This window comes from Sinohyriopsis cumingii, unplaced genomic scaffold, assembly GCF_028554795.1.
Source record: "Sinohyriopsis cumingii isolate HCF-2022 unplaced genomic scaffold, ASM2855479v2 utg002187l, whole genome shotgun sequence".
Classification (NCBI taxonomy): Eukaryota; Metazoa; Mollusca; class Bivalvia; order Unionida; family Unionidae; genus Sinohyriopsis; species Sinohyriopsis cumingii.
The window spans coordinates 56447-200625 of record NW_028316149.1 but is presented as its reverse complement, the minus strand read 5'-3'; the positions used below and the strand labels follow the sequence as shown (position 1 = coordinate 200625).

Here is a 144179-nt window from a genome sequence, read left to right as displayed (position 1 = left end):
GAAAGGGTCTTTCAGGCATGTTCACGACAGTCCTGTCCTGAGTGACGGGTTCTTCTGGCACTGTCACTAACACAGGTTGAAACGTGACGTTTTTCCTTGAACAACTCTCGTGCATACTGGGCCACTTCTTGGGTCCAAGCCTCAAAATCCCATTCTTTCCAGGCACGGACATCTGTCCAATGGGGGTGTAAGTCACAAGCTACACACACATCGTCATACACGTCTTGGGTAGCTAAAAGTTTTTTTCCCGTAGAGGTCGAGAAGTATCCAGATGAAAACGCAAGGTTTGAGCAAAAGGAGTCTTTCGTGACCATTTAAGGCCATTGGGGTGGTAAGTACTGATCGTACAGAGTCCACAAGGAATCGGCTGGTAAACAAAATCCCAGAAAACAAGTCACTAAGACACACACCACTTGTCGACCCAAATTGAATGGATACAGTTCTTGTAATAATTGATGGTAATGATCCACAGTTTGAATATGGTCATTGAGTTCCTTCCACGGAATCTGTTCAATCACATGTGATAAAAGTCGTCTCATGGCATCCTATTTTTACACTCTCTTTGTTCCGGAAACAATACACGTACTTTCTACCCAGAGATCTTCGTTCTTCAGTGGGGAATCTAAATATTGCATACTGTAACCTAAACGTCAGAGTTCGTTTAGAACTTTCCTCTTCCGCTAAGTAGATTCCACGTAAAATATGTTGGTAATCCTTTAACTCGTCTTCCTCAATGTGTTGCACTAGGTGAATCTCGAAGTAACCAAAATTATAAACACGTGGATCATCGATGCGCTGGAAGTATTGAACAAGGTCTGACCATTGAAACAATTTCTGACGAATCAGTTCTTTTATACCAGTCAGGTACCAGTGGTTAAACATCTGGTGACGTAACGGATGCAACTGTTCTTTGCGTTTGACTTGTATTTTGATCAGCTCTCGGTAAATGGATTCTCTCAACTCCACAGGCAAAGCACGAATGTTCTCTTGTAAAGTATCCATGAATAGGTCATACTAAATCCTCTTTTGTCTGACACAGGAAATGTACCGTTTGCACAGACATGGTTTTACTTCAGTGTCAAGTTTAAATTGTTTAGTCACTAATTTACACATTACAATTCGTTCAGAAGTTTCCTCTTTCGCTAAGTTGACATTGTGTAAAAGATGTTGGTAATTCGTTAACTCTTCCTCTGAAATTCGATGCAGTAAGCTTACAATGTAGTAGATAGAATCGTCAATAGCAAACCAATCCTTTTTAAAACCAGGGGGTTGTTGATCAATATCTGTCCAATGGAACACTTTCAACTGAATCAGTCCTTTTATAGCATTCCGGTACCAGTGATTTAAAAATTGGTGACGTAACGGATGCAATTGTTCATTACGTTTGATTTGTATTTTGACCAGCTCTCGGTAAATCCTTTCTCTCAACTCCACAGGCAAAGAACGAATGTTCTCTTGTAAAGTATCCATAAACAGGTTATGGTAAGTTGCTTTAATGTCTCGGTCCTACTAAGGGTAATTAATGACAATTCGGTGACCATCGAGCATGTTCCAGGTAGGCCGAATCTTGTGGTTCCCACTGGTGAAGTGACACATCGCAACTGAAGCACTTGACTTTATCTCCTTCGCCCAAGTAGAAAAATCCGGCTCTGTCTAATTCTTCGGGGGTTTGGCCTCCCAGATACTTAGGCCATTTTCCTTTGAACGATTGAAGACGATTTTCAACGTCGCAGTATTCCGACAAACGCACAGGGAACGAATATTCGTCTTTCGCATGTTCGTTTCGATGAGGGTTGGGTGACATGGACAGGAGTTTGCTCAGGGCTGGATGACATCCGTAGGAGGTGGACGTGAAGGTGAACATCCACCTTTAAAACGAAACCCAGTAAAGTGTCCAAGAGGAGTGTCATGGCAGACCAGCGTATATAAAGGGTATGTGTCTTGTCCTTTCACAATTCATTTCACTCTCAAACCGAGTAGAAAGATGGAAGAGACTACCCAGATCGAACGTTTCATCAGAGCTTTGCGAGGGGTCATTAGAAAATTTTCTTCAGATCAGCCGTCGGACTACTCTCCTTCCTTTCGAGATAAAAGTCAAGATACTTGCTATATCTGTCAGAAGAAAGGGCATTGGTCTTGAGAGTGTCCAGACCGTCAAAAAAGCAAAACAGGGGTAAAAAGAGACAAAAGTCAAGATACCTGTTATCATTGTCAAGAAAAAGGACATTGGTCTCCAGATTGCCCTAAGAAACAAGAGGAGCCAGAAGAAGAAGAAAGGGATTATGGAGAGGAAGAAGAAGAAGAAGAGAAAGAAAGTAGATAGGTGAAGAAAAAGAAACAGGAGAAGAAAAAAAGAAGGGAAGAAAGTGAGGAGGAAGAAGAGGAAAAGACTGTGACTGTGAAGAAATTTAAAAAACAGAGAGAGTAAATAATGAGACAGAAGAAGTCTATGAACTTTTTTAAAGTGATCTGTTGTGAATTGTGAATTGAATTGTAAATATTGATTAAAGAATAAATTAATTCTAAAAGGTAAGTGTCTTTGGGGTTCTGATTTTAAAATAAGAACCTATACTCACGCACTCATACACAAACAGGTACTATAGATGTAAAATGGCTTTTTTGAGTTATTGGCAATTGAAAGTCAATCTCTTTTCGAGAGATAGGGGTGGCGCTGAAAAGGGCCTTTTTTGGTGTAGGGGTGAGTTTAAGCAATCAACTTTAACTGTCTTAAGCCTTTGCAACGGCCGAGGCCTACTTCTGATAATGATTTGGTCGAAATCACTAAGGGTGGTACGGTAGGCTTAGTCACAGGGCTGGAATGTTTAGCTCGGGAGGGTCGTATTCTCTTCGGTCGTGATAAAGAAGTCTGATACATTTGTTTCAGACTTCTTAACTCCGCTAAAATTTCCAACAGTACCGTGACGGTGTGACTTTCACCCTCTTGTTTCTTTGCTGCTTCTTCTTCTTTTTTTTCTACCTCTTCTTCTTGCTGCTGTTGCTGTAGAAGAAAAGCTTGTTCTGCTTCCTTTTGCTGCTGTATACATTTCTCCAATTCTTCTTTCAGTCTCTGTCTAAAATTCTCCACGTGTGGTAATGAAGGAGAAGGTGACGAAGGTTCTGGAACAAATTCTTGCGAGGTAAAAAAATCCACATAATCCCAATTCACCTCTTCTGAAAGTAAGTCCGGGTTCCCTTGTGTAGTCTCAACGGCTGGTACACCCCAATTGATCGTTTTCTGAGTTTCCGTCATATTGAAAAACTGTCGCATGGATTGACTGCACACAGGCGCTAGCGAATCTATATAGACTACGTGACGTCACAGACTGCTCTCTTCGGATTGGATGTGGGCTGACTGAATTTTGTAACGCGTGTTTGGATTGGTCAACGAACACAATCCGTATCAATCCTTTCTCTCCCTATAAATAAGTGCAGTTCACTGCATTCCTTCACCTGTTACTCGGCGCCTCAAGATGTGGACCGATGTGCAATCTTCTACGCTTGTGTCAACGATGATGTTCAGGACGGACATACCGATGTATGTCCGATCCGAGTGGACAGTTGTCCATAGGACCGCCACAAGTCTATGGATACGTAGGATTGACGTGGAGAGGCAAGGATGCCTCAAAAGAGTGTTAGTCTATGGACCTACCATTAGACGAAGCCTAAGACAAAGAAGATGTTGCAGATGCCCTTTATGTTAAAGGCATGTTAACATAAACCCAAAGGCCCTTTTCAGGGCCACTCCAGTCTCTCGAAAAGAGATAGACTTTCAATTGCCTACCCCATTTTTTATTTTATTTGTGTGTGTGTGTGTGTGTGTGTGTGTTATATCTCTCTCTCCTATTCCCTTTCCATTTTTATTTTATGTGTGTGTGTGTGTGTGTGTTATATCCCTCTCCCCTGTTCCCTTTCCATAGACCCATAAGGTTGGGACCGTATTAAAATAGGGTCCCGACCCTGTTCCATTTTCCCTTGAGGCTCAACAGGCCCAACATTTTTTTTTTGTGCCTATGTTAAATTCCCTTGAGGCTCAACTTGCCCATGATTTTTTCCCATGTTAAATTCCCTTGAGGCTATATTACCCCAGGGTGTTTTTTTAATGCTAATTCCCACTGAGCCTATACCGCACCACTTCACTACTGTTATTTATTTTGGTTTATACTTTTACAATGTGTGTACTATAAACTTATTACCCGGTAAATAGGCACTTAATTTTACATTAAAGTCTAATGTACTTAATTTGACATTTATGTTTAATGTACTTAATTTTAAACTGATATATAATATACTTAATTTAACACTTGAGTCTAATGTACATAACTCTACATTTAAGTCAAAAGTACTTAATTTCACATTAAAGTCTAATTTACTTAATCTTACATTTAAGTCTAATGTACTTAATTTTACACTGAAGTCTAATGTACCTAATTTTACATTGAAGTCTGATGGAATTAATTTTACATTGAAGTCTAACGTACAGAATTTTGCATTGAAGTCCAATTTACTTAATTTCGCATTGAAGTCCAATGTATTTAATTTTACATCGAAAGTACTTAATTTTACATTGAAGTCTAATGGAATTAATTTTACATTGAAGTCTAATTGAATTAATTTTACATTGAAGTCTAATGGAATTAATTTTACATTGATGTCTAATGTACACTTGGATTTGGTCAGACCGAGTAAGAAATTTTTATATTTTTGAATCTACAAAATGAACGAGAGAAAGATCACAGCTAATGGATATTGAAGTAAGCTCGTGCTTGCGTTTGCGCGCTCTGGTGCGCGCTTGTGTGTGGGTGGTGGGTGGGGCTGATTGAACATTACATTGCCTATTTGAAGGAACGACCAAAACCAAATCTGTGGAATCTGTGCTACTAACTGATTCAACATCAAAGCCCGGCCTGAAAATTAGGCGATGGTGTGTTAAAGGTTTCATATTATTGTGCTAGCCAATATATAAAATCAATAATTCGGCTGTTTTAAAGCAATTTTACATACAATTAAACTTGCAAATCTGATCTTCGGTCGTCGCTTTTGCGTATTTAGCAAAAACATAACGCAAAATGTTAATTAATTAATCATTGTTTTAATTTGAATGACCATGAATATTTTTAATCGGACAACCAGGCGCATATATTGGTCAACCAGTTTTTTTTTTTCTTCTTGAAATCACTCAGGTTCTTTTACAGTCTGGTTTTCAAGCGATGAAATATGATCTCTGACAAATGTTCTAATACTACTACTATGTATGCTTGTGTGTGCGTGAGTGCGTGCGTATGTATGTATGTATGTGTGTATGTATGTATGTATGTATGTATGTACGTATGTATGTGCATTAATCTGTTGAGCTATCCGTCTTCCTTTCTTTTTTATTATACTTTCTTATTTTCTTTAAATGAATTTCAAGTCAGGTAAGCCGTCATAGCATTATGCATTGAGGGGATTTTTCTTAATTTAAAGGTCTACAATTTAACTGCAACTCAAGATGCCCCTTATACCGGATTAGCTGATTGGGGATATGGGTATTTATACTGGATTGGCTGATTGGGGATATGAATACTTATACAGGACTTGCTAATTTGGGATATGAATACTTATACTGGACTGGCTGATTGGGGATATATATACTTATATTGGATTGGCTGATGGAGATATGGATGCTTATACTGGATTGGCTGATTGGGGATAAGGATACTTATACTGTACTGGCTGATTAGTGATATGGATATTTATACTGGACTGGTTGACTGGGGATATGGGTATTTATACTGGACTGGCTGATTGGGGATATGGATACTTATACTGTACTGGCTGATTAGTGATATGGATTCTTATACTGGACTGGCTGATTGGGGATATGGATGCTTATACTGGATTGGCTGATTGGGGATATTGATACCTATACTGGACTGGCTGATTGGGAAAATGGATACTTATCTGGATAGGTTGGATGGGGATATGGATACTTATACTGGATTGGCTGATTGGGGATATAGATAATTATGCTGGATAGGTTGGATGGGGATATAAATAATTATACTGGATACTTATACTAGATCGGCTGATTGGGAATATGGATAATTATACTGGATTGGATGATTGGGGATATGTATACTTATACTGGATTGGCCGGTTTGGGATATGGATACTTATACTGGATTGGCTGATTGGGGATATGGATGCTTATACTGGATTGGATGGTCGGGGATATGAATAATTATACTGGACTGGCTGATTGGGTATATGGACACTTATACTGGATAGACTGCTTGGGGATATGGATACTTATACTGGATAGGCTGACTGGGGTATGGATACTTATACTGGATAGAATGATTGGGGACATATCTACTTATACTGGCTTGACTGATGTGGATAATTATACTGGATTGGCTGATTGGGGATATGTATATTTATACTGGATAGGTTCGATGAGGATATGGATACTTACATTGGTTAGGTTTATTGGGGATTTGGTTTTCTTGTCGCCGTTAGGTGATGTCACCAGCAGCATGCCAGCCCGATTTGTTGTACAGGGCCACAGAGTTTTCGCCTTAAAAAGGGCCTTCTTGAGTAAGAACGACATCTGTATTTGACAATTGTGTTGTGCTTTCTATATTTTTCTGAGGTTTTATTTGGAGGGGGAGGTGAAGTGCTATGTTTTGCATGTGTTTGCTATGCTCTGTGTGTGTGTATGTGTGTGTGTGTGTGTGCTATAGATGTGCATGTCCTTTTCTGGGTCTTATGTGTGGTACGCGACTTATAATGTACGTGTGTGTGCTATTGACGTGATGTCCTTTTTCTGTGTTTTATAATATGTGTGTTATACTGTGTGTTCTTTACATGTGCATGTCTTTTGTTTGTTTTATGCTATGTGTGCTATGCTGTGCGTGTGTGTGTGTTATTGATGTGCATGTCATGTCCTTTTTATGGGTCTTATACCATTTGTGCTATACTGTGTGTGTGCTTTAGATGTGTATCCTATTTCTGGGTCATATGCTACGTGTGGTATATTATATGTGTGTGCTATAGATGTGCATGTCCTTAGTGTGGATCTTTTACTATGAATAGATGTGCATGCTGTTTTTCCGGGTCTTCTACTGTCAGTGCTATACTATGTGTGCTATAGATGTAATGTCCTTTTTCTGGTTTTTATGCTATGTATGCTATACGGACGTGTGCTATATATGTCAATGTCCTTTTTTCGGGCATTCTACTATGAGTGTTATACTATGTGCTATAGATGTACATATGCTTTGTGCCGGATATTATGCTATTTATGCTATATTGTGTGTGCTATAGATGTGCAAGCCCTTTTTCGGGCTCTCTACTATGAGTGTCATACTGTGTGTGCTATAGCTGTACATATCCTTTTTCGGGCATTCTACTATGAGTGCTATGCTGTGTGTGCTATAGATGTACATTTCCTTTGTGCTGGATACGATGCTATTTATGCTATACTGTGTGTGCTACAGATGTACGTTTCCTTTTAACGGGCCTTCTGCTACGAGTGCCAAAAAGTGTGTGCTATAGCTGTGTATGTACTTTTTTCGGGCCTTTTACTACGAGTGCCATAAAGTGTGTGCTATAGCTGTGTATGTTCTTTTTTCGGGCCTTTTTCTATGAGCGCTAGAATGTGTGTTGTATATGTGTATGTCCTTTTTCTGGGTTATATGCTAGGACTTCTATAATGTATCTGCTACAGATTGTATCTTACGTTCCAATGTGTGTGGGGGGAGGGGTGTATTTTCCTTGTCTTGTGGTTTGGACATTGATTTTATTTTATTTTTTTCTTTCTGTTGTAGTCAGCAGGTGGAATATTGGGCCCTTCTATGACGTCGTCTTTCCAGATGAATTCGTATTCTTTAATTGTTGTCTTCTTCCTTCTTCTTTCATGTTGGTTTCTTTTTTCTCCTTCATTTCTAGCGTCTTCCTTATTCTCTGTCCTTGTGGTTTCTTGTCTTTTCCTTCTTATTTCCTGATCTTCTTTATTTTTTGTCTTTGTCTACGTGTGTGTCGCTTTTTCCTGCATTGTTGTTGCCCATGTTGTACATTATTCCTAAATGTTCAGACAATAGTCCATTAGAAGAATATTTTTTTACATTATTCCTCATTGTTCGGACAAGAGTCAATTACAATCTAAAACCAATTTACATTATTCCTAATTGTTTAGACAAGAGTCCATGCTGACATACTTATTAAAAACTCGTCTTGCTGCGCCTTGATGTAATTAATTCGTCATTCATGCCATTTATGAATTAAAATTCTCTCTGGCTAGTCTGACGAGGAGTCGAAATCTAAAGGTGTTGCTCTACCTGCATACTCCTAGCAAACTACATGGCTGTATTTGCACTTCAGTATGAGAGGTCTAGTAATTTTAACGAGTCTCTAAATATAGAAAAGCAGCCCTCGTCTCGTGATTTGTTATTTTTATTTTTAACATTATGGTTTCGCATATTTCAAACAAAAACAAAACTATTGGACTATTGTTAGCACACATAGAATATTAGCGATAGATGTTTTTGCTGGGTGGGTTTTGACTATACATTAAAACTGTTAGATGCCACATAAATGGGAGCCGGGTTCCCTTCACAAGAAAATGTATCCCACCCGGCCTATCCGAATGAATGCTATATCTATAGATAACGCCATAAACATTGTAATGATATAACGCTGTTAGCTTTTAGGACATATAGTGGATACTTCTGATTTTCAACTGGACCTGCATGCCTTCTAAATTGAATTGCTTGTGTTATTTTATCCTTTCGTGTGTACCACAACAACAACAACAACAATAATAATAATAATAATAATAATAATAAAATATTCACGTATGTAGGTAGGTATATAGGTAGATTTGTCAACTTACAAACACACGGGTGAGTGTGCGAATAATATAGCAGTGGTAAGGGCATTTCATCATGAACAAAATGATAGTAAGAGTAGCAGCATCAGTAGTTGTTGTAGTAGTAGTGGTATTAACAGCAGTGGTAGTATTATAGAAAGCAGTGGCAGTATTAACAGCAGTGGTAGTAGTATCAACAGCAGTGGTAGTAGTATTAACAGCATTAGTAGTAGTATTTACCGCAGTGGTAGTAGTATAAATAGCAGTGGTATTAGTAGTATCAGTAGTAGTAGTATTAACAGCAGTAGTAGTATTATTAACAGTACTAGTAGTAGTATTAACAGCAGTGGTTGTAGTATTAACAGCAGTGGTAGTAGTAGCAGTAGTAGTAGTATTAAAAGTAGTGGTAGTAGTATTAACAGCAGTGGTAGTAGTATTAACAGCATTAGCAGTAGTATTTACCGCAGTGGTAGTAGTATTAATAGCAGTGGTATTAGTAGTATCAGTAGTAGTAGTAGTAACAGCAGTGCCAATAGTAATAGTATTAACAGCAGTGGCAGTAGTATTAAATGCATTTGTAGTAGTATTAACAACAGTGGTACTAGTAGCAGTAGTAGTAGTATAAGATGTTGTTGCTGTAGTAGTAGCAATGGTAGTAGTATTAATTGCAGTATTAGTAGCAGCAGCAGTAATAACAATAAAAACAACAAACAATAATGAACTTGTGACCAAACTTTTCCCTTCATAAGGACAGAAAGAAAGAGAACTAACAGAAGACTTACCCCACCCAAGTCACATAAAAATAAGCAAGAATACCATGAACTACACTCTATATGTCTGTTCTATGTATAATTGACCTCAGCATGGAAACTGATAGGGCATGGCTAACTTGGGAGATTACTATGTCTGTCCCACGTATAACTGCTCTCAGTGTGGAAACTGATAGGGCACGACTAACTTGGGAGATTACTATGTTTGTCCCATGTATAATTGACCTCCGCGTGGAAACTGATAGGGCATGGCTAACCCGGGAGATTACTATGCCTGTCCCATGTGCAATTGACCTCAGTGTGGAAAATGATAGGGCATGGCTAACTTGGGAGATTATTATGTCTGTCCCATGTTTACCGTTTATACTACCATATAAGCCCGTTCGCGTAAAAGCCGACCACGAAACTGAACAGGTATAGACACTAAAAAGTGCATGACCCGCGTATACGCCGACCTACAACTCCAAGCACCTCAAAATGCACGAGGTATGTTCTAAATGCATTTATTTTGGTACAGTCATATTTTAAAAAAAATACATGTATACTTATTTCGAGGTTGGCGTGAATGATTATTATAAAGAAATGGTATAAACTTGTTTGAAAGTAATTTATTTAATTTTCTGATTATTGTTTCTTTTATGCATTATTGCTTTGGACATTTTAAATCAGTGCACGGGTATTTACGTTTTTACTTTGCATTGCAATTGTAAATACCGAACTCATTAAATTGTAATCCCAGTATGATAACACAACGAACAAAAACAATACGGTTCGATGCTAATACCGTTAAAGCCGAGTTGTAGTTTGCTTTGATGTAAGCGACCTTACACCATACCTGTCAACTTTCACGCCGGGAGGAAAACAAAAACTCCCGATGTTTTGGGGGTCGCTCCACGAGCAGCAGAAGGGGCGAACAGCCCGACCTTTAGAAGCGTCCAAATACCGAAATAAGCCTTCCTAAAAAAAGATTAACATAACCTTAAAAAAAATCAAAATTGAGGGGCTTCTCTTGTTAGTTCATTTTATTTCTCCGACTGAAAACTCATCAAGCGCGTGAATATATTACGAAAAACGAGGTCGCGCCCCTTCTGCTGCTATTAAGTAATCCAAAAATTTTATCAAGACCCACACGATATCTTGTTCTGGGATCATGTAGATTTATTGTTATAAATCCGTGTGGAGTAGCTTGCGATCGTGAAAAGAAATTTCTAAACTTATTTATATCCATATCACCGCCACACCAAGTTTGATGAATATTTCGCAACGTATGTGTATCTACTCCATTAAACACAACTAAAATATTACAGTTATCTCTGATCACTTTTGGTATTTGTGTGTATCGCTGAGTAACATAAATCATATCCGTGTTTTTGTGTCTTCCTCGAGAAAAAATCTACAACTAAATTATTAATAAATCCATCTAAACCATCAACGGACGGCGCTTTATCAATATATGTTATAAATTCAATGACGTTATCATCGCGTTCATCCAATAATCTTGGTTTTCATTAAAATCTTTAAGCACATCATAACATCTCTGATCATCAGCTGATGGTGTTACCAAATACAATTGATCCCATTTTAACCATCTCATTATCAGATTGAGTAGCAATTGCGTCTTACCCGATCCAGGTGGACCTATTATTATCATTCTGATAGAATTTGGTAGCGCAGCATGGTGCTTGACTGGTACTCGTTTCCTTGTCGCTTAGAAGTCAATTATATCCAAGTTATGGAAATATAAAAAAAATAATATGGATCTATATTGTGTGAAATGCAGGACGCGTACCCCAAAAGGTGATCTAACAACTATTACTACAAAAAATAACAGATCAGCGGTTACGGGTATGTGCACGTGGTGTGGTACAAAGAAATTTAAATTTATTCCCTTACTGTCAAAGCCAAATAATATTAAAAAAAGACGAGGAGGTGATATTACAGCAAAATTAACAAAGTTACCCGGGACTCCGTGGGCTAAATATCCAGGAGAAAAAAAAACATCTCCCAGCATATAACTACTGTGGTCCTGGTACTCAACTTGATATCAGACTTGATAATCAGGATCAACCAAGACCCGGTGAGTATCAGATAAATGAAATTGATCGAGATTGTCACGTTCATGATGTGGCGTACAAGAGTAAAGAGCTACAAGACAGACATATCGCAGATGTAAAATTCCATCACTGATAAATCTTTCAAGGAATCATTAGCTAACTGGTTATTAAGATCCGCGATGAAAGGCAAATTAGCGCTAGGAGATGGTAATTAATTATAAATGGAATCAATTTATTACCGTCCAAGGGGATACTGGAGAGGTAAAGCAGCAATTAATAAACTCGCTGATGCAGCAATAGTTAAGAGTTCTACTGCTGAAGCATGGTTATCCATATAGGCAATATGGCCAATTTACTACCAGCACCGAAACGAATTCAATACGCGTATTTCGATGTCAGTGTTCCTAATGAAGTTCATCAAGCAGATAACTTATATTTACCACACGAACTATACGTCGTAAAACATACAAATACGCGCTAAATGTCCTTGATGTTGCAAGTAGATACAAGGAAGCTGAACCGCTATCAACGAAAACATCATCTGAAGTTGCTTCTGCGTTTCAACGAATTTATCAACGAGGGGGTCTAGGATGGCCACAACTATTACATGTTGATCCTGGCAAAGGATTTCTTGGTCCAGTATGATCGTTGATAAAGCGACATAAGTCACCATCAGACGAGGACATACTGCAATTCATCGTGATCAGGCAATTGTTGGACTATGGATCATGTGCCTTGTATCCAATGCCTGACTAATTCCTAACTGCAGTACAATAATCATCCAGTCCTATACCTAACCAATTACTAAAATCAGCAAAATATTTATACCGTCCTTTTCCTAACTAATTTCATATTGACCCATATCTAAGTAATTTTGAACATCAGCAAAATAATTATACAGTCCTATGTCTAATTCCTAACATTAGCAAAATAATCATACTGTCCTATGACTAAGTACTTTCTAACATCAGCAAAATAATTATACAGTCCTAGGCCTAAATAATTCCTAACATCAACAAAATAATTATACAGCCTATGCCTAACTCCTAACATCAGCAAAATAATTATACTTTAACTTGTTTATGATTTTAATTGATATATTAAGATTCTTACTTTCAGATACCGAGGTTAAAGTCTAATTTTTTTAGACATCAAGTATGTTCTAGAAGCAAGTTATTTATGAATCTGAGGAAAAACTGGCCATCATATTGGCTCTGTTAATGTGTCTTAGCTTTTTTTAAAAGTTGTTTACTTCAAAAGTATTCATTCGTTATCTTAATATCAGTATTACTGTAATCAAACTGTGTGCAGTTGAGAGGATTTAATTTATCTATTTAAATTATTAATTATAATTACAAAATGATCTCTGACATTAGGACTAAATTACATTCTTGGAATTTATGTCAATTCAGACCATGGACATTTTAGATTTTATCACTGTGATACATCAAGACTCTTAGCAAATCAACACTATTCCAGGCTAATGGCACATAACACATACAAGACTAAAATTCATTTGGAACACCGATGAAATTCATTCTGCATAATCTATACTTTTGGACTTGTGATAGAACATTTTAGGACTACTTGAGATTTAATTCACAATAATGTTAGCTGCTTTCTAAATTTTCACTTTGTATTATATGGAAATAAATCATTTGTTGAATTTTACAAAACATATGGCTTTTATCTTTTTCTGTTACTTACTTAAAGACCATAGACTTAGAACAGGAGATAGCGCCATCACTGACATTTACCACATACTAACCTCTTTGCAGTTTGTTGAATTGGAAACGTGACAATATAATTGTGTGATTTGATAATAATTCTTCTCTTTCAGAATTAATTACCTTCAGCAACAACCTGTGCTGTACTTATATAATGATGTACTTTTTAACTTGTATTTACCTTTTAAAATAAATAGATTTTTACAAGTCATTATTTTTGTACGCAACTATTAGGTGCAAATCATGAGACAGAAATAGTTTACATTAATTTCCTTTTACTGCTATATTATGATAAGAAAATATTACACACTGCTATATTATGATAAGAAAATATTACATACTGTTCAGTAAAAGATATAAATAAAAAATTAAAGGGAGATGCTTCTTCTTAATTGGAGTTAAGGATTTGCGAGGACAATGCATTAAAAAATGGGAGTAATGAAACATGCAATTTTTCTAGTCTTTACGGTAATTGCACCCTGCCCAATCAGGACCAAGTCTCTTCGACAATCACTACAATCAACGACTAACAAGATTACCACACATTACTACGTACAAGAGTTTTGGAAATATCGTGAATCCGTCGCCAACCCCGTATAATGCGATCAGCAAAATCCGAGTCAACTGATACAGTAATCATGACTTAATTTGATTTACAATGATTACGTTATTGATGTTGATTACGGAATGAAATGAATCTGATTTCACTGCCGCGTCAGTGGGGATGGCCTAACATATTTTTAAACAATAAACAATTTTCTGATGGGAAGGAAAGAGTTTAAATTACCCTAATAAAGGTTGCCGGAAGTAAAGATCAGCTGATTATAGATAGTATACATGTACAGGAAACCTCCTGATGATTTCGAAAGACACAAAAGTCTGACATCATAAGGAGACATATTCTCGATGGGAACCGATTGCGGAGACAATAGGTGATCACTAGAGATGATATATAATAGATGCCACAGCTTCTTATACAACATACTGGGTTTCATCTGATCGATCACTGCATCTAGCCTTCCTATGTCGCTTCCATCGCTGTTTATAGCTCATTGGGCATGCGCAGGACAGGTCAAGCCTACTACGCCCGTACGGAAGGCGATACGTGTTACGAGAGTCCGGTTAAGCATTATGGATAAATTGTGAATAAAGTATTTTTCCTTGGTATTAGTTTCACCAAATATATCCCTTTTGTTGAAAATAATTTTCCTGTTTACATACGTTTATTGTCTTATGATGATTTAGTGTTGGCCTTTTTTTAATATATACCAAACTGTCCAATATTCTACACTTATTCCAAAACTCTTCAAAATTCCAAAGCTTAGCTAAATTCTGAGTATAAAATATTTAAGGCTGGGAATTTTCTATTGTGAATCGAACAAGCCGAATGAATGCTTTAAATAAAGATAACCTAGCTAACCGTCGATTACATGTCGTCATGATTCCCTACCATTTCTCTTTATTAGTATTTAAATAGAATAAGTACAGAACTAGTGTGCATGTACCAATTGGTAATTTCTATATGTAACCAACAGTGGTAACAGCTGCAACAGTATCACATTATCAATAAATTAATAGTATTAGTTGTAGTAGTAGTAACAGTTCAGACGCAGGATTAGCAGCACGGTAGTAGTAGTAGCAGCAGTAAGATAGTAGCAGTAGTAAGAGGTTTAACGCCATTTTTCAGCACAAGATAGGCTATACATGGCGGCCAGTATAACTGGAGGAGGAAGAACCCTGGAAAACCCAGGAAAAAACCACCGACCCACGAGAAGCTACTGGATGGCTTTCCCACGTACCCACGCTAGCCGGGCCTTGGACTAGAACCCACGCAGACAGAGGTGAGATGGCTGTGATCCGGAACAGTTAGCGCTTTAGACCACTCGGCTACTCGGGGCCCCGCTAGTAGTAGTACTAATAGTAGCAATAGTTCTTACTTAGGGGCAGCAGTACGGTAGAAGTAGTAATAACAGCAGCAGTAACTTAGTAGTTGTAGTAGTAGTAAGAGTATATAAGTATTACAAGCAGTTCGGTACAAATAGTAGTAGTTGTTGTTGTAGTAGTAGGGTTTAACGCCATTTTTCAGCAAAAGATAGGCTATACATGGCGGCCAGTATAATTGGTGGAGGAAGAACCCGGGAAAACCCCGGGAAGAACCACCGACCCACGATAATCTACTGGCAGGCTTTCTCACGTACCAACGTTAGCCGAGGCTGAGACTCGAACTCACTCAGACAGAGGTGAGATGGCAATGATCCGTAACGGTGATCGCTTTAGACCACTCAGCCACTCGGGGCCCCCAGCAGTAATATTAGTAAGAATATATAAGTATTATATTCGGTACTAGTAGTAGTAGTAGTAAGAGTATATAAGTACGAATACAGTACGGTAGTAGTATTAGTAGTGGTGGTGGTAGTAGTAGTAGTAGTAAACATAATGATTGTGAGCTAGCTAGACGGCTCCAGTGGCTAGATGCCAGTGGTCGCGGGTTCGAACCCTGGCAAAATCAAACCATAGGTTTATAAAAGAAAGGTACTTAGCAGGTGCCTCTCACTAGCAGCTGCTACATATTAGATATCACTTCAAACTACCACACGGCATGATGCCCTAGTGCTAGACATCATTATAAACTGCATACTGCAGACATCGTAGCGATACGACTAAAATCGTTAAAGCTACGTTTAAATTCCACACCCCAAAACACACTTCGCTGAGTTACCTATCCAGGTAACCAACTTGACAGATACATAGACCAATGGACTTAGGTAACTACTATTACACATGGATACTTGCATGCCAGTACTACACATTTCCGTTATTATTTGAATTTATTTTTCCGATTTATTCTCTCTATCAGCCATATCGTTTGCTCATGTAAACATGAAGAACAATATATTCATGTCGTGACTAAAACCATTTGAATATGCATTGTAGTATTTGTCTGTACACGCCAATAGCTTGCTAGGTAAGGTCAACACTTAATAACATAGCTTGTAGTCATGCAATGATTGGTTGGTTTTGTGTATGATAACAAGGCTTTGCTTGGAGACAAGTACAGTCATTACAGAGAATACAGTCTGGTTAGGAAAGTTGTATTTTAATGGATATATAGATATGCTGTAAGTATCAGTCTATCATTTACTTTTAAGAAACATGAATTCCTATTGAGTCAATGCCTGAAAATAGAATGACGTTGTACTGAATGTGCAGAGTCCTACATTTACTCAAATCTAGGTCACAAAACGCTTTCTGAGAGTTGTACAGTTGACATCGGTAATTAAATTCACAGAGTTTTTTAATATTCAAAGATACGTTATTGATGATGCAGAGAGTTGTACAGTCTCATAGAGTCAGATGTTCACATATTAAATCAGTTAACTCACACCTTGGTCATTTAATGCACAGAAAGTTGTTTATTTTTAGCGAGTGGGATTATAAGGTAAAACTATCATGTACACGTCATTTCCTGTGACCGTGAGGTCAATAAGAGTAGACGAAGACTATTTAGCAGGAATAATTATTTTTATTTACACGGATTTCTAACCTCCACTATCATTATACTTACCAATAACACCCCATCTACATTATTTACACACTCCATTTACAATATTTACACCCACCACTAACTCCCCATTCCAAAGTATTTACACCCACCATTAACTCCATATTTATTGTACTTACACATTCCACTAACTCCTCGTCTACATTAGTTACACCTGCCACTAAATAACTCATATAATTTAGTATTTACCCTTTAAACTGCTCTCCCCATCCACACCATTTACACCCACTAACTCCAAATCTATAGTTTTTTCCACCTCTAACTCTCCATCTACAGTATTTGTACCCACCACTAACTCTACACCTACATTATTAACACTAACCAATAACTCCCCAAACACAAAAGCACAATGCTTCGTCCAATCATTGTAATCATCAGCAGCTCTGATATACACAACATCACTAAGATCACAAAACACCCCTAAGATCACACAAAACCACTAAGATCACACAACACCTCTAAGATCACACAAAACCACTCAGACCACACAACACCTCTAAGACCGGATACCGCCTCTAAGACCACATAAAACTACTAAGATCACACAAAACCACTAAGTTCACACAACACTTATACGATGACACAATACCTCTAAGATCACACGAAACTAACAAGATCACACAAAATAACTAAGATTATACAACACCTCTAAGATGCACAGGATCATTAAGATCACACATCACCCTTAAGATCACACTACACCTCCAAGATCACACAAAACCACTAAGGTAACACTATACCTCCAAGATCACACAACCCCTCTAAGATCACATAGCACCTCTAAGATCAAACAAAACCACTAAGATCACACAGCACCTCTAAGATCACACAAAACCACTAAGATCACACAACACCTCTAAGATCACACAAAACTACTAAGATCACACTACACCTCTAAGATGTCACAAAACCACTAAAGTAACACTACACTTCTAAGATCACACAACACCTCAAAGATTACACAACACCTCTAAGATCACACAAAACCACTAAGATTATACAATACCTCTAAGATGGCACAATATCACTAATATCACGCAACTCTAAGATGACTAGGGAATTTGAACATGATTACAGTTTGCGTGTAAAAAAGTGTACGGAACTGCAGCTTTGATAAACTCTTTACACATTAACATGTTTATGCCATTTCATTGGTATATATATTTCATTTTACAAGGAAGAAGATATCTGTACAATAATTCATAAACTAAATATTAGTTTTGTATATTACATCGATACGGCTAGAATATTCCTGTTTATATTTTGCAGCCCAGTCCTCGTGTTAGCATTGTGTTAGGTTGAAAACTCATTTCACTTGGAGTCATACCCTCAAGCACAATCATATAAAAAGATAAAATGGCCACAGGAGGAGAGAAAAAAGTTGGGTACAGTCTTGCCTATGTTGGGACTCTGACACTAGAAAAAACCAGTAAGTGATCCATAAGTTACATAAAAAAAATCATGTGGAGTTTGTCAGTGAATAGTTTCATACTTTGCATGCCGATACTTGTACTGTATTCATTACATGGAGGAAAATGTCAGTGTCTATTATATACTCATTGTGTCCTAAGGTATGAGATACCTAATGGAATGTGACAGTTAATAATTTCATATTTTCATAGTCTTTCTTAAATAAGTCTGTCATATTTATTCGAATATTTCAGTGAACACTTTGAATTTCGATCTTAGTTTCATACTCTTTTGTTACCTAACGTCGGCCATACTTAATGGAATCTGTCAATAAATATGTTCATACCCTGCATACATACGCTTTAAATACATAGAAAGGAAAGACAGGAATGACCGTGTGTAATAGTAATACAACAGCAAGTGGGAAACGCATCAGAGATGGCTAAGCATAAATATGGAATTACTAAGTTACCTAAAAACTATCATGTAAAACCATAAGCTCAGGTTTTAGTAATTTGATATTCCAACTGGCTGCAATGCAAGTCTTCATTGGTTATGCGTGTAAGCTTCCACCATGACACCTATTGTACTGGCTTTCTGTAAGATGGCATTAGTCTAATGGTTATACACAGAACCTGCATTTAGAATTAACATTTTTATTTCGCTTTAAGTCCTGTAGTGTCTCAAACATACATGCAAATATAGTATATACAAAGAACCCAAAGACAGAGTCCGCGTCATAACAAATGCATGTATTCTTTTTCTCTCTTATAAAAGAGATTAATAACTAACCCCACCCTTTGTTCAGTGTAGTGTGTGGCTACATAAAGTGTATTCATTATGCAATATGAACCGACCGATAGCGAGTGCGACTGCGTGGTGACAGGTATGAACATGCTCCTGTCACTGTTGGCAGGTAACCTTTCCACCGCAAAGCTAGGTTTTGTTTTTACCGAGCTCAAAGAATTATTTACCTTGATGTATAGCGCCAAAATGTCTGCCCTGTGGAGAGGTATTAGATTTTTGTAAGAAAAGGGTCAAATATCTATGGATTCTTTTTCTCGCACGGACGATGATCAGACTGCCTTTCTTGGGATGATCTCGATCTAAAAGCTATTCTTACGGAGTATAGAGATTATGAACACAAAGAAGACTGGTAATGATGACGACGATTTTGTTGATGATGGAGCATCCTCAGCCAGATGTGTTGTTTGTCTCTGGCACAAAGTAAATTCACGAAAACATTGTTTCTTTAATACAGATTGTATGCATGCGTGTTCTTAAAAGATTGGAAATTAGACGTCACAAGAATAAAAATTTGTATTTGCATGTTTTCAACTAACGAACATCTAAACCGAAACGTCTCATTTTGTTCGTATTTGAGTAGAATTACGTTGAGGACTAATGTTGCCTTCTAGTTAAAGTCTCCAAGAACATGTTTTGCAAGACCGTGTGTAAAAGAAATCCTGTCACCCAAGTCCCGTATAACTCAGTCTATAGTCAACTTCGTTGGCATAAATCTCAAACTTGTATTGTTATTAATATTGTTATTTGTCATAAGCATGTGTCCACAAGAGGGCAACACAAGACTGCATTGATCGTGTAATGATATGAGGTGCCGTTTTATTATTGTATGCTGTATAATACATTCGGTGTATGATATGCATAGTCTAGTGTTTGATAGCATAACTTCAAATTCATTATATTATTATTTCTTTCAATTTATTGTTTTATAAATTAAATGCATGATATCTTAAATTTGTCTAACGAATGATTTACATTCCGTCGGAACTGAGTGAAATGTGTTGGATATAGACGATATTTCCCAATATTAAAAAGAGAATTCAAGTGTGAAGAAAACACTCGTGACTAAACTTAAATTTGGGAATTTTCTTTACACTAATTAATTAAGATTTTATATTCGCCAAATATTAACTACAAATTCAGTTAATTGATATAAAAAAATAAAATGATATCACAAGATAAATATAATATCATAAAATAATGAAAAAAATGTAAAATGGCGCGTCATATTGCCAGGTCTAATAAGGTTCGATAGCCAAAACATTTAGATTTATATATGGATAATATAATCACGCTATTATTTTGGCATGCGTTGAAACTAAAGGTTCAATAATCACCCTACCCACCCCACCGTCAACCAGGGTAATTATCCAGTACAAGAATATGCTATTATTTTGACGTGTGTAGTGCTAAAGGTTGAATAATCACCCACCAACCAAACCGTCCACCATGGGTTGTATCCATCATAGTCGTCACAACCACGCTGCTGTATTATAAATAATGCTGATCAACTACGGTATTATATATAACACTGCAGAAGGTGTGCATTAAAATTGAATGACTCACGAGCCCCCAGTCAGCAGTTCCGACTCTCTAAATGCATATAACAACTCAAGGTTGAATCAATAATCATTTTATCAAATATACGAATGCAAGAATTTCATGGACATAAATCTTCAGCTCAGTTTATCATAATGCAATAATGGGCGGGTTGACCAAATGCCCTTTACTCTTTACTTCGTCATATAGAAATTACTGTCCTATTGTGAGAGAGTCTCTGTTCTGTGAGTTTTCCAAAGTACTCATCTAATTTCTCTTGTTTCCTCCTTCCTTCCTCGTTCTCCTTCTATACTCTGCCTCTTGTGTACACACTGGAAGTCTCCACGGCTTCCTTCTTATTCTCTCGGTGTCGTCACTTCTTACACCCTGGAATATCTCAGCACCGACTCTCTCGGCACCCTGTGAGCTTCCTGAAGAAATATAAGGGACGTACACCTTTGTCTCCGAGGTTCATAAACGCATTTAACAGCTTGACCTCTAGACAGTTAGATGTCGGTTGGACCACAGGAGTCTGACGTTTTATCATCAGGACGTCAGACTTCTGTGGTTGGACCATATAACACACACACACACGCACGCGCGTTTATTTATGTTGTGTGTGTGTGTGTTATTGGTTTATTAAACTGTGATCCGCCCATGGCATTTATAAACATTGTTTCGACTCTATGTCATTATTTCTATAGGTCAGTCGTGAATGTCCATTGATTAATCACTAGCTACGTAAGAAAATAACGATACAAATATTAAGAATTCCGCTCGACCCCCCCCCCCCATTCATAAAGGAGAGAGTACGCGGAAATCTGGAGTGAGAGAGAAAACTTATTTGTGCTTGATGAAACCCTTGAAACTGAAACTTACACCAAGTAGCCTACTATAACCTGGATCGTTATAACGGCATGTGTACACTTTCCATGGGATTTATCTAGTTTTCATAATATCAGTGATACAAATTCGCAATAATCTGTCGAAATTATAAGGTAATTTTCTTGTTTATGAGGCACACACACTGTAATCTATTTAATGCTTGTCTTTGTTGCTGTTTTTTTTTCTTTCTTAAACCTATAATTAGGTTGTAAAACAATATTAATTTTTAAATATCAAAATATCCGAAAGATGCCCCTCCCTACTATCTCTGTGTTGGTTGGTCAGGCAGCAGACAAATCCACCTACAGAGTTACATATGGATTACCAAGAACAGAAATGCCCATTGGTAATTATCCCTTAACACCCCCCCCCCCGGCTCTCTCTCTCCCTCTCTCTTTCTCTCTCTGGGTCACCTAACACACTATTTTTAGACTGAGTCATGGGACCATGTCTCGTCCTGTGAATGACGGTAAAAGTTCAATGAAACTGACCAAAAGAAACGGTAAAAAGAGCTATTGATGTAGGATAAGCCTCGTTTCCCTATAGGACACACGATACTAATGGTATGGAAAAGTGGGAACCAGTCTGGAAATGGGTGAAAATAGTGTATATTGGGTTTGGCTGACCAGAATTGGCTAATAATGCAAGTTATGTTTGAGGGAAAAGAATCTTTTGAGAGATTATCCTAGTTGTAAGTGAGAAAATTTAGAGACATTGTTTTATTGATGGAATTTCAGTCGTTTAACTGTCTTGATTTTGGAACACTCATTATTAAAATTAGCACCTGACTCTTTGGTGCGGAATTGAAAGCACGTGTTTCAAACACATGCAGGTCCAAAAAATGCCGCGGCTCATATCCGTTCCTTAATACAGAAGCTGACATCCAGGTTTCATCTATACTGATAAATATAGGTTTGATCATGAGCACTCAAAATCCTTTAGTTATTGAATTTTTAATATCATGGTGTTTGCATAGGTTTACTGTGGGAACTGAATTAGTACCGTGAGTCCTTTAAAGGAAAATTTATACATCTCGTGGTATATCAATAATAAGGCATACACACACAATCCATCTCTGTCTCGGTATGTCTGTCTGTTTGTCTATGTATGTATGGATGGATGGATGGATGGTTGGATGGAGGGATGGATGCTGTTATCTTTGATGTACAAAGCGGTGTATACATTGATCAATGAATGGAAACGAGGCTTGCTTTACTTACTATTGCTAATCACATTCAGACTGCTTTTATCCTCCTTACACCTCTCTCTCTCTCTCTCTCTCTCTCTCTCTCTCTCTCTTTGCTGGTCTGTTTGTTGGTCAGTTTCATCATCAAAGGTCCACATACATCGTAGCATGCCACGGGCAAAAATCTGCTACGTTCCTTTTATGGATTTTTGTTTCTGTGTTTTGCAACTGTTCTCGAGCGATCGATCGGTCGATCTAGAGAACTACTGAATGTAAACGAATGTGCGTGTAGACAAACCAAGGATGGTGGGGTGGTTGGGAACTGACTGTAAGATTGGTTCGTTGTCCATCTCGGTATCTGTATTGGTGGAATATTTATTTTTACCACCAGAGAGAGAGAGAGAGAGAGAGAGAGAGAGAGAGAGAGCAGAGAACAGTAGTATGTGTGTCACAGAGCGATAGACTGATTTAAGAGATTGTGTTTGCCTGAAATGAGTGAATACAGGATATATTTCGTCGAGTGGAAGAAAAACTCTAGATTTTCACCCAGAAGATAAAATATATCCTTTGCTCACTCGCTTCAACAAATTTCCGTCTTGTGTATGCTAAAATGTATTAGTTAAAAATATGTATCACAGACTGACAGCACATATCAGTAGTTAAGTGGGCCACCATAGGGACAATGGGACTTAGCATTAAAAACACCCCTGGGCAACTCTAGGGACAATGGAAATTTAACATGGAGAAAAACGCTGGGCCACTTTAGGGACAATGGGAATTTAACATAGAGTTTGGGTCTGTCTAGGGACAAGGGAAATTAACATGGGAATAGAGTTTGGGTTTGTCTAGGGACAAGGGGAATTGAATATGGGATTTTTTTTTTTTAAAAAGTTTTTTTAAATTTAAATTTAAATTTAAATTTAGAAAAGGGGTAGGCAATGGAAAGGCTATCTCTTTTCGAGAAATATGGCTGGCCCTGAAAAGGGCCTTTGGGTTTATGTTAATATTAATATTAACATAGATGGCATCTGTCACATCTTCTTCTTCTTCTTCTTAAACTCCTTCTAACTACCGGTCCATACACAAGTACCCTCTTGAGACATCCTTGTCTTTCTATGTAAACTCTCCTCATCCATTGACTAGTATCTGTCCTATCAACAACAGTCCACTTGGACCTGACATACATGAGCATGTCCGTCCTAAACATCATGGAAGACACAAGGGTGGATGACTCAATGAGCGGGTACAAACACAAACACACAAACACGAACACACAAACGCAAATACACAAACACATACGCTAAGAAACAATAAACAAATCCATAATCTACTATCCATACAATCGTACGTGAGCGGGTACAAACACAAACACACAAACACAAACACACAAACACAAACACACAAACATAAATACACAAACACATACGCTAAGAAACAATAAACAAATCCATAATCTACTATCCACACAATCGTACGTGAGCGGGTACAAACACAAACACACAAACACAAACACACAAACACAAATACACAAACACATACACTAAGAAACAATAAACAAATCCATAATCTACTATCCACACAATCGTACGTGAGCGGGTACAAACACAAACACACAAACACAAACACACAAACACATACGCTAAGAAACAATAAACAAATCCATAATCTACTATCCACACAATCGTACGTGAGCGGGTACAAACACAAACACACAAACACAAACACACAAACACAAATACACAAACACATACACTAAGAAACAATAAACAAATCCATAATCTACTATCCACACAATCGTACGTGAGCGGGTACAAACACAAACACACAAACACAAACACACAAACACATACGCTAAGAAACAATAAACAAATCCATAATCTACTATCCACACAATTGTACGTGAGCGGGTACAAACACATACAAACACAAACACAAATACACAAACACATACGCTAAGAAACAATAAACAAATCCATAATCTACTATCCACACAATCTTACGTGAGCGGGTACAAACACAAACACACAAACACATACGCTAAGAAACGATAAACAAATCCATAATCTACTATCCACACAATCGTACGTGAGCGGGTACAAACACAAACACACAAACACAAACACACAAACACAAATACACAAACACATACGCTAAGAAACAATAAACAAATCCATAATCTACTATCCACACAATCGTACGTGAGCGGGTACAAACACAAACACACAAACACAAACACACAAACACATACGCTAAGAAACAATAAACAAATCCATAATCTACTATCCACACAATTGTACGTGAGCGGGTACAAACACAAACACACAAACACAAACACAAATACACAAACACATACGCTAAGAAACAATAAACAAATCCATAATCTACTATCCACACAATCTTACGTGAGCGGGTACAAACACAAACACACAAACACATACGCTAAGAAACGATAAACAAATCCATAATCTACTATCCACACAATCGTACGTGAGCGGGTACAAACACAAACACACAAACACAAACACACAAACACATACCCTCACACTATCTTAAAAAAGAGTTAGTGTTTATATTCACACTACTCTACCTACACATTGGCAAATTGATGGTTATTTCTTTTCTAGAGTACTGGGTAGCCCTGAAAAGGGCTGTTTTTTTTTTAACTTCATGGACACCTGGTTAATGGTGGCACCTTCCAGGCCTGGCGCCACATACACATCTTATCCCCCAGTTACTTTTTACTTTTTTGGGGGAGAGAGCAGAGGCAGGATATGTCGCTTGAGAATCCCAATTTTCGCTCTCTGGGATTCTGAAATTTATTCTTCTTCTCTTCTTTTCTTTCTCCTCCTCCTCTTCTTTGTTTCTTCTCTCCTCCTCTTTGTATCTTCTTTCCTCTTCTTCTTCTTCTTTATATCTTTTTTTTCTTTCCTCCTCCTCTCTTATCCTTCCCTCCTCCACAATGGCTTCCGCGGCCAGTTCATTCAACAGGCGCCTGGCATATTCCAGATGCACATGAAGTTCCAACAGTTTAGACAGTCTCGTGTTCATTTTTGGTGTTGATCAATCAACAAGGGTAGCTAGACTGCCCAGCGAGTTTCAATTTATAGTGAAAGCGCGGACGTGAAGGAAAACATCCCCCTAAAAAAACATAAAATTGATGTTACCTACATCATGATCAAAAACAACAACGCGCGGACCTAAAAGAAACACTCACTCACTTTTTTATGCTACCCATCACTATTTTAAAATTTTTTATAAATCACTTCAATAGACTATCCACATACGCAAAGCAATCCAATCTAACTCCAAATATACACCTCAAACACCAAAAAAACATGATTTTAATCTACTATTCATACCAACTTACTTAAGCACTTACTAACACACAAACACATACCCTCACATTTTTTAAAAAAGAGTTAGTGTTTATTTTCACACTACTCTACCTACACACATTGGCAAATCGATCGTTATTTCTTTTCTAGAGTATTGGGGTAGCCCTGAAAAGGGCTGTTTTTTTTGTTTGCTATGGCATTCTTTTTTTAGTTTCTAAGAATGCGATGTCCTCTGAGGATAGACTTTCTGGCGATAGGTCTGCTTCTTCGGAAAGAAAAGAAGAACTCTTTGGTGTCGATACGGCAATCGACAAAGCCTCTGTCAGGTTCAGATTGCTGCTGCTACTGCTGTTGTTGCTGCTGTTGCTGCTGTCTCTGAAGTCTGTACTTCTCTGTCCATTCTTCTTTCTCCCTGTTCATTTCTTCTCTGAAGAGCTCTTCTATCAGGTCTTCAGTGATTTTTAACTTTCTCACATTCTCTATTTCTTCTGGCTTCGGTATCAGACTGTGTCTGACCCTATGCAAATTCACGTAGGCTTCGTTGAGTTTAGCTAGTTTGGAGCACATCTTCTTAGGAGGATGAGTCGACAATGGATGGTTAGACTGGAAACAACCCGGTTCTTAAAGTCAAAGCGCGGACGTGAAGGAAAACATCCCCCACACGGTTTTCGAGTCGCAACGTTTAGTGAGTGTCATGAGAGGGATAGTAAGAAATGAAAGAGCATCAATCCAACATTCTTATAGCTAAACAAAAGACAAAGGCATTTTTTTCAAAACACAAGATTTTTTATTCAAAAATCACTTAACACTAAAGAACAACTCTAACATTTTTAACAATAATCCAACATCATAACATCAAACAATTTTTTTCAAAACACAACATTTTTTTCCACAGTCTCATCACATTCCATCTTTAAAGTTTCTCCACTAGGTAAAGAGGGATAACAGTCTTCCATGGTTTCTAGTAATCTAGGATGACTTCTCTCAAACTGTTGATTTCTATGGTATTATCGAATTCTGCATACAGGATGACGTTCACCGTTTCATCAGGGTCTCGGTCTTTAAACTGAATTTCCACACGAATCTGGCCGGATTTTATAGGGTGGAAATGTCCCTCGTCGCTGCCTTGGTCTGGAGTGAAATCGAAAGCCCACAAAGCGTAGCCTCCTGCATAATCCTCGTACGTAATGCCGTGACTGGTATTGGTTCCTAACTGTCCGGTGGCTTCGTACAGGGACAAGTACGATCTCAAATAATTCTTCTTGGTAAAGTCAGGTTCGAAAGGTCGGGTACACAAGGTCTTGCCATCGCGACTGACTTCGATTTTGGACACGCCAAAGTGTTGAAAGTAGAAAGGATTTTTTTCGGCAGCTCCGTTGAAGGCTGTATTCTCGACGATACCAACGATCAAACGTTTGGGTAACTGTCCTTGGAACAGATGATCTTCGATCATGGATCGCTGTCCCTTGGGAATGGTGAAGATTTTCACTTCCACGCGTCGTATGGGATACTTGGCGGTCGTTCTGCTCAACGTCTGACTGATGTCGTTTCCCACTTTAGGTAACACTTCCACACGGCGTACGTAGAGTCTGGCTTCTAGGATTTTGGTTTTGTAACCGTCACTATCAGCCATCAAATGGAAAGCGGCACTGCTACGATTCAGTCTCAGGCGGACATCCACCCCGTTCAACAAATACTTTTCTTGCAACCACATGTCCAAATGCAAACGATCCATCAGTTCTAAACTTGTGTCGGCTCCCGTGATTCTCTTTCTTCGTTCTACAAATCCATCATTGTTGTCTTTCTTTTCATCAGTTTCCAATATTTCAAACTTGGTAGGTTCGTCAGCTTCCCATACCACACAGGCATTGAGATGAGTGTTCTTGGCATCTATTCCGTACGTCAAGAGATTTTCCAGGTAGGCACGATAAGGGTAAGTATCCATGCTGCTACTGACCAGTTTGTTATTCAAGTACAAGTCCACTCCACTGAACAAGGAATGCATGAAATTGTTGACGGGAGCTACTGCTTCATCGTCTATAGCACCTCCAGTCTTATCTAGAATTTTGACTTTCAGGTACAAGTAACTGCTATTCAGATCGATGTAATCTTCGGGCTGTCCTTTGATTTCAAACTCGATGGGAGCGGAATCGGTCAGTGAGGAGACGGGGTGAAATTCCACCCACTGGGATTCTTGCATGGTCATCATGGTAGGGGGCATGGCAAACAGATCCAGTTCCGTCTTCGAACAAGCGCAAGATTCTCGGTGCATCATTTTTTTGTCTCTTTTCTCAATAATCGAAAACGTCTAAGTCTCGAACGGTTCTTCTTTTCTTGGCCTTTCTCGCTTGAAGTCTGGTGAAAGGGTGTTTTCTTCGTCGTCTCTTTCTGCCTTGTCCTTGCTGAATGCCTGACTCGGTAGCGTGCAGGGCATTTATAGGTGTTTCTCGTTGGCCTAAAATGTCTTTGCCCGTTTGCAGCAAGACATTTTTGGCTGCCCTCATGAAGGCTTCTTTAGGGTTTTGTTTGTCGATGATGACATTTTGGAGAAATTCTTTGCCTTGCGTCAGTGCCGCATCTTTCAAGGCGTGCAATCCGCGTGTCACCATCGGTTTCAACACCGGGGCCAACGAACGAAAGGCCGATTTTAACATGTCTCCTAAGCCGTGTCCTCGCTGTCGAGCAACCCCTCGGTACACTGGATACATGACTTAAGAGTCGTGAGAGAACCGTTTTCGAAAATGGAGTTTCACCGTGACTTTTCCTTTGGTGAATGAAATATTTTGTCCCAAATCTCCTTTTATAGCAATGTTGACCGTGTCCAAATACGACTTGCTGACCGGCAAATAGTGAGGATGGACAAATTCGCGGTGGACGTGATAAGTGTTTCCACCTTCCTCGTCAGTGTTCGTGGCAGAATCCACTTTGAAAGGAATGACACGCAGTAACGGTGCGGAGGTGTGTCCCACCACGTTGTACTCCACCACATCGGAATACACGAACATCAAATTCAGTCCTTGGTTCAGTTCTACCGGGGCACGAAATAACTTGCTAAAAGACTCGTTGTCGTAAACGATGGGTAATTCGTTTTTCTTGAGCATGGTCTTTCTCATGTCCATGTCTCCGCCCAACATGTCAAACAATTCAGGACAAAATAAAATGGAGAGGATTTTACTCCGTTCAAATTTCATCAAGAAGCGACGAGCTGCTTTGTGGTACTCCATGGTGACACTTTTGTTGACATGCTACAAAGTTTTCAGAAACACGACATTAAACCTGGAGGCTATGGTGCTGACCAAATGTTGACCACTAAAATAATAGCCTGGGGGAATGAACAAGTGATAGGTGGTGTACTTTTGTGTACGGGTTTTCTTGTCATATTTGACATTGCTATCCATCCACTGTTGCATTTGCTCATCATGAACTTCCACATCAAAAAAATTTTGATTGGGAAGGACATTGAGGACTTGGGTCGGGTGAATCATTTCTACTAAAGCCACTTCCCAATGGGCTTCGTGATCTAACTGGATGGCTTGAGGTAATTTGGCCGTGTAACAGCACAACGTGTTCTTGGGAAACACCTCCATGGAACTGTCACTGGGTAAAGTTAAGTAAAATTGGTTTTGGTGACTCATAATTCCAGAGTTCTGTGGCTGTCCGAGGGGTTACTGGACGTCAGAGGCGTGTCTCCGTCTAAAATGGGGTTCTGGTTGTGATTGAAGTGGTGACTGGCACTGGCACTGGACACAAGGTTCCCGGGGTTCCCGTTCGAGGTGAATTTCAGGGAGGGATTAGGAAGCAGGTAACCGATGCAACTGCTCAATAAAATGGTCCACAATTGTTTGTCTCCTTGTTGCAAACTCAAATTGGCGATGGCTGCCCCGATGACACAATACACCACGAAGATTTGGCAGAAAAAGACGATTTGCGTTTTAGGCACACGCTCTCCACACCACACCCACAAGGATTGTTTTTGTAAATCTTGCACAGAAGAACTAGGTGAAGGAGGAGTGGTCGACGTAGCTGCGTCTGCTGTGTGAAAGGGCATGATGGTCACTTCTTTTTATAGTCGATGACTTGAGAAGCGTCGATCCAAGAATCGAAACTGGGTGGATATCCTTTCCAACGTACTTTGACTTCTTTGACACGTCGTTTGCCCACTTTACGGGTTCTGCGTTCGAGAATGCTTTCGATGTCGTACACGTCGTCTTCTTTTTTGGTGACACGTTGTAACTCGGGCAAATAAAACGTTCCTTTAAGCACTTCTCCTTTCATGTCTTCCAATTTATAGACGGTAGGATGACGGCCATGCACTCGTCCAGTGACGCGAAACAATTCGGTCGTCCAGTTAGGCAAGTAACCTTTGTCGAAAGTGCGTTTGGTTTTGCCAATGCGCACCCAATCTCCTACGACCAACATTCCACTTTTCTCGGGGACAGCCCTCGTCGGGGACGTACCAAACAGACTCTCAAACACCAACACTTCGTTGTCGGGAGTCACGTCTTGCGGGGCACGTCCGATGCTTCGATGGTAAGATTGGTTGTACGCTTGCACCAGGTGCGGTAAGATGTCGATGTACTTCAGAGTGTGGTGATGCGTAAAATATTTCCACATGCGTTCTTTCAAAGTGCGTTGAAAACGTTCCACGATGCTGGCTTTGGTTTCGGGATTCTCGGTGGTAAAAAAATGAATGTCACGTTTCTTTAATTCTTTTTGGAAAGCTTGGTTCAGAAATTCGGTGCCTTTGTCCGTTTGCCATCGAAGAGGGTGACGACCGCTTTGTTTCAACACCCGTTGCAGGGCTCGCACTAACTCGCTGCTCGATTTGGAAGTCAAGGGCACGACCCAGGCAAATTTGGAAAAGACGTCGATGACACAAAACAAATATTTGTAGCCACGATTGTAGCTGGCCAAATGAGAGTCATCGGCTAAATCGGCTTGCCATTGATGATCGATGCCTTCCACTCGGGTGCGACTTCTGGCAAACTTGTGTCGAATGGGTTTGTGTAGAGTGTAGGTAGCTTGTTCTTGTAACCATCGTTGCACTTGAGGTAAACGGAGACTTTTCAGTCGCGTTTTGGCAGCACGATACAATTTTTGAACTCCTGCGTAACCTGCAGGATGGGAGGGATCGTAGTAAATGCTGGCTAAGACTTTTTCCATTTTTTGTGTTGGTTGGTGTGTTAATAAGACACCCACTCTTGGAGGATGCTACTCTTTTTCTCTTGGGGTATTTTCTTGGATTGCAATGCTTTGCGTGTGCGGCCAGCAATAGGTGTCGAAGAGGAGAAGGATGTCTGAGCGGGGGATATCGGTTCTTGTTTCACTTCTGTCTTCACTTCTGTCTTCACTTTCTTTTTCTCTTGTGATGAAGAAGGGGTGGCTATCATCTTTTTAATCCATCCAATTCTGGAGGTAGGTGGTGTTGTTAACTTGCGTACTTTTTCTGGTGGAGTTTGAAACCCTTCCTCTTCTTCTCCTTTTTCTGTCTTGGTCACGGGTACTGGTGGTACTGGTACTGGTACTGGTACTGGTGATGGTGCTGGACTTTTCATCAAGGTCTTAAAATCTTTCAGAGTGGGTAGAGCTGTTTCGTCTAAAGCTTTCTGGTGAAAGAGTTGCAGTCGTTGCAAGAGTTGACCGTACTTTTGCGATTTTTCTGTTTCGGACAAATCTTGGCGATCCATCAAGGACTGCAATTCGTGTTGTAACTGGGACATCTCGCTCAAATGGGGATTGGGAGGTAAATGCGGGGTGTGTTGTTCTTGCCACCGATGGTATTCCATCCATCGTTTGTAAGGCACTAAAGCTAGTTTTCGTCCATCCATGGGGTTGTCAGGGGTCGATTCTGAGATCTTGGGACTTCCGAAGGCCTTTTTATCTTGCTCCCACCAGTCCTCCCAACATGGTTCCCAAGACTCCTTTCAGTATGGGGCCTAACAAGAGAGGTAAAATACCTCCACGTTGCACTAACATCTTCTTTTTCTGACGAATGGGAATTTTCTTTCGAACCATTTGGCGAAGAACGTGACGATGTTTGCTTAAGCATTGTTTCTGGTGTTTGGACAAAGGGATCGTGCCTTTCAAAACGTTCAAACAACATTCGCACACGGTATCGATGACCTCTTTGGAGGCTGTTTGAATGAGTTTTTTTCGTAGGGGTGGAGAAGCTTTGGACAGGACAGATAACATGTCCCCATGTTTGGCTAAACGTGGTGGCAGTCCTTTCCTTTTCTTTCCTTGGGGTTTTCTGGAGGGTGACATCTTTGAGTCTTCAGGAGCACCAAAAAAACACTGATACCCGACTTGGTCACAGGTCTTTTTTATACTGGAACGCGTCGCCACTGATTGTCTTGACGTCGTATCAGTTTGAGGACAGGCATGACACGTCGTGCAGGGGTACATAACGGACTAAATCGAACCAGTTCTTGCTTGGACAAATCCAGTAAACTTTGTAACATGCCCGATCTTTCTTGAACTTTGATTTTGGGAGAAGGTACTTTGTGAGCAGCAGCCACTGCCACTAAATTGGAAGGTCCTGCCACTGGGGAAGTTCTTTTGGGGGTCATCAACGGAGAAGTTCTTGGTGTGATCAATGTCTCCAAGTACTCTTCAGTTCTGGGTGTCATTAACGGAGAAGTGGACAAACGTGAAGCTGCCGGAGACGCAGTCACCGCCGTGGCAGGTCGTGGTTTGCGAGTGTAAGGTTGCGTCCTGGCCGAAGTGCCTCTCTTGCGACTAGTTTTCTGTGGACTTTTCTTTTTCTGGGGGCTTCTTTTCTTTTTCCGGGGTGGTGGTGGTGTCTGGTCAGAGGAGGGTCCTGCCACTGGAGAAGTTCTCCTTGGGGACCTGGTCTTTTTCTTCTTGGGGCTTCGTTGGACTTTTGTCTTGGGGATAACTTTGGGGGTATTAGGATCCCATCTTAAGAGTGAGCGAATGATGACCCCTCCTAGAGTACCGCTCCCTCCAGGTTTCAAAATGATTTGTTTTTTGGTTTGAGTGTCGATGCGGGGATCGGCCAGTTGGACCAAAGCGACTTTGTTTCGATCGAAAAAGCGTTTGGTTTGATGAGGAATCTGAATGATTCCTTGGAGTAATTGACGTGCCGTCACCGTGAACCATCGTAAGACTTCTTTGAGACTAGCTTCTAAGACACAAGCTCGTGTTTGTGGATCTTTTTCTCGACTGATGCCATACAAGGCACGAATCAATTTGACGGGAAGATGCGACTGAAGGGACGTCATGTTCGCACTGAGAGTGAGACAGACGAAAAAGGGTCTGAGGTTTTTATAGATTTTTTTATGGGGAGTGAAACGAAGTCGAGGACGGAGACGTGTACAGGACAGGCCCTCCGTCTTGGCACCAGTGGTGAAACAAGTGGGTACGAAATCGCAAATCCTCAGGAGTCGTAGGTTTCAAATCGACGAGTAAATAGGCGTGTGGCGTTTGAGTGGCATCGTCGTATGCCTGAGTCAGCCAAGGCGTTCCTAACTGTTTGGCTAAGACTTGCACTTGCGATTTATCTCGAGGGCTTTTAAACAAGACCACGTAATGCGCATTGAGACTGATGGTGCGATGGGCTTTACTTTGTTGAAACAAATTTTGGGTGATGTAAACGACACTGGCATTACGGTGATGCCCTTTGCGCGTGAACCACAGTTTAATTTCTTCTTCGTCTTCTCCTAACATGTCGTCGAAAATGACCAAATGGGTTAGACGGGAGTCAGAGACGATGCCATCGTCTTCTTTAGGAATGCCTTCCACAAACACGATGGAATCGCCTTGACTTTCTCGCAAGAGGCTGTACGCCGATTGCCACTCTTTGTAACACCACACGATTCGTTGAGGGGGTCGATCGATCAAATGATGTTTATGTTCGATCAAACGTTTGACGAATTCGGTTTTGCCTGAACCGCTAGGTCCAGCAATGAGCATGTTAAAGGGATGGCGAAGATACAAAGCCTCCCAACTGGCACGATCTAAGTGTTCGTCGATGACTTTGACAGTAGAGGAAGAGGGAGCAGAGACAGCAGAGGTAGCCATGGTGTGAGAAATGTCACTTGTGACACGAAAAATAAACAAGACAAGAGTTTATATACTTTTTCAGAACACGTTTATTGAATGTTTCAAACATGAATACGAAAGACAAAAATGCATAAAAGCCAAAGGCTTAAGTACAAGAATAAAAGGCACATGATAACCATGAACGTGGAATAAACACAAGTGTCTGTACAACATGTTTTGGGTAAAGTTCTAACCAGTTCTGTAGTAGGGGTAAGGTCACACAAGTGTCCTCCCGAAAGGGTCTTTCAGGCCTGTCCACGACAGTCCTGTCCTGGGTGACGGGTTCTTCTGGCACCGTCACTAAAACAGGTTGAAAAGTAACTTTTTTCCTTGAATAACTCTCGTGCATACTGGGCCACCTCTTGTGTCCAAGCCTCAAAACCCTGGTCTCGGTGATGTCCAACATTTGACTCCTAACCAATCTGGTTTCTTCTTCGTCAACGACACGGTAAGTTACTTCAATGAACAATGAACTATCGATCTTGCCTAGGGTTCCTTTTCATATACAGACCAATACCGACGTGACCGTACGGTAAGGTGAAGTGATTGGGAAATCGCACTCGCTTCTGGTATACAATTTGATAGACTTTTTCCAAGGGTCGACTGACGATGTGGTGAGTGGGTAAACGTACAATCTTGTTCGGTTGATAGGTGGTCACTTTAAAGTTTCCATCCTCTCCCGATTGCAAGGCTTCTTTCAATACCCCAAAGTTGACCACTCGACTGGTACGATGATTCAGAGTCAGTCCTTTCACTTTGCACGTCGTGTGCACTTCTCCTTGTTTGTCCCGGTATTCGTAGCCGTAATTTTTGGGACCACCACTGACGAAACTTAGAATCTTGTCGTCGGGATGCTCGTCTGTCCACGCTCTTAAACGGTCTCCTTCGATGTCAGGGTACTGTTGAATCGGGTGATGGATGTAAATGCAACTGTCCGTGTCAAAGTACAGGACGCGTTCTCCTAACAGTTCTAAAGCTTCGTACAATTTTAAGCGAGCATGAGCTGTCACGTAAGCCGCAATGATGACGTTTCCAAAAGGGTCGTCTTGTACAAAGTCCAGATCTTCTTCGTAATTGACCAAGATCAAATCCTCGCGAACGACGTCCACGTGTTTCATGTATTTGGTTTTGTCGTGAATCATCTGGAAGTAGCGGGAAGGTTCTGTCAAATATTCCGTCTTGGGTAAACACGGTCGTTGTGCCATTTTACCCCACAAGCAATTTAACATCACTTTGGCAAACGATCGCCTGCCTTCGTTTTTTTCGATGTGGTCTAAAGAGATGCCTTCTTGTTCGTAGTATTTCTCTTTGAATTGTATTTGGTCTTCGGGAGTGTGACACCAGGAAGGATAGCCGCTGGCTTCTTGTTTCAGTTTCAAAAAGGCATCCACGTAGTCGACGAAAATGCCTTTCTGAGTAGGGTCACCCTTGTGGTACTGTTGTGTCTTGGCAAAGTGGCAAATTTCGTACACTTCTAACAGTTGGTATCCCATGTCCAGAGCTTTGAACAATTCCACGCTGACCCAGGTTCCCGTCAAGGCACGTTCTTCCTGGCTGTGATGGCAAGGTTGGTCCTGGTTGCACGTTTCGGCACAAGTACGGCACAAGGGAAACATCAGTTTGCCTTGACAATGGTGAGGTAAGACGGGATGGTATAGGTTCGTGGGAGGCAAAACTTTACACTTGATCAAGCCTTCGTATTGTCGAATGTTTTTCAGGTCGATGTGTTCCGTGAACAATTGCAGGTGTCCTACAGGAAAGCGACAATATTTGCACACGTAGTGATACAGCGAACACACGTCCAAGTATTTGATTTCTTCTCCTTTCTCTTCGTCGGCTTGGTACAGCAAACAGGTGGCATTGGTCCTTCCTCCGTACAAACTATCCCTCGGGTTCAGCGGGTCTATGAACTGGTAACTTTCCACGAGGCGTTTAAACTCGGGATCGGTTTTCATACGGTGATCGTACTCGTGTTCCCACATTTCCACCACTTTGTATCCTTGCTGTTCTAACTTTAGGCGTCGCTGACAAGTGTCCTGGTACAAGTCTTCCATGGTTCGTTGCAAAAACTGATTTTTAGTGCCACGGTCAGGGTAACAGATGGGACATCCGTGAAATAAGCAACCGTTAAACTCATAGACGATCTTGGGGTTTTCTAAGTCCCAGCCATCTACCGAATACGTTCCGATGGTCTTTTCGCCTCCTCCGTTGCGGGCATGCTGAATCCATTTGTCTTCCTTGTCGCACAAGTAATGTAACCAACGTAGGGCTTTGACCGAGTATTGACGCTTGACATAGTGGGTCGTTTGAGGACTGATGACAGCCACGGTGTTTTCAGGCATGAATCGTTGGCGGTACACTAAGGAACACGCTTTGGCAATGGTGCAAGCTTCTTTCAAAGGATCGACCCCTCCGTGTTCCATGAACAGTTCTCGAAATTTTCCACAGCAACGCCGTAAAATGTCCACGTCGGAACGACAATACTTTAACATTTCTTCCTGAAAGTCGAAAGGGTCCGAGGCGTGAGCTTGGTACCAAGCGTAGAAAGCTTCTCGTTGTTCGGTACGCATGTTGTCGGGGTCGTAATAGTGAGCCTCAGGCAAATGGGGTAGAACAGCATGTTGATTGGCTTCCGTATTGAAAAAGTGTGGAAAGTACCCTTTAGCCATTTCTGTCATTCCAAACCTTTTAGGCATTCGGCTCAAAGGCATGGCCAAGTAACTCATCGAATCTTTAAACTGTACTTGTCCCACTTGCATGAAAATGATTTTGGCTCCGTTCAAAATCACTTTAGGACGTTCGGTGCCATGTTCCGTATAGTACCTCAAAAGAAACTGTCCATCGTATCCGGAGAAATTGTGAGCCATCACCGTGGCATGACGATGACAATCTCCGTAACGTTCGATGTCCTCTTGGCTCCACGTCTTGTCGATGGGGTCTAAGACCCATTGGGCAAAATCGGCTAACGTGTTTGGTCCCCGAAAGATTTTTTCACGTCCTCCAGGAATCTTGCTGCAGTGAGGGCAATGACTGAAGATAGGTTCTTGAATGCACTTCTCGCACGCTCGATGAGCCACGCAGAAATTAGGGATGTGAATGCCGGTCTCTTGCATGCATTCGAAATCGAAAAAGATGAAATTGCCTTTCTTCTTGTGACCGTCCTCTTTCTCTGGTGGGGGTTGGTATTTTTGCACGTAACATTCGTGTTCCAAGTCCACGATGTGGTGACAAATGTGACATTTTTTCTTTCCTCGACATACGTGTGCCTTGGCATTGTAGGTACGTATGCCTTGTCTACACGTAGGGCACAATCTCAGGAGTTGACAAGCACATTTCTTCTGTGAACCTTGTGTTTTCAAATGTTGTTGGTAACAGGTAGGGCTGACAAACGTGCGCAGACAAGTCGAACAAGGCACTGGTTCTTCGCTCAGACAGGGTGGAGAGGCCAAACATCCTGGGCATTTCCATCCACAATGCTTGTGTTGCTCTCGATTATTATATCCATAGTCACATTTCTCACAGTAATATCTGTATCCCAGGAAGCCGGTGATACTGGTAATGGTATCGAAATGGTCATCGTGATGATAAACATGAATGTATTTTCCGTCCTTAAAGTCTTGGCCTCGAAACAACAGAGACCCGCGCATTTCTTGAGGGTGCACTTTCAAGGTGTAGCGTGGAGCTAGGGCATCTTGCAATGTTTGCATCTCAGGAATGCCACAGGGTGTGTCTTTGGACAGGCCAGCTTGTTGCAACAGGAGTTCTGCTTCGTTTCGTTGTTTGGTTCGGTTCGATTTTCGAATGTTCTCCCAGGTTCTTTTCCATTCTGTCGTGTCGTTCTTGTTGGCATAGGTTCGTCCCACCACGATGGCACGGGCTAAACACATCTGGTCATGAGGATTGTGAATTTGGACAAGACTACGCTTAATGCTGCGAAGCTCGTTCACCAATAACATCTTTTTGCGTCCTGTCCCTTGAGCAAGAGAGACGTGGGCCATTTTCAGTGTGGCTTTACCATCGGTGATGTCAAACTGGTCATTAGATTGTTGTACGTGTTGAATCTTGTCCATGATTTTGGAAGGGGTTAGTTCTGCAGGTCTGCTAAACTCGATCCAAACAGGGGATTTCAAACCGTCGTGATCTATGGATAGTGTCAAGCGATCGTCTTCTTTGGGTTGACATTGTCGCTTGAGTGCGGTGAGCAAAGAATCCCACATCTCGGTGATGAACCCTTCTGCTTTCTCCAAGGGTACGTCGGCCTTGAAATCTTTAAACTTCACCGTGTAGGTGTAAGCCGTGGTTCTAAATTTTCTAGAGGAGCGCTTTTCCGTCTCTCGAATGGAATAGTATTTTTCAGGGTTGACTAAGGGTGACGAACATGGTTTAGAGGTTTCAAATTCTGGTTCACTCATGTCCTCTTCAAAATCACTGGCATGAATCTGTGCCAAGATTTCAGCCCTGGTACGAGGCGATAGATCACGTTTCTGCCTCTTACTTTCTTCTTCTTCTTTCTTCTCGAATGAATGGGATCGTTTCATCTTGAGTGCAAAACGTCAAATGACTCAAGTTTAAACACCATAGACTAATTTATAGTCTTGGCAAACCAGCGTATATAAAAAGGGTGTGTGTCTTGTCCTTTCACTATTCATTTCACTCTCAAGCTGAGCACAACGATGGAAGAGACTACCCAGATGGAACGCTTCGTCAGAGCTTTGCGAGGGGTCATTAGAAAATTCTCTTCAGACCAGCCGACGGACTACTCTCCTTCCTTTCGAGATAAAAGTCAAGATACTTGCTATATCTGTCAGAAGAAAGGGCATTGGTCTTCAGAGTGTCCAGACCGTCAAAAAAGAACAAAAACAGGGGCTAAAAAAGACAAAAGTCAAGATACCTGTTATTATTGTAAAGAAAAAGGACATTGGTCTCCAGATTGCCCAAAAAAGAAACAAGAGGAGTCAGAAGAAAAGAAGGATTCTTCAAAAGAAGAGAGGGATTCTTCGGAAGAAGAGAGGGATTCTTCAGAGGAAGAAGAGGAAGAAAGAAGACAATTCTATTTAAAAGAGGCAAAGAAACAGGAGAAGAAAAGAAGAAGGGAAGAAAATGAGGAAAAAACGGTGAAGAAATTCAGAAAACAGAGAGACTAAATAATGAAAAAGAAGAAGTGTACGAACTTTTTAAAGTGTTCTGTGGTGAATTGTGAATTGGATTGTAAAAAAATCGATAAAAGAATACATGAATGATATAAGGTAAGTGTCTTTGAGTTTTGATTTTAAAATAAGAAGCTACACTAACGCACTCATACACAGACACGTACTATAAGGGTAAAATGGGTGGGTTTATTTTTGAGTTATTGGCAAATTGAAATTGTATTTCTTTTCGAGAAATGTGGGTGGCCCTGAAAAGGGCCTTTTTTCTTTATGGTGTAGGAGTGAGTTTAACCAATCAACTTTAACTGCCTTAAGCCTTTGCCACGGCCAAGGCCTACTTCTGATGATTGGGTTGAAATCACTAAGGGTGGTACGATAGGCTTAGTCACAGGGTTGGCGTGTTTAGCTCGGGAAGGTCGTATTCTCTTCGGTCGTGATAAAGAAGTCTGATACATTTGTTTCAGACTTCTTAACTCCGCTAAAATGTCCAACAGTACCGTAGCCGTTTGATTTTCACCCTCTTGTTTCTTTGCTGCTACTTCTTCTTGCTGTTGTTGCTGTTGTTTTTTTCTTACCTCTTCTTGTTGCTGTTGCTGTTGCTGTAGGAGAAAAGCTTGTTCCGCTTCCTTTTGTCGTTGCATACATTTCTCCAATTCTTCTTTCTGTCTCTGTCTAAAATTCTCCACTTGCGGTAATGAAGAAGGTAACGAAGGTTCCGGAACAAATTCTTGCGAGGTAAGAAAATCCACAAAATCCCAATGTACCTCTTCTGAAAGTAAGTCCGGGTTCCCTTGGGCAGTCTCCCCTGCTGGTGCACCCCAATGGATCGTTTTCTGAGTTTCCGTCATGTTGAATCACTGTCGCATAGATTGACTGCACACAAGCGCTAGCGAATCTATATAGACCAACTGACGTCACAGACTACTCTCTTCGGATTGGATGCGGGCTGACTGAATTTTGTAACGCGTGTTTGGATTGGTGAATGAACTCAATCCGTTTCAATCCTGCCTCTACCTATAAATAAGCGCAGTTCAGTGCATTGATTCACCTGTTCTCGTCGCTTCAAGATGTGGACCGATGTGCAATCTTCTACGCTTGTGTCTTCCATGATGTTCCGGACGGACATACCCATGTATGTCCGATCCAAGTGGGCCGTTGTCCACAGGACAAACACCAGCCTGTGGATACGTAGGATCTACGTAGAAAGACAAGGATGCCTGAAAAGAGTGCTGATTTACGGACCAACAGTGAGACGTAGCCTAAGGACAAGAAGAAGACGAATGCGGTACCATTTATGTTAATGAATACATTAACATAAACCCAAAGGCCCTTTTCAGGGCCAGCCATATTTCTCGAAAAGAGATAGCCTTTCCATTGCCTACCCCTTTTCTAAATTTAAATTTAAATTTAAATTTAAAAAAACTTTAAAAAAAAAAAAAAATCCCATATTCAATTCCCCTTGTCCCTAGACAAACCCAAACTCTATTCCCATGTTAATTTCCCTTGTCCCTAGACAGACCCAAACTCTATGTTAAATTCCCATTGTCCCTAAAGTGGCCCAGCGTTTTTCTCTATGTTAAATTTCCATTGTCCCTAGAGTTGCCCAGGGGTGTTTTTAATGCTAAGTCCCATTGTCCCTATGGTGGCCCACTTAACTACTCATATCGTACTGTATCCATGGCAACAAACTCAGCGGTTTACAGTTTACATTCTACTATGTTTTCTGTATATTTATGCAGGAAATATCAGTAGAAATCTAATTCTGCTTCCTAATTCAAGGCAAAACAACACAATACAAAACATGAAGAAAAAATGTATGCATATTAATTTTATTTTGAATTTGGTTCTTCTGGTTGTTGTTCGTCAATGCTTATTGTTGCATTATTCAAGGACCGCTCATGTGGTCTAGTGGTTACAGCTTCTGCCTCGGATGCGGGAGGTCGCGGGTTCGAGCCCCGGTCGAGTTATACCAAAGACTTATAAAAAATGGTACATGCAACTGCCTCGCTAGGCGCTCAGCATTAAGAGATTATTGTTAGGACTGGTCATCCTGGTGTCAGGATAATGTGACTGGGTGGGACATCGTGCTACATGTCTGCGATATGATGCCCAAGTGCTATATATGGAAAGTGTACGCCTAAGATTATAAGGACCCGGGTTCATCTAGGTTACTTGTGTAAGGTCAGTTTGAAGATTTTCATCCCTTCAAAATGCATTTCCTCTCACTCTCCATAATCTCCAAGTTTGTTTTTTTCTCTCCCCTAAATAATAGGGGAAATCAGAGGAAATTCCGATCAAATTCATTTTTAAATCGGTAAATATTAATTACTTTTCTTTCTGTTTTATTATTTTATAAATGATTTCATAAATAAAAATTCATAACTTATCAAGAGAAATAATCAACCGTGGAAACAATAATTATATGCGTAGTCATACCAACAGAATTGGTATATCAAATTGCTTCACACCGACACTTTAAAAGTCAAGTTAATTTTAATATATGTGATATATCTATGTATCTATCTATCCCGGCTTATAGCCTTCGTTATCTTGAAAGAATCAAACTCACGTGGTCATTGTTTGGAAATAAATTGTATTTTTTCGGGCCATATTTGTGCTATAAAAGATTACTCCATTCCTGCTGCAAAAAAGACCGCAAAAAGGAAACTTCCTGACAGGTAATAGACAAAACTCAAATATCAACTTCGGTGCGATTAGCAATAATAAGCGTTGAATCTCTCGGGCAATAGATTGATCTTTCTCAAAAGGATGAAACTCTGTTGACTGCTGTACCAAATTATTCAGAACCCATGCATTATATATAGAAAAATATCGCATTTATTCAAAGAAGCAATGGGTTCAAAATGATGAAACAAGGAAGTAATGTTTCAATTTATCGACACATTGTTTTTGTAATAACGATATTGTCTGGTTTCACACATAATAATAATTCCATTAAACAAGACATGTAGTTATTTCGATTTAGTACTTCTTTTATAATATATATCACGTAAAGGGCACCGTAGTTTTACAAACATATAGGTAAGAAAGATTTCGTATGCATAAGAAAAGTATCGCGTCAGTTACCCTTTGTCGCGGGGATTCGGAACAGTGGCTATATCTGTTTGACAGCGTATTCCCGTATTTACCGCAGTGTAAAGCCGTAGATGTTTCAACAGTTGTAAACAGATGACGTTTACATGTGCTCATTTCTCACGGGTCGCTCTACACGAAATCGTAGCTTCCCCTTTTGTTGATCGGTTTTACCATCTACTATATTGATGGAATCGGGGGATTAATATTGACTGATATATGGAGTAGCTCATTACTCGAGACTGAAAAAGAAACGAAATAAGAAACATAATTATGTAGTGATATTTGCAGAATGGTCAGCAAATATGGCAGGCAGGCGAATAAGTATCATCCATTATGTCCTAAACTTCTTCAGCTGGAAATCTGTTGGTTCAAAGACTTATTTTTTATTTTATTTTATTTTTTGCTTCTTTTTTTACGGTGATATGACCTATCACGAATCAAGAGAAAAAAAGTAACAAAATGTTGTTGTTGGGTTTAACGCCATTTTTAGCACACGATAGGCTATGCATGGCGGCCAGTATTAATGGTGGAGGAAGAACCCGTGAAAACCCCGTTAAGAACCACCGACCCACGAGAAGCTACTGGCAAGCTTTCTCACATAGCCACATTGGCCGAATCCTAGACTCGAACCCACGCAGACAGAGGTGAGATGGCAGTGATCCCTAACGGAGAGCGCTTTAGACCTCTAGGCCACTCGGGGCCCCGTAACAAAATGTGATTTCATGCCTGGCTAAAATAAATTTGAAATAGAAGGATCATTTGAACTTTATTTTAAAAGACAAGTTTAAAATGTATAAGGGATGAAGATTATACGGGATTTGTTTGACGAGTCACATCTTTGCTTGTACTGTCGTTAACGTATAACTGGAAATAATGTATGTATGTATGTTTGTATGTATATGTATGATTTAGATTTTTAACGTAGCTTAAAACAATTTTTCAGTCATATCGCTACGATGTCTGCAGTGAGGTAGTTTATAGTGAATTCTAGCGCTAGGGCATAATGTCGCAGACATGTAGCATGTTGTCTCAACCAGTTACATTATCCTGACACCAGGCCGACCAGTTAACACTAACCTCATAATGCTGAGTGCTTAGCGAAGCAGCTGTTAGTACCATATTTTTGGCAAGTCTTTATTATGATTCGGCCTGGGTTCGAACCCGCGACCAACATCATCAGATGTGGACACTCTAACCACTAGGCCACCACATCGGTCAGTGATTTTAAAGATATGATTCAGTAACAAGATGTGATGCATGATGACAGCGGTTGTAATATACGGTCAAATACCGCAGTGATAGGCACGACGCGGTAATAGGGTGACGTATTATCAATCGTATTCATCATTACCTGTAACTTCTGAGTTACGGGACGCGGTGGTAGCTTGACGCGGTAATAGGACGTCCTAGGCTCAATCGAATCAGCTTTTATAATTACCTTTGTTCCTGAGCTATGGGACTAGAGATTACACATCCACGCTTAGGTGACGACAAAAATGACAAAATGACAGAATGTGTTCGCTTGGCTGTAAATTTCCTTCGCTGTTTGAAGTGTCTGGAAGAGGCTTTTGCCCAAAATTTGGACATTATTTTAATTTGCAATTTAACTTTTATAAGTTGAAGTTTTGTATTATGTACCCTGCAATATATTGCAAAACTTTACATTTATACCAAGACTGATTGTAATTTGCTGTATCAATAGTTTTCTCATTTATAAAGCTTACCTAGAATGAACAATTCCAGCATAAAGTTTCTTAATCGCAGTGTATGTAGTTTTATGGAATTATTGTCAAACGTTGTGATTTAACTTGAGACAGGGCCATAACCTGTGAGATGAGCATAATAGCGTCTCAATCGGATGATTATGTCCACATGAAATACTGTGTAATATCCAACTGGAATTTCAAAACCCTTATAAATGCCGTTGATAATACCTACGAATTTATATTTATGGTTCTCGCATCTTAATTATGGATATAAATGTTGACGCTTTTTTAAGAGGACGTGTAAAAATTTATACAATGTAGCATTACTGGAGAACGATCCACTGAGAAAGGGTATTTTGCAATAATCAGGGGGCATCTCAAAATTCTCTCTCTCTCTCTCTCTCTCTCTCTCAAGAAACTTGCAGACACTGTTCATTTTACTTGTCAAAGAGCTACGGAAAAATCTGAAGAAAATGATGAAAAAGAATATAATTGTTGGTAATAAAGTACCCGTCATTAAATACGAACGTTGTTTTTATGAAGAAAAAATAACTTTGTAAAAATTTGTCGCGATTTTTAATTTTTTTTTTTTTTTTTTTTTACTGATAGTTCATTTACATTCTCTGGCGGCAATCTCTCACATGGACAATTAGGTGATGTCGCATGACTGGACTAAATGTAATAATGATCACATTGCTACACATTTGACATGTAACGGACATTTGTTTATCACTGCTGAGTTTCAAACCGCTTATTAGGGTAACTGTGTTTGGTAAATTCTTGGCAAAGTATTTTTGTATTTTTGTTATTTTTTGCTTAATCGACATCGCTAATTTCATCAGCGTTAGTAATTATCAGTTTTTTTTCTGGAAAGCGATTGTATCGTGTCGATGCAATACGCTGATACAATCTTTTTTTAAGAGAAAGTCTCTTTTCAGGAGAAAAGTGCAGTTTTCGTGCGGAATTACCTTATTTCACGAAAAAGAGCCCGTAAACGTGGAATAAAAATGTTAATCTGCTTGAAAATGGGGAATTTTCATACAATGTAATTTCTGTACGGAGAGGTATTAATCTTCTTTAAGACCTGTGATTTATTTTCGTGAATATGGCGGACTCATCATAACAAGTTATTCATGAAAATCTTTTATTTTGTATACGTACGGCCAGGATGCACATGTTTAAAGTGAATAAAGGGAGATTACTTTCCTCCCAAGATAATCATTTTCTTTGCGAAAAGTTGTCTTCGTGAAGACTCACTACGGCAATAACATACACGTCGTTTGCTTAGTTGATTCTTTACTTTTCACTTACATGATAAAATGGTGCAAGACTTTCCTTTATAGAGAAATAAAACTCGACACATATCGATAATAATATATCTAGAGCTCTGATCTGATCCCAGAGAGTTTGTGTTTTACATTTGAAGACGCGCGCTCCTTCAAAACTCGAAACAAATTCTGTCAGAATAAATCGCTGCCGCTGTTTTGACCCCTGTGTCATGTAAACTTTAGTACATCGGGCTTCGCGGATTTGTAACTAAGTACGTTTCTCCATGCTGCATGTTTCCGCCAGCGTTCTTGTCAGTGCAGACGTCATAATCCAAGGCAAGCAGCCTAATGTGAGAAAATGCAGCAGACAAGTAAATGAATGAAGACGTTTACACGGATTTTCATTGAAATACTCAGGGTAGCACATCCGTATAGCGTAACGACTAAATGTTGATATGACAGGGAAATGTTAGATGAATGATTTATTATTATTATTATTATTGCTTTTTAAATTTAGTTCACCTGACCCTCCTCCCCGTTTGCATGACCAACACCAATAATATGGTTAAACAACTTTTCAAAGAATGAGAGAAATTGCATTCATCAGCATAAATGGTTTATATTTTCGAGAATTTTTTCCCGGCCTTTATTGGAATTTGAAACAAAATTGAAATTTTTAAGTGATACTGTTATAATTGTAAATTAGCGAAATGTTTTTCTAATTTTGTTATGGTTTTGTTAAGAAATGGAAGTAAAGTATATTGTATTTGATTTAGTGTGTGATCATGCTTTATTTATAGTTGTACTCGTTAAAATCGACAGCCATTATTCTGTTTGCAAAGCCGGTAGTCTATCCACCATTTACTCGTTTTGACTCAAATCCCGTTATTTTTTATGTTAAAAAATACAATATTTTCCCCTCACTTTTGTGTAGTCCCGTTTTGTGTAGTTGTTACGTGGTATTGGGATGGAGACATTTACTCTATAGCTTTCAAGAAATGACCCAGAGACTGAGTTATTTCATATTTTAATATAATTCTATATGTTTAATATTTTTGTGTAGATGTGTATTAATGTTTATATCACTTTATTTCCGCAGCCTACGAGTTCCCCTGGTACATCTCTATTGTCGTCTGCCAAGACAAGATAGTCGTCCTAGACCTCAGTACGTGGAAAGTCAAGATCTATCGACTCCAAGATGGAAAATTCCTGGCATCGTCAGACAGACGGGAGTCAATACCACGTGACATGTGTCTGATGAACGCCATGACAATTTGTGTCCTTCATCTCGACGGTCTGATAAATATGGTGCCCATTGATTCTTCAGACATGTCACCTGTTATTAAAACGACCAGGAGTTTACGTCTACAGGGAGTATTGGATGAATATTATGGTTTTGTCAGATTCCAGGATAATCTTGTTGTCAGTGGTTGGAAACATGGCAGGTTGTACTGGTGTATCGTGTCACTTGATGACGGCCATGTTGAGACGATTCACCAGATTTGTAAAGGGGACGGATGGATTAGTAGAGTGTCAACAAAAGACAACATGGTTTATGTCTCGTGTGATGCTGGTTATAAATCCCCTGACACTGGTGTCTATGGATTCGACATTTTGAATCCCAGCCAATGTAAATATACATACAAACATCAACGTCTACAAGCACCGACATCAATCGTTATAAATGAAGACGGGAATATTTTCGTATGTAACCGTGGATTCCCTGATGATTTCTGTATTCATCAACTTACAGCTTCATGTCAACTTGTCGCCATTTTCACAAAGGGAATTCCACTCCTTGCCATATTCTGGGACAATGGACGTCTGTATGCCACATGCTGGCATAGTAGTGACATTACTGTATTCCAACCCGTGTATCAAGGTAATTCATATTTCTTATATTTTGTTGACATAAAAAACTTTTAATGACGTCATAAATAAAATTACAAACTTTATTTATTGACAATTCTCAAAGATTTCATGTTAAATGTAGAAAACAAAATGTAAACACGACAGTTTCTTCATGCAGAACTGTCATGCTGACATGAAGTTAAGTATAAATAAATAGTATTTGTTGTTATAAAATTTATATTAAGTTCACTTTAATACTCTTAAGTGATATACATTTATTTATACTATTTATTTATAATATATTCATTTATATGTAAATAAAAATAACACAATTTTGATAGACAAAATTTATCAACTGCTGAAGGACGACGACATTTTGTACCGAGTTTATCCACCAGGTGTCGCTTTCATTTCCAGCGCGTGCCATTCAGATACAAAGATGGCCGTTGGATGTCTTCACCTGTAATGTACACCGTATTTTTTGACACGCTTTTAGAATTATTTAGCAAGAATATTCATATATTGTTTAACCTTGTCTACATGTCTAACAATGTCTACAAATGCTTCCTTATTTTAAAAATGAATTTATATTTATTTATATTTTCTATTTATCAAATTTTTGTAATTGGAAATTTATAGCACAACAACTGTCATTGAAAAAAAAATGTTTTTAAAACCCAGCGGAAGATGTTGCCAACAATCAGACAGGTACTCACTGTCCTTTCCGGGTTTCCGTTTGCACGAAAATCTTCCAATATTACGAATGCTTAATTTTAATATTTCTAACATCATTTGTAACAAGAATTGAGCAAAAAAGGAATAAAGTGTATTTGTATAAGCGTGTACTAAAACAATAAAGTTGCCAAAGTTACGAAAATAAAAGAAATTATTTGTCTAAGATGGCGAACAATATCTCATTTGTCTGATAAACCTTGGACTCACCCACATACATATTAGGCCTTATTAGTAAGGAAAATCCTATTTAGTGCTATGGTGATGTCAGTGTGGTTATATATTTGAAATTAATGAATTAAATGAGCAAATTTTGTACATTTGTTTCTAAGACTATGACGTTTATTCTGCCCCCCCCCCTCCTCGTTTTTAATCAGTTAAAAGTGTAGTTGGATATAGAGGAAAATCATTAATATTTTTTAAACTTTTTCATCTTGTTACATTTTTGTATAAAATAATCTGTTTCTGTGTGCATTGGAAATTGTGAAATAATAATTGACACTGTACATTTGTCACATTTCATAAGGATAATGTAAGCTTCTAATTTACAAAAAATAATGCAATATTGGTTTTTGAGGCAATTTAGCTTTATGATGCAAAACATATATTGTTTAATTTTCAAAAAGAACAAGAATAATTGTTTTGAAGCTAGATGACAGCATCCCCCCCCCCCATGGACAATTATCATAATATTGCAGTGTGGTGGCACAAAAAAAAATGTTTAAAGATGGGGGAATAACTTTATGTAGATAAAACAAACCTAAACGAAATACTGCAAAATCAAGTCTGATTCTCGTTAAAGTGATTTTTGTGAATTAATTGGGATTGAGCCCTGTAATCTCAAATCATGTTGAGGAAGACACTGGAGCAATTTGAAAACACACACGCCGACACACACACACACACACTTTCATTAGGTTGAATATATGCCATATTATTAATGAAAATCACACATATTTTGAATATGCACAGGCTAACAGTGCTAGAGCCAACTATGTCAGTCAGGTTCGAAATTTGAAATTGATGCATGAAATTAGCAATTTTTTTGCAGTTTTTTTATGAAGTTTTTCTGGTTTTATTTGTGTTCGTTTTAATTAAATCTGTAGCCGGGCATATAGGGATAGATAGAGAAATCATAATTTTTAAAACTTTATCAACCTAGATACAAGTGTCATTTTTGTACTCTCCCACCACGTAAACGAGAGAACCATCATATAATTTTGCAGTGGGGTGGCGAAAACAGTTACGAAGGAAAAGGAAGAAAGAAAAGAATATCCACCCCACCCACTTGTATAGATTTTATTTACAGATTTATTAAGTTTGAAAACGTGAAAACTAATTTTATGAAAATAAAACAAACATAATTAAATGAAATATTGTAAAGTTAAGTCTGACTGCTATTAAGTTGATTTTTATTACATGTAATTGGGGTTGAGCCCAGTAGCCTCAAATCTTGTTGAGCAAGACATTCAAGCTATTTCAAAACACCCCCACAGTCATTCTGAGATGTTCTCAGTACTTGGCAGGTTGAACAAGAAAGAACAGTCTTATCTGGAGTTTATCGAAATACTTTAAGACAGTAGAGCCCCTGATGTCTTATGAAAATTGAATTGTTCCCAGACATATTTTACTGTAATCTTTAGTTTGTACAGATTTTAATAAATACCTCATTCTTGTTGTATTGCTAATTAGTTGGGACAATTTTTTTTTTACTGTAGGAAGTCATAAAACTTCAGAAGTCCTAGTGAGTGATGAAAGAAAACAACCTGTCACTGAGGAGACAGCCATACAGATAGGACAGGGAAATGTAGTGGTAAGTACCTCATACATTCATTTTATATAGTTTACCACACTGTACTGGTGGATCACTTCCAGTATGACTCGTATCACAATACAGAATTTCTGAAGTGTGATATGCATTGATGATACAACTTTAATACTATTCAAGCATTTTTACTTTTGAATCAGGGTCTATTCTACAGGAGAATGAAAAGTTAGGGGGAGATGTAATTTCCCTCAATATTTGAAAGTCAGGGAAACATTTAAAAAATATCACAGGTTGTAAATAAAGACATAAAGGTGGAGCTGGAAAATAAGGAGCTTGCTTGTATTCAGGGCCAAATAGAGAGCGATCACAGACCCTGGGGTGAGAAACATCTGGGCCTCTCATAGTTCTTGTTCAAACAAAATTTTTCTTTTATAAAATTAAAAAGTGTTGTTTGGACATGGTCCCCCTTAAGGGCCCCGGGGATATATCACCAGGTGCCCCCCCCCCTTGTTGGTCTTGCTTGTTTTTTATTTGGTCGATTTGTTGGCATGACTTTTATAGCATTCTGCTGGTCTATGGTCTATTTATAAACCAGATAATATGGGATGGCCCATTTTCCATCAGTTGATGCTACTCCTAAACTTCATAGAGAATTGCCATGCATGTTTACTGACACATTCATATATCATAATGCTCTGATGGCCTAGTGGCTAGAGCATCTGCCTCAGAAATGGGAGGTTGTGGGTTCGAACCCCGGCTGAGTCATTCCAAAGAATTACAAAAATGGTACTAACAGCTGCCTCCCTAGGCACTCGGCATTAAGAGGTTAGTGTTAGGACTGGTTGGCCTGGTGTGACTGGGTGGGTCATCATGCTACATGTCTGCGGCATGATGACCCAGTGCTAGGCATCACTATACACTGCCACACTGCAGACATCGAAGCGATATGACTGAAAAATTGTTACAGTGACATTAAAATCCTAGTCACCACACACACACACACACACATATATATGCCAAGATATAGTTCGATCTTAGTGATAGGAATCAGTCAGAACTTCATAATCAATAATCGGTTCCACTTAACCAACTGGTTATTGATTATAATTGGTTACTAAAAGCAAATTTTAATTTTTGTTTGTTATACAGTTATATCTTTGATCAAGGGTTCTAGATGTTAATAAATGTACAGGAGTAATCTCTTTTAATGACATGTATACTTTAACCTGATAAGAATATTACATTTTTTTTCTATTGTGTTGTGTGTTGTTTTTGTTCTACAACTTTGTTAAATGAACGCAACCTTTTATGGCTGTCCATTTATGTGTAACTGAAATACTGTAGCAACCCCCAAAAATCCTTTCATTCGTATGAGATGGGTCTATAATTTAAAGTATAGAAGGATATGGGTTTCATGTTTGTCATTGTTTACAAATAATACAAGGGATTCTACATTTAAACTGAAACAAATCATCAAAATGTGTGTAAATTTAATAGCTCAACAATTTAACAGCTTGATCATGTAATCATGACTTTATGTTCCTAATTATGAAATTTTGCACCTATGGAGGGAATATCCTATGGTTATGTTTTCTATCTTAAATATTCTCAGCATGTTTTTTAATGTTTTCTAATTTCATGGTGTTTGTTTTTGTAATCATAGCATTATATGTTTTTTGTATCTTATATGTATTGTCCAATGTTGTAAAGCGCTTAGAGCTTCTAAAGATTAGGCGCTATACAAAGTCCCCATTATGATTATGATTATTATTATTATATTTGTAGTTGTAAAGGGAATTAATAATTCAGATAAATTTTACTGGCTGGGAGTTTTACTAGCCTTTGTGCATTGCATACAACTTAAAAGTAGCCTCTCTTCACACACAATCGATTATGGAATGTCACGATTATCTTATTGGTTTTCTGAACCAACGAATGATTGATTATAATCGATAATCGGAACAACACTAGTTGATCTTAACAAAAATGTTGCCACTTGGATATCCAACGTTGCCACCACAATTGCCATCTTAAAATTCGGAACGGAAGATCATATCGGCATGGAATTTTCACTAAAACACTTGCAGTGTCAATTTGGTCAGAGATCAAAATGACATCCAATAAACATGTAGCCATTTTGGCAGCCACTATCTAAATCTTTTTGATACTCCTTCTAAACAGAAAGTTAAATCAACTGGTCAGAGTTTTCCTCTGATCATTCCCACCACATCTTAATTGTTTTTTAAAACTATATGTTTGGGTATGGGTCAGAATGCATTGCCCATCAAAAAGTTGGAATTAACATAAACCACATTGGGGGTAGCTGGTTACTAATAAGTCTGGCAAAATTAAATGGCATGACATTCATCATTATTAGTAAGAATTCATCTTCTCAAAAATTGCAAATCAAACATTTATTATGTCTTTAATTTATTGACAGAAAAAGATGAAACATGTGTTGACAAAATTTGACCTAGTGCTCTCTAGTTTTCATTGTTGGTCACTTGAATCTAGCAGCTTATACTTCCATGACAATCAGAGGTCTAATTTTCATGCGACACCAAGAGAAGCTTCCTTCCCAATGGTGTTGTACAAAATATCAGAAATATTCAGTAAAAGTCATGTTTGTGAAAAACAATAAGATGACCTGTAATTTTCAATATTTATTCCAAGAACAACCACAAACCTGCTGCTGTTATATCAAGGTAGAAAAGCTAGATTCAGCACACAGAGAGAACATTCCAACATGTAGTCAACGTAATACTAACTAGAAAAGATATCCAGCATGGCCATGTATTGTTGGTCCTGTTGAAAATGGTTTTAATTTATCATCCAGTCTTCTTGTTACTTGTTCTATGTGATAACTGACAGATACATTATGGTTTTATACCAGAAAACTCATTGTGATCTCTAGTTGGTCCTAAATAAAATGGTGCTGATATGACCCTGAATATGTTGGTCATCTTGAAAATTGTCATTCTCTAATAGAAAGTAAATCAAAATGAGGTTTTCCACAAAATACTTTGATATATTGTTGGTCCTAATGAAAATGGTGCTAATCTATCATCCATTATGGCCTCATTGCAGCTACTGTGAAATATTGTTCTTGCTGCTGATACTAAATAGAAAGTTATATTTATATAGGGTTTTCAAAAGAAGACTTGTGATGTGTAGTTGGTCCAAAATAAGACTTGTGTTCTTCTGTCATCCAGTATGGCCCAGATAAAGCTATTATGAAATATTGTTCTTGCTACTCATCTTAACATAAAGTTGTATCGATGTAGGGTTCTCAAGAAAAGACATCTTATCATCTATAGTTAGTGCAACATGAAAACTAGGTCAATATGACATCCAATATGGCCACCATGGCTGACATTTGAAATCTGTTGCCATTGAAAGGTATGTCAACATAAGTGTTTTAGAAGATTTTTTTAATGTTTTGTATGTCCCATATAAATGGACATTCAATATAAGCATGAGAATATTTTGGTAAAATTTGTTTGAAGTTTAAAGCTGTTGAGTAGCATCAGTTAGCAAACAATGTAATGTTATAATTTTATTTCATTTATATATTTTTATTGATCATATAAATTGAAGTGCTCTATGCTGTATTTTACTTGGTTTTGAAATATGAACGAAGTATATTCATGTTGAGACTTGAAGTGTGCTGCTGAGGTGCTAATGTTTGTTAGAATTACTAATAATACTGTCGTTATTCAAAAATGTCTTTTTTAAAGCTATAAATGGTTATTTGAAATTATTACATGATTATTAGTTCTCAGCATAATGACTTTAACAACTAAATTTGTCTTTTGAATTTTAAGAGCAATGCAGGCTTGGAAATATTGCAAAAGACAGACATTTGTTTTGCCAAAATTCTTAACAATTAGTATGTATTCTACTCAAATTTTGATCATCTCTAATTTTGAAATTACAACAAAAATACTATGAATTATCAAGTTTTGAAAGCAATTGTCCATAAATTTGGTGGTCATAAAAGTAATTAAAAAAAAGTCTAGAGATAGAAAAATCTGAGTTGAGTAGATGAATACATACATACTGTATGGGTATACCTATAACTTTTGCGATACATTAACCTATGTTTGGTTTATAGATATGGCCTTTTCTTATTTAGTAACCACGTACAGGAATTGACTTCATGATATATGACTTGAAATATATTCATTCCATTGCAATTTGACCATTATCACAAGGATTTTATATTGCATATCCATTTGCGGACAAATTTCATTGGACTTGAAATTCATAACTCCTTGTTTGTTATTTCTTGAAGCTGTTTAAATGCTGTAATGAACATAAATATCATAAAGACATTATAATCTTTACTCAGTCTAATTGCATGAAGCAGAGTCTGATTGCTAAAGAAATATAAATTTCATAAAAAGTGCTCAACAAATTGAAGACTGGCATGGTTGGGACAAACATTTTGGAAAGAAATACTGCAAAATATTTTTGTATATACTTTTCTAAAGAATGTGACGACTTTTGCCTGCCAGTATGATTCACTTGTTGATACATAAAAAATGTATTCTTTTTGCTTTATTGGAAAATAAGTGCATGTTTTATGTTGAATATATCATTGTTTGTAGTTAGGGAATTACATAATGTATACTGTAGATTGGGTTTTGTTTGCAACGGATTCATCTTTGAACCATTTATGCATCAAAATAAAAACCATGCTAATTATATGCTCTTTACAGCATGCTTGCTTTTTGCATTCTTATGCACCCTTTGGCTTTCAATCACCCCCTGTTTCATGCTAACCTGCTTTGTAACATAGCTGCATGGTGAGTGGTATCTCTTCCATTTTCCATATAAGCCATTAGCCAGGAAACCTAGTACAGGACCTGGGGGTTCGGGTTAGAGGAAGACATGATTGGTTTGGTTTGTGGGTTTTAACACTATCAGCAATGAAAGCGCATACAGCATATACATGCTGGCCAGTATATTTGGTGGAGGAATAACCTGCGAAACTACCAGCAAGCTTTTTCACATACCTAAATTGGCTGAGCCGAGACCAACTCATGCAGAGGTGAAATGTGCGAATGAGCTGTAAAGGTGAGAGCATTACACTGACTCAGCTACCCATGGCTCCAGGAGAGGGGTAAATTGTGCTATACTAAAAATGAAATCAAGAATGATAGCCACAGTTATCTTACTATCACTGTGCATCTTTTGTTTATCATCATGTTTATTATACAGATATCCATTAGACCAGTCTCTATGTCACACTTTTACACCAGGTATACATGCAGGTCACAGATATTCCCAAGAATAGAGGAACCAGTCATACATATGTGTAGCAGACTTGGGTTAAATTACAATGTAATTGGTGCAATCGAGTAATTAATTACAATTACAGTGTACATGTATTTGCAACTGTAATTGAAAATCTCCAATATTATGATGTCCCTCGGTAGCATGTGTACAAGTGACATCAGCATTGTGGATGTATGTGGTTATTTGTAATTGTAGTACAATCAGATGAATGCCTGTGTGCATACATATCTTAAAATTAATTGAATAACCAAACTCTGATTTTTGGTTCCTCAGTTTTATTGCAAAAAGAATTTCATCAAACTCAACAATAATAGATGTAAATATGTAATTATACAATATGTTTAAGAATTAAAAATAATTTAAACTATCATCTTATTTGTTTCTACTGGCACAAGGTTGAATATCACAGTAAAACAGACAAAATAAAATTTAGGTTGACAACTAAAATCTCAATTACACCAGTTGAAAAAATAAATAATGAAAATTTCAAATCACTAAACATTCAAATGGACATGTAATCTTTGCTATATGAAAATTAAAGCTGTATGCTTATAATGAAGAACAACATAATTTTTACAGTAACTTAAATAATATTCATTAAACAATAATCATCTCACATGGAACATAATTTCTTTGTGGAGAAATATAAAAACAAAGCCTTCTACAAAACTTAAGAAATTTTTGGAAAAATGAATAAAAAACTAGGGATGACCCAGAAGTGAACCCTAGTGAGGTCACTGCCTGAGGTCACACACTGCATTAGACCAAGAAGTAACAGCAGGAAAACAATTGCCAACTGTAGGCTCAAAACAACAGTAAGAAAATATATAACAGATACAGGTATTTATCATATTACAGTTGGTTGCATTCACTGCCAACGAATTTCATTGCTGATCACTCTAAAACAGGCATATCACATATCGATGCCCACCCCCACCCCCATGTGACACTGCTGTAAACTAGCTAAATCCTCACATTACCTTATTCTTAATGTGAAGTGTCCTCACAAACATAAACAAGTTACAATACAATATTTATGCCCTTGTTGAAAAATAAACATTTTAAACAAATATAATTGATTCTGGTCTATACAATAATCATAACAACACAAACAGAAAAATTATGAGTGTGCAAGAAATAAATCAGTATCTGCAAAATATCAACAATAAGAGAAAGTTATCCATGATATTGACTGTGTCCTGAGAACTCAAATCATGCATAAATATAACTAGCCATGTAAAAGTATGCTGATCACTTTATATAACAAATGTAATTCTTTACTGCTATATCCATAAACCACAAGAACACTAATACAGACTGTCAATATGCTAATACAGCAGTTAAATGAAACATTCAGTATAACCCATCGACATATCAGATGAAATAATTATAAGTGTGACAACTGTAACCATATGACAAGAAACTGAGCATATAACTCCTAACATAAACTGAACCTGTGTGTACAATATGAACCCTATTAACTTTTCCATTGATCCTGTGTGTACAGTATGAACCCTATTTACTATTCCATTGATCAATTAAATTTGAACTTGACATTGAATATCATTATCCAAAATGCATAGAGAATTTAAATTTCAAGTTTATGGAAAATAACTTTTGCACATTAATTAAGACATTTCAAATAATTTTTTTAATCATTGACATAGGATATATTACATGGGAATACTTAATTCAGTTACTTTGCAAAGACCCTAAATAAATATTCCATAAAGTTTGTTTAAATGTAAATTTCAGTATCACTCTATGTCAAAATCGTTAGGGTAGTGATTTTCAACACAGGCCAGAATTAAATTAATTTTAGCATATGACCCAGTCAGATATGATACAACAACCAAAAAAAAAATCACTGTCTCACTCTTTGTATATGTAATATTGTGATTTTAATTTAATGTGTATGATGTTTGCCCTTCATCTATCCTTCTTTGAATCTCTCTCATCTACTATATCTCCTCTGCTCCTGTCTTCTTCGCTTTTTGATCCATTCTCCACCAGGTTCTTCCATTCTATCAATCCATCAGTCTCACATAATTTTTCCTTTAACAACTCTTCCATGGTTGCCTTCATTTCATTAAACATTTTCGTTCGCTTCCTTAGAGTTTCTGCCACTTTTCACGATGACTTGGCTGAATCTTGTAGCCCATCTCTTAATGCATCTAAGGCCACATGCATGGCCCAGATAAGGCCAGTGATGACATTTCCCACCTTCTCCATCATTTGATTTGAACATGATGCTATTGCTGTCCCTGAGCTGGAACTGGACCATGATTAACTCTAATACTGCAAGGCCAGCAACTCCTTACCTGTACCACAGAAGTTTCATTCAGACTTTGTTCAGTGACCGACTTGCATAAGCGATGACACTTTCTTGGCCATTCTAAATCTGGGACAGGATTGCACATTCCAGCATCACATGCATCTGTGTCAAGGATAAAAGTTCCTTCATCTCCTGGAAAAGCCAAGAGTTCCAGACCTGATAAAACCCTTTTCAATTGATTGAAAGTTATTTGGCACTGTTTTGTCCATTCCAGTCAGCTGTCATTCTTGGATAAGGCAAACAGTGGCTTGCCTATCTTTGAAAAATCTCCAATAAAGCGTCTGTAGTAGGAGCAGGTACCCAAGAACAGATGGAGTTGCAGTCACATTTTCTGGATCCTTCCATTGGAGTATTTTTGCATCAGCTATATGTCTCGGCTTCAAATTGGACATCATATGCATTGCAATACAGCTCGAGTCTTTGCATGTGTTCGCAGAAAGTAGTTCCATACACTATGATGTCATCTAAATAGATGATACAGGAAAAAATACTGCAATCCTTTCAATGCAAGCTCTACCACTCATTGAAAGGTTGCAGGACTGTTAATCAAACCCAGAGACATAACTGTAAGTTCAAATAAACCATGCTTAGTCACAAATGCAGTCTTAGAGATATCTTTGTCCCTAAACTGGCACTTGAAAGTATCCTGATCTAAGATCTAACATGCCAAAAAATCTTGCACCGTAACTGCATCAAGGCATTCATTCACTCTTGGTATAGAAAAATCATCCACTTTTGTCAATTCAGTTTCCTGTAATCTGCCCATGGATGGACAGTACCATTTTTCTTTCTGACCAACACTATTTTAGATGCCCATGGAGAGCAGGATTCTCTAATTGCACCTTTGGCGTTCAATTTATCTATAACTTCTTTCTCTTCATTAGCAAATGCCAGTGGTACTCTTATGAAGGGCAGTGCTTTATGGGTTTTGTGTTCCCTACAGTGTTGATCATGTGTTCTGCAAGAATAGTAAGTCCTAAGTCATTCTCATCTTGAGAGAAAACAACTTGGAAATCAGAGAGTAGTTTTGCTAATTCTTTCTGTTGCAGAAACTTCTTCCCATCTGATGATTCTCTAAAAATGGCTTTCAAATATTCAGGTAAATCTTTTTCTCAGATTTTCTTCTGTGTACTTCTTTGAGCTTGTTTTGCAATCCTGGTTAGAGTTTTCCCTTCTTTACAAGTATATTTTATATAATCTGGAAGCCTGCCTGGGGTCACAACCCCAACCTTTATGGTAGTTGTAGCATTTAGATTAACAAGGCTAGAAGCCATCACAAAGGGATAACTTTTTTCATAATGCAGTGTTGGTTCAATAAAAACATCACATTCACCTTTCTGATCATCAGTTATATGGCGATCAACAAACGTATTTACAGTCTGTCCACTCAAACCAGGCATGATGCAATTATCATCTTAAACACTTTTGATTTGATTGTTAACAATCTGTTGACACTTTATCTCTTTGCCATCAATAAATATTTTATTCTCACTCAGAATAATGTCTGCCAGCTTCTGATGAGATCCTTTTAATGCATCAATACCAAGGGAAACTTCATCTTCGATTTTAGCAACAATTGCTACTTTATCCATCTTGACAGTGTCTAGTTCTAAGGTGACTTTACAATTCCCATAATCCAAAAGTGTTTTTCCTGTTTCATGTACTAGACAATCTTTTCTCCTTAATTCTGGTCTTTCAGACTCCTCTATTTTCTTGTATACATGTTCAGCTAGAACAGTTTTCTTGGCACCAAGTCTACTACAAATGTAACTGGGATTCCCTGTACAAAACCCTTGATATATATGCCATTTGACACTGGTATACCTCTACAAACAGGTATATTGACAGGTATATTAATGTTTGTTCATTGGACAATTGCTTAATTTGATCACCACTGAGGCCATTTTCGTTTACAACATGGACTGTCTCTTGACCAACGAAGCCATCCTTAATTTTTTTTGGGGGGGGGGCACCACACAGATGCCCCCCCCCCCGAAGCCAAAAAAAGTGTTTCATGTTTCACTGAGTCCCCTAGATATGTTGCTTTGTTTTTTAATTTAAACAGAATTTCGATCAAAAATTTTAAACGAATTTTTGACTGGGTATTTATTACCTATTGTATTCTATAGGATTGTTCTTCCGAGTCGGTTTCGAACACCTGACTCGAAGTCCCTCTCCTAGTATCTTTGTTACCTTGGCTAAAGGTCGCCTACGTCCCGTGTTTGCTATGTGTGATTGTGCTATATGTTTGTTCGTGCTATAGTTGTGTTCGTGTTGGGACAGCCGTCTATTTCAAATTCTTCCCCAGTTGTCATGCGATCCTTTTAACGTGGATCTTCTAGATTTTGTACATATTTATGTTTCGAAGTTTTTAGAATAAGATTTTTGAATTTTGGGCGTAGTAACAGTGTAATAATATTTTTAGGGGAAAAAAAAACTGTTTTAGGGTGTGCTACGTGTGCTTCGTTCTTCGCAAATCTATGTTCTGCTGAGGTCAGCTGTGTTCAAGAGAGCTCCATATTTACTTTATTTTTTTACTTCACTCTCTCGAACTTGGCTACCTTTATTTATTTATTATGTTTCCGAAAAGGGTTGGCAACATTTTTATTTCCTATACAGTTGAGTGACAGTATAGGTGTTAGTATAGATTGGTTTCTATTGTGTTGTATGTCTACTTTTCCGGACCATGTTGCATGTCTGTTCCTTCCTTCCTAGTTCCATGTGAGTGTAGGTCTCTGTCCGTGTTTCGTTCCTATAATTCTCAAAGATAAAAGAAAGGTGTTAGTATTCAATATACATTTACTTAAATATAAATGGAGATGTATACTATTATTTATCAGGAGTAGGCAGGAGTAATGTCCCATTGGGGTAACTACCATTGGTATCCTTAATAGCTACCGGGCAAGGCCTTCCATTGATTAAAGTTGAAGTGTGAGTTGCCAAAGTAGATGGAGAAAATCCCATAATGTACATACATTTCTTTTTGTTAAGTATTCTGATGTAAAGTAAATGTAGCTGGGTAAATTAGCTGGCTCCTGGCTGATAAGGAACGGCCTGACAGATGTCTCACATTATGAGAGTTTATCATCTAGGGATAAATTAGTTGGCTCCTGGCTGATAAGGAAAGCCCTGACAGATGTCTCACATTATGAGAGTTTATCATCTGGGTAAATTAGCTGGCTCCTGGCTGATAAGGAAAGCCCTGACAGATGTCTTACATTATGAGAGTATATCATCTAGGGGTAAATTAGTTGGCTCCTGGCTGATAAGGAAAGCCCTGACAGATGTCTCACATTATGAGAGTTTATCATCTGGGTAAATTAGCTGGCTCCTGGCTGATAAGGAAAGCCCTGACAGATGTCTTACATTATGAGAGTATATCATCTAGGGGTAAATTAGTTGGCTCCTGGCTGATAAGGAAAGCCCTGACAGACGTCTTACATTATGAGAGTTTATCAACTAGGGGCAAACTCAAGTTCTATCTGTGGTCATTATTTTCAACTACAATTACCACCACACATATCTTTGACACTTAATTGAAAAGACATAAGTGGAGCACCACTGTTTAAGTTTGGCATTTTATATTACCACAACTTTCATTTCCTGTGTATATTCTGAAATAGTAGGCAAACAAGTAATGCTTAATAACAACAATAACAATACTGGTAAGGAAGTAATACTAAAACTAATAATAGGAACTACAAAGTTACAGTGATACTGATAAGGAACTAACACTTTAAAACAATAACAAGATCAACAACAACAGCGATTGTGATAAGGATCTATCACCTAATAACATGCAGAACAATAAGAACAACAGCTATACTGACAAAGAACACTGAAAACCAATAACAACATGAAGAACAATAACAAGAATGATGGGAACAAGAACAGCAATACTGATAAGGAACTAACACTTAATGACGGGGCCCCGAGTGGTTTAAAGTGCTCACTGTTATGAATCACTGCCATCTCACCTGTGTCTGTGTGAGTTCAAGTCTCAGGTTCGGCCATTGTGGGCATGTGAGAAAGCTTGCCAGTAGCTTCTTGTGGGTTGGTGGTTCTTTCTTGAGTTTTCCCAGGCTCTTCCTCCACCATTTATACTGGCCACCAATGACCACCAGTTTATAACAACAGTTCTAATGTTTAAGAGTATGAAGAGACAATATACAAAAACACATGCATACAAACAGTTCAGGTGTTTAAGAGTGTCAAGAGACAATATACAAACACACATTCATACAAACAGTTCAGGTGTTTAAGAGTGTAAGGAGACAATATACAAACACACATAATACAAACAGTTCAGGTGTTTAAAAGTGTATGAATAGACAATACAAAAACACATGCATACAAACATTTTGGGTGTTTAGGAGTAAAGAGACAATATACAAACACACATGCATAGAAACAGTTCAGGTGTTTAAGAGTGTAAAGAGACAATATACAAAAAAAATGCATACAAACAGTTTAGGTGTTTAAGAGTGTAAGGAGAAAATATACAAAAACGCATACAAACAGTTCAGGTGTTCAAGAGTATGAAGTGAGTGTGTGTGTGTGTGATTTAGATTTTTGATGTAGCTTTAACAATTTTTCAGTCATATATGATGTCTGCAGTGTGGCAGTTTATTGAGATGTCTGGCACTGGGGCATCATGTCGGATACATGTTGCATCATATCCAACCCAGTCATATTGTCCTGAAACCAGGCAGTTCAGTCCTAACACCAATTTCTTAATGCTGAGCACCAAGGTAGGCAGTTGCTAGTACCATTTTTATGTCCTTTTATGAGTCGGCTAGGGTTCGAACCTGAGCAACTTCCTGCATCTGAAGTGTACGCTCTAGCCACTTAGACCACTGGAGTGGTCAGTATGAAGTGACAATATATATACAAGCAGTTCAGATGCTTAAGAGTTTGATGTGAGAATATACAAAACACACATGCATAAAAACAAAGTATTTAAGAGTAGAAAGAGAGAAATGCTCTATGGAAGGAGTGCTAGACTTGACAAGAGGAATATGTACAATTTTAGATTACCTGGCCAAACGTTGTGTGATAATATAATATGATCCTGCATCTGTATTGTAGTGTGTAGCGGTTTGCTACTGATGGTGGTGTTGTGAGGTTGTACCTTCTTACAAGGTGCCCACTTTATTTGGCCATTGTTATCTAGAGGGTGATCGCCCTCGGTATTGTTGCCTGGATCAAGTAAATTTTAAAATAAAATGTGAAATTATAGATCGAATAAATAAGTCTAGCAGATATATAGAACATAATGACATGAGGATCAGTACATGAAAAAACAATTTAATCAATTACACATACAACTGTGATAATACATTACATTCGGAAGATACACTTCATTTAAATAAATCTTTCACCAAATTTCAAACACAAACATATTTATAAAAATAACTGATCTGTTTTAAATTATAGAATTAGTTCATCATATAATTGAGTGATCGATCAAAGTCATTGCCTTGTACAACTTCAAAACCTGCTTATTCCAGTCCACTCCAACTTCACTCTGGTGGTTCCTCTAGGTCCTTTCGCTTTTTCCCCTTTTCCAACCTCCCTACTGTCTCGCCTCTTTTCGGCCCTCAAACTTTGTGTGGGTAGGTGGATGTGTAAGTACTATTTAGATATGTAGATACTTGGATAAGTAGGTATGTGGATACTTCAGTGGATACGTCCATGGAGCTATTTCCCCATTCACATAAACAGAGAAGCAACCTAAATCTTATGTTAGTTGTCCTACTGGGAATAGATCATTTCTCCCCTATTGTTATGTCAGATATCGTTCTATCGGAATTCAAACAGACCAAAGGCTATCTGGTCAAGCTAAACATGGCAGACCATAAACAAATCTAGTTCCACAAGATTGATGTACTTCCTAATGGCTGTTTCATCACTGATTCCCATTAACATTACATGAGACATAACAGTTCTGTTCTCATCTAAATTACACGAATGAATGAAATTCATTATATGGCTTAACTACATTATTTTCAGCAAATACACACATTCAAATCTTTATCATACGTGGAATCATCTAAGATCGGTGAATTCAAATAGATTATCGTAACTCATATCACCTAAAGTAATGCATGAAAGTCTTAGATTCCTATAGCAATCAAGACGACAAATTCAAACAATTCGTCAAACTCGTTTAAAGAAGATCATTGTGCGAATTCAGATAGATTAACTCAAATACAGTTACACACATTTCAAAAGAATTGATCTATGGATTTAAACAAATAAATTCATGCAAATATAACAATTAAATTCAAACAAATCATTATATTGGTATCAATGAACTATATGAAATTGATGCAGATACATTGTGCTTTCAAGCTTTGTTCGCTTCTACTGCCAAAATTGTGTTTCTTGACTTTCCAGACATCCTGTCCCTTTGACCAATGTTTTATGAGAGAATTTCTTCCAAATTTACTATTGGAGTCCCTTATGTTTTCACTCTTGCAGGAAAATTGCAGACTGACTAGATTTTTTCAATGAGGGCAATATAACACCAAGAATTTAAATGTGGGAACCATGCCCCTTATTTAGCGTAACCATTCAGGATTAAATATATTTACCACCTTTTATAACTAGGCACCAAAATTGCGGTCAGCATGACTTATAGTATTCCAAAGAACAGATCTGGAAAATTTCAAATCTGACAGTTCATATATAAAATCAAAGGTAACCTTCCCTTTTCTAGTCATCTAACGGTTAAGTAAACAAAGGCTTAATTAAGAATCACTTCCTCTTCCAACACAGACATTAGAAATCATTGCAGTATAGCGATTTAACAAGCACCTGTCCCCATAAATCTAATTATTCTCTGGCCCAAATTAATGTGCTCTTCATAGATCGACAGAAATTTGCATACTTACGTAGTGTATTGATGATCATGTGTGCATCATTTTCTTTTATATTTTATTCCAAAGTGCTCATGAATTTTGATCAGACTTTATATAAATATTTCTTAGGAGGTTGTTCTGTTAGTTTTCCTGGCAACTAGGTAGAATGCTACCTAGATGATTTGAGTTAAAGTTATGAATATTTGTACATAAAAATTTTTAAGATGAAATTTCCTTTTCAGATTTTTAGCTCTGTAACCTCCTTAGGCCCCCCCCCCTCCAAGAAATGGGTGTGTTTCCTATTGCACTGATTTTAAAATTTTTGTAGTCAGGTAGGGTATTTTTTATACCCCAGGGAGAAAAGATGCTAGGGTTGGCAGTAAAATGACGTATCATGTAGTCATCTTAGTAATCTTGCTTGAATTTTTAGTGGCTGTTTTTTGCCAGAGAATTTTCTATACTGTACTAGTTTCTATTTTGATATTTAAATGCTAAGATTCTACCTCATGATTTAGTTTCTTCAAAATCTTTTATCTGTATCTAATTGTGTCTATTTTCATTTTGTTATATTTTCCTTATTTTAGGATCCAAAATTATATTTTATTAGTCTTTTTAATATTTGTTTATGTTACAGTGGGTTTGGGATTTTAATTATTTTATTAGTTTTGTAAAATTGATGGAAGTTTTTGAGTTTTATCCCAAATCAATCTTTACATAAGGCTGTCCATGCATAATTCATTTTTTTCACAGATTCCTTAACCTATTAATTTATATGGACTGATCACATGTTCATTTGTAATATAAGGTTCGTTTAGACAATTGGATTCCTCTCTCCCATATAAAAACCGCTCTGGTGTCTTAATGCCTGGTGGTTAATGTCCACATCAGATGCAGGAGGTCGCAGATTCAAAACCTTGATGAGTCATACCAGCAACTTTTAAAAATGGTACTAACAGCTGCCTTGCCTAGGTGCTCAGTATTAAGAGGTTACTGTTGGGACTGGTTGGCCTGGTCTCATGATCATGTGACTGGGTGGAACATCATGCTACATATCTGCATGATGCTACAGTGCTAGACATCTTTATAAACTGACACACTGCAGACATCATAGTGATATGACTGAAAAATTTTTAAAGCTGCATTAAAAATCCATTTCAAGCACACTCTCCCATACACATTTTTATTGTTTTTTTCCTTCCTATGTCAAATGATTTTTAATTATCAAAATTTATGAGATATATACCATGCTGAGCGATATGAATATGATTTTGATATTTGTATCCCAAGAAGTTTATAAGTATATTCTTTTCCAAGTGTCTCTGGTTTTGAATTAGTATATTTTGATAATTACAAACATATTCATATGTGGTTGTAACCATATTGTTACTCTTAATGCTTTTACCTGTTGCTTTTTTATGTTCTGGTGGGAGTCCATTGTGATTCCCTATTCATTTTTCTGTTAATAATATTTCTGCCTTAGATTGGAACCATTATATGCAATTCATTTTTTTTTTAAATTTAACAATGTAACTATTTTTATGTAATTCATAAATTCTAATTATGATGGTGTACCTTGTATAAAATTGGTAAAGTCATACGTTGGAGCCTTTTTTTTTTTCTTCTTGTGCCATTAATGGGGATTTTAATTGCACTTTTCATTATTTCTTATTCTAAGGCTTAGAGTATCTGTGACTGTCACGTATATTAACATGGACAGCACACATCTATGCTATTTATTTCATTTCTAATGAAATTTTGGATTTTGTTCTAAACCTTTACTCTACTGACCCAATCTTATCAAGTCCAAAATTTAAGACTACAGCCCCTTTACCTAAATACACAGTGTGTGCAGACGTTTACATGTGACTTGTACCATAGCCATGTACATTGCGGAAGTGTTAGAAACATATTGTCACATACTGCTTTTATGTAGAAATCACGTGCAAGTATTATGGTAAACAAAGCATGGATTGGCGGGCATTACAATCATTCAGCCAATCCGAAACGACCTTGTTGCCTTGTTGTGTGACTGGAACCTAGCACGTTGACTTGCAAACTGTGATTGAAATCATCAAAAGTCACACAATAATCGGAGATATCATCATTGATGACAACTTTACTCGAATACTTGGATGTAACCTTTGACTGCTTGAGGAGCTAATTATATTTGACACTCTTGCATTGTTGTACAAGATATGCAAAAGGTAACGATCATTTCGTTTTACCAGGAGTCATCTCAAAATGTTCACGCACTTCTCCAATAACAACGCGTGCGACTAGAATCAGCTGATCGAGAAACTACGCAAGGTTGTGGCATAGCAGTATATGCTGTGCATTAACAGTAAATTGGAGATCATATATTTTAATATTTAAGATGGCGACTGCCTACTCTGTACATATTATAACCTGGGTTTTTAAGAGAATAATTTCCTCGTGAACATATTTAATTTTAAGTTGATCATGTGATAAAAATATCTGTGCTGTTGTCTTCCCTCACCCCGATTCAGTAGTTTCTGAAATCACTTGTACATGGCGTTCTTATTTCTGAGGCAAACAAATGTTTCCAGTATGCCGACCGTCCATGTTTCTTATTGCCGCCCTAGTACCCCCTCCCCGTTGGTATAAAATAAAGTACCCCCCAGTCACATTGTTTTATTTATTTTTTGTAAAAGAAACGAAGTTGCCTACCCTAATTTTAAAATCATTGCAATAGGAACGTGTTTTTTTTTCCTTGGGGAACACAAGTGCTGTTTAGAGATATGCCCCTTTAGTGTCACTACAATAAAATGTTATATTCATATGGCCATTATGGGGACAGTTGTTGGCACTTCTAGTCGGGCTGTTGTCCAGACGTCAAGATCAGTGAACAATTATTGCATTTTTTTCATTATATCACAAATTGAACGAAGCGTTTTGAGTTGTTTTGAAAATTTAACTATTCTTGATTACGACTGGCCTAAGTTGGAAATTAGCAGATGCAATTAGGATAAATTAGCAGTGTTGGAACTACTGAGGGGTGCAGACCGGTGTCTTCCCTTGTGTTATATTATTCCAGGTTAGAACCCCCATCCCTTGATTTTCTTTGTAACGAGCCCCTGTGAGCAGAGATGCCGCCAGGGCAAGTGATTATTTGTACGCATTTGCACCTTTCAAGACCAGTGATGTCTGATAACTCCTCCAAAGTGGTTTAAAGTCGTGCGTATGAAAATGTATTCTGCACATCCTATGCTTTCAGCTGTTCACTGTTAAACTGCTTGTCTTGACATAGTAGGCATGCCTGTAGTAATAGGACACACCAGTCTAAAAATGGGTGAACAAATAATAGAGTATTTATGGCTTGGGTGGTCCATAATTGGTTAATAATGAAAATTAAAATTTTAGTAAAAATATCTTTTGAGAGCTTATCCTAAATATAATTTAAAAATAAAAATAGACAAAATTCTATTGATGCAATTTTAGTATTTTTACAGGCTTGACTTAGGAGTACTCAATAATGAAAGTAGCACCTGATTTCATTTGGTGCAGAATCAATAATATGTGTTTCATGCACATGCAGATAAACGAAATGCCGCGGCTCATATGGTGTTCTCCACACATAAGCTTGCACCAAGGTTTGTTGTGCATGGTGAATTATAGGTCTCATCATCAGCACCCAGAAATTTTAAGTTATTGAATTTTGAATATGATAGTGTTTCCATATGTTTACCAGTTGAATTAGTACCGTGAGTCCAAATATTGTACCACTTGTCACTACGTCTTTTTTTGTAACACCTTGTTTCTTTGGCTTGACATCCATTATGCCTTTGGGATCATCATTACACTTTTTTTTGCTAAATTGCATCTTACTCTTGCCTGCATATGGACTATGCTTTTCTTGTACATTTAAAAATAAAATAAAAATAAAGCAATAAAAAGTTGTGTTTGCCATTTTTATTATCATCTCTTTAAACCCACTCATCATATAAATGTTAAAATATTCTAAAAAGAAAAAGATTGCTGTACAAGAATAATGTAAGAGTTAATTTGTCCATTGTAGACTACATGAGTCTGATGGTTTATCAATAAAATACGATGAAATATGTGACAATATGAAATGACCATGTCAGTTTTTCAGTGTTTATTTTATTGATAAAACATCAGACTTGTTGCCTAGACTTCAATATGCTTTCCTTATTTTATATGTAACTGTATATGACCCATTTCAGAGAAAGCAGATCAGTTTCTTTATTTTGAAACTTTGCCAATTTATTGCATTGATAACCAAATTAGTCAGCAGACCAGTCTGTACTTTTAAAGAGATGGTTCCAGATATCAAGCAAAAGGTTGTCACTCTACAGTTTATTATTTTGAATTAGAGTAGGTTTCTAAAGAAAAAGAATTTCCCATTATATGTAGATAACATGCATTGAACATTATATATATATATATATATATATATATATATATATATATATATATATATATGGTACTGCTTAATTGCAATGTAAATTTTCATATGCAGATGTGTATAATTTAACACAGTCTTGAAATGTACTGCTGTAACTTCCATGGAAAGAATTTGTCAATTATAGTGGATTAATATTAATTGTGTTTCCTAATGCTTGTGCCACAAATCAGTTATTTGTGCAAAACTAAAATTGTTGATGTTGACTCCAGGACCATGTCAGAAATAATTGTTCAAATTTACATGAGAAGCTTTGCCATAGTTTATTAATGATTTATTGTGTTTGTCATTTAGGTAGATAAAGGGCATTCAAGTGTACGGACAGAAATAATTATTTTTGTTTGTCATCTAGGTAGATAAAGGGCAGTCACACAGAGAGACAATAATGCCTTCAGATGTACCGTTCCATGAGGATACTGAAGACAGACAGAGTAAGTGTAATTACAGGATATTGTTACATCTTTAGGACTCCATTAATTTAGGTTTTCCACCATTATTGTCTAACAAATTGAAAATTGGAATGGTTTCCCCATATTAGGTACATTTATGTGACATATTGGTGTACAAAATCCCCAGTTTGTTGCATATGGCCAATATATGAAAAGTAAAGTGTTATTCAGTAGTTTGTAAAACATTTAGACATTCATTATTTCAGTATTGCATGTTTGGTATTCTGGTTTATATTGGAAAGTACACACTGTAATTTTATTATGTATTTGATGACAAGACATGTCACTGGGAGAAAAATGATGTCATCACAGTGTTGATATAACTTACATTGACCCAATGGCAAAATCACTATTGGAACTGCACATACTTTCATGTGACATTTAGGAAGAAGTATTTGCCCTTGTTTTTTTTCCTTCAGGTCCTGTATTTTCATATTTAGGCCCATTTGAATATTTTTCTTTCTCTGTCTCCATCTTTCTCTCTATCGGAAAGAATGAATCTTTAAATGTGTCAGTACTGTTGGTCTAATATACATTTATGTAATCAATGACAGGGCACTGACATGAATACATAAAAAGAATCCTAAAGAATAAAAAGCAAGCTAAAAGTTTTAACTTTTTTTAATATTTAGTTTTTCCACATGAATCAGGCAGATTGTCATTATTGAGCTGACATGACCTGTTGCTGTTCAGTATTCTGCCAGTATTGAGCCAATATGACCTATTGCTTTTCAGTATTCTGTCAGTATTGAGCTGACATGACCTGTTGCTATTCACTATTCTGTTAGTATTGAGCTGACATGACCTGTTGCTATTCAGTATTCTGTCAGTATTGAGCTGACATGACCTGTTGCTATTCACTATTCAGTCAGTATTGAGCTGACATGACCTGTTGCTATTCAGTATTCTGTCAGTAATGAGCTGATATGACCTGTTGCTATTCAGTATTCTGTCAGTAATGAGCTGACATGACCTGTTGCTATTCAGTATTCTGTCAATATTGAGCTGACATGACCTGTTGCTATTCAGTATTATCAGATATATAGAATCATTAACCTATTACACTGGATGACATCTGGAACACATTTTTCTGAAATTTGGCTTTGATTAGTTTAGATTGCAATCTGAAATCAGGCATTGATTAGATTGCAATCTGAACTCAGGCATTGATCAGCTGATCAGTGTAGATTGCTATCTCAAATCAGGTCTTGATCAGTGTAGATTACAATCTGAAATCAGGCCTTGATCAGTTGATCAGTGTAGATTGCTATCTGAAATCAGGCCTTGATCAGTGTAGATTGCTATCTGAAATCAGGCCTTGATCAGTGTAGATTGCAATCTGAAATCATGCCTTGATTAGTGTAGATTGCATTCTGAAATCAGTTTTTAATTAGCGTAGATTGCAATCTGAAATCAGGCCTTGATTAGTGTAGATTGCAATCTGAAATCAGGCTTTGATAAGCTGATCAGTGTAGATTGCTATCTGAGATCAGGCCTTGATCAGTGTAGATTGTTATCTGAAATCAGACCTTTATTAATGTAGATTGCAATCTGAAATCAGGCCTTGATCAGCTGATCAGTGTATATTGCTATCTGAAATCAGGCCTTGATCAGTGTAGATTGCAATCTGAAATCAGGCCTTCATTAGTGTAGATTGTGATCTGAAATCAGGCCTTGATAAGCTGATCAGTGTAGATTGCTATCTGAAATCAGGCCTTGATCAGTGTAGATTGTTATCTGAAATCAGGCTTTGATCAGTATAGATTGCTATCTGAAATCAGGCCTTGATCAGTGTAGATTGCTATCTGAAATCAGGCCTTGATCAGTGTAGATTGCTATCTGAAATCAGGCATTGATCAGTGTATATTGCAATCTGAAATCAGGCCTTGATTAGTGTTTGGGCTTACATGTATCACTGGAGTTAACATTTCAAAGACTGACACTTACAAGGTTATGGCTGTTAAAATAAAATTGCACAAATTTGGTTGCTTTGAAAGTTATATATATGTGTGTGTGTGTGTGTGTTTCTGAAAAACAAAAATACCTACTCTAATTTTAAAACTGGTGCAAGAGGAAACATTGTTTTTTGCCTTATATACCTTCTCACATTTATAGAAATTAAATCAGTCAATTCTTGTAACAACTATTTTGTATTACAATTATATAATGAATTTCAACTGTGCAGCTTCTAACACATTTGTCAGTTTATACCAATACCAGGATTAAATAATTAGTGCCAAAAGCCGGTGCTAACCAGTGACTATCATTGTATCACGTGGGCTCCTATACTTGCTTACAGTTGAATTACCAGTCATACATGTAATATTATATATGTTTTCCATGCTAGAATTGTCCAGGATTTTCCAGCCTACCCTGGACATAGCCTGGAATAATGGTCCAAATACTCTAGCATTTTCCATGCTAGAATTGTCCAGCATTTTCCATGCTAGAATTATCCAGGGTTTTCCAGCCTACCCTGGACAGAGGCTGGAATATTAATCCAAATACTCCAGCGTTTTCCATGCTAGAATTTTCCAGCGTTTTTCATGGAATATGATAATAATAATAATAATAATAATAATAATAAAGACTTTATTTAGAGAAGGTAACTCAATTAGTTACAGAACTAATCTACCTTGAGGCCTTCTATCTGTTACATACAATATATACAGTATATACAACATGAAGTAATTTTAAAATTCAAAGTATCAAGCCTGGGACACATTCACAGGTATCAGTGAAAACATAAACATATATAAAACATAAAATATAATCCTGCATTGAAAACTTCAGCTATGAAAATGACATTGATTGTGAAAAGATGAAATCCTAGGAGCCTGCCTTATATGTCACTGTGAATGTTGTTCCATTCCAGTTGGCCAGAATATTTAAAACTTTTTTTAAACAATTCCTTCTTTGGCCTTGGTATAATGTAATTTTTTCTTCTTATAGACCTTAAATTTGGAGTGCCATCTGAGCATCTCTTTGGTGAAAGATATTGCTTAGATAGACAGGAATGCCTTTTCTGGATGCTTTATACATCAATTTGGCCTTTCTAAGAAATATCTTTTCATGTATTGTTAAAACCTTTATATTATTCATTGCATCCTGAAAATTGTCTATACTTTGATCTAGAATTAAATGGCAAGCCCTCTTTTGGAGTCTTAAAAGTGTTGTTATGTTTGAATTAGAGGTATTACCCCAAATTACATTACAGTAGTCCAGATATGGCTGAGTATAACTTTTATAAAAGATGACCCTATGCTGAAGAGAAATGTTTGTTTTGATTTTCCTCAGTAGCCAAAGATAAGAGTTAACCTTTTTTGAAATATGTTTAATGTGAATAGACCAAGTAAGATTGTTATCCATGAATACACCAATAATTCTATCTTGAGAGGTCATATTGAGGCTGACATTGACAAATAGAACCTGGAGTTTGTCGCTATCTAGTCTTGCTCGTTTTTGTTGTGTTGTAACTAGTAGGGCTTTCATTTCTTCTGTATTTATGATCATACTGTTTTCCTTGCACCATACTTGAAGTCTGTTGAGAGCATCTTGTAAGTTATTTTCAAGTACTGTTTTGGTTTTACCAATCTCAGACAGTGTAGTATCATCTGCATAAAGGTTAGTGGAAGAAATTGAAGTTCCAATCATAAGAGGTAAAATCGTTGATAAATAGTATGAATAACAGAGGCCCAAGGATAGAGCCTTGTGGTACTCCACAATTAATATTTTTCATTTAGAAAGTTGACCATTTAAAGATACTTTTTGCACTGTATCGGTTAAGTAAGAAGTAAACTAGTTTAGGGAGTTTTCACTGCATTGATAGATTTTTTGTTTTTCAAGCAAAATTTCATGGTCTACGAGATCAAAAGCTTTACAAAAATCAACCATAATAGTGCCTACCATTTCTCCATGATCTAATGCTTTCAGCCATTTACCAATCAAAGATACAAGTGCAGTTTCACAGGAGTGATTCTGGTGAAAACCAGACTGATTATCATGAATAAGATCATAAGTGTTTAAATAGTTGAGAAAAGAATCATGTGCATGTTTTTCTAATAATTTGGAAAGACAAGGAAGGATAGAGATTGGTCTATAGTTATTTACATCATCTTTTGTTCATGCTTTATGCAATGGTATAACCTTGGCAGTTTTCCATGTTTGTGGAAATTTATTAGACCTAATAATTTCATTGCAAATGAAAGCTATGCCCTCAACAATTGCAGGTGCAGTTACCTTTAGTAGCTTTGGTCCAATCATATCAAGTCCTGTAGCTTTACAATCATCCATTTTTTAAATATATTTCAACACAAATTCGGGACTTATTTCAGGAATTTCAAACTTTACATTGTTTGGTAGTTTTTTAGCACAAAAAATGTTTGAGTTCCAGATGATCAGACGAAGTTCTGGGTTCTTTAAGTCTTTCAGCAATTCGAACAAAAAAATTGTTAAACATATTTGAGATGTCAGCTGGATTATCAGTGTAAATGCCCTCATGATTGAGGGATAAAATTTCAGCTTTACTCTTACATTTGCCTGCACCAGACCCTGTAAACAGTTTCCAGATAGCTTTGGGATTATTTTGGTTTTCATCAAGCACTTTTTTATAGTGCGCTTGTTTGGCTTTATGTATCATTTTATTAACTTTATTCCTCCAAACTCTATATTCAGTTTGATTTCTACTGATTTTATTTGGTCTCTTTGCTTTACTGCATCTAACATTTCTGGGGAGATCCAGCCTGGCTGGTGGTCTTTCTTTATCCTGTGTGTTTTTAAAGGGGCATGCTTGTTCACTATACTGATGAACAGATCTGTCCAAGTATCTAAAACATCATCAATATCTTCAAAGATTTGGACTGTATTCCATGGAATCTGTTTCAGATCTTCTAGGAATTTAACAGTATCAAAGTTTTGAAAGGATCTGTAAGTAATGGATTTATGGATATTATTTTTTGTTGTTTTGCCATTGACTTTACGTGTTAGAAAAATTGCAAAGTGGTCACTTATACCAATCTTTGGAACCATTACTTCCAAAAAATTTTCTTTTGTATTGGTATAAATATGATCTATAAGTGTTTTAGAGGTAGATGCTACACTGGTGGGTTCATTTACTAGTTGCTCCATACCTAATGAAGCAATAAAATTCATCCAGTTCACTTTAATTTGATCATTGAAAAGGTCTCTATATCGCCTAGAATGTAAAGTTCTTTATCTTCTTTTGAAATTTTATCTACTTGAAGTTCAAAATATTGACACCAATCAGTATGTGATGATGGGGGTCACACAAAACCTATTAAATAGGGCTTAGCTTTTTCTGGAGTGATCTGTAGCCAAATGGATTCTATTTCCTGTATTTCTATGGAAAATCTATAGCCGGGCTATGATGGTACTGTGCAAGAATTCATCAGTGTGTGTATGTATTAATGTGTAGTGCATTCTGTATTAAGGCCATCAAAAAAAAGGATGCTCTTGCCAAAAATGGCACACACAAAGCACAAAAACACCTTTCAGGAGATGATGCAACAAAAACAGTCAATAACGTGTTTATTCACGGTTAAAATTTTAATAACACATTCAATATATATATTTATAGGATTAGCATCTGTTCTTACAAAATAGCAAATAGCTCACCTTTCCAACTGTATGATATGAAATCTTTATACTGTTACAATATGGAAATTATAAATTTGTTCAATATAATAAAATAAAAGGAGAAGAAAAAAGTAATGAATATGGGTGGAATGGAACCTATATCCTTCACACTATTAGATCGACCTTTGAACCAATTCAGCGTTAGTAAAAGCGGACCTGCCAACCCTTACAATTTTGCCGCAAGTCTTGCGGAAATGACCCTTAAAATACACACGTACGCCATAAAAGGAAAACTATGGAAAATGATTTTTCCTGAAAAATCTGGATAATTGATTCATCCCTGTTTGATTTGGATCCATGTTTCATAATAGAGTTTGTGGAATTAGTCCGATAACCAGACTAACTTTACAGCAGTACCTCAGATGCTTTAACTTGCTCATATTTTTCATGCAATGCGACTGCATGATCAAACTGTACTAACGGTAAATAAGATCTATGTGTACTTTACAAACTTTTCAGTTGAACTTAATGTTTACCATCACTGCATGTTTCGAATACAGAACTTAAATACGTTTTCCAGCTTTACAATAGCAGTTTATTATATTTTGTTCCACCTTACTGAAAACTGGTCAAACTGTCTCGTCAGGGTTGGCAGGTCTGTAAAAGAAACAAGGGTAATGTATGCGCATCTACTCATTTTAAATTAAATATAAATTGTTTTTTTAAAAAACATTTAACACTAAATCTATTCAATCCTGATTATTGAATGCTCTGCACCTTAACTGTCATCAATTTTTTTTTATCGAACTCTATAGTTCTTTACAATGGTGGCCATGTACTGAACTTGAGTCAATAAAAACGCACGTCTGGTGGAATCATCACAATATAGGGTAGTATGAATTTGTTAATCAATATGCATAGCTTTCATTGTGACATCACAGCATGTGATATTAAATCTGGATTGTGCTGGATCACACCTTTAGGTTCATTTCATTCAGTTTGATAAACTGTCTATGTACATTGATTTTTGCCATATGCACTTCTTGGGGCGTCTTAATAATGACCTTACAAAGGAATGTGGATGTATAAGAATCCAAATGAAGTCAATATGTGCCATTTAAAGGTATGTAGAATCAAATTCTAAAAAATGACATCCGATTACTGAAATAGTTGATGTTGAAATTGCCTACAAGAAGTGTGACTTTTACAATATGCTGTCACAGACAGATACTGGGTAATATATAAAAACCAGTATAGTTCACAGAGTTTATGTATACACTTTATTTTAAGAATTGCTGTTTTTATTATGAAACAAATTAGACTTGCATTAAACATGTTAACATCTAACTTCCAGCTGATCGTTGTTGTGTATTGATACATGCATCAGCAGGTAAGCTTTTCTATGAAGCAAATAGGTTTCATGGTTTACACTGCTATTTTTACATCAAAATTGTCAGGAAATTGTACTTTACACACTCCATGTATTAGAAAAGTATTATATCTATAGCAGGATGAACTAGATGAATTTATTTTAGGAGTGAAAACGTGTAAGTTATGAAATAGCAAAGTTAGTACATAAGCTTTCTGAGAAAGTTCCAAATAAACTATAAATCCCTCGGGGATGCAATTTAATGTGCATCTAGATAGCAAACAAACACATTCACTCGTATTAAAGAGTGGCATCATATTATGTAAAATACTATAGATGTTCACTCTGGAAAGTTGGGAATTTTACAGCTCTTCAAAAAAATCCTCAATCATGTAGATAACTCATGTCCATGGTAAAGTCTGTCCTGTTTGTGACAGACTTTGGTTGTTTCTGTTTCCCATACAAATTTTGTGTGTGTGTGTGTGTGTGTGTGTGGACATTGAAAGTTAGCTTTGTTATGTGAGTGTTTATTTTCTTTGACTGGGTATGGGAGATGTTAATGCTGTTCATGCTTTTGTTATGGATGCTACATTGGTTTGGTATCAGGTTTTTAGCAGCAATCTACTACACATATAGAATGAAGTTTTACGAGACAGTCCAATCTAATTGTTTTTATTTTGTGTTTCAGAACATCGTGGTTTGATAAGTAGGTTGATGCATTCTTTGGGTTTTGGTCGCTCCCAAAAGAAACTTGCCAAAAAACACAGTCAAGGTAGGGTTTGGACAAAAAAATAGTTTCATTTATAATTTTTATATATATATATATATATATATATATATATATATATATATATATATATATATATACATATATATATATATTTGAACATATATCACTTTGATGAAGGCCTGTATCTTTTGTACATTGTACCGTGCCTGTCTTCCATCCATCAGTATTTGTTAGTGAACATTCTAAGGGCTCCATTTTGTAACAGATTGTCGAACTAAGGGTTGGAAGCACATTAGTGTACTTGTTTCATAGATTTCTGGTTTGAATACACTGTACACAGTTTCTAGCAAAATTACACGAATCAAGCATGTGTACCCACATTGTCGTGAGAATATTGTAATGGCCATTTAATTTAAGTGGGAGTCTTGTCCATAGTATATTGTAATAAACATTTGAATTTAAGTGGGAGTCTTGTCCATAGTATATTATAATGGCCATTTTAATTTAAGTGGGAGTCTTGTCCATAGTATATTGTAATGGCCATTTGAATTTAAGTGGGAGTCTTGTCCATAGTATATTGTAATGGCCATTTGAATTTAAGTGGGAGTCTTGTCCATAGTATATTGTAATGGTCAGTTGAATTTAAGTGGGAGTCTTGGCCATAGTATATTGTAATTCATCAAGCTGGAGTCTTGTCCATAGTAAATTGTCATGTCCATTTGAATTTAAGTGGGAGTCTTGTCCATAGTATATTGTAATGGCCATTTGAATTTAAATGGGAGTCTTGTCCATAGTATATTATAATGGCCATTTTAATTTAAGTGGGAGTCTTGTCCATAGTATATTGTAATGACCATTTGAATTTAAGTGGGAGTCTTGGCCATGGTATATTGTAATGGCCATTTGAATTTAAGTGGGAGTCTTGTCCATATTATATTGTAATGGCCATTTGAATTTAAGCAATAGTGTTGTCCATATTATAGTGTGATGCCCACTTTAATTTAAGTTCGAGGAGTGTTGACAGTGTTATGGAGCTCTGATGAAAGTGCTACACATCTTAAGGGAGGCTGCCAGTACCTACCATACTATCTTGTGATGTCCACTTGAGTTTCAGTGGAGGTGTTGTTCATATTACTGTGCGATATCAATTTGGATGTAAGTCAGGTGGGGCTTGGGTAGCACGATATCTTTGAGCTATGTTTTGTGAGTATGGTTCTTGTGCAAAATCCTTGAAGGATTTATCTAATTTATAGAATAAACTTAAAGATTGAAAAAGTGATAAATCATTATTGTAAGACTATTTTTAATAACATGGTTATAAATAATTACACATGATGAACTTATAACATAATTATTTATTTTGTAACATACTTTTTATTACTATCAATATTATGCAAATAAAAATAAAAATTATATAATTTTTGTTACAGGGCAAAATATAGTATTATCATTATAAACAAGAACACATGAATAGATAATGTGATATATATTCAAATTTATATATTAATGAATGTTATATAAAATGTTTGAATTTAGACCTACTGGATATATTATATTATAATGGTGAATCCAATACTTTTCTTTAAAACATATGTATATTGTGAATGGTGTATATTTTAAATTGTTGGTATCAGTAGGTGTTAATGATCATACTATGTTAGTGATCATATTAATTACTAGTGGAGCCTAATCATTGTTTTAAAAAATTGAAACTGACCCTAGATTAGAAGAGCCTGAAAATCTTGTTATTGTCATCCTGAATGGTAAAATATTAATATGGGGTTCTGACAAAATACGTTTTGTCTTGTGGTGTTTAGTTGGTCCTAGATTAAAGTGGTGATGATCTGACATAATGATGTGCATCACCAACAGTTTGTTTTGATATCAGTAATACATTTTAAATTACTATTGCATTGCATACCCTTCTAGCAAATGTGTCCCCTCACCCAAGATCATAATTATTTCTGCCCATTGGTATGACAAGTTCTAGACGAAACAGGAACACAGTCCATTCTGATGTTATACTGTATAGGTCGATGTGGGATTAAAAATATTGGCACAGAAAACTAATATTGATAAGAATCTATATTGGTGTAAGCAATTGAAGCACATTTGTTATGTAGTAATCTCAAGACTTTACCTTTTACTGTGAATAAACTGTCATTTACAACTCAACCATAGGACATTATATTACAGTGCATTTATTCTTCCTCTTTTGGATTACTGCTGCACAGATCCATCTGGATATGCACAACTGATAGTTATATTAAAATAATTGACCAACTTTTAAAAGGGCAGCAAGAATTATCCTAAATTGAACATTTGATACATCATCCAGAAATCTACTTTTACAAATTAAATTGGAAAACATTTAATACAGACCAGCCTACAAAAAGTCCATATTAATGTTCAAGGTAAAGGACGAATGGTACTAAGTGACTTAAACTGACATTTTTAAATGATCATTGCACGAAAAGCCAATACTTTTAAACAATCATTTGCTGATAATGGTGTTATTCTATGGAATAAACTTTCCAATGCAATCAGATCAAAAACAAATTTAAATGTATTCAGAATAAAATATGACCAGTTTTCATTGTAAATACATGCATTACAATTTATGTTGTTAATACATTCCATTTTATAATTAAAAATGTATTTAATTAAGCTTTATGTTTAATATTTTCCATTTTTCTTGTATTTACAATTGTTGTTCATTCTGAAGGTCTCAGGAGAATAGTATATTATACTGTTATACCCTCATCAGATAAATTAAGTATTTATTATTTTACATTTATTTTATTTGGGAGATGTATGCATTTGTTTCTTTGGAAAATTGCCTTTATTATGTGTTCAGAAATGCTTATTTTGGCAATTTAATCTTATTTTCCAAATTGAATAGGTTATAATCCCATCAGTACTTGTGCATTTCTTGAATGTTCAGTCATAATAGAGTTGTGTAGATTGTCTGATATAATTGTGGAATTTGTTGTACTACGCCGTCTTAACAGAACTGAGGAGTTTGTTGTATCATGCTGTCTTGATAGGATTGTAGAATTTATTGTGCCACTCTGTATTGATAAAATTGTGGAGTTGTTGTACTATGCTGTCTTGATATAATTGTGGAGTTTGTGGTACTATGCTGTCTCAATGTGTTAATGGGGTTTATTATGCTATAATGTCTTGATAGAATTGTTGAGTTTATTGTGCCATCATTGGCGATTTAGTCTCAAAAGACAATGCGAATACGCCCTTGAGGTGTTGTCTGTCTCTGTTGGCATTGTCTGCTGTGGCTGTGCAGGCCTATACGTGAGTGACAGTCCCTATTGCGGTTGGTGCAGACATACTGGGAAAATCTGCGTTACTGTGGTTGCTGCTGTGTTCTTCTTTCTCTTTCGTTTCTCTGCCGCCAACTGGCCTCTCATCGCATCAGCGACTGATATGCCATTGTTTGCCATCAGTCTCCAGGTGCCTTGTTCTTCGGCCAGCTCTTCCCAGCCATCGGGTGAAAAGTTGCATGCCTTCATGTCCCTCTTGCATACATCCTTGAAACGGAGTGAGGGACGGCCGACTCTTCTCATGCCAGTGGCCAGCTGCCCATATAGGATATCCTTTGGCAGCCTTCCATCCTCCATGAGTCGGACGTGTCCCAGCCATCAAAGGCGTCGTTTGCTCACCAGGGAGTACATGCTGGGGGTACTTGCATGCTGCAGGCATAAGCAAAACGGTCTCCCAGTCTCTGGAATGCTTCCTCGGTGTGGGTCACAAGAGCTGCATCATCTGCAAAAAGCATCTCCCTGATGAGCACAGCTCTCACTTTGGTCTTTGAGCGCAGTCGTGCCAGGTTGAACAGCCTCCCGTCGGATCTGGTGTGTAGATATATGCCATCCATGGACGTGTCAAAGGCATAGGACAGGAGCAGGGAGAAGAAGATCCCAAAAAGTGTTGGTGGCAGCACGCAGCCCTGCTTCAGGGCTCTGTTAATTGGGAAGGAGGTTGAGGAGGATCCATCATACAGGACTGTTCCCTTCATATCTGCATGGAAAGAGATTAGCATGCTGAGGAGTTTTGGGGGGCAACCGATCTTACTCAGAAGTTCAAAAAGGCCCTTCCTGTTGACCAAGTCAAAGGCCTTCGTGAGGTCGATGAACATCATGTAGAGTGGTTGACCTTGCTCTCTCCTCTTCTCTTGGAGTTGTCATAGGGAGAAGATAATGTCCGTCGTCGACCTGCCAGCTCTGAAGCCGCACTGGGATTCTGGGTACACACGGTCCGTCAGCCAACTGCAGCCTGCTGAGTATGATGCGGGCGTACACTTTACCAACGATACTCAAGAACGTAACTAATACAGTCACCGCAGTCGCCCTTGTTTTTGGAAAGGGTCACAATTGTGGCATCCCGCATGTCTTGGGGGACTACTCCTTCCTCCCAGGAGAGGCAAAGTAGCTCATGCAGTGGTTTATTCAATGTTGGTTTCCCACGTTTGATAGCTTTGGGGGGAATGCTGTCACTACCTTATTTTTGTCGTTTGGAAGGGAGTCGATTGCTTTGCTGAGCTCCTTTAAGGTTGGCACTTTGTCGAGCTCTTCCATGGTGGAAAGATTCTTTATGCTGCTGAGGGCTGCATCAGTGACTGACATTTCTCGGGAGTATAGCTCTGAGTAGTGCTCCACCCATCTGGCCATCTTTTGCCCACGGTCTGTGATCTTCTTTCCCATCAGAGATTTCAGGGGAGTGACACCTTTCACTGTAAGGCCTAGAGTCTTCGTGATGCCAGTGTACATACCTTGGATGTGTCCGGACTCGGCACTGCGCTGAATCCCTTCACACAGTTGTTGCCAGTACTCGTTTGCACACTGTCTAGCGATGCGTTGGGTGCATATTCTGGCACTTCTGAGAGCAGCAAGTGTCCGTTCATTGGGGCATTTTTTGTAAGATATGAAGGCTTTTCGTTTCTCCTCGATTTGTGGTTCCATCCTTGATAGGTGTGGGTTGAACCAGCCCTGGCTGGGTCGTTCCTTCTTGCCAAACGTTGACATAGCTGTACTGTAGATGACACCCTTCATGGCGTTCCACTTTGCTGTAGCGTTGTGCTCAGGCAGGTCCTGGAGAGCCTTGTCCAGGGCGGACACATACTCCGCCACCTTGGCGGGGACTGACATCGGCGCAGTGTTTATGCGAGGACGTCCTTTTGGTTTTGAGCGGTGTAGTGTGTGTGGCTGCAGTTGCACTCTGCTGTTCACTAGGGCATGGTCGGAGTCACAGTCTGCACTGTGGTAGGTCCTGGGGAGAGGACGCTGTTAAGAGCAGAGCGCCTAGTGATGACCAAGTTGAGTTGGTGCCAGTGATGAGATCTGGGGCGTTTCCATGACATTTTGTGTTGTGGCTTACACTTGAAGAAGGTGTTTGTGATGCACAGGCCATGGTAGGTGTATAGCTACAGCAGTCTCTGACCGTTTTCATTGGTCTTTCCACTGCCATGATATCTGAGACAGGTAGGCCATGACTCGTGGTCCGCACCTACTCTGGCATTAAAGTCGCCGAGGAGGAATAGTGGTTCGTTTTTGGGGCGTCCTTTGATCTGTTCGTCCAGTTGCCCATAGAACTATCCTTTGCGTCTTCTGACGAAATGAGGGTTGGGGCATAGGCACTGATGATGTTGACAGGACCTGAAACAGTGGTGAGGCGGATGGACAAGAGACGCTCAGTGCCCCTATGGGAGATTCAACCGAGGCCAGGATATTGTTTTTGATGGCGAAGACCACACCGTGCTGGCGGGGCTCCTCAGGTTCTCCACCCTTCCAGAAGAAGGTGTAGTTTTCCTCTCTGAGGGAGACACTAGAGGCGAGCCTGGTTTCCTGGAGGGCAGCTATGCTGATATTTAGTCTGGTGAGTTCTCTATCAATGATTGCTGTCTTTCTGGTGTCGTCCACTTCTCTGAGGTCATCAGAGATGCCTGTATACATGGTGCGCACATTCCAGCTTGCAAATTGAAGAGCTGGAGTCTTCTTTATTGGTTTCTTGTTTCTTTTGTCTGGTGTGGAATTACCATCTGCTTGTCATGCTAAACAACACTCTGAACTCCAGACACCAAATGGAGCAGGCATACGATGGCGGGTCAACACCTAATTAACCAGGGGGTGCCCGGATTGAGGCGGGCGATAATTGGCCAGTGGGACACGATGATCCCTCCCACTGTCAAAGCTGACCCGTGGCGCCCCTTCCCTACACGAATCGGGTGGGACTTATAACCAGTAAACTCAGTAGCGAGACTGGAGTGTCTTCTCCAGGGCGCAAGCCTGGGCGTGGAGTATGGAGATCGTGGGCTGCCCATACGTCAGGATCCCCTCTCGTCCTTGCTGGTGAAGTCCAAAGGAATGCTGAGCATGACATTTGGCACCAGTTTGGATGTAGGAGCTGCCTGAAGGAAGTCATAATCGACCCCCAGCCGCCTTACGGGCTCCACTCCGGATTTTCTGTCTGGGTTTACTCCCGTAGCCTTTCCTTCTCCCAAAGATATCCACAAGGCCGTGGAGCCATAATCCAATGGATGAGACTTGGTGGGTTTTGAATCAGAGTTTCCTTCTCCTAGATGAACTGCCTGACAAGGCTAAAGAGCTTCATCTGCCCGGGTTTGGAGTCAGAGTTTCCCTTCTCTTAGAAATGGTTGCCTGCCAAGGCTAACGAGCCCAGTCTGCCCACCCAGTTATACCGCTGGGCACTCGGTCGCACCACACAGCAGGCTCTGTTAAAACAGGGGACCTGCGTGAAGGTGCTGCTGTGGACACAATAGTGTAGGAGAGACCATATGTAAGTAACCTCCTGCCCCGCAGAGCGAGACAGTGGTCCTGCGGCGATCACTACACCTGGGAAGGAGAGGCTATGAGAGACGCTTCACTTTCCTTTGGCAAGCGGGACGTCAGGCCCAGGCCTCGCACCCACCCCAAATCTATGCTAACCAAGCAATATCTTGATAGAATTGCGGAGTTTGTTGTGCCATTCTGTATTGATAGAATTGGGGAATTTTTGTGCCATTCTGTATTGATAGATTTGTGGAGTTTCTAGGGCGATGCTGTCCTGATAGATTTGTGGAGTTTGTTGTGCCATGCTGTCTTAATAGAATTGGGGAGTTTGTTGTGCCAGTCTGTATTGATAGAATGGGGAGTTTGTTGTGCCATTCTGTCCTGATAGATTTTTGGAGTTTATTGGGCTATGCTGTCGATGGAATTGAGGAGTTTGTTGTGCTTCGTGAATGAATTGTGAAGTTTTGTTGTGTCATTCTGTGTTATTAGAATTGTGGAGTATGTCATGCCATGCTGTCTTGATATAACTGAGGAGACTCTTGTGCCATGCTGTATTTCACCATATCAAGTAAGCATTACTTTTTAGTTTAAATCGAGTTCCCTTCTCAGTGATTGGGCAAGCAAATTAAGCTTCCGTTTTTGGTGATGCCTAGAAGTTTAGTTTTACAAGTTACACTTCTTTGTGAAAATTAAATATAATAATTACCGTAACATACATTGTATAGGGATGTATAATTGTCGTTCTGTGTGATATGGTGATATTTCTGCAATTTCCAGTACCACTTCATTCTGATACTGGAAAAAAATAACTACCTTTTCTCGTTAGATGTCATCGGGGGATGCAATCACTTTACCCGTTTATCATATACTTAGTTTGTCCATGGCCAATTATTTATTTTTCCTTTGTATCTGTTTCAAGTTATGAACCTAACGAAAAATAGGTGTACTTGAAGGATGAAAAGCTTTTGTTTCTGTTTATCCCATCAGATGCAGGAGGGTGTGGCATCTTCTGTCCCATCCCAGGAGAGTGTGTGATCTTTCTCATTGTTAGAGATCACAATGTGTCCGTGGAGTCAAACTGTTCTGAATCCTACTATACTTGGACTATGACTCTTTGAACCCAGGAGGTACAAGATCATTCACTTTTCAATCCTAGAAGGATATTGGTTTTTGACATGTAGGAGAAGTAATTCCCTCTGGGCCAAGATTGGTATATGCCCGTAAGAGTAGATCATTCCTGGAGGAACCATAGCTTCATAATCATGGAGTTGATTGACACCTTCCTATTATGGGTGAGCAGCACCTAGCGAAGACTTCCCAGTGTGGGTAGCAGTTGCATCATGTCTTTCTGATAAAGAAAAGTGTAATCTCATCACTATGGTTGTGATGACACCTCTGCAATCAGATCGGCATCACTCTGATGCCAGTTGTAGAGTACCAATCACCAGTCTTTAAACACAGTTAACTGGTAATCTAACAATGGTCACTGGTCAAAGAATTCTTAAACATGGGGTTCCACCATAAGACTTCTTATGATTTGTTGGTCACAAATGAGATTGATGCCAAACTAACATCTCGTATGTCCACTACAGCAGTTAAATTGAAAATCTTGTTATCGCTGAAATTTATCAAATATGGTTTCAATACTGTGCAGAGAAAGGGAAGAAATGGTTTAAATGGTCTTATCTTTAACTATTTCAGTATTCTTTCCGGCCATTAGAGCGGTCAGTATCTTTTTGTATTGACTTTGTTTTTAATTCGAAATCACCCACCCATGTATACCTTTTCAGGTTTGAGAATTGGTGATATTACTTTCCTTAGTCGACAAGTCTAATAATAAATCATGTATGACATATGTAAGGATAGACAAACTAACCTGGATGTTTCATTTTAATGATACAGATTGGGAAAATTTCAAAACTTTATTGTTTTCAATATGTTCTAAATGATGCGTATCAGTCAATTTCGAATTCACACTCTGAGAAAGGAACATAATTGGAATATTCTTTATGTGCATATACAATAATCATCTTGGAGGTCCTTCCAATTAAAGGTTGGTTGTAGAAAGAAATATCCCATTCTCAGGCTATTACAGATTAATTTGACTGCAGACTTTGGTTTGCACATATTTTAATATATCCTTTCAAATGGGTCCAATCAGTAAAGCTGACATTTGCTTTTTGGTGTAGGAGCTCACACAGTTCCTGATGTTCTGGTGAGTGATGAAAGAAAACTGTCTGTTACTGAGAAGACCTCAACTGTCGAAGAACGGGGAGTTGTAAGTATATATATTATCATGGACCATATACAGGTTTTCACCCACTCAATATTTGTAATGTTGTCACAGTAACAATGTTAAGCATTAAGATATCTGACAGGATTTCTGGATAGATCATAGTGTTGCAGATTTACATGAAAATAAAAAAATTCTCTTGGGTTATTTTTCTTGAACAAACAATTTTGACTACAGACAAAAATCAGCAACCAGATAGTGCTTCCATTTTCATAATCCTAACAACATTTATGTGAATATTTGTGGTTTGCTTTATAAACACTCAGTTTGATACAATAAAAGTTTTGTATTTTTTTTTCTCCGTATGTTAAACTTTATTTCCAAGTGATATTTCCCAAGTTTTCTGCCAGAGAACGTGGCTTGATAAGCTCATGACCTGTAAAGGTAGCACTCTATTTTCAAGTTCACAGTACTTTTGATTGAACCACAAATTCAAAACATGAACTTGTTTAGTGCCATGTAGAGTTTCACAACTTCCTGAGAATGTTTGACTTTAATCTTTTGACTTGTAAAGGTAGCACCCTCCTTCTTTCCCATGTGACAACATTTTGATTGAGCCATGAGTTTTATCCTTGCTCTGCAGTGTCAAGTAACAGGGGACTGGTTATTTGAACTATCTGATTTTGCTGTGCAATGTATTATTGTTCAGCTGCAGACTTCAATATATTTCACAGACTATGATCAAAATGTTACTTACAGGTCGCAAGCTAAGTCTTGACATAAACACCTGCATATGATGTTAAATCTGATGAAATTAAATCACACAATATTTATGATGCTTAGATGACAATTTTAAATGATGAAGGATTCCAGAACGTTATTATACAATGAGGATGAATTCTCTGACTTTACAGTAGATGAGATTAGATACAGATACATCACAGAGATGCGGACTTAAGCAGTGTTTCCCTCCATTTACGCACATTTTTGAATCAGGGATGCATGCTATTGAAAACTGATGCACATGTTTTGTAGCCATGTGTTTTTTTGATGCAAAGGATTTGCAAAATGCGATTAGGATTTATTTAATACCCAGTGCTTTGGTTGAGGGATGTCATCGTGTATACTTTGAGCATAGGCATATCCTGGTTCCCTGTTTCTTATGCTCCCTGTATTGCACTCCACTGTTCGTATAGTGGAGTGCAACGCAGGGAGCATACGAAACAGGGAACCAGACTTGCATAGGCAATGCTATGACAGAGCAGCTTCCCCTAATCTCGAGCTCTCACACGATTCCCATCGAGCTCGGCAAGATGTCGTCCAGATATTTAACCTCAATGCTTGTTGCACTAGAAAGTGATCTCCAGATTAAAATGGCATGCATTGTGAATCATTAGCCAAGAAAGTGAAATAAGCAGAATACACAAAGTGTAACCATGGATCTAACTTTAATGAAAAGAATGACAATAATTCCCTTGCCTGGAATATGGCACATCCATTGGGATTACTGGTTAGTCCTACATGTAAGACCTTGGCGCTGTTATTAAGTTTTGGGCGTCTAGGTCTTGCTGCCTAAATAACGGCACTGTATGCTGTGTTTTGATGTCAACTAACATCGTAATGAAAGTCAAATTTTCAGGAATATCTCACACAACTGGCAGCCAATAATGATGCTTTTCTATAAAGTAAAGTGACAATGTTTTAGTCGGGCTTTACTAACTCTGATGTCTTTTCTCTAATAAATTCAAATTCTCACAAAAGAAATGGACATGTTTTCAAGTTTTGTTGGCCTACATTTCAGTTGGCTGGAATGTAATGGAAACCAGGAATGCTGAATTGGGTTAAGTTGAAGTATACTTCTTTAACAAAATGAATACAAATAAATTTATATTGAAGAAAGTGTTTAGATAGCTTCGTTTTGTTTAAGATTCTTATGATCTTTTTTTTACCGATTTCGGTATTCTCGGCTTCATAGTATTCCAGCCAGCTGAAACGTAGGCCAAAGGAACTTGAAAACATGTCCATTTGCTTGTGTGGGAATTTAAATTTAGTAGGAAAAAGACATCAGAGTAATTAGTCTGACTAAACATTATAACATGAATTTGTAGAAAAGTGCCGATATGTGCTGCCAAGTGTGCAAGATATTCCTGAAATTTTAACTTGTAGTTCTGATGTTAAACGACATTGGAACACACTATACAGTGCCGTTAAATGGGCAGTATGACATAGATGCCTGAAACATAAATACCAGCATTCAGGTCTTACATGTAGAACTAGATTACCTGTGTGACTTCTGATCATGTGATTGCGAAGACTGCAAAAGTGAATACTGTTTTCATGAAAGGAGTTTAAGAATTTTTAAAAAATTGCCCTTATTCACCACAAGATATCTGGAGAACACGTTATCACCCAAAACATCCTTTCACAGGAAAGAAATCAGTAAACTTGCAGAGGCAAATGCATTATTTTTTTATTACAAAATCAGGGGGTCTTTGCAGATTTTGTTGTTTTATAACTTTGCTGCAATAAAAGAAAGATTTAAAAGTTCAAGTGTAACTTATTAAAAAGAAGCCTCTTAGTATGTTGGTTAAATGTGTTCTAGGACGAAGTACAATGAAACCGATGATGGTACACATTTTATGATGGGCATTAAATTAACTGCCATTTGGTTTAAAAGATTTATTTGGCTTTTGTGGTGGCTTGTATGTAATGTGTTGGTCTTTAATACTGCTACAAAAAGATAAGGAGACTTTAAAAGTATGACTTTAAACTAAAAGGAAAATGAACTAATAAAATTATTCTTTGAATGGACAGTGCATTTGTTTGTTAATTGTGTGTGTTGGTTTGTTTGTATTTTTAGAGAGAGAGAGAGAGAGGGAGAATATGTTGTGCAAGTTGCAATATCCTGTTTCAAGCTCAAAATGTTCGGATCAGATGAAAATTTGTCAGTACATTTTTGACCCCCATAGTTATTATTTGACCCCCAGTTCTGACACCAAGGTTGCTTTTTTTATACCCTCAGTTTTACACCTCTGCGGGATACACTGCTCAAGTTTCATTGTTTTTGTTGTAAGATGTGGGGAATTAGCATAGTATGTGATATTGTGAATCAGATCATTCTGAGCTATTTTTAAAGTAGGATGTGATTGGTACATTGGGCCCTGTAACAAGCATTTTGTTGATGTTTGGACCCAAGGCAGTTTTACAAATACACATTTTTGATGTGGTCTATATAGAAAAAAAAACAAAATGACCGATTCCAAGTGTTGTTCACTTTTAGGTGACTTTTAAGTTTGGTAGATACTGGCTGTTCACGGTAATGAAGGCAATTTATTTTTATTTAAAGTTAGGAAGTATATCAGATAATAGGAGCTGGGAAAATGTTAATGGGGATGTCACTGAGTGATTTTGAACTAATAAATGGCATTAAAAACAAATCAATGTACCTGCTGGGCTGACCAAACAGATGGCATCAACCCATGCTTATAAAACTAGAGGCCACAGCTTTAACAATTTTGTTTATTTTAATAGAGGTCTTACAGATTGAATGAGGAAGAAAGAGGGACAATTTTCAAAGTGTTGTGTAAACATTGAACTATTATAACTGTTTCTTCCTCCCCTTATTTTTTGTGACAAGGGGAAATATTCTTCCATATGATAAAATTCTGGGAGCATCTCTGTGACTTGCAATCATCTATAAATAGAAACTGGCAAAATCCAAACCAAGCTGGTCCCCCAGCAAATACTCAATCATGTGGTTATTAGTTTGTTTTGATCAAGCCTAAAGCACCAGTGGTATACAAAAAATAAATTCTGGTTACATTAGTCTACAATATTTTAGAAGTCATCAGCTTCTGAGATAAAATGTGCTATTTATTATCAGTTTTAATGTGCTGAATTCAAATATGACTATTAAAACAACTGATTGGCTAATGTTTCAAAGATGTTTAAGTTTTTTAAAAAAATTCTGTGTATATTGTGTAGATAGTAGAATTTTAATCATAAATTGTAAGCCTGGGTCTGTTCGTGTGTTTATGGTTGTTTTACATGATAATATTTCACCTGACCTATTTATGTAATACTTTAAAAAACAGTAAAAGAGTTTATATAAATAAAATTTATTATGAAACAAAAGGCAGAAAACTATTCTATATATATAAGTACATAGTTAAATTGCAGTCCTTATTCAGTGACTACTCTGCGCTTCTTGGCTTGTCTCTTTTAATCATTAAATGGAGCATCTCTTGTCACTGTCCAGCAATAGTCTGCTAGCACTGGTGGGCTCCATTTGCCCTGATAGCATTTCTTCATTGTTGCAATTTCATGGTGAAATCACCAGCCATTCTCGTTGCTCACTGCTCTGCAGTTCGGTGGGAAAAAGTCGAGATAAGAAGGCAAAAAGTACCTTTAGTGACAGTTGTAACCAGGTTTTTGTATGCCTTGAGGTTTTCCACCAACTCCCTGTTGTTGTCTGCTTTGTTGTTTTTTCCGAGAGAAGGTGTTGCCACTAACTGAAAGGCTTTCCATGCTGTCTTTTCCTTGCCACACAGTGCATTGTCAAATGTATCATCTTGAAGAAGTTCACGAATCTGAGGACCAACAAAGACACCTTCCTTTATTTTAGCTTCACTTAACCTTGGAATTATTTCATGGAAGTACTTGAAAGCTGCTTGTTGCTTTGTCCATGGCCTTGGCAAAGTTCTTCATCAGACCCAGCTTGATGTGCAAGGGTGGTAGCAAAATGTTCCTTGATTCAACAAGTGGTGGATGCTGAACAATTTTCTTCCAAGGCTCTAATGACTGTCAGAGTGGGCATGTCTCTCTTGATTTAGTGGGAATCTCTCGCACAATTATCATATTCACAGAGAAAACAACAGAACCTTGTGTATCCAGTCTGCAAACCAAGCAAGAGAGCAAGAACCTTCAAATCGCCACAAAGCTGTCAGTGATGTTGGTCATAGTTTATGCACCTCAAAAGTTGTTTCATGTTTTCATAGGATTCCTTCATATGGACTGCATGACCAACTGTAATTGACGGCAAAACATTGCCATTATGCAGCTAAACAGATTTGAAACTCATTGTCGATGAATTAATGAACAGTCTCCATACATGTGGATCGTGAACAATGTTGAGGGCTGCCATCACACCACCAGTGTTGTTGCATGCTGTAAGATCACCTTACATAAAGAAGAATGGGACAAGATCCTTTTGATTGTCACAGAACATGGAAACCCTAAATCACCTACCAGGAGATTCCACTGCTGTAGTCTGGAGCCCAACAGCTCTATCTTACTTTTGGATAGTTCCAAATCCCTGACGAGGTCATGCAGTTCACCTTGTATTGTGAGGTGTGATTCAGAGGAGGAGGATGGGAGAAAATATGGGTCATGTGACATTGATGGTTCAGGACTAGAAGTATCATCATCTTCCTCTTTCTCTTCTGACTCAAGTGAGAATGATTATGGTGCATCAGGATCTGGCAGATATTCTCCGTGGAAAACTGGGCATATAGTTGATGGAATGTTTACTTTTTCTTCTTTGAAACACCTTTCCCAACTGGTGGCACCATGCAAAAGTAATAGTTGCTGATTTGATTTGTTGGCTGTCTCCAAATCATTTATGGCACTGCAAAAGGCATATATTTCCTTTTCCTGTTCAACCACTGGCAAGATTTGTTACACAAGATATGCAGCATATATGTGGGTCCCTCCTCTTGACCTTATCTCCAGTTTTGCAGCCAAAATAATGGTGATAGGATTTTCTTAACCATAGTGGTTATACTGCACTTTTGTAATGCAAAAGTCACTTCACCACAAACAGCAGAGGATATCTGCATTGTTCACACAAGTACGATGCATCTCTGCTCACTTTGGCTAAACAGGATTGTGTCCCTTTTCAAAATCAAACACTGACAAATAAGACAGCACGGCACCGTATGATTTCTAGAGATGATATAGGGCAATTTTTTCAGCAGAGTGATGTAAGCTTAGTTACGATTGCATCATCCATGACTTCTAGAAATAACGTGATGCAATTCATATATCATGTATGATGCAATACCGGCATCAGATTACATCATTCACAGTTTTGCTTAAAAAGCAAGTACTGTCTGAACCCAGTCATAGATAGGTTCAGTCAAAGATGTATTTTAGTCATTTCTTGTTTGAATTGTTATCCCTTCCCTTTATAACTCACTTATCTTCTGCCAGTCCCAAATCAAGGGTCGTATATATTGACCCAGTATCATACTTCTAAAACTAGAACCAATTAACAATTTTAAGTATCATTTTTGTTCTCAGTGAAGTTTGACCAGTGTTACAAAGAAACATGTCAGATTTCAAGATTGTTAAATGCCATGGAATCAAACAGAAATTGACTGCATGTGACTGCTTGTAATAATGGCTATCAAAATGTGACTGCTTGTGACTGCTTGTATATTTTAATGGCTATCAAACATAATGTAACTGCTTGTATTAATGACTATCAGACAGAATGAGACTGCTTGTATTAATGGCTATCAAACAGAATGTGACTGCTTGTATATTTTAATGGCTATCAAACAGAAATTGACTGCATGTGACTGCTTGTATTAATGGCTATCAAAGAGAACGAGATTGCTTATGACTGCTTGTATTAATAGCTATCAAACAGAATGTGACTGCTTGTATTAGTAGCTATCAAACAGAATGTGACTGATTGAGATAGCTTGTATATTTAAATGGCTATCAAACAGAAATTGACTGCTTGTGACTGCTTGTATTAATGGCTATCAAACAGAAAGTGACTACTTGGATTAATGGCTATGAAACAGAAAGTGACTACTTGGATTAATGGCTATGAAACAGAATGTGACTGCTTGTCTTGTAATGTCTATGTAACAAAATGAGGAGTTCTTTAATTTGTATTGTTTCATCTTGAATCAAATATCAAACCTTTACAAACCATCAGAGAGATAAGCTGACTCTCCTTTGCAAACCATCAAAGAGATAAGCTGACTCTCTTTTGCAGACCTTCAAAGAGATGAGCTGACTCTCCTTTGCAAACCATTAAATAGACAGGTCGACTCTCCTTTGCAAACCATCAAAGAGATATGCCGACTCTCCTTTGCAAACCATCAAAGAGATAAACCGACTCTCCTTTGCAGACCATCAAGGAGATAAGCTGACTCTCCTTTGTGAACCATCAACGAGATAAGCCGACTCTCCTTTGCAAACCCTCAAAGAGATAAGTTGACTCTCCTTTGCAAACCATCAGATAGATAAGCCGACTCTTTTTGCAAACCATCAAAGAGATAAGCCTACTCTCCTTTGCAAACCATCAAAGAGATAAGCTGACTCTCCTTTGAAAACCATCAAATAGATAAGCCGACTCTCTTTTGCAAACCATCAAAGAGATAAGATGACTCTCCTTTGCAAAGCATCAAAGAGATACGATGAGTCTCCTTATGTAGTAGTGTGTTGCTGACAATCACAGATCAAAGTTGGCAGGGATATGGGACTATAACTGTATGAAAAAATAAGTCAGCTTCTTACAGACTTTAATGTTGAGATGGTTAACCTTTTAGACTTAAAACATGTTATACAGTCGGTAAAACGTAGATTTATTTAAAGGAGAGGCTAACTGCATTATACTGTGTGGTCTGGGATGACTGATGGTGGATTTATTTGCAACAAGGTGGAACAAGAAACTGTTCATCTGTGTCTCGCTGTTCTCAGACATGATTGCATGGGCCATCAACACTCTTGTACTGAACTAGGAGTGACTTTAGGCCTATGCCTTACCTTCATCAGTTTAATTCTGAAATTAATTAAAAAATTGAAGGACACAGAATACGAGATGTTTATGATTGCCACATTTTGATGGGATAAATTGTGGGTAACTGATTTCTCGATCTAGTGATTGATATATACAAACAAATTGTAGTGATCTTGTTGATACTGCCCAGACAGATGAATTCACAAATCTTCCATCCATATCCATAAAAACTATGCTTTCATGCATGGCTCTTATCCTGTATGCATTGAATATAATGAAGTTGACAGTGCAATCATGGAGATGATCTTGTCAGACAGCCGTACACTCTAAATGCATTTAAGGAAAAGTGACGAGGTTTCACGGCCTGGTGTCACTGATATGATGATGCAACCTTGTCAGCTGACATTCCACAATTGGCCAGCTTCTTTCTATTTCTCTTTGATGAGAAGAAGTTAGACCACCGTGACAATTAAGGTATATTGATCTATGATTTCTGATACCTTCAAATTTCATATCCTGATTGATTATCACATTTATGCTTGATATCACTTCGATGGTGTTACGAGATTATGTATCATAATTTGAATTGTTAATTCTTGTTTAAGTCTTTAGAGACTATATGAAGTTATATTTTAGATCCTTAATGCAATGGTTAGTACTATAGTGAAAGTACATGTTTACTTCAACACAAGAGTTCCATTCATGACAAGGCTGGATCAAGAATGACATGCGAGAATCAATGTGGGTCATGTAAACCAATGTGCATGCTCTAGCATTTGATTGGTTCAGTGAGATTTGAAAGTCAGCATAGGACTGTTTGAGTATGTTGACAACCAAGCTATTGTGAAAGGGAATAATATGATTCAGATTATTCTACAAATTATTGTGAACCAGAGCTTGCTGATCTGAAAAGCAAATAACCATGTGCACCATTTATTTCATTATTGTGGAATTCTAAGGAGCTAATGATAGGAAAATATTGATTTGTAAGCACATGTTCACTGAATATAGCTTGTGGATAATCATTGATTTAAACAGTCCTGTGGGATTATGTGATTATATTCAAGGAGCTGAATATTTAGCAAATTACATCAGACTAAGTGAAACTGTCCAATATTAAGTGATATTCTTCATTCACAAGATTTCATTGAAGTAAAAGCATTTGGATTAAAAAGTGTGTTAAATTAGTCGAGTTATCACAGCAACACATAAGCATTATTTCAGCTTCTATCGGAATGCCTTGGAACAGATTTCAGATTAGTGAAAAGTTGATACTTGAAGTATAATTAAGATTATATTCGAAGAATTCATGCACTGTATGTTATTTTCATTCTTGAACTTTGTTTGAGTTTGTATTTTATTTAAATTTTTATTTTGGAAAACTTGAATACTTGTTTTTTTTAAGACCCAGACATAACACTTAGTTTCAGGGTTGATGTGGCAGGCTACATATCTGTTCTATTAGCTCTGGCTGGAGTCGGCAAGAAGGAAGGAGGAACAAGTTGCTGCATAGATGAACAATTAAGGAATCGGTCATACTACTAGCATAGGACTAGGCCCACTAGTTAGGTTAGTCTCATGACCCCAATGAGGCTTGGACAAACTTGATGCCATCTTCACCAAGAGTTGTCCTAAGCCTTTTTGACACTGCAGATGAGAAAGTCTCTCCAGTCTGGGGAGGTTCTCTCGGCATAATCTTGTCCATTTTTTATGTTCCTTCTGCATTCGGCAATGGGATGGGAGCTTGCAGTTTTCTTAGAGACAAGAGTTCAGCAGGCAGCATTAGGGTTGGTCAGCTGTCCTCACTTGTATTCTCTGGCTGCTGGTTTCTGTCTCAAGCTAACGTGTCATCTACCAGCTTGGCCCTTGTTACCACCCATTGGATTAAGGCATATCGCAAATGGAGAGATTGGCCAAGGTAGGACTATACACTATAGCATAGCAATGTTATTTATAGTTCGTTATTAGCTAATTAATTTATATGAGAAAACAAAATGTTGATGATGACTCCGTGATCATATCATAATGCATTTTTCTTTTGTATATGAAGTTTTACTTGAGTTTAAATAAAGTTTACTTCTCTTTTGTCATCCAGGTAGATCAAGGGCAGTCAAGCGTAGAGAGAGAGGTGCCTCCAGCTATACAGGTCCCAGTGGATTCTGATGTTGACAACCAAGGTAATGGTAACAAGTGTAGTAATAAATTGAGTATTGCATGGTTTTCCTATAGTAGGTACATTAGGCAATATATACCGATGTACAAATATTCTGGTTCTTCCATAAGACCAGCAGATAATAGACTATTAAATTTCATTTTGTTTGGTGCTTTACGGCACAGCTACATACGTTAGTTGTGTGTATAACATGCTAACCACCCTACAGTTGTAGCTGCCTTGTAGTACAGTAGATAACATTAAAGTGGGAATGCAACCATTCATAAAAACATCAATCATTTAGGCATTTACACATTTGGCTTGTTCATATTTCAAGATATGCAGTTTTTTTTAAGTTTGATTGGCTGAGAGAAATCTTCTTTGATTAGCTTGTGCACCAGAGGAAAGCAAATGGTTGATGATTATTTATAGCAAATTTAAGGAATAAAACATGAAATCTAAAGTAAAATCACTGCTGCAGTTATTTCTGGAGTACCATACAGAGAGAAAAAATGTAGAGTCTGACGTAAATGTCCAAAATCTTAAGGGGAATCATAGCCAGAGTAGGAGGATTTCAACACCCACAGGACCTAAATATTACTCTGGTCTTAGGTCCTGAACTGATTTTATTTAGATGTGACTGGTAATATCTAAGCATCACTAGCTAATTGGACCTTTGAACTTCTTATTTGTTCCTATAAATTGAAGATAATGTGGCTTTTAATCCTTAAAACATCTGAAATGATTCATAAAAGAGCACGTATACAAGTGGAAGTTGAGCCATATAGAGCGGCTAGTGTTGTAAAATATCCCTGGAAATCTGCAAATTTAGTAGGCAATATGCTGACTACCAATCTAGGTTTGATCCTTGTGAAATTTTAAAATATTAATGCTAGTAAATTATATACATGATTGCAAAAGGAATAAGGCGATTGTCTGAATTTTGAGTTTCTGTTAATTTTGTTATTTTTTAGTTAATACACTGTAGTAAATATTCACATGTCAAAATGAGCTGTTGGATAGGTCCTTGGCTTATGTGGACCTGGGCAGTGTAGGGTCCTACTTGACCTAGTGGGTCAGAAGTTAAATTTTGTGACCCTATCCCAGTATGTTGGCTTGGCACAGGGGAGGCTGATATTCATCAAAGTAAGTATGCTAGAGGCAGGGGAGACACGGGTGCCGATGTCCTTTTTGGGGTCTTTTCTTGCAGTATATGTTCACTTTAATAGCAGTAATAAATTACCTGCTACTCTTGCATTGCTTTGCTTTTCTGGGACTTGAAAGTCCTTAGTTTATTACTTTCATTTGGATTAGAAAGCTCTAGAACTGGAAATGATAATACCTTTAGTCTGACTTAAGTATTGCATCAGTCTGACTCTGGTAATGCATCAATCAGTCTGACTTTTGTGCATCAATCAGTACGTCTCCTGCATGACATTTAGATTCGAAAAACTAATAAACTAATATCTGAGTCTGACTCATGTATCACATGAGCCTGCAAACTGACGCATGTATCAAAGCAGTCTGATGCATATATCACATCAGCCTGACTCGTGTATTACATCAGCCTGCAGTCTGATGCATGTATCAAAGCAGTCTGATGCATATATCACATCAGTCTCGAATCTGACATGTGTATCAAAGCAGTCTGACTCCTGTATCACATCAGTCTGCAGTTGGATGCATGTATCAAAGCAGTCTGACTCGTGTATAACATTAGTCTGCAGTCTGACTTGCATATCAGTCAGAATAACTCCTGTATTACATCAGTCTGCAGTCTGACATGTATAATATTAGTCTGCTGTCTGACTTGCATATCAGTCAGAATGACTCCTGTATCACATCAGTCTGCAGTAGGATGCATGTATCAAAGCAGTCTGACTCATGTATAACATCAGTCTGCAGTCTGACTTGCATATCAGTCAGAATGACTTCTGTATCACATCAGTCTGCAGCCTGACTCCTGTATCACATCAGTCTGAAGTCTGATTCCTGCATCAAAGCAGTCCAACTGCTTCATCTCAGCTGTCTGCAGTCAGACAACATCACATTCAGTGTGGTTAGTTCATTTGAAATCCAAGCTACCATGTCTGTAACCGCCATATTGGCTTGCACAAATAGTTGCCCTAATCACTGTATCTCATCTTCATGATATTCAACTTCTAATCATGTTGAAAAAGGAAAGAAGAATATTCAGAATTTTCTCCAGGTTAGACAAGAAAGCAAAAGTGGAAGGACAATTGTGCCATCTTATTTAGCATTATGAAACTATTCTGTAAAGGAGACAAATTGATGTTTTGCAAATTGTGTAATGAGATTTCGCTATTGTGCATGGAGGTGGCCATGACATACAAGAGCATGAAAAAACTAATAAACATCAACTTGCTGCTTATTCATCAACAAATCAGCCTGAACCTATGACGTATATAAATACCAGAGAGAATCGCGATATAATTTGAAATGAGCCTTTCTCTTTCAGTTACTAGTGTTGCTGGCGATTTATTTTGCAAAGATTTTCCAGGCAGTAAAATCACAAAGGATTACTCGTGTGCTAGAAAACAGTTCAGTAAGAAAATCACACAAAATTCAGATAGTCAATGAAAGTTGGTACATTGGAATGAATAATGATGGAAGAAAAAGAAACAATATGTGGAAAAGGCTCCTATAAACAGCCTGAGTGTGCATTGCACACTTGCACCTTCTAAATGGGCACCCATGTAATCCAGGAAGTTCTATCACAAATCCAAATGCATAGAGTTTTGAATGGATTCCAGTGTCGTTCCAAATGATTTCCAGATCTGAATGTGCTATGTGCCAATAACTTTGAGTGTACTTATGTGCCAACAAGTTTGGTGTATCACACTGACATCATTCTAAATGTCCTTGAATGAATTAATTTTTCCCAAAATAGTGATTTAGTCCAAAACTATTGAGCACTTTGCAATTCTAATGAATAATGTAAATAAATAAATTCTCTCAAATATTAAATGAAGCTCAGCTAAACCTGACTCGTCCTCTAAATATTGATGTTAAAATAGGAATGATTTAGTGTCTTTGCTTCTATAATAATCTTATAGAAAACCTAACACAATACTTGGACAAGGAAGAGGATCAACCATTTATTTCTAGAACATTCTTAAGTTGTCAACAAGCTCAAGTGAAAAACTCGCGTCTAAAACACAGATACATGTAGATTTGCTTTCCTTCTTTATTAATGATCTTAATATTTAAGATCATAAAGACATATTATCTATATAATTGTTGTTTACAAAATGACATACTATCAGTCAGGAAGGACATGAGGTCAATTACTGAATAAGGTCAGTCACATGATAGAGATATACATAACATATAATCTTGGAGAAAAGTCAAAACACAATACATTGTAAATATACGTAACATAATCATGGAAAAAAGTCAACACACAATACAGTCTAAATATATGTAACATATAATCATGGAATAGAGTAAACACACAATGCAATCTAAATATACATAACAGCATTATAAAATAATGATTGCAAACTTTATTTTAATAAATTTGAAGCTTTCATTTTCAAGTGTTTTAATGTTTAAAAGGTTGCCAAAAGATAAACCTGCACATAAGTGACAATTTCCTTTTCAAATATCAGTTTGTCTCTTTGTTAAATTGTATGTGTGTGTGTAAAATTTGTCTTCCATATGTTTTTGAAATTATTTGATTTCAGGCTCTGCCATTCCTGTGGAGATCCTCCGAATGGATGATAAATCTCTTCAGCTATACAAAGAAGCTCTGCAAGATGGAAAGGAGAAGGTTTATAGCATTAGAGTCATGGTGGTCGGTCAGTTTGGGGTTGGAAAGACAACATTAACAAAGTGCCTCCTTGGACAGCATGTTGATATCTCTGAGCGGACAAGTACGGACGGAATTGATGTATATAAACATTGTTGCAAAATCGCTCTGGACACTGGGGAATGGATAGTACAGCATGAAGGTAGGCTATCATTATCCCTGAGATTTGCAAACAAAAACCGGAGTTTTATGATTCCGCCTGTGCGTAAGCGTATGAGTAATAATGCATAATTCTTCCTCTAGTGTACAAAACATAAGCTCTGTACAGAAAGACAGAAGTTTTATGTAACTCTGCATGTCCAGAATGCATGTGTAATGATGCATAATTCCTCCTATAATGTTCAAATCCATAAGGTTTATAAAGCATCAACGGAAGTTTGATAATTCTGCCTGTTGAGAGGTGCATGCATAATGATGCACAAATCCCCTTCTAGTGTACAAATCACATTGTTTTACAAAGATAAGACAGGAGTTTTCTGACTCTGCCTGTCCAGAAGTGCACAAGTAATGATGATAGATATTCCTATAATGTACTGTTACGAGTCTATGCTCTGAAAATAAGCAACTGAAAAGAGTGAATACAACAAGTTTTGTAAAATTTAACAAATAGTCTATTTCCCTAGAATACAAAGTGAAAAATTAAAAACAAAAAGAATATATGGTATTGCAAATTAAATCCAAATTGTAATCCAAGAATTAAAAAAAAAATCCTGTCAGTGAAACGTTCTAAGTGAAGATCAGTTCAAATCCCGATGAAATTCAAGATGGAAGGGGATGACGTTTGTAATAACCTCCGAAGTGTAGAGGTGTCAACAGTTTCTTGTAGAATCGCAGAAAATATTTTTCCAGTTTTGAATTTCATATAAATTCCAGTGAATGTCTTTGTCCAAGTTTTATATCAGAGCACTTTTGTATTTCCAGGGAAAATAATCATTTGAATTCAATAATTTGAAGAAAATAAAAATTCAGCCAAAACTGGTCACAGCATAACATGTCTTAAAGTGCTAGGTGTTAAAGCGTGACTAACTAAACCTTTATCAAAGCATAAGTTATATGTTATATGACTAATTAAGACACAAAACATATACCTGGATGAGGGTCAAAAGCTCATTCTTCTGGAAAAATAGAAGTTTGTTACATACGCTTAAAATCACATCATCCAGGTATGACCTTGACTAAACTTTAATGATTCTTACTCTGAGAAAGATAAAAAGAAAATAATTTAAACATTGTTTACTAAAACTCACTGATTTTGGAAAGAGGTCAGCAGTTAGATACAGTATTTCATTTACTCAATTCTGGACAAGGTCTAGTCCAGTAAACAATGTTACATTGCAGCAGCATGTAATGGAATAAAATAAAATTTTAAAACTAGCAGACAAACACATTAAATATACACAACGGTACAAATCACCACATTTTACAAAGAAATGACAGGATCTATGTTTCTGCTGTCCAAAGAGCACAAGTACTGATGCATAATTCCTCCTGTGGTTTACCAGTTGCCAAGTTGCACAAAGAAAAGACAGGAGTTATAGGATTCTGCCTGTTGAAAGTCTATGGGTTATGATACATAAATCCTTCTGTAGTGTACAAATCTCAAAGCTTTATAAAGAAAATACAAGTTGTATGATTCTGCCTGTCTAGAGGTGCATGAGTACTAATGCATAATTCCTCTTAATGTACCAATCTCATTGTTTACAAAAAAGACAGGATAAGTGTTAATCTACCTGTCCAAAAGGACATGAGAAATGTTGCACAGATCTCCTATAGTATGCAAATAAACCTTGGGTTTTGACTGAGGTCATTTCATGACCTGCATTAGCTTAGAACTTTGATTCATCCCTATTGTGGCAGTGAATGTATATTGTGGGATGCAACAACAGTTGTATAAGTTGGTATTTATGTATGTACTGTGATGCACATCACCTTATTGTGCAATTATATTATTGACCAACATTTTATTGTCCTTGTACCGGGGCCTGATACATTTAAAAAACACAATTATTTCTGTCAATAGCTTGAATAATATCTTGCGCTAATTTATATCAAAGTAGCAGCATTATTTACATAATACACTGAGAAAAATAATCTTGAGATAAAAGAAAATAAAATATCCCAGTTCAAATGAAAATCGTAGCACCCACTAACATGACCAAAAAGTGTCTAATAGCAAATTCATTTGCTATGTGTATGTTAACAGGGGTAGAAATTGTAATCTAGACACTGTAGCTACATTGGGATGATAAACACTACACTATTAATAACACCTTGTGAAAGTCTTGGTGTCGACATTAGAGAACGTATCGATAAAAATAGAAAGTGTTGATGCTTAAGCCTACAAGGTACTAGCTACACTATTGATATAATAGACAAAGAAACTTTGACTTGATGCCAGTACCCAGGCAAAATATTTATCAGAATTAGTAAAGCAAACATCCAGTAAACATAAAACACTTAATTAGCAAACAAGGAAATATTTAGTGGACTTTTGAAATTGTTTAATATACAAACAGAAAACAAGTGCTCTCCTGAAAGTCCTAGGATGATTCACAGCCTTGCAAAGGGGCTAATGTACTTCACACATTAACATATGCTAGGATGATTCATAACCTTGTAAAGGGACTAATGTACTTCACACATTAACCTCTATTAACCTCTGCTAGGATAATTCATTGCCTTGCAAAGGGGCTAATGTACTTCACACATTAACCTCAGCTAGGATGATTGACAGACCTCCACTGAGATGATTCACAACCTTGCAAAGTGACTAATATACTTCACACATTAACATCTGCTAGGATGATTCACAGCTTTGCAAAGGGAGTAACATACATCACACATTAACCTTTGCTAAGATGATTCACAGCCTTGCAAAGGGCTAATGTACCTCACACATTAACATCCTCTAGGATGATTCACAGCCTTGCAAAGGGAACATCTGCTAAGATGATTCACAGCCTTGCAAAGGGTCTAATGTACTTAAGACATTAACATCTGCTAATAAATCACTAAAAGTGATATCTTTTTTCTTAATTTAGAAAATCCAGATTTTTTCCGTAAATTGTACTTATTCATAATATTTTCTATGACATCGAATTTGACCACCATGTTTCCATACGTGACTTGTGGCAAACATGTGATTAAAAATTTGAGATATAAATATATTTTTAATATTTAAAATTAATTTGTAAAACTCAACTCTTTTGTAACAAAAATAATGTTTTAAATTATTTGTTCATGAAAATAAAAACATGCTATCAGTATAAATAAATTCCTACCAAGATTCCCTATTGATGGAAACTACTGATGTACTTAGGAAGTACAGTGAAAAAGTACCCAGTATGTACCACTGGAACAAATTAACATGGTAAACTGGTATACTGCTTATACGTTTCACCCCTAGAAATTTATAATACTGTAAAACAAATAATGTTTAACTATGCTGGTCATAGACCAGAGAACACATGGGATGTCCTGTAGAGCAACTGTCTTCTGAGGTCCATCTGTTATCAGTACAAGTTTGTTATCGCTTACACCTCCTTACCCATTTGGAAGATTGTCATGAAGCTTTATAAACACGTTCATCTCAACGTCTACTTGATCCTAAATAAAAATGTTGCTGCTCAGACTTTGGGCATAGTCACACAGCAGCAATGTTGAAAATCTATTATTACTAATTCTTAAGAATGGATGGTCACATCAGTGGGGGATTTTCACTGAATGACTTATTATAATCACACATAAAAATGGTGCTATCTGATATCCAATGCGGACACCACTGCAGCCATCCTCAATAAATAAAATTTCATTATTGCCAAGTCATACCATAGACTTTGATGGTACTAACAGCTGCCTTGCTTGGCACTCAGCATTAAGAGGATAGTGTTAGGACTGGTTGGACTGGTATCAGGGTAATGTGACTGGGTGGAACATCATGCTACATGTATGTGACATGATGCTCCAGTGCTAGACATCACTATAAACTGTCACACTGCAGACATCATAGCAATATGACTGGGGGCCCTGAGTGGTAGAGTGGTCTAAAGCGCTCACCGTTCCAGATCACTACCAACTCACCTTTGTCTGCGTGGGTTCGAGTCCAAGGCTCGGCCAGCATGGGTATGTGGGAAAGCCTGCCAGTAGCTTCTCATGGATCGGTGGTTCTTCACTGGGTTTTCCAGGGTTCTTCCTCCACCAGTTGTACTGGCCGTCATGTATAGCCTATCTTGAGCTGGAAAATGGCGTTAAACCGTGGAACAACAACAACAAAAGCAGTGTGACTAAAACATTGTCAAAGCTACGTTAAAAATCCAAATCACACACTCATTATTGCTTCTGTTGCTGAAGAGAAAGTCATGTCAGCATGGGGCTTTTGCCTGAAGATGTATTATGGTGTCAAGTTGTACTACAGTAAAATTTGTGCTGATCTGTTATTCAATATAGCCACTGTGTCAGGCAATTAGAAAATCATTATGCTATTCTAACTTGATTGAAAGTTATGTCAGCATTGGGTTTTCAACAGAAGACTGATCTGCTAATACTTATGATTTGACCTGAAGTCTTGTGAAACAGATTTGTAGAATAAATACAAAAATGGTCATTTTTATTTGGATCTGGGTTTTGTATTATATTCAGTGAAATTGGACAGCTAACCAGACTAACTGTTCCGTAGTACCTCGGACACCTTAAACAGCAGATATGTTGTGATGCAGAACATCTGCATGATCAAGCCATTGTCTGTTTTTTAAATGGCATCCATCAAGAGAGCAGTCAGGATGAAAGAGACAATAAATATCTTAAAAGATTTTGCAGTACAGAAGAATACAAGAGAATATTCAGATTCATGGGGGAAATAGCCAGGAGGACAAAACTTACATTTAGTGGACATCATTTGTCGATTTGAGTGTGCCACATGGTGGGAAGGACAACAATTACATTTATTGAACATCAGGTGTTGATTTGAGTATGCCACATAGCGGGAAGGACAACAGTTACATTTAGTGGACATGAAGTGTTGATTTGAGTATGCCACATGGTGGGAAGGACAACAGTTTCATTTAGTGGACATGAACTTGAAGTGTTGATTTGAGTATGCCACATAGTGGGAAGGACAACAGTTAATTTAGTGGACATCAAGTGTTGATTTGAGTATGCCACATAGTGGGAAGGACAACAGTTAATTTAGTGGACATCAAGTGTTGATTTGAGTATGCCACATGGTGGGAAGGACAACAGTTACATTTAGTGGACATCAAGTGTTGATTTGAGTATGCCACATGGTGGGAAGGACAACAGTTTCATTTAGTGGACATGAACTTGAAGTGTTGATTTGAGTATGCCACATGGTGGGAAGGACAACAGTTACATTTAGTGGAAATCATGTGTTGACTTGAGTACACCATAAGGTGGTAAGGATGATTGCAATTGCAACAATTTCTTTTTAAGGATTACATCAAGTTGAGAGTTCTCAAGAATCCAATGAGCCCCATTGGGTTTGGAACTGCAGTTTGTGAAACTCTACTGGATGTTTTTAAGGTTAAACTTTTGGAAAAAAAAAACTTAATGCCTTGCTGACAAGGTCTTCATAGGATTGGCAGGTCTGTGTATTGTGTATCCTAGGTAACTGGATAAGCCCAATAAACTTATGGCATACCTGGTATCTGGTATATGCTGTGCACACAAGTCCAGTAAACGTATGGTATACCTGGTATCTGGTATATGATATGCAACATAAGTCCAGTAAACTTATGGCATACCCTGTATCTGGTATATGCTGTGCAACACAAGTCCAGTAAACGTATGGTATACCTGGTATCTGGTATATGCTGTGCAACACAAGTCCAGTAAACTTATGGTATACCTGGTATCTGGTATATGCTGTGCAACACAAGCCCATTAAACTTATGGTATACCTGGTATCTGGTATATGCTGTGCAACACAAGTCCAGTAAACTTATGGTATACCTGGTATCTGGTATATGATGTGCAACACAAGCCCATTAAACTTATGGTATACCTGGTATCTGGTATATGCTGTGCAACACAAGTCCAGTAAACTTATGGCATACCCTGTATCTGGTATATGATGTGCAACACAAGTCCAGTAAACGTATGCATACCCTGTATCTGGTACATGCTGTGCACACAAGTCCAGTAAACGTATGGTATACCTGGTATCTGGCATATGATGTGCAACATAAGTCCAGTAAACTTATGGCATACCCTGTATCTGGTATATGATGTGCAACACAAGTCCAGTAAACGTATGGTATACCTGGTATCTGGTATATGATGTGCAACACAAGTCCAGTAAACTTAAGGTATACCTGGTATCTGGTATATGCTATGCAACACAAGCCCATTAAACTTATGGTATACCTGGTATCTGGTATATGCTGTGCAACACAAGCCCATTAAACTTATGGCATACCCTGTATCTGGTATATGCTGTGCAACACAAGCCCATTAAACTTATGGTATACCTGGTATCTGGTATATGCTGTGCAACACAAGCCCATTAAACTTATGGCATACCCTGTATCTGGTATATGCTGTGCAACACAAGTCCATTAAACTTATGGTATACCTGGTATCTGGTATATGATGTGCAACACAAGCCCATTAAACTTATGGTATACCTGGTATCTGGTATATGCTGTGCAACACAAGCCCATTAAACTTATGGTATACCTGGTATCTGGTATATGCTGTGCAACACAAGCCTAGTAAACATATGGTATACCTGGTATCTGGTGTCTTTGTGGAAACTGGATTTTATAGCTGATTGACAATTGGTCCGTTCCTGTGCAAGTTATAATTTGGTAATGGAAGCATACCAACTTTTGTATGTGTATTGGATTTTTTACTTGACTTTTTAAAATATTCAGTCTGATAGCTACCATGTCTGCAGTGTGTCAGTTTATAATGATGTCTAGCACTGGAGCATCATGTCACAGACATGTAGCATGATGTCCCACCCAGTCACATTATCCTGACACCAGGCCAACCAGTCCTAACTCTAACCTCATAATGCTGAGCACCAAGCGAGGAAAGGCATCAGTAACATAAAGTCTATGGGATTGACCCAACTGGTGTTTCAAAACTTGAAACAGCAATATGTAAATAGCATTTAAGAATACAATCGGTAAAAGTGCATATTATAAATACATCTATTGAAGATTTTAGCTGCAGCTGCCTCTCTTACCTAATAAAGATATTGTTATTATCATACCATACTCTAGTTTGTATACCTTACATAAATTAACATCTCAAGATATCCATGAATTTACAATAAATTTTTCAGCATTTGAAAATAAATCATAATTTTTAATTTAAAAAATCGATGAAAGTTTGTAAGTTAAAAGATGTATCAAAACTTTTAAACAACCTTAGTGTATAAGAGGCTGTGTTGTGCAGCATTGGGAAGTACTTTGTTCAGGTGTTCATAGTTAATGTTTTCTGGGCACAGTATGATATGCAGAGACAAGGTAAACAAACACTATTTAGGCTCGCTATAAATCTTTATATTTGGATTTAGAACAATTATCTATCTATTTTTCTGAAAGATTCAGAACAGTTGTTTCGAGTTCAACGTCTCGTGAAGCTTCTGACTCATCAGACTGAAAGGCCTGAAGTCAGCAATGAGCAGAGTAGTCAGACAGAGGTCATCTATCAAAGTGAGACTATTGAAGATTTGTATAGTCCAGTCCATTATAGTGACAGTGATGATGATGATGATACATCATCCAGCATTTCTGAGTCAATTTTGGAGCAGGAAGCTGATAATACCAACCATCAACCAGGAGAATCCTCTTCTTTCAAGGTGGATCAGAGACCTCCAGCAAAGGATTCAAGTGGTGTTAACATTCAGGAGGGTGAAACACATGTAGCAAGTAAAGTTGATGCAACAATGGAATTCCTTCAGTTGGTTGTTGAGAAGGCAGACAAGCTGGAGAAGAGTTTAGTAGAATATGCATCATTGGCAATGTGGGACTTTGCAGGCCAGTATGTATTCTACACTACACACCAGACCTTTCTGACATGTCGTGCTATATACCTCTTGGTCACAGATCTTAGTCAGCACATCACAGATTTTGTGAAAGATGATGAATGCTACTTTGATGCAGAGGGAGTGAAACTCTGTCAAGTCAAAGGTAATGTCATTTTCATGGTAATCCATTTATAGGAAACAGAAAAATAAGTCTGTGTCAAGTTCAAGATAATGTTAATCCAGTCCAGTTAAACTAATAGAAAGATTGTAGCTTACATTATTCAGTATAACATAAATTTAATGATTATTACATGTAATGAAAACTTGTTAATTGCTTCAAAAGCAGAGATTATCAAAGGAACATAACCTGAGAAAGATTTGGTTTCAAATTAGTTATCCACTTCATTGTATATAATTCAAGCTTAAATAATTGACAAGCAGAGTGTATCATTAAATATCAAGGAAGTATTTAAGTCAGATTAAGTTTAATATAATGCATTCAGACAACAAAGCCTTTGATGTGAATCCACTTTTAACTGAAATGTTACTAAAGAAAGAAAAATCCCTAATCCTTCCAAATTTTACTCTGTGGCTTGGAGTCATACTTGTAGAGTAGAGGAATGTAAAATTTGCTTAAACTTGTCTTTGCTCATTTGCAGACCTGGTTGATGTTTGGCTCAATTCAGTACATTGCTGTGCCGTACAATCCTCGGCAACTGGTACAGATTCTAAATCTGAAAATGCAGTGACATCCCCTGCTGCTGACACTCTACTGACATCCCATGGAGCTAGTACCCCAGTGTCATCCTTAGATGTTGGCATCCCAGTGACTCCACCTGTGATTCTTGTCGGTACACATATGGATAAAATACAACAGGTAGATTCAGTTATTTAACAATCAGCATTATCCTTAGTTTGCATACCTTGTCAGCATATTGCCTTGATGTGTTTTCTGTAGTAGAATTCAATAGGCAACATTATTCTTAGTTTACATACTTTGTCACCATGGCTTGATGTGTTGCCTGTAGAGGTCAGTATGAAATAGCGTACTTAGTTTTTGGATCCTTTGTCAACATTGCTTGACATGGTGTCTGTAAAAGGCACAAATAAATGCACCATTAACATCCACAAATCGCCAAATGAATGACTGTGTCACAGTTTTCTCCTTTCCTGTAACTTTGGAAGTCAGCTCTTGTCTTGGGTTCAGTATGTGAGAAAGCTGCCAGTAACTGAACCCTGGGTTGGACTGTTTTTCCACCACCAGTTATACTGGCTTCCATGCATAGCCTCTCTTGCTTCGAGACATGGTATTGAATCCATGTTAACAGCAGCAACAGCACCTAAAGTGGATATAAAAGAAATTTGAAATTACAGGTGTTTGCAATTATGTAGTCATGTTTTCTCGATCCCAAGGGGTAGGTATATTACTTTTGTGGTCTCCATGTAACTATCCACTGTGTGACTATCCGTCTGCCTGTCAAACGTTCTCTGAAACTACTGAGCCAAACCTTACAATGAGTAAATATTGAAACGACATTGACAGAGTCTCCAAGATCAGATTGCACTGTCAAAATTCATTAATCTGAACTCGGAAAAGGGATACAAAATGATAAAGACCTTCAGACTTTTTTGTATGTGATTATAGATAGATTTAGAACTGGACATTTGGTTAGCAAAAATTATAAAAGTTATTTGCAACAATCAAGGTAACTTGGTTAATTAAACCTTTCTTCAGACCTGTTTTGAGAATGTTTCCTTAAATACCTTAGGGGAACAACTACTACGTCGCAAATCATCTTGCACTCCCGGTCTAAAATGTTTTAGCTTAGAAAGCCAATTTACCTGCTCAACTAGGTGGCTGTTACTTATTGATCTCTCTATAATACAGGGATTGGTGCCAACTCCCTTGAATATTGATGTTACTGCTTCTGATCATGCCAAGTAGCATGCATTCTACACACAGATGGGTATTGTAATCCACATGACAAGTAGCATGCTTTCTACACACAGAGGGGTTTTCAACTTTAAGTTGGAAGAGTATTCTCTTCCAAGGACTTGTTTGTTAAACCTCAGAGCACGATATTGTCAATACCAGTTGTCTGTTCATATCCTGTGCTCAAATCCAATTCATTTCATGTATTTTGCAATCTTGACATGTCATTTGCTATATCATCAGGTGTTTTTTTCCATATCATACATTCTTTCTCTTTTTAGGATAAGCGTCAGGAAGTTGTCAACAAGTATTTTCAACAGATTTGTCGCATTTTGAAGGATAAGCCAAGCTTACAACACCTTGTGGGTTTTCTTGCTATTGACAATACCCAGCTTGACCCCCAGTTAGAAACCTTGAAAAAACAGATTTTCCAACTGGCTTCACGGCAACCATATTGGGGAGAGGAATTACCTGCTAATTGGCTTCCCTTGGAAGAAGCACTCATGAAGCTTAAAACCTCTGGCATCAAGGTACAAGAAAAGAAAAATTATATTCTACCAAACACTGTAATCTTTCTACCAAATTTAAGTGTATGATGTGTACTGTTTGTTTGCATGATAAGCAAGCAAGATATCCTACATGTAGAGTCCTATCAACATGTAATTCTCAGTTGTTGTTGAGTTTAATTATAGTGGCGTGCACACAATTGTGCATGTGCCACTTTTTTCTGACTGCACTGCAGCCTGCTAGTTGTTCCTGGGGAAGGGGATGGTGCCACCTCCCCCAGGCTTTTATCGATTCAAGGAACCCTGATAGTTTGACCTCAATCTGCGGGTCCGTGTTGTTATTGTTGTTGTTGTGGTGTTTAACGCCATTTTTCAGCACACGATAGGCTATATATGGCGGCCAGTATTAATGGTGGAGGAAGAACCCGGGAAATCCCCAGAAAGAACTACCAACCCACGAGAAGCTACTGGCAAGCTTTCTCACATACCCACATTGGCTGAATCTTAGACTCGAACCGACGCAGGCAGAGGTGAGATGGCAGTGATCCGTAACTAAGAGCGCTTTAGACCACTCGGCCACTCGGGGTCCTGTGGGTCCATATAGGTTCCAACAGTTGAATGGTTGGCTGTCATTAGTGGGAAGGAGAGCTCGGGAACGGTCCTGCTTGCTTTACATCGCTGGTTTCTTGTTGCATGTGCCTGGTGTTTCTTGCAATTATAATTTTTTTTGTTGATTTTTTTAAATATTGTTTCTTCTTCAAAATGTTCTAAAAGGAGGGGATGTTCTGTGCTGTTTATAGAGGTTCTTAGTAGATATCATGTATGAAGAGAGATTTTCAAGGTTATTATGGTATTACTAGTTGAGGTGTTTAGGGTGTGTTTCCTACATTATGTTATTTATAAGTTTTTAGATATTGCCTCTTTAAGTTATTTATTAATTGATGTTTTTAGAGATTGAATGTTATTTATACTTTATTTAGCAAGAGACCAGAGTCCTAGCCGATTACACGGTTCGTTAAGGACATCTAGGACCGGAATCCAAGCTGATTACTCGGTTCGTTTAAAAAAAAAAAAAAAAAAATTCAGTTAATAACTTCATATGATGTTGGTTCGAAATAAAAGGAGTGCTGGAGTAATGTCCAATATGACTGTTTTAGCAGCCATCTAGAAAATCTTGTTATCTCTACTCCTCTTGGATGGTTGTATGAAGATGAGGTTTTCACTAAATAATTTCTTAAAATTTTAGTAATTATTTTGACATCTGTTTGTGTATTTGGCTGTTAAGCAGATTCAGGCACGCGAGTGATTTCATACCATGTTTGGCCTCTTGTTATAATGTTTAGTGTTGTCATCCTTACAGTTCTTATGTTATGCATGATATTGTCACAGAGAGAGAGAAAGAATGTGTTGAATGTAAATCTGGGTGATTAAAACCAATGCTAATAAGTCCTCAGGAAAAATAAAGTGATCCTCTCTCACAAAAGATAACAAATCACACGTGGAGTTTCTCTGATGACAAATGTTCGCCATGACAAAACTATTTGCATTATTTCTTTCATGTCAGGTCATTCCACACAGTCTAGTTGAGAAACTGAATGAGGCAGGAGCTGTTCCTATCAAGACCACAGAACAATTGGATCTGTTTCTTAGGTTTCAGCATGAGACTGGCAACATTCTCCACTTTAGGTAAAAAGACAGTCCTTTTGGGTAAATAATTATGTTACCAGTCTTGTGTAAGGAAGAAAGGCTTCTTGGACTTTTGGGCCACTGATTAATGTACCAGTTTTGTGTATCACATTAAACTTATATAACCCTCTCTTCATGCTTTGTGAAGGGGTGTGCTATAAAGTTGCACATCATACTACATTTATTAAATACTAATAGTTGATGAATTTATATAACGTACAAAACACATAATTATTTCTTATAAATTATAGTTACCTTCTTTATATCAAACCCAGCATTTATTGTTGCGTTGATGCTAGATTTGCTTGCTTTCAAAACATTGTCAACTAATGTACGAGTGTTAATCTAAACATTTGTGGAAAAGGATACAAATTTGGCTGCAAGGTGGAAATTTCATCATGTTTTGAACACATAATTTTAAAATATCTCTGTCCTCTTATTGTGTCTTAGAGTTTTATATGAAGGTTGTTTGCATAAGAATTATTTATTCCTATCTTAACATCTCATGAGGAATCAGTCCCTTATCTGTATTTCAGTTAATATTTGGCAGGATTTATTTATTTAAATTATTCATTGGAATTACAAAGTGCTCATTAATACTTTCAAGTTAAATTACTATTTTGGGGTTATTGTGAACTTATTTAGAGATATTTTGGATTATATCACTGTGATAGGTCAAGACGGTTAGCACATTGCCACTATTCCAGGCCATTGGTACATCAGCTCATTCAAGATATGAATTCATTTGGAACAGCACTGGAATTAATTTGGAATAATCCATACTTTTGGTCTTTTTATAGAATTTTTAGAACTGTTTGGGATTTTAATTACAGTAATTTCTTTTGTAAATTTTCACACTATATTCTAGGGAAATAAATTTTTTGTTGCATTTTGCTAAGATTGTCTGGCTTTCACTCTTTCTGTTACTTTAAGACCATAGAGTTGTAACAAAATTCCTTAATTACTTTTAAACCAAGTTTTGTATACATGGTGATAGTGACGAGATCCTTATGGAAGTTCATTGTCAGCATTTAAGTAAAACTATAGCCTCTAATTTTCAAACTCACCTGCTTTATTTTCTATACAGTGATTCTTGTCAGAGTTCCACTGACTTTGGTAAGCTAATGGATATCGATGAGGCCTTGAATGATTTCATTGCATAATAATTCTCCTGATTAGTGTCAGATATCAGCTGAATTAGGTATTATGCAGGATAATGATGAGATCTTGAATTATTTCAACTTTATTTTGTTTGCTACTGGATACAGATGAAGTCTTTCCCAGCTTTATTGTCATACAGTGACCCTGTCCAAGTTTCACTTGTTATTCTGCATCATTTAGCAGAGCAATTACCTTTGGTCATCAGACTTACCCACCTATCATCTCTGCACAAAAGAGACTCGATTATTAATGGATTTCAGCCAACTGTTACAGACAGCTTGGCACTGAAAAATCTCATTAATTCCCCTGATTATTATTTTATTTAGATAACATATTATAGACTGCTTAATACTCATGAGCCCGATTAACTCCCTTGATTATTATTTGGATTTTGATCAAATATTACAGACTTCTTATACTGATAAGTCCAGTTAACTCCTTAAATTATTATTGGATTTTAACTAGATATTATAAGCAGGATGGCATTGATGTGTTCAGTTAATTAAATAGCTTGATCCTGATGGGTCCAATTAACTCCTTTAATTATTACTGAATTTCAAACAAATATTGCAGGTGGCTTGATACTGATGGGTTCACTTAACTCTTAATTATTATTAGGTTAAAACCAACTATTGGAGGTGCTCGATAGTTTTTAATTTTGCATAGGGTTATATTTATAAAGATAAAGCATTTTGAAGGTATTCATCACTGTTTATAATGATATTTACAAAAGAACTTGTACCTCTTAGGTATTGCTCTGTAAACTGTTATTTCCCTTTATTTTGGTTTGTGATTGATGTGTGTAGTATGATCTAGATTGTACAGCTTGGCCTTGCTTCAGATGTGCATTTTTTAAAAAACTGTTTGCTTTGCTTGTCATTTTCAATTTCTGGTCTTCAGAGGTAAATTGTAAAAACAAAAAGCTGACAATTTTTTTCTTCAAAACTTGGTATTGTCTAGTTAGGCAAACTTTGTTTCCCGAGATTAATAACTGCTAAAGATAGTGTTCTTTATACTAATTCAGGCTGATTTTTTAGCACGAGGGTGTAGTCATTTTAGTTAGCTTTGTGCTTAGATCATGCACAATTTCACAAGTACAATATCCAAAGATGTGTTAGCTACAATGCGTGAAAATGACATAGGCATATCAATATTCTCTCCATTGTGCATGTTGCAAATGTAAACAACCTCATCTTATACCTATTACTCTCTCAGAAATTCATAATATCTGTAGCGTGTCCCACTTATAGCAGACATGCCAACCCTTATGATTTTGCAGTAAGTCTTCCGAAAATGACCTTTACAATACGGACTTAAAGAATAAAAGCAAAAACTACAGGAACGAAAATCATTGTTGCTCAAAATCCAGATAATTGGTTCATTGGATTGGATGCAGGTTTCATATTAAGACTCAGTAGATTGAGTCAGAGAACCAGACTAACTTTACAGTAGTACCTCAGACACTTTAAACTGCTTATATTTTTTCATGTAAAGCATATGCAGGATCAAACTGTTGATTATAGATTTTTTTAAAATGGCATCCAGCAAGCAATGTGTTTGAAATGGAAAAAATTCCAAGAAGTATATCAGGTTCAAAGATAGCAACAGCCTATTGAGCTGCATAGGGTTTGGAAATGATATTTGTGCAACTAAATTAGTGGTAAATAAGGTCTATGGGTACTTTACAAACTTTTCAGTTGAACATAATGTTTACCGTCGCTGCATGTTTCGAATACCGAACTTTTAAATACGTGTACCAGCTTTGCAGTAGCAGTTTATAATATTTCGTTACACCTTACTGAAAACTGATAAAACTTATGGAAGTAAATCAACTGTCTTACTGAGATGGTCTTGTCATGGTTAGCAGGTCTGCATCACAGACAGCTTGACACTGATTAGTTCAGTTAACTCCCTTAGTCACAGAAAGTTTGTCTTGGATCTGATGACAGTATTTAGCCTACTTCATAGAGCAAGGGAACATTCATATCCAGTTTCTGGCTAATAATAAACACGTGTATTGTAATTTTCAGTGTGCAAAGTTTGAGGGAGTGGATTGTGCTTGATCCAAAATGGTTGATTGATGCCCTGAAGTCCCTCATCACTGCTGAGACATTTGTTCTTAACAATAACCCTGCTGTCCGGAGCATGTGGTTTGAATTCAAGGAGAACGGAAAACTTACCTCTCAACTGATAGGTGTGTATGTTTTGAGCTTACTTGCGAACATCGGGTCCCCTTGTAATGTAATAAATTCCTACATTAAGTCTTGGTAAATTTTTTGCAGTATTTGTATTTAGTTATTTACACTTGCAGTCTGATGTCACTAAATTGATGAATACAAGTGATATCACATGACATGATGTAATCTGAGGCTTTTGACAATGGAAATAAAAGTCAAAATATTGCTACCTCACAAATGGAGTGGAGTTTTCCAGACTTCATGTATTTCTTTTTATAGTGCCCAGTGGAAATGTGTGACTTGGTCAGGTGAATGGCATTATTGAGGTGCCCTTTGGAAATGTGTGACTGACACAGTTGAATGGCATGATTGTTATATTTTAGGTCAAGTCATTATTAATTCTCACTTCAGTCATTCATTCTATATTTTGCCTTATTTTTCTACCCAGAATATGGTAACACATATCACATTAGTCATATTTTTCTGTCCAGTATCCATGGTGACTCAATTAGTGTAGATTCATACTTAAAATCCAAGGGCTGCAAGTTCAGTATACAAGGTCACCATCGGTTGTCGGATGTAACCTTAATAAATCCACATGGCATGATGTAGCCAATACCTTATTAAATGTCTTGTGAAATCCAACAAATGTGTGCATCTTTCCATGCTCTGTATTGAAACTTGGTGTAGCAAATACCGTATTAAAAGTCATGTGAAAACTAACAAACATGTGTATCTCATCATGCTTTTTATTGAAACTTGGTGTAGCAAATACCGTATTAAGAGTCATTTGAAAACCAACAAACATGTGCATCTCTTCATGCTCAGTATTGAAACTTGGTGTAGCAAATACCGTATTAAAAGTCATGTGAAAACCAACAAACCTGTGTATCTCATCATGCTCTGTATTGAAACTTGGTGTAGCAAATACCGTATTAAAGTCATGTGAAAACCAACAGACTTGTGCATCTCTTCTTGCTCTGTACTGAAACTTGGTGCAGCAAATACCGTATTAAAGTCATGTGAAAACCAACAAATATATGTATCTCTTCATGCTCTGTATTGAAACTTGGAAGACATTACTGACATCAAGTGAACATTTGCATATTGTAACATCATCTTGCATCAGTGTTTCTCCAGAGTTATTTCCCTTTTATATCAGCTGGGACACATAGGCTAGACATAGTACTTAGCGATTGTACTGGTAGTTTTGTTGCTGGCATATATATATATATATATATATATAAAGTTTAGCACATAACTTCTGACTCGCACACGATTGCATGTGCAGTCACGAAATTTGATAGTTGTATTTATCGTGGAGGATGCCTCACATCACAGAAAGGTGTAGTCATGAGGTTTGATGGTTGTATTTATCGTGGAGGATGCCTCACATCACAGAAAGGTGTAGTCATGAGGTTTGATGGTTGTATTTATCGTGGAGGATGCCTCACATCACAGAAAGGTGTAGTCATGAGGTTTGATGGTTGTATTTATCGTGGAGGATGCCTCACATCACAGAAAGGTGTAGTCATGAGGTTTGATGGTTGTATTTATTGCAGAGGATACTGTTTTTCACTGCATGTGTAGTCGTTAAATTTGATAGTTTACTCATCACAAAGTGGTGACAGTGAACTAGTAGTCATGATTCAGTGACTTTGATTTGTATGTACAACATGCCTTGGCAGAACAGGTGAGACATGACTGTCTGCACAATTCTTTTTGGTCTCACACGTGTATACATGTATAATAATTCTTTTGTACACCATTAGGTCCATATTTCATGATTTTATTATGAAACATGACAGAAATTAATGAACTTTAGTAAACATGTGCATATTATACCATCATAATGTTCCTTTGAGAGTTATTTCCCTTTTTATATGTTAGATGTACAGTGTACTTTTATCATATCTTCATTTAACAGCCAATGACATTGATAAAATGAAATTTCACTAAAGGAAACTATTTTCTCACTTAACACTAGTTAACTGTCCTTACGAAAATAACATCTATGTGACTTACGAGTTGCTTATTTTCATCTGTTATTAAACTTAAGTAAACTGTAATGGGTCATTAATAAGTGACAAATTATTGTGTAGGATTGTATGTACAAATTCATCATTTCAATTTTATAATAAATCACTAATAATTGACTAATTATTTTGTAGGATTTTATGTACAAATTCATTATTTCAATTTTATAATAAATCACTAATAATTGACAAATTATTGTGTAGGATTTTATGTACAAATTCATCATTTCAGTTATATAATAAATCACTAATAAGTGGGGGGAATGATTAGGATTTTATACACAAATTCAGCATTTTACTTCTAATGCATTATGATGTATATTTCATTTATGTAATTCCTTCATTTGTAAGCTTATCCAACATGGAAATGGTATAAAGGAAATATCAGTCATTAAACAATCAAATGTCGAGTTTCTAAAATGAGAAGTATCAGACATTGAAATGTTTAAAGTGGGTAAACCCAAAGAGAATGTGTTCACGAGACAATGCTGCATATTACGAGAGTAGGAAGCCACTGGACGTCAAAGTACAGGAAGCAAGTGGGCATGTCAGTAACATTAAACTTTTAATGGAACAAAAAGGAATCAGTCAGTCCAATTAAAATCGGGTCAGCACAGTCCTACAGGAAGATCTGACAATGACCGCTTAGGGTTCATGTTCTGGTGACTTTTGATATAGCCAATGGAAATGCAGCTTTCAGTAATTTTATAGTAAATCAAATCAGTTGGTTCACATCAATGTTCTTCAGCCATAATGTTAAGACTCCCAAACACAAAAGTTTTAAACTTCATCTGATTGGCTGATAAAATCAGCGATTAATTTAATAAGATAGGTAACCTGAGTATGACTCCTGAGTGGTTACTATCAGATCACATAGGATATAGAGGGTCTCAGATAGGTAATGATTTAATATTAAATTTATGAAACGAGTTGAATAATGTCTAGCTTTTGCCAGGCTTGGTGAGCAAAAGCTAGACAATATTCAACTAGTTTCATAAATTTAATATTAAAACATTACCCATTTGAGATTTTTTTTATCACATATTTGTTATTTCATTGGAAATTATTTTGATGGAAAGAAAAATAAATAATTTCTTTCATTCTGACAGACATTGCACCTTTCATTTGCTGTGTGTAAAAAAAAAATAGTCCCAACCAAAGTTGAACTAGCATTGACGTTCAAAAGTAGATTATACATTTCTTACAAACTATAAATCAAAGAACAAGCGTCCTTCCGATTAACCAGAATATTTTACACAGATAAAATCATTTTCAATATAGAATGTCCAATGCGCATGGACATTGTTTGATGACTACCTGTTAGATTACAGGTGATGATTCATGTTTACGTAACCTCAAGTGTCATTTTTACAACTACACATTACATTGTAGCGATATTCATGTGGCAATAGGGTTTACTGGATGCAAAAATTCCCATATTTACCCTAATGTATTTGTGACGGAATATTTGTAATCTTTGTTTTGGAATATTAGACTACAGAATATGCAAACAAATGTAATTTTTGACTTGGAATTGCATCACATATTTACCGCATAAATATACAGTGGTTGGATAAACTTCTGTCAGTTTTGAGATTGGTTTATATCCACATTCTTCTGTGAACAGAGGTGAGTTGATTTACTTCTTAAGTTAACATTTAAACCAAACTTGTATATAGGGTGGATTCCATGCTACAGATATTCCGACTCCCTCAAGCCCCACTCCACACAAGCAATACCCGTAGTTTTACTTCTTCTTATTGTTTTTGTATTGTGGTTTAAGCCATTTTTCATGTTATGATATGTCATGCATGACATAATTAATCCCTATGTGGGTAAATTAACCATAGTGAAACCGTCAGGACCATTTTCCCCCAATTTTCTTTCACGAGCTGATTTGAAAAATGACAGTCCAAAATGTTCATTAAAACCCAAAACATCTAGAAGGCGGGGTTAAAAAAGTTTTCCCACAATCACAGCCAGTCATATATAGAATACTACGCAATAATTTCTTGGGTTTATTTGGAACAATCAGAATCACATAAAGTGATGTTTTAAAAGGTGGTAATAGGAAAAATAGGAAACTGCACACACTTTAGGCAAAGTGTACCTACTATGTGATAAAGTGGAGATTTGATCTTAGATTGAGGAATCACATTTGCCTAACAGGAATGCTAGTAGCAATGGGCCCTTTGTGTTGTAGTGAAGAGACAGTTTTGGCAGATCCTTGGCATCCATTCAGGTTGACTACCAGTTCCCATCAAAGGATTTGATATAGATGTTATTTGTACACTTCCAGTTTTTCTAAGAAACCGGTAACCATATGATGGCCTGCTATCTGCTTGTATTCCTCTGAAATCCAATTTGTGTGTGTGTGTGTGTGATTTGGATTTTTAACGTAGCTTTAAAAAAAATTCAGTCATATCGCTACTATGTCTGCAGTGTGGAAGTTTATAGTGATGTCTAGCACTGGGGCATCATGTCACAGACATGTAGCATGATGTCCCACCCAGTCACATTATCCTGACACCAGGCTGACCAGTCCTAACACTAACCTCTTAACTCTGAGCGCCAAGTGAGGAAGCTGTTAGTACCATTTTTGTAAGTGTTTGGTATGACTCGGCCGTGGATTGAACCCACGACATTCTGCATCCAAAGCAGACACTCTAACCATTAGGCCACCAGAGCAATATCCAATTTATTTCACCACCTGAGTAGGTGGTTACATTGAGATTGGTTCCATAAGTCCTGATTCACATTTCCAAACCTCATTCATTTTTGTACACAGATGCATCACATTTAGGATGGGGTGTTCATCTTGAGCCAAAGGGAGTGAATCTTGATGGATTTGGGCTTTTGGAGGATATGATTCATCAAATAAAAATGTGTGTTAGTGAAAATATGACTGAAATTCACTGAAATGTCCTCATTTCACCATAAGTATGGTATTTCACCAAATTTCCATGAAATTCCAATGAGGTTTTTTTTTATTGAAACTTCACTGGAATTTCATTGAAAAAGTAAAAATGAGAAGCTCTATCACCGATATAAAATCCGTACCTTTATTCCATGTTATATACTTGTTTCTCTTTTATATTTTAAACAATTCTCAGCAAAATATATTTTTTACATTTCTGATAGCCTGAATGTGATTGTACATTTTGGGAACAATAACTTTCCATATTTGTCTTGTTAGTTTTCCCTTTTTTTAAAACTTGAGCTGGACATGGTTCTCACGTGCGTGTGGGCTTGTGGAAAAGGTCTAAAATTTTTAAATTTCTTGTCCAGGTCTTGAAAATGTCTGGGAAAATAACTTTAAAGTTTTATAATTCCAAACTGATTCCCTTCGAGAATTTAACAACAGTCAATGTATAGATCACTTTTAGGAAAGTGATGATATTTTTGCCAGATAAAAGATGTCTGTAAAAGATGGTCATATCAATATCATGAGTGATATTGTTTATATTAGCAAAACAGTCTAGTTGTGTTGGACTGTGAGTAAAGCCCGTGTAATTATATCATGATAAACATTTGTCACCACTCTGGTGGCTTAAGTGGTTAGAGCGTCTGCCTCAGATATTGGAGGTCTTGGGTTCGATCCTACCCAAGTCATACTAGAGAGTTTTGTAAATGGTTGTTGTTGTGGGGTTTAATGCTATTTTTCAACACAAGATAGGCTATACTTTGTGGTCAGTACAACTGGTGGAGGAAGAACTCCGGAAAACCCCGTGAAGAACCACTGACCCACGAGAAGCTACTGGCAAACTTTCTCATGTACCCACGTTAACCAAGCCTGAGACTCTAACCCATGCAGACAGAGGTGAGATATCACTGATCTGGAACGGTGAGCACTTTTAGACCACTTGGCCACTTGGGGACCCTCTTATGTAAATGTTAATAGCAGCTGCCTCACTTGGCGCTAAGCATTGTTGGTGTTAGGACTGGTCAGCCTGGTGTCAGGATGATGTGGCTGGGTGGGACATGATGCCATGTGTCTGCGGCATGATTCGTCAGTTCTAGACATCACTATAAACTGCCACACTGCAGACATTGTAGTGATATGACTCAAATTGTTAAAGCTATGTTAAAATCCCAAAACACACACCGTTGTCACTGTTGCTTACGGATCAAGGGCTCATTCAGGTGATCACAACAGCATCGCAATTTGTACATATTCAAAAGCCCATATAGTCTACAGTAGAACTCCCATATATCGTGTATGTCATTAACAGATGTATACATTTTGCTTAATTTATATTGAAATATTAGAGTGGTTAATTAAGTGCTATATAATTTCTGTCCATTTTTTCATGTGAAACAGTTTGAAGTGATAGTGACAAATTACTGAAATATCAGTAAAATACTCTGTAGCAACTCTGAACTTTTGGTGGTAATTCAATGAAATTTCATTGAAAGTTTTGGTCAATTTTTAAAAAAAAAATTCTGACCTCAATATGAATGATATTTATGTGAGAGCTTACCAAATGTTTCAGTGAAAACTCGCAAATATTTTGACTAAAACATTCAATGAAATATCACTGAAATTTCAGTCACGTTTTCATTAGGACGATATATGTGGCTGTGTGGTCCTCACAGAATAATCTTGGCAACAGTCCGTTGCAAAGGTGGTTTTTAAACTGTGGAGGAGACCATTACTGTTCATAATTGGACAGAACAACAACCTCCCCGTTATAGATCTTTCCAGTGCCAGATCATGTGTGGTGAATGCTTTCAGTCAAAAGTAGGATTATCTGTATGCTTACATATTCCCACATTTAACAATAATTCCACCAAGTCACGAGGATTATAAGAGACAAAATATTGTCAATTCTGTCAATGAATTTGTTAGATGTCAGTGTTTGTGGTTTTACAGGCAGATTATATTAATAAAAGTAAGCAAGGTTCTTGTCAGTACTGAAATTATGGATGGAATGGTTAGTCCCATTATCTACAAAGTTTTGTTTACTGCCTATTGTAATGAATGGTTTGTTGCAGTCACTAAATCAACACAACTTGAAACTCACAAATATAAGTAATTTTCAATAGACATTATATGTACTAAATTTTGTTACTTAGCAGCGATTTTGCTTGATATGGGATCAATAGTGCTGTGCTGTTTTATGTGCTTGAATATCTTAATGAGATTCAATTCACTTTATAGTTGTCATCTGGACAAAAGAGAAACATCCATAATTACACAACGATATACACATATAAACTGAGTACACAATACACTAGTAAACACATAAACAGAATACACCATACACCAATACAGGCATTATGCAGTTTTATTTGCTTAATATCTTTACAAGATACAACATCTCTTGCTAGAGGCCATTGGGACAAGAGAGAAACACCCAGATTTCCATCATAACAATACACACACATAAACAAAATACACAATACACAAATATACATGAAGCATAAAATGCACCATATACCAACAAACACAGTGTTTCTTTTTTTTGATTGAATATCTTTATAAAACACTATCTCTTTTTAGATGCCATTTGGACAAAAGAGAAACACCCAGAATTCCATCAAAACAAGGAGATTATTTTACAACTTATGGAAAAGTTGAACATTGTGGCCAGACCAAGGTTGTACAACCTGGATGCAGAAGAAGTCAAGGTCAGTCAATATAAAATAGTATTTTTTATGAGCTCTATTTTCACCACTGGTTTATTAAAGTTATAAAGCAAGCAATGGTCTTGGAAAGGACTCTCTTGTGACTTAATAATGTTATTGACAGATTCTTGGAAAGGACTCTTTAGGGACTTTTAAGAGTTATTGATCAAGCAATAGTCTTGGAAAGGACCCTGCAAGGCTAAGTTTTAGCTTGTGCACACTTATAATACACACCATCATGTATACAGATGTTATACACCTTCAGAACTTGCAGTATTAATTCAGTTCCTATAGTAAACCAATGCAAACACCATGATATAAAAAATTCAATAACTTAAAATTTCTGAGTGCTCATGATCAAACCTATATTTATCAGTATAGATGAAACCTGGATGTCAGCTTCTCATTAGAGGAAAGGATATGAGCTGCAGCATTTTCTGGACCTGCTTGTGTTTGAAACATGTGCCTTCAAATCCGTCCCAAAGAGTCAGGTGTTAATTTTAGTAATGAGTGTTCCAAACGCAAGACTCTAAAAGAACTAAAATTCCATCAATGAAACAATATCTAATTTTTATTCACTTACAACCAGGATAAGCTCTCAAAATATTCTTTTTTCTAAAACATAACTTATATTATTAACCAATCCAGGTCAGCCAAACCCATAGATACTCTATTTTATGTTCACCCCTTTCCAGGCTGGTTCCCATTTTTCCATATCATTAGTACCGTGTGTCCTATATCCACCCTTGATTTTCTTGACAGCCCTAGGAATAGTAGTTCAGTACATAAGTAAATAATGTGCATAGTTCTGCTTGTCAAAGATTACATTAATGAATATTAAATTATATTGCAAGTTCATGTTCACCTAAAGAGCAATGGTGCATTTCAGGCAACATTTAAATATTTGAACTTTATTTAAGAAAATCAGAAAAAAAATATTAAAATAAAGCTGTCTAATAAGAATCATCTATTTTAATATCACCATTTATCACTCTTCAATTTAATACTGAAATATCTCAACAGCCTTGTCATATTATATAATTAATGAGTAAAAGGTCAAGATGACCATCTGTGTGTACATGTATTATTACAGAAAAGGAGATTTAAATGACACAAATTATCTAAAGTTCCTCCCAGAAGACATACAATTTAACACCAAAGTAAGGTAGACATAAATCCATTAAAATGCAAAATATGAACTTTCAAAACATTCACTGAAAGAAATTGGTGGGATGAAAAATAACGAGAGGTCATCACCATTAAGCTTTGTGGAAGAGACCTAAGTGATCATATCTGAAGCATTGTTTCAAAACACAGCTAGGAAATACCATATTGCTTATTATAATTACTCTATAAATGGTAAATTGTTTAAATTTTATATATGTATAGCTTAGATATAAACCAAAGTGCAAAACACTCCACCTAACATAGTCAAATCTACGCACTGTTCCCCCTCCCCCCTTGGCAACAGTTGATATTTCTGAATATGCGTTTAATATCCCAGTGAAAGTCACTCTGTGGTTTACAAATGGTATTAATTTTGCTTGTTATCCACAAATAAAACCATATGATTGCATTTCTAGTAAAGTTAATTGCACTTGCATATGTGGAGTCACTGTGTATTGCTGTGGCTGTCTATAGGACTCGCAGAACTAATTCAGTTCCCATAGTAAACCTATGCAAACACCATATTATTAAAAATTCAAGAACTTCAAATTTCTGAGTGCTTATGATCAAACCTATATTGATCAGCATAGATGAAACCTGGATGTCAGCTTCTGTGTACAGGAAAAAATATGAGCTACTTTTTTTTTTCCTGGACCTGCATGTGTTTGAAACATGCTTTCAATTTCACACCAAGATTTTGGTGCTAATTTAAATAATGAGTGTTCCAAGCTCAAGACAGCTAAAGAACTGAAATTCCATCAGTAAAACAATGTCTCTACTTTTTTTCACTTGCAAAATTTTCTTTTTCCGAAAACATAACTTATATTATTAACCAATCCAGGTCAGCCAAACCCATAAATACTCTATTTTAAGTTCACCCATTTCCAGGCTGGTTCCCATTTTCCCATATCATTAGTACTGTGTCCTTTATGCACACACATAATACACACAATCATGTATACAAAATATACACACCTTCATACATCCACATAAGACACACCTTCATGCATACAAATAATACACATGTTTATACATGCAACTAATGCACACCTTCATGCATAAAAATAATAAACACCTTCATGCATACACATAAAACACCTTCATGCATACACATAATACATACCTTCATGCATACAAGTAATACAGACCTTCATGCATCCAAGTAATACACACCTTCATGCATACAGATAGTACACATCATGCATACACATAATACACTTTCATGCATACACATAATACACCTTCATGCATACACATACAACACCTTAATGCATACATGTCAAGCACGCCTTCATACATACACATAAACACCTTTATGCATGCAAATAATACACATTTATGCATACAAAGATACACACCGTCATGCATACAAATAATACACATCTTCATGCATACACATGAAACCTTAATGCATACACATAATACACACCTTCATGCGTACACATAAAAACCCTCCATGCACACATAAAACACCTTATTGCATATAGATATCAACACCTTCATGCATATGCATAATACACACCTTCATGCATATACATAATACACACCTTCCTACATACACATAACACACCTTCATGCATATACATAATACACACCTTTCTACATACACATAATACACCTTCATGCATTCACGTAATACACCTTAATGCATACACATACAACACCTTAATACCTACACATAATACAGACCTTCATGCATACAAGTAATACACATCTTCATGCATACAGATAATACACCCGTTGTGCATATAGAAAATACACACTTTCATGCATACACATAATAAACATTCATGCATACACATACAACACCTTAATACCTACACATAATACATACCTTCATGTATACACATAATACATACTTTCATGTATACACATAATACACCTTCATGCATACACATAATGCACACTTTCATGCATACACATAATACTCCTTCATGCACACAAATAATACTTCATGCATCTGCATAATACACACCTTTATGCATACACACATTACACCTTCATGCACACAAATAATACACACCTACATTCATACACATAATACACACATTCATGCATACAAATAGTCCTATATTGCAAGGCAGAGTTTAACTCATATATACAAACATTCACAATTTCAAAGTACATTTGAGTATTTGTTATGAAGTCGAGAACTCTGTATAAGTTTAAGTTAAGAAGATGTTCAAATATTTTGTCTTTCAGGTGGAGGGTTACTTCCTTGCTCCATGCATGCTGCGCCAGGCAACACCAAAAGATCTCATCTCCCTCGGACCGAATTCTCAGCAGGGAAATACATCAGTCATTTGCTTTGTATTTACGGGGAAGTTTTTACCCACGCCTGTCTTCCACAGGCTTCTTGCAGCATGTGTGGCTCAGTGGCCCATTGCCAGACAGAAGATGGAAAATCTAATCTTCTGTGGCTGTTGTCTCTTTGACCTTGACCTTCATCATAGATTGACCTTGCTTTTCAGGGAACATGGCATATTTGCACGAGTCACAATAACAGGGATCATTGAGAACACCCCATCTTACAAACTATGTATCAAGGTTCGACAGTTCCTCACCAGGACTCTGTCCAGTATCATTGGATGTCTAGGACAGAGTCTGCAATTTGAGTTGTCTATACAGTGTCCTCAGTCTGACAGATACAGTGTAGACTATCAGATCCCTGTTGCCACTCTGCAGGGGAATGCAGATGTTCCCTGCCATTTCCATGACAAGAGCCATGTGATTATTTCCCATGATGTACTGAAGTTCTGGTTTCAGGAAGAGGTGAGTAAGAGTTCTTTGGATTTTTGCTTGCTAATTTCAGACAGAACATGGTATAATTTAAGTTTAATCTGATTTTATACCCTGATACTTTATTAGAGGAAAGCATGTACCTTAAAATCTCTGATATTGTAACACACTAAATTGTAGGGAATCCATTAATATATCTGAATTGTTTTTAATGCTTGCAGACAACACATTTCTTATTGTGACGCTAAAGTTGAAAATTCACGGGATGTGCACTGACTGAGAGTTTATATGTTTAAAACAACACGTATAGATACATGTATGAATGTTACGTCAATAATGACTGGAAATCATTCAGGTTAGATATGCAGAAACGTCTCATTGTGGACCTTTTGCTAAACTGTAATTTGTTATATACTGATATTTAACTCAGCTGGTCATAGACAATAAGAGCTCATTGGATGATCTGTTGTCCTTCATCCATCATTCATTCATCATATGTAATCCGTTGTCTGTTTATTTATTAGCACAAGTTTGTTATCTCTATTCCTCCTAAATTATTTGAAGGTTTGCCATGAAACTGTGCACACACATTCATCCCAGGTTTAAGTTGAACCTAATTGAAGATGGTTCTGCTCTGACATCCATCTTGAAAATCCTGTTGTCACTACTTTCCTGAGTGTATGGTTATATCAACATGAAGCTGTCATGAAAATACTATTTATAATATTTAGTTGGTTCTAAATGTAAATAGTGCTGATCTGACAGGATATGACAACCATCTGTAAAATCTCATTATTGCCTCTCCTCCTGAATTGATGGTCATATTAAAATTGGCATTTCATTCAAAGACTTCTTGTGATGTGCTGTTGGTCCTGAACAAAAAGAGTGCCAATTTGATGTAGAATATGTATGCTATGGCAGCCATTTTCAAATTCTTATTATAGTTACTCCTCCTGCATGTATGGTCATATCAATATGGGGTTTTAACTAAAAGTCGTCTTCTGGTATTTGGTTGATCCTTAGTGAAAATCATACCGATCTGATGTCCAGTATGGCTGCCACAGTGGTCATTATTAAAATCGTATTATTGTTATTCATTATACATGCATGGTCTTATCAGCGGGAAGAATTTAATAAAGATCTCTTGCAGTGTTTATCTAGTTACAAATAAAAGTGATGCCAGTCTGACATCTAATATGGTTGCTATGGCATTAATCTTAAAAATCATGTTATCACACCTCTTCTTGAGCAGGAAGTCTTTTTGACATGATGTCCATTTAATGATAATCTGATATTCACTCTGGGCACTGCAACTTATACATCTTTGTATTTCTTCTGAAAGGCGAGTCACGTCTAGAAAATACTGTGATATATACTCTTCTTCAACCTGGATGATTATTTCAACATGGGGATTCTATCAGTCATAAATGAGAATGGTGCCAGTCTACACCCAATATGGCTGTTTTAATGACTGTCTTAAATATCTTCTTGTCACTAGTTTCCCTGATTCATGATAACATGAGATTTTCACCAAGCCCTAAATGAAAATTGTGCCAGTTATACATCCAGTATGGCAGCCATAATGACTGTATTAAATATGGTATTGTCAGTGTTCCTGTATTGATGATCATGATGACATGGGGTTTTCACCAGAATAGTTCTTATGATGTCTACTTTATTCTAATGGACAGAGTGCCAAGCTGACATGTATGTGTAACAGATAATATAAAAATGTTCATTTTGTTAAAGCATATCAGAGATGGTTTCAACACTCAACAGTTAAAATTAAGACATAGTCTTACATGTACCTTGAATTCCTACAATTTCTCTTTGCCCATTAGAGCATCAGATCATTCAAAGGACTCTTGTTATATTATAATCTATTTGATATGTTAGAATATATGCCTGACAAACTAATCGATATGACAGGTTAGAATAGATGCCTTATAAACTAATCTATAGGATAGGTTAGACTGTATGCCTTATACACTAATATATATGATAGATTAGAATGTATGCATTTTAAACTCATTGATATATCCATTCACTTCACTTTATAGCAGTGTTTAATATAATTCAAGAAGGATAACAAATGCATGTTTATTTCCCCATGTCAATGTAGTCCTCACATACTGTAACATCTGTTGCTTAGTATGTTGGATTTGTCCGATATCTGCAATGTTTAAAGAATACGGCAGATTCCTTTCACCATAATCTCTGCATTTATATCATATCATCCGTGTTTGGTAATTCCTGTTCCTACATTAGTAAGGGTGACAGTTTTAGATATGGTGGCATGAAAACAGCAATGAATAATACAATTTAAACTGTTATTTCCTTTACTTTTCAGGAACAGTCTGCTGATGGATGTAAGTATATACTTTTCTCATTATATACTTTTACCAGTCAATAATTTACAAGATTCCCTTTCAGAATCATCATTCACTTTTTGCATTAAATTTCTTCTAAAGTTCGTTTATTCTGTTCTTTTCATTTCTTCCAGTTGATCTTGTCATAAGGCCAAGCACTGTAACTCTTTAGTTTATGAGTTGACTGTCATCTGTCAATCATGTTACTCATCGTCCTCAATGGTCACATCACTATTCCACTATAAGTCTTAGGATGCAACATATTTATTCATCATGTGCTTAGTTTTTCCTAGATGAAAATGGTGCTGTTTGCACACACAATATGGTTACCAGTGACAGCAGTGAAAATGAAAACTATGGTATCACTATTCCTTCTTAATGGATGGTCATATCAAGATGGGGTTTTCGCTTAAAGACTTTCTATGATGTCTAGTTGGTCCTAAATGAAAACTGTGTCAAGCTGATGTCTAATTTGTCCCATTTTGAACCTCCTGTTATTGCTAGTCCTTCTGAATGGATGGTCAGATCAACATGGATTTTTCATTGAATGGTTTAATGTGATGTCTAGTTAGTACTAAATGAAGACAATGCTATTATGGGGTCTAATGCTGTCACTGCATTGGTCATTTTGAAATCTTTTTATCACTACTACTAGTGTTTTTACTAAGTGACTTATGATGTCTACTTAGTCCAAGATGAAAATGGTGCTATTATGAAATCCTATAAGACCACCACAACAACCATATACAAATATTGCATTTGCTACTCCTCCTGATTGGAAAGTCCTACTGACATGGGGTTTTCACCAAAGGACTTCTTATATCTACTTGCTTCTGAATGAAAATCGTGCTGATCTGGGGTTTTCGCCAAACGACTTCTTACATCTGCTTGCTTCTGAATGAAAATGGTGCTGATCTGAGGTTTGATGTGGCTGCCACAGTGGCCAGCTCGAAAATCTTGTTTTCACTACTTCTGAACGAATAGCTATATCATGATGGGGTTTCATTAAAAGACTTGTATAATATCATTTTGTTCTTAAATTAAAATGATGTTGATCGGATCCTTTTAAAATGAAAGTCATTTTGATATGGGGTTTTCATTAAAAGAGTTACTATGGTATCTACTTTATCCTAACTAAAAATCACTATCCCTTAATATGGCCACCATTGTGGTTAACTTGAAGATATTATCTCTGCTCTTTCCCATGGGATGACTGTCTCAACATTGGGTTTTCACCAACAGCCTTCTTACAGTAAAATCTTGTTTTCACTACTTCCCCTGATTGGATGATCATTATGACATGTGGTTTCATCGACATATTTATAACAAAATTTTGTTTTCACTATTTCGCTCGAATGGATGATCATTATAACATGGGGTTTCATCGATAGATTTGTAATAAACTCTTGTGTTCTCTTCATTCCGTAAATGGATGATCATTATAACATGGTGTTACACCAGTAGATTTATAATAAAATATTGTTTTTGCTACTTCCCCCTATTAATGAATATTATGACATGGAGTTTTCACCAAAAGATTTATAATGATGTATCCTTTATACTACATTACAATCCTGCTAATCTGACATCCAGTGTATCCACGACAGGATCATATTTGATATTGCTGAAGAATGTCAGACAGTTTCAATGCGTATTAGTTATTACAAAGAAATGATCTTATCTTGAATTCCTGTAATTACAATCATACTGATTCATTATCATTCATAGCTGTTAAAATTATGTTGTTCATAAAAATAGGAGAAAAATTAGTATTAAAGATTTGCATGCAAACATTCCTCAACAAGATTTGCATTTTACAGAGCATGCTAGCATAAATGTCTTACAAGTTGATGTAAATAGTAATCACATGCCCTCCAATATTGATGTATATACCAATTTAAAATGGAAACATGGAAAATACATTGCAAAGAGTACTGACAAGAATTTGACTCAATTTGGCAGAATGCATCCTGGTTTAAAAGTCAGTACAATTTCGTTTACAAAACAATGCACTTTTAAAGTCCAATTTGCCTGCTGTCACTAAAAGAAAAGATAATAAAATTTTACAATGACTCCTCAGAATAATTTCTGTGTAGAAATGGACCAGTTCTGGCAGAAATTTTCTAGTTTTAAAAGCATTTAAAAATTGTAACCATATTATATCAATGTTATCAGATATGTGTGAAGATACACATTTCAATAACAGATGAGCAATCTTTTGACAATAGGAGTTCCTATTTCGTTTTGTTTTGTTATTTCAGTTTTGTGTTCAAATAATACTTGGGCCTTTTTTGGGCATATGGGATTTGGAGACAGGTTTATTGAAATTTGAGTCAGGGCTAGTGATTATTTTGAAGTGACTTGCGCAGGGTCTGTGTCAGAAAAGTGTTTCTTTGAAGTATAAGCCTTTATTTTGGAATTCCAACAGAAAAACTTAGAACAGCCCCATTTTAAAACCAATTATCCATGACTTGTATGATCATGATATGTTATAGAGATACAAACGCTAGCTGAGTAGACAAGTCAGTATTGAAATAGAGAAGTTTTATGAGAGTAGTGCCAGGCCATAGAGAGGCAATGTCATTGTTTCATTGATGCAAGAAAATAGTTGTTAAAGTATCTTAGATAGCTGTAGTTGTCCTATCTATACATTTTCCATATTCAATGGCTGTCAATAATTGTGCAGATGAAACAGTGATGGCTTCCGTGGGAATGCACAAGTTCATATTAGAGCCAAAGTAACCTCTTTAGATTTTGTATTTCTTTTAAATCTCACCACTCTGTTTTTGCATTATAGAATGGTTATGTAGCATAGTAATTCAGCTTCTTGTTCAAAAAGACAGGTTTATGTACAAGATAGATGGGTTGCAATTATTTGTACAATTGTTTAGAAATTCTGACTTTGTGTTTTCTGATTCATCACGAGTCGGTAGTGATGACAGTAAATATTTTATGGCATCACAATGAATAATCTAATAGTAACTGAATACGGTGTGTGACTATTCAAATACTAAAAGGTATATTCAAGTATTTGTTTCAGCATTTTAATAGTGCCTGCATATTATAAAACCCATTATACACTTGTGCATAATAAGATAAATTAGTTATTATAATTTCAAAAGTGTATGCTAACAACTTCAAATTATACATGTATATATTCAGGTCTTCATACAATTTTTCCTGTCTTTCAGCTGCTGCTGGTCCCCTGTCATCCCCACCAACCAGTGACACTGACATGTTCATGCGCATGGCATATCCCTTAGTTGATGTTGGATCACAGGTCCTGAGACAACTTTTTCACCATCACACAGTCACTCCTACCTGTACTCTGGATCAATACCTTGCCAGTAACAGAACCTCTATTGATAGGCTTTACAATAGGAACATACTCAACCAGTCACAGATGGACATCATGTTTCCACCAGGTGGAGGAAGTACCAACCTGAAGGAGTATGATATTACTCTTTTGTCAGCACTGTTTCAAAATATTGTTCGTCCACTGAGTAAGAAGGAGAAGAAAATGATACAATCTTTGAGAGAAGACAGAAACGAAATTTATGCACATGCCAGTTCTTGCAAGATGAATATCAGTGAGTATCAGGCCTGTTGGAACAGTGTCACTTCTACACTGATGAACCTAAGTAAACAGTGTGGTGACCCTAATTTTGAGAATCAAATATTGTCGGAGATTCAGCGCATTGAAGTTACGACTATTCCTGCCGGAACATATCTCAATATACTCAAAACTTGGTTCAACCGAATAGAAACATTTGAAGACGAATTGCAGAATATGAAAATAAGACTTGAAGCTTTAGAATCAAAGGAAAGGTCTCCTAAAAGTGATGCATAGAGAAACATATGCTTGAGTTGAAGAAACAGTTGGAACATGTGCCATTAACAATATGTACTCAAAATAACAATTTGAAAATGAGACATAAACAGACATGTTCTTGTAATAATACAGTGTTGAGCATTTCAGAAATGTAAATGTGGAATTGCTCTTAATTGAAACAAGCATTTCAGCACTATACTATGAGACTATTTATTATCAAAGTTCGTGGTTGAGTAAAAAGTACATATTAATGGGTATCAAATTGCATGGATCTTCCATATAACCAAACCGCTTTATGCGTCTCAGTAAACGATTATATCAGACTTCATTTCCACGCATTAGCAAGCAAACTGATGTAATCTGTACTGCAGTTATTAAGTTGATTAACTTATTCATCGCTAACATCTGTAATAAATGTGGAGATCTTACAAAAATTGCCTACTTCGTTTTTCCACACGTCTACCAATATTGTAATATTGAATAATTATGTTTGCATGTGCTCTTAAGGACCATTGTAAAGGCATAAAGTTCTCTACAATTAAGGATTCAAAACAATCCTGCCAAAATTGCCCCGTGGGAACCCCTTGACTTCACGGGGCGAAATTCGATATGTAAAGTTTCAGTGAATGCCAATGTTATTAATACACGTATTGTGGAGGTCAGTGCTGAAGGAGTTGTTGCAAAATACGCAAAACATACACTACAAAGATGAGGTCAGTGGAGAAATATACTGTCAAGTCTTGTGGACTTGAAAACATCTACCCATAAGTCAATTCATCCTAAGTGGCTTATCTGCACACATGACAACGTAGCACCAAGACCTGATTGAAATGAGCTTTGAAAAAATGGGACTATTCTATTGAATTGTTCATTTAACAGTTTTCTGATATGTGCAAAATGTATATATAAATTAGAATAAAATGTGCTTTGGGAAATGAAGGACACGAACAGTGACTAAATCTGCATTTATTACTTTACAATCTTATAAGTGTTTTTATATCGATGGAATCTTGCATTTGAAATAATTTGCAATCAATTAGTTCCAACTTTTCCGCATTGCTGTTCCGTTGCTTGTGTATCATTCACATTCTCAGGACATTAGATACATAACGTATTAAAAATAAGAAAGAAGCCGGTAATGCTATTCCATTGCATTTGAAACAGGAGGGGAAGGGGTCAGATGGTGAATGTTGGCTTGGTAGATATTTTGTTGTGACTTTAAATTCTTTGTCTAGCTCACACACAAAATCCACGAGAATTGGAACGAATGAATTTAAGGTGTTTTACATTTTATATATATACTTTTATGAATATATCTGTAGTCATAAAAGTGTATTACTTGACACAAAACAGTTCTTTTTTCTTAGATCCTAATAGTTTATTTCTGTGAAGTGAATAGTCTTTTTATACACTAACAGATCATTAATGCTTACAATGTGTTTATTTGACCGCATGTTGCATTCGGGGTCCAAGGACACAAAACGATTTATGCGTCTCAGTAAACGATTTTATCAAACTTCATTTCTATGCATTTGCAAGCAAGCTGATATAATCTGTACTGCAGTTATTAAGTTGATTAACTTATTCATTTGTAAGTGCCCTACAACTTTATGTAAAATAAAGCTAAAATTTTCACAAAAACTATAAACCAGTGTTGCTTATTGTATCAAGCCCATAACTACCTGCTCTCCCACTCTGCTCTTGCTTTAGTAGGAGCTAGAGATAAGGGATTTGAATTAAACGTGTGTGCCTTATCCACAGGCATGGACTGGTCCAGGCTCAGTTAGCAATGGGAAGATAAACAACGGAACTGAAACTTTTGACAGTCTCTGGTATCAAATATCCAGGATGCTGGGATTAATGTTCTGGCAAACTGTCACTACTAACAACTAGAGTATGATTCAGGCAGAGAGTGGAATAATAATGACAAGACCCAAACATTTTGTTTCTTTGAATGTCGACTTGAAAATTTGTTTGATTCTTCTCACAAAGTTGGGACATAATTGAATGGTTTTTTTTTTCTTTTAACTATAAATAATGTAAAATACAAAATGTGGTTATATCAGTAATGATCACTTAACACATTATTAGTTGTAAATAAATAAACATCCATGTGTATTGATTCTGTTGTTGTTGTTGTAATAAAATAAACATGTTCATGCATTATACTGACACTAATTCTGTGTTAGAATAGGCATGCCTTGACCAACATTTTAATAAATCAGCTTCTAATTAAAATTCCAACAGTGTTTACATGTGTCTTATTTTGAATTTAAATAATTTTCTCCTTTTTTGTATGATGCATGTCCATTCATCTGTCAATCCATCCGAAATTAATTTGGTAACAATAGTGTTTCAATCTACGTCTGTTCATCCATCTACCGGAGGCCCCGAGTGGCCGAGTGGTCTAAAGCGCTCTCCGTTATGGATCACTGCCATCTCACCTCTGTCTTCGCAGGTTCGAGTCTCCGATTCAGCCAATGTGGGGATGTGAGAAAGCTTGCCAGTAGCTTCTCTTGGGTTGGTGGTTCTTTCTGAGGTTTTCCCGGGTTCTTCCTCCACCATTAATACTGCCCGCCATGTATGGCCTGTCGTGTGCTGAAAATGGCGTTAAACCCCACAACAAAAACAACAATCATCCATCTACCCAACCATATTGTATTAATATTGGCTTCCATCCAGCATTCGTATGTTATTATCTTTACCCCACAGTATCTAGGTTTTTAATTCGGTTTCCACAGAGTATTTGTAATTAATTTGGTTTCCATATAATATATATATGTTAATAATGTAGTTTTACACACATTATGCATATGCTATTAATTTTGGTGTCTAAGCAGAACCCGTGTTACTAATTTGGTTTCCACAAAGTATCTGTATGTTATTAATTTTGTTTCTACACTATCCATGATATTAATTTGTTTCCACATGGTAACTTGAGTTGTCCTTCATTTCCAATTAATACAAGTTGTGGATAACTTGTACTTTGAGTAAGGAAACATCTGTCAATATTGAACTCTAAAACGTAAATCACATGGACACTGTGACTGAAAAAATGGTTTCTGCACAACAACTTGAGTTCTCCAGCTTCTGTATTTACCAATCTTCGTGGATAGTTCGTACTTGGAGTAAACTGTAGAAATGTTTCACTGTCAAATACATAATCACATTACAGATTTCTTTGCTCCATTCTAATCCAGTCTTCCCAGGAGGAAATATAGTCTTTCTGAATAGTATATGGACAAAGGGAATCAACTCAAATGGTTAAATCCCACTTCATCCTGCAAGGTGGATGCTGTTATTGCTGATGTAACAGCCATTCCGTCCCCCTCCCTTCATAAAAGTTTCCATGGGTAAAAATTGGGTAGCTGATTCTTGCCAATGCTAGGTATTTCTTTCCCACTAGCTATTTCCCCCACCCACATTAACCATTTAATTTCTTTGGACTCTTTGGTAATATGATTAATGTCCATATGTGAAAATAGTATACATATAAATGGGTCACTTAACAAATTAAGGGGGACAGAATCAGCAATATTTCTTTTCAGTAATGGGTCATTTGGTATTACGCTTAAGGGCTTAGTCAGTTTTTCATTTCTGATGAAATGCTGTAAACATATTCTCAAAAAAGATTGATCCAAGTTGTGTTGGAGGGCCTCAGAATCTCATGTGTCAAGCCTTCTCCACTTTCGACATCATTCAAAATCTTTGCAGTCTGTGGTGAATAATAAACAACGATAAATTGATCCTTCTCACATGTAAAAATTTCATCCAAAATCAAAACATTCATGCATCAGAGAGTATTTCAAACATAATGTTTGTCCCAGCAAAAGAGTTTCTTCAACTCTTCAGCCTATCAATGTGGCAGCATATTTATTACCCCTTGGCCACCTTTACATGTGTCCATTGCAAATGTACATCCAAGCTCAATGTAGACTTCGCACGTACCACCTCATACAGAAGGGGACAACATCACATAACTATGCATCATGGTATTGGATTATCTTTAGTGCTTCAGTGGTGCACCCAATTCCAAAATAAATATTCAGGTCAACCTGATAACAGGATAGTTCAGTTCATTGTAATGGAGGGCAACTTCATAGAAAAAGGTCTCCATTCTTTCACATTCAGTAAAGTTTATGCCTTATGGGGCTATCCAATAATTGATATTTGTGAACTGTGGTGAAACACCAGATTGTTCGACTTTGTTTCCCCTTTTCTGGAACACACCACAGAAGTGTATACCATCAATGGTCTATCTTTCAGCGGGGGGGGGGGGGGGGGAATATGGGCCAACACATTCCTTCCATCCGTCCTGATGCCAAAGATAGTTCACAAAGTGAAGGGTTGAACTGTCAGATGAGTATGATCACCCTTATATAATGGGGCACATCTGGATCAATGATTTGATTGCCCTGGCAAGAGACCTACCCAGGAAAGTCTGCTACACTGCTGAATCAGGCCAGGTCACTACTGTTCCATCCAGAAGCAGAAATCACCGCCATGATTGGCTCTTGTGAGGGATGGGGTTTTCTTGTTGTTAAAAGAAGTTCAAAACTATAGTTGTGGAGAGAATGGCAACAGCTAGTAGATCCCCCACCCTGAGGGCATGTGAAGGAAGATGTAGGGTTTTAAATGAATGGCGTCACATTAAAGATATTACCCACTCATTGCTTCCATCCCTCGGCTGGCCAACTTCTTTCTCTTTCTCCTTGAAGACATAAATTTAGCCCTCATCACCGTAGATGGATACCAGTCCACGATCTCAACACATTCCAACATCTTGGTGTCAAGATACTAAACATAGCACAGTCCTTTCAAACTTGCTGTTCGATGTTGATTATCCAGGCCGTTTTCACTCACCTTATTACCAAAATGGAATCTTTCCTGGTTATTGTAATGAATTTACATGCCCAAAATCAGGTTTGTCATCCACGTCCATCTGTCAGCTATCATGCAGGACTCGTTGCCCTCAGCATACTGAGCCGCCGAGGTAAATGACCTTTCTGTGAGACCTGAAATACATGCAGTATCGTCCCAACGGATTAGTTGTCTTATTGACACAGGCTTCTTATCCGTCTTTGTACGTAGTTTTCTTTCTCGTCGTACGCAACCTACTCTGTCATCGTACGTTTCCTTATCTGTCTTCGTACAGTCTTTCTCTCCATCGTATGGGAATCGGCGATATCTTGCATTTCTTTTCGATTAAGATCAACATCGGTTTTCGCACAATCAACGATGTTAGATGCTTCCTGAACTTGAACTGGTAATTGATTAACGGAATACATGATTTCTTTTGACGCAGCTGTGGTCGCGGATGATGCTCGTGCGACAAACTTTTTAGATGTAATACAACTGATCATATGATGGTTCAGAACCAGCGATGAGTTCTTCTGGTGCGGTAACTTTCATGTCGACCGTATTTTCATCTCTATCAGAGACTGCAAAATAATCACAGTTTTGATGATTTTCTTTAGCGATTTTGTAGACATATTTTTTGTATTTCGTTATCTCAATGCATTGATTTGAAATGATGAGATGAGACTGTTAGTACACACACCAAGCTTATATAGTTCAAGTAGAGGAATCATCAGAGACTATGGCGTCATGCCAGATTCATTTGTGCGGATCGCTGATAACATTTTAAATAAAATACTAACCTGATCAAGTTTCTAGCCAAGTGTTACGGAAGGGTTTGAGCTATTTCACGCAAGGATGTATACATGTGACTAAATTTGGACTTTTTTGAAAGGAAGATTCCCACAGAAGTGAGACGTTGGTCATTATACAGAAAAGCTTGCCGCCTGTACAACGGAATCACCAAGCATAAAGTTGAACGAAGCATATTGTTTATGTAAAGCTGGGTAAAACTAATACATGTACATTTTTATTAATTATATTTAATTTTTGAACACTTTGATATCCTGAAGTTATGACAACTATTACTAGAAAACAAAGAGCGTAAAGGTCACTCTGATATATCAAACAGCGCCACTAAAACATGACAAAAATAAGGCATCTAGAATGCTTTCATTAATAGCAAGAAAAACAAACTTTACATATTTATGGAAAATATTTATGCGCCATGCACTGATATCAATTCAGTTTATTAACCTCTTATTAAATCCATCATTACAATGCACTCTGATAAAACTTCAAGGCGGCTGAAATGGAATACACTGATTAAATAGCAAGCGGTTGTATGGGCTACATTGAGACAAGGATACACTGATACAACATCAAGATGGCTTGTATTGGATACATGTATGCTTATGATTTAAGCATAACTATTACATCGACCAAATATACAAGTTGTGCATTATATGTGTATCTTTCAAATGAAACATTTTTAAAGGGACCGTAAAATACTCAAATCAATAGATAAAAGCAAATTGTACACACGTCATTTAGTTTTTGGGAATATAGAAACTCGGAATAACATTCTAAATGATGTTGTTGTTGTTGTGGGGGTTAAACGCCATTTTTCAGCACACGATATACTATACATGGCGGCCAGTATTAATGGTGGAGGAATAACTAGGGTAAACCCCAGGAAAAACCACCAACCCACGAGAATCTACTGGCAAGGCTTCTCACGTACCATTTACTGAATAACACAAACTTCTATAATACTACTTATACATTTTAGCACAACGAAATTTAAATTGAACTACTTTTCGGCTTGGATGCCTTTATTTTGTAGATATCTAACTGTTACTGATGTCGAACACACGCTTCAATGCATGGTTTCACCTTTCCGAACTCACATTCTGGAGTCCAAAAAGTATAAAACATCCTACATCGAGCTGTTCTTGACATACGCATTAAAATACTGGATGAACGTAATCATGGTCCTCATCAATGTGTTAAAATGCAGGATGAGCGTAGTCATTGTCCTCATCAATGTGTTGAAATACAGGATGAGCGTAGTCATAGTCCTCATCTGTATGTTTAAGTACATGATTAGCATAGCCATAGTCCTCAGCAGTGTGTTAAAATACAGGATGAGCGTAGTCATACTCCTCATCAATGTGTTAAAATACTTAATGAGAGTAGTCATAGTCCTCATCTGTGTGTTCAAGTAAAAGATTAACATAGCAATAGTCCTCATCAATGTGTTAAAATGCAGGATGAGGGGAGTCGTATTCCTCATATTTGTGTTCAGGTACAATATGATCGTAGACATAGTCCTCATCATTGTGGTAAAATGCAGGATGTGCATAGTCATAGTCCTAGTATATGTGATAAAATGCAGGATGAGCGTAGTCATAGTTCTCATCCGTGTGTTCAAGTACAAGATTAGAGTAGTCATGGTCATCATCGATGTGTTAAAATACAGGATTATAATAGTCAAATTCTTCATAAATGTGTTACAATGCAGGATGAGCTTAGTCATATTCCTAATCTGTGTGTTCAAGTACAATAATAGCGTAGTTATAGTCCTCACCAATGTGTTCAAATAGAGGATGAGCGTAGTCATAGTTCTCATGTGTGTGCTGAAATACAAGATGAGCGTAGTCATAGTCCTCACCAATGTGTTAAAATACAGGATGAGCGTAGTCAGTCTTTATCTGTGTGTTCGAGTACAATAGTAGCGTAGTCATAGTCCTCATCAATATGTTAAAATATAGGATAAGTGTAGTCATAGTCCTCATCAGTGTGTGTTAAAAAAACAGGATGAGCGTAGTCATAGTCCTCATCTGTCTGTTAAAATATAGGATGAGCGTAGTCATTGTCCTCATCAATGTGTTAAAATACAGGATGAGCGTAGTCATAGTCCTCATCTGTATGTTTAAGTACATGATTAGCATAACCATAGTCCTCAGCAGTGTGTTAAAATACAGGAGATGTTTAAGTACATGATTAGCATAGCCATAGTCCTCAGCAGTGTGTTAAAATACAGGATGAGCGTAGTCATAGTCATCATATATGTGTTAAAATAGATGATGAGCGTAGTCATAGTCTTCATATGTGTGTTCAACAACAAGATTAGCGTAGTCATAGTCCTTATCTATGTGTTAAAACACATGATGAACGTAGTCATAGTAATCACAAATGTGTTAAAATACAGGATGAGCGTAGACATAGTCCTCATCTGTGTGTTCGAGTACAGGATGAACGTACTCATAGTTCTCATGTGTGTGTTAAAATACAGGATGAGCGTAGTCATACTCCTCATCTGTGTGTTCAAGGACAAGATTAGCGTAGTCATGGTCCTCATCAATTTGTTAAAATGCAAAAATGAGCGTAGTCATAGTCCACATCTGTCTTAAAATACAAGATTAGCATAGTCATAATTCTCACCAATGTGTTAAAATACAGGATGAGCGTAGTCATAGTCCTCATCTGTGTGTTCAAGTACATGATTAGCATAGCCATAGTCCGCAGAAGTGTGTTAAAATACAGGATGAGCGTAGTCATAGTCCTCATATATGTGTTAAAATAGATGATGAGAGTAGGCATAGTCCTGATATGTGTGTTCAAGTACAAGATTAGCGTAGTCATTGTCCTTATCTATGTGTTAAAATACAGGATGAGCGTAGTCATAGTAATCACTAATATGTTATACTACAGGATGAGCGTATTCATTGTCCTCATCTGTGTGTTCGAGTACAGGATGAGCGTAGTCATAGTTCTCATGTGTGTGTTGAAATACAGGATGAGCGTAGTCATAGTCCTCATATATGTGTTAAAATAGATGATGAGAGTAGGCATAGTCCTGATATGTGTGTTCAAGTACAAGATTAGCGTAGTCATTGTCCTTATCTATGTGTTAAAATACAGGATGAGCGTAGTCATAGTAATCACTAATATGTTATGCTACAGGATGAGCGTATTCATTGTCCTCATCTGTGTGTTCGAGTACAGGATGAGCGTAGTCATAGTTCTCATGTGTGTGTTGAAATACAGGATGAGCGTAGTCATAGTCCTCATCTGTGTGTTCAAGTACAAGATTAGCGTAGTCATAGTCCTCATCAATGTGTTAAAATACAGAATGAGAGTAGTCATAGTCCTCATCAATGTGTTAAAATACAAGATGAGCGTAGTCATAGTCCTCATCAGTGTGTTAAAATATACGATGAGCGTAGTCAAAGTGCTTATCACGGTGTTAAAATATAGGATGTTAGTAGTCATAGTCCTTATCTTTATGTTCAAGTACAAGATTAACATAGTAATAGTCCTCATCACTGTGTTAAAATGCAGGATGAGGGGAGTCATATTCATCATCTGTGAGTTAAGGTACAATATTAGCGTAGACATAGTCCTCATCATTGTGTTAAAATGCAGGATGAGCGTAGTCATAGTAATAATATATGTCTTACAATGCAGGATGAACGTTGTCAATGTCCTCATCCGTGTGTTCAAGTACAAGATTAGCGTAGTCATATTCATCATCAAGGTGTTAAAATACAGGATTATAGTAGTCATAGTCCTCACCAATGAGTTAAAATACAGAATGAGCGTAGTCATATTCTTCATAAATGTGTTACAATGCAAGATGAGCTTAGTCATATTCCTCATCTGTGTGTTTAAGTACAATTTTAGCGTAATTATAGTCCTCACCAATGTGTTAAAATACAGGATGAGCATATTAAAAGTCCTCACCAATGTATGGAAATACAGGATGAGCGTAGTCATAGTCCTCAACTGTGTGTTAAAATACAGGATGAACGTAGTCAGTCCTGTTCAGTTTGTTAAAATACAGAATGAGCGTAGTGATGGTAATTATATGTGTGTTCGAGTACAATAGTAGCGTAGTCATAGTCCTCATCACTGTGTTAAAATGCAGGATGAGCGTAGTCATAGTCATTATCTGTGTGTTCGAGTACAATATTAACGTAGTTATTGTCCTAATCAATTTGTTACTTTACGGGATGAGCGTAGTCATAGTCCTCACCAATGTATTAAAACATAGGATGAGCGTACTCATAGTCCTCATTTGTCTGTTAAAATATAAGATGAGCGTAGTCATAGTCCTCATCTGTGTGTTTAAGTACATGATTGGCATAACCATAGTCTTGAGCAGTGTGTTAAAATACAGGATGAGCGTAGTCATAGTCCTCATATGTGTGTTCAACAACTAGATTGGCGTAGTCATAGTCCTTATCTATGTGTTAAAACACATGATGAACGTAGTCATAGTAATCACAAATGTGTTAAAATACAGGATGAGCGTAGACATAGTCCTCATCTGTGTGTTCGAGTACAGGATGAGCGTAGTCATAGTTCTCATGTGTGTGTTAAAATACAGGATGAGCGTAGTCATACTCCTCATCTGTGTGTTCAAGGACAAGATTAGCGTAGTCATGGTCCTCATCAATTTGTTTAAATGCAAAAATGAGCGTAGTCATAGTCCACATCTGTCTTAAAATACAAGATTAGCATAGTCATAATTCTCACCAATGTGTTAAAATACAGGATGAGCGTAGTCATAGTCCTCATCTGTGTGTTCAAGTACATGATTAGCATAGACATAGTCCTCAGCAGTGTGTCAAAATACAGGATGAGCGTAGTCATAGTCCTCATATATGTGTTAAAATAGATGATGAGCGTAGGCATAGTCCTGATATGTGTGTTCAAGTACAAGATTAGCGTAGTAATTGTCCTTATGTATGAGTTAAAATACAGGATGAGCGTAGTCATAGTAATCACTAATATGTTAAAATACAGGATGAGCGTAGTCATTGTCCTCATCTGTGTGTTCGAGTACAGGATGAGCGTAGTCATATTTCTCATGTGTGTGCGGAAATACAGGATGAGCGTAGTCATAGTCCTCATCTGTGTGTTCAAGTACAAGATTAGAGTAGACATAGTCCTCATCTATGCATTAAAATACACAATGAACGTAGTCATAGTAATCACTAATATGTTAAAATACAGGGTGAGCGTAGTCATTGTCCTCATCCGTGTGTTCGAGTACAGGATGAGCGTAGTCATAGTTCTCATGGGTGTGCTGAAATACAAGATGAGCGTAGTCATAGTTCTCATCAATGTGTTAAAATAGAGGATGAGCGTAGTCAAAGTCTTTACCTTTATGTTCAAGTACAAGATTAACATAGTAATAGTCCTCATCACTGTGTTAAAATGCAGGATGAAGGGAGTCATATTCCTCATCTGTGAGTTAAGGTACAATATTAGCGTAGACATAGTCCTCATCATTGTGTTAAAATGCAGCATGAGCTTAGTCATCGTCCTAATATACGTCTTACAATGCAGAATGAACGTTGTCAATGTCCTCATCCGTGTGTTCAAGTACAAGATTAGCGTAGTCATATTCATCATCAAGGTGTTAAAATACAGGATTATAGTAGTCATAGTCCTCACCAATGAGTTAAAA

The 144179-nt window shown here is 37.1% G+C and overlaps 1 protein-coding gene across 2 annotated transcripts; it reads left to right on the top strand.

Moving 5' to 3' along the window:
- The first annotated feature begins 46516 nt into the window (after nt 1–46516).
- Nucleotides 46517–135085, top strand: LOC149770956 (uncharacterized). Of its 2 annotated transcripts, XM_089948942.1 has the most exons (16): nt 46517–47283; nt 49703–49797; nt 69048–69126; nt 76797–76880; nt 85831–85919; nt 95726–95807; nt 99490–99756; nt 107183–107770; nt 108267–108484; nt 109822–110070; nt 111611–111732; nt 114924–115087; nt 122610–122737; nt 126104–126673; nt 128991–129009; nt 132201–135085. In XM_089948942.1, exons 1-16 carry the CDS (start codon nt 46650–46652, stop codon nt 132857–132859), a joined length of 4047 nt encoding a protein of 1348 aa, XP_089805068.1. In that variant the 5' UTR covers nt 46517–46649; the 3' UTR covers nt 132860–135085. The 2 variants fall into 2 exon arrangements, with proteins under 2 accessions (XP_089805068.1, XP_089805069.1); XM_089948943.1 differs by lacking the exons at nt 46517–47283; nt 49703–49797 and adding an exon at nt 66092–66455.
- The last annotated feature ends 9094 nt before the right edge of the window (nt 135086–144179 follow it).

Bases quoted from the DNA above. Each gene is read 5' to 3' on its own strand.
- LOC149770956 (XM_089948942.1), top strand. From the start codon at position 46,650: ATGTGTCTGATGAACGCCATGACAATTTGTGTCCTTCATCTCGACGGT. The intron at 110,071-111,610 runs GTACAAGAAAAG...CTTTCATGTCAG, and splicing joins TTAAAACCTCTGGCATCAAG to GTCATTCCACACAGTCTAGT. The intron at 115,088-122,609 runs GTGTGTATGTTT...ATCTCTTTTTAG, and splicing joins ACTTACCTCTCAACTGATAG to ATGCCATTTGGACAAAAGAG.